The sequence below is a fragment of the Equus przewalskii genome, chromosome 1 (assembly GCF_037783145.1).
Source record: "Equus przewalskii isolate Varuska chromosome 1, EquPr2, whole genome shotgun sequence".
NCBI classification, from domain to species: Eukaryota; Metazoa; Chordata; class Mammalia; order Perissodactyla; family Equidae; genus Equus; species Equus przewalskii.
Window position 1 is genome coordinate 135671468 of NC_091831.1, and position 125320 is coordinate 135796787.

Genomic DNA, 125320 nt, shown 5'->3' on the forward strand with positions numbered 1-125320 from the left:
GGGTCGGAGACCCTCAGCCGGGGCTTGACCCCCAGGTGCATTGTCCGGCAGGACCCGCCCCCTCCCCCCGGGGCCGCAACCGGGCCACCACGGGACCCCTCCCAGCGTCTCCCTCCGCCGGCCGCGCCGACCTCGCGGTCCCCAGACCAGGGGCCAGATGTAGAAAGTAGTCCCCAGCCGGCAGCGGAGGCGCTGTCCACTCCGCCGCCCCCGCCCCCTCCAGCGGCCGCCTCACTCCGCCCCCAGGACTCTCGGGCCCCCGCCTCCTGCGAGCGGGTGTCCGCACACCGGCCTCGCCGCGCCCGCAGAGATCAGCCGCTGGCCGCGCCGCGCCACGCCGGTGCCCAAGCGGGAAGCCCAGGCTGCGCGCGTCCAGCTGCGGCGCGGGGAGCACCCGGGGGCGGGGGCCGGCAGGCGGACAGCGGCTGCGGGGCGGCCGGAGAGCATGCCCGCGCAGCCCCGCTGAATGGCGCCTTCTCTGCGACCCCTCGTCCGTCTGCGGCCGCCAGGGATGCTGCTCCGCGCGCTCCTGCTGCTCCTCTGCTCCGTTCCAGGTGGGCGCGCTTTCCTCTGTGCCTGTGGGGCGGGAGCAGGCGCGAGTGGCTGCGGGAAGGGGAAACCGGGCGTGCGTGTGTGTGTGTTGCGGGCGCGGCGGGGTCTGCGGCGGGGGCGCTGACCACCGCCCCCTGTCCCCTCCCTGCAGCCAGGCGGGAGCCGCTGCCAGGCTCGCGGGCAGGCTGTGGCGCCTCTCCCGGCGCGCGCCCCTTGGCGCTGCGCTCCCCCAGCCGCGGGCTGCGGGGCCGTGGTGCCCGCTGTCCACTCTCACTCCTTTCTCCTCGCGCCATTGTCCGGGCTCCAGCCGCGTCCTCGCCTCCACCGCCAGCTCGGGCTCTGCGCCGCCCGCCCGCCGGGGCCGCCGCGGCCGCACGTGGCTTTATTTATATTGTTTCCTCAGTGGCAGCCTCGCCACGCAGGGGGCGCCGCGGTTCCGCGCGGCTTGCCCTGTTTGCAGTGCGGGTTCCCCCAGGTTTTCGGGCAGGGGGCAGAATGAGTGAGCTCAGCGCCCAGGTCAGCACCCCTAGTGCCCCCACTTTCCCAGATCCGGATCGTGCGAGGAGGAGACGAGAGGGGTGGAAGTTGCGAGACCCATTTGTGCCCGGGAGGGGAGGGAGAAAGATACCCGAAGCTGAGAAGGAAGATCTCTAAATAGGATTATTTCTCGCAGCCAGATATTTGGGGGCAGGTCTGAGGTGTGTACGAATCTGAAGATTCCTCCAAACTCCACGTTAGCCTTGCGCAAACTTAAATGAACTGATTTTTCTCTTTTGCGTCCCTGTTTATCCTCAAAGAAATAAAAAGTGTAAAGTGGATTGGGGGCGGGGGGAGAGGTGTTTAGGAGAATGGGTTGTTTTATTTATTTATAGGTTACAAACCCCGGGCTTTCGTTTTTCTAGAGGAGTTAGTTTTCTGTTAGCATGAGAAAAGGATCAAAGTCAGATGTGACTCGGAAACACAATGGGCGCCTTCCGGAGTGGTCCTCGCAAAGCGAGGCTGTTAGAGTCGCTCGCGTCGCCCTAGGCATACATTAGAAGTCGGCAGCCCGGGCGTGGGAGCTTGACTAGCGTGTGAGGTTTCCTAGAATCTGCCTTGATGAGAAACAGAAATCAATCCCAGGGATTCGTAATCATGGATTCAAAACAATCAGAAGGAAGGTGAAACGTTCCCCCCAAAGCCCTGACACTCTACTCGGCCCCAATCAATACGGAAGACTTTAGCTGGCCTTTGCGCTAAATGCAGGAAGTGACAGGGTATTAGGTGGTCATCGGATGCTTTATCCTGGCGGGGACCCGGGGCGATGTGTATGCTTAGGATAAAGCCTTTCCTCTGCTCTGATAAAAATGTGTATTGGTTGATTAAGCAATCTCCTATCCCTGTTAGACAGTAAGGACCAATTAGTCACGCATTTTTTCCCAACAGTCCCTAAGTTCCAAAAAAATGAAATAAAAGTTTGCTAATCCGATCACCCACTGAGGGCGAGCAGCCAGGGTTACCAACTTTTCAAAATCGGTTGTCTGCCCTTTAAATACTTACTTTACTTTCCAGAACTTAAGTAAATGGGTCTCTTTCAAGAAGAGGAGGTGGAGTCCTTCCTGTAAAAGGGCAGATATAAAAATGTAAACTTGTAATTTGTCACAAAAGATAAACGCATTTCCCAAAGGAGTTGGTGCCAAGGGTTCCAAAAACGCTTCAAGGGACGAGGAAATAAACTTGCTTGTTCACAGAGTTGGAGTTTTGCTAATGATTTCTTGTAAAATTAGACTTTTACGACTTACTCTGTTCAAGATCTTTTTGACAAGCTTGTAAAAGTAGCAAACAGCTTGTGCTCATGAGTTTTCCTGATGATTTTGAAACTCGAGTAAGGAACTTGAGAACAGAATTCTTACAAGGCATAGAAGTTATTGAAATCTTCCCTATGCTTTTAGTGTAGATGTTGGAAAAGGTGGTTTCTCTGATTTGTGGAAAAGGTTTGCTGAAACTTAGTTTGGTTTATCCAGGTGTCTGTAAGTTAACTAACATGGTTTGTTAAACTTTGTCTCATTACACCCTGAATATGTGTTTTAAGAAATGATTTTATACCTGTAATTCTGGATATGCCTCTCCTCCTTCTCCCTTATAGGAGTGTGGTGCTTTAGCGAGCTGTTTTTTATAAGAGAACCACAGGATGTAACTGTCACAAGAAAGGACCCAGTCATTTTAGAGTGCCAAGCTCATGGAGAAGTTCCTATTAAGGTCACATGGTTGAAAAATGGAGCAAAAGTGTCTGAAAATAAACGGATCCAGGTTCTGTCTAACGGCTCTTTATACATCAGTGAGGTGGAAGGCAAGCGAGGAGAGTACGCTGATGAAGGATTTTATCAGTGCTTGGCAATGAACAAATATGGAGCCATCCTTAGTCAAAAAGCTCATCTTACCTTATCAAGTAAGTGTTTAAATTCTTGATTGTTGGCGTTTTCCATTGCTACATTTTGATGAGTTCTTGATTCATTAATATGCTGACCTTAAAAATCACACATTAAGAATTTTCCTGGAGATGATAGTTGATGCTACCTAAGGCATGCAGAGAAATCTGAGAAAAAAAATTTCCAGTAAGTGATTGAGAACAAAAGTCAAATTAGGTTTAGAGCACCAAAACCTGTAGAGGTGGCTTTATATAAATTTAAGTGTTTCACACTTGGAGAAGAGTTGAGTGTAGAAGTTTGGCCAGCACAACAAAAGTTGTTCTAAAATCTCATCTTTTGGAAATTGGTAATTAAATTTTTAAAAATCACAAGCAAATCTTTCTGCTTTGTAGTGGCCCTTGAGTGCTAAATCTTTCTTATAGCCCATCCTTCCGTGTCTCTGACTGCTTTAAGATCACCCATGTTGCTTTTTAATTGTAAGAGAGGGCATTGGTCAGTAACTCTCAAGCCTTTGAAGTATTCCTAGTCCTTTCCTGCTGGGACAGATTAAGGCCATTTCCATATTATACCTAATGGATTTAAACCAGATCTGCCCACTTTTTTCCAGTTGTCATAAAGTTTGTTGTCTAATGGTTTCCTTTGTATTAATAACCCCATCAGATCAATCATTTGTCCAAGTGATCCATTGCTTGGTGGTTGTCCTGATAACTTTTGAGTGTAAAGAGTACCTAGGACAGAGAGGGAACTCCTTGTTGCCACTGAGTCAGTCCACCTCTCCAGGTGGTCAAACACACCGCACTCAAGACTGCAATAGACAATTTAAGTCTTAAAAATCCAACACAACTGTATCTTAAAAATAGTTTTACAGACATCCTAGCTACATGCTTTTGTTTATCCACAAAAGATAGATTTTGCACTGTACCTACAAATTGATCATTTACAGGATGAACAATAGGAAGAGGGAGCTCTTGAGAGAAAGGCATAATCTTTAGGAAATAGTTTCTTTAAGGTTTACACAATTGAAGTTTAGGAAGCTATTGGCAGGAGTTTCTTAGGTGACTTGAACTATTATAACAATCCATGGCCATATCCATGCCTCCCTCATATTAGTAATTTATTTTATTTGTACAGTTATGATTAATTGTAGAAAATGAATTGCTGGCAAAGATATTTTTATGTTGCAATATGTCAGAAAAGTAGAGAAGTTTCCAATTCTAGCCCGCCCCCCCCCCCCCAAGAATAACATAAACTGGAGAGAATTCCTGATAAACATTTTTTTTTGCTGTAATCATTGGCTAATGGTTGTGGGTTTTTTTGTTGTTGAGTAATGATTTTTCTATACAGTGCTATTTTCAAGATACTGTGCTTTTTATGCTTATGTTTTGTTCATTTAACTTTTGTCTAATGTAAAATTGTTCTATAGAGTTGTCATTTTTCCACCTTTTCAGGTTTGTGGAATCTTGTGTGTTTATATCCAGGAACTATAACTTGTATTACTTTGCTGGAGAGGAGAGGGGCGGGCCGGAAAGGGAGTGGATAGGCTTCAAAAAGATGAAGCATTTGTCATGACCACACGTTATTTCCACGACCTCCTGGAAGCCTGACAGAATTCCGGGGGCACCCAGAAATACTTTGAAAACACACAGAGCTTTCAAACTTCATAAATAAATCCTTATTTGTGATGTAATAGATGTTAGTATTGGCTCTTTTAGTAAATTTAGATTTTTTTATCCTTATAAAAATTACTAATAAAAATATTTAGTTAGATGTGAATCATTTTGAAGGCCATTGTGGTAAAGTAGTTTTCATATTATAAATATGAAAAACTTTCCAGTGAAACTATGTAGAACATTGCATTGCTGTTCTCAATGTCAGCTGTAATCAGTTTTCGTATGCACACATGTTAACTCTGAGGAGGTATTTTGCTAGGAAATTGCATTCAGTATTATGGATTTAAAAGGAGAAATAAATAGTGGGTTTAGATTTTCCTTTAGAAATGTGAGCATTCTTAGAGAGTCTGAATTCCCAAAGTTAACCTAAGAAGAAATGTGCAAAGATGTAGTCTCAGATGACTTTATCCTGTGTTCAGGGTAAAGACATTATACATATTAAACAGGAAGAGAATAGGCATTAAGTGGACATTCTGGTTTTTTTTTTTTTCTTTTAAAGCTGATTGTCTCCTGGTTGTTGATAGCAGCAGGGCACAAGTATGTTCTTTTTATTTTCTGGTCAAAGATTTTGTCAGCAAGCATAGCTTTTGCTTCAGAAGTTTTAATAGTACAGCCCCTAGAAATCTAAAACTTGAATCTGTGCAAGTTTTAGATTTTTAACACACAGGCAATCAAGTCTTGGTTTCTAAACTTAGGAACTAGAAGCTGAAAGTTGCACTCTAGGCAAGAATTCCATTATTCATGTGTAAATTAGGAATTCACAGGGTTAAAAGGTTAGAAACTGGCCAGGATGAGGTTTACCCTTGTGATAAAGAGCAGATGACCCTCATTCATTGGCCAAAGCTTTCATGTGGCTCTTCTGCAAAGTTAGTTATTGCCATGAATTGTTCTTGAGGAATGCAGAAATTCAAATGTGAACAGGCCTTTCCTTAAGTGTCACTATGGAGCCTTATCTCCCAAGCACATCAGAGCAGGGCTTGGGGGACAAGGTTCCTCCCCAAAGGCCTGGAGGCTTTGCTTTCCTGTTGTTCATCCAAGCACAAAAGAATTTGTCTAACTTAGTTTTTCTAAGGCATCCCCTTTTTAAAGGAAAGTATAGGGTTAAAGTCATATTTAGTTTTTTAAAAAAGGTAATCCTTTTCATTGATAGGCGTTTTAGCCGTTTTACATTTTCACGTAATTAGAATAGAAAGGGGAGCGAGGGGGGAGGCCCTTTTTCTAGTTGTATACAATGGTAAGAACAGAAGATTAAACTGTTTCCCATGCATTTCAGTCTTTTTAACTTTTGGTAAATTGAATTTTCACTTTCATGGGTGCTAAGTCTTCACTATATAAAGAATTTAATTTAAATATTTTAGGAGTAAGAAATAATCTGTGGACATCTTGACGTTTGTTGCATTCTTAATGTTGAAATAAGTAAGATGAATTTCATAGGAAAGCATTAGTGTGGTAAAACGGTCTCATATTTCAACAAGTTTAAATTAAGATAAGAGACACTGAGAGAAGTAAAGGAAGAGGCGGGTTGGGTTCTGTGATGTGTAAAAGACTGGCTGTAAGCTAGTGATTGAACAGGAAGCTGGTTGTTTATTTCCTTTCCATAAAAGGTGGAAATCGAAGTCTTAGGATCGAGGGAAAGAGGACATAAAGCTGGTTTATATTTCTTAGGTTTTTCAGGAGTGTTCACTTGGGTGAAAAATAATTTTTTACGTGAGCATTTGTAGCTGGAAGACCATACGAACTATTGTAACTTTACGATGGATTTTTTTCTTTTAAAATTTTCAGATTAGTTTTGACATCCATAAAGTTGTTCATGGGGTCCATTTCTATAACTTTATGTGGCAATAGTGGTTTCCTTTAAAAGGATGTAGGTTGTTTTTTCCGTGGATAAAATGTTTATCGCTTTATCACTTTGGTTTAAGTTGAGATGAAACTTGAGGTTTCTTTGTGAGATTAATGAAAAACTGTTCTGTGAGTGTGGTTTCTATCTTAAAGAATAATACATATATTGCAGTTCAAAGTTCATCTTGAAATGTGAAGTTAAAGTATTTTGAAAACGTTTAAAGAGTCATGTTAAAAGAGGGTAGGTGGTATATTGAAAAGAGAAAGATAAGAACTGTGAGACTCTTAGCTTAACATTTTGAATTTTATTAATGATCCTGGACCCAAGATGGGCAAGATTTTGCTACACTGTCACTTTTTATTGAGATTTGTAGATGCTGTAAAGGATGGCGTCTATTATCTGTGTGCATGTTCACTACAGATCAAGCTGTTAAGTTACCTGCCCGAATCCAAGGGTGCTAACTCATGAGTAGAAGTCATTTGATTTTGGAAAAATAAGACAGAACTGAGGTATGTAGAGAGACCAGTCTGCTAACACTGTAGAATAAGGTTCAGGTGATGCTTCCTGGGATCCAAGAAAAGTGATCTTTAAAAAGAGGGGGCATGGTTCAAACACGTTTAACTTAAAAACTGACCATCTTAAAACTGCATGAGTTAAGTCAGAGAAGTAAAAGCACATATAGTTCTACAGGCTTATTTACAATGACGCTTGGTTCTTAAAGTCTGTCCACTTAAAAGGTTTATCAGGTGCCTGATAATCTCTGGGTAATGGAACCAGTTCTTCCCACTTGGCACTTGATAAGTGACGATCATTTCTCATCTCCAGAAACCTGTAACACTGTCTCACTGTTTTTCCGAGTTGTTGGATTTTTCATTTTTTTTAACGAAGCTGGATCCACTGAGAAGAATTATAATTTTCTTTAAGATGGATATAAATGTATTTGTTTATTTTATTTCTGTCCGGCTTCTGAATGGAATTTTCAAAGGGCCTTTGGGTATGGCCCTCTTTTGTCAGCTATCTCCGATGATTCTAAAGAAAGGGCCTCTCTGGGCAGTTGTTTGCCCAAGGATTTGTTGCGATTACTCCTGAATTTACCAGCTGGGCCTATTGATGAAGTCCAGAGCAATTTAAGAAAATAGCAAAAAACAGATCTTTTAAACAGGGTTTTAGGTTGAAGGAGTATTTCAATTAATAAATGAATGCATTTGAAGTTACTGTTTTGAAAACCATAATATTCTTGACTACAGTTTTGGAGATGATTTTTCTCTCTCATAGGTGGTGTCGATAAGTTAGGGTTGATTAGTTTCAGCTGTTAAACTGGCAATTCCTATTTATATGAAAAAATAATAATGTCAACTTAGGCATTTTATTGAGGATCTTACTTGAATTTTAAAAACAGCTCTGATTATTGAGATATTTTAAGACAAATCCTAAAAATTGTACCCCAACTAAGTTTTTATTGTCAGTCAAGACTCTTTTAAGACTTTTGAGAGTTTATAGTGTCCAGTTTCTTTATTAAAGCATTTTTTTAAATTTGTCATTTAAATCTTGGTCAATAAGAGAGAAAGAGGAAGATACAGTTGTTATCATGGAAGCAATATTGGCAGTTGCCCTAACATGGTAATCTACACAGAGCTAACTCACAGTCAACAGTCGACAGTGGTGATGTACAAAAAAGGTAAAAATGTACCAGGTTACTACCTTCAGCGACCGTAATTCTGAAGCCAAGTGAACCGCTGTGGGGGTCTGTATAGCAGAGGATAAAGGCGTCGTCCTCACAAAGATCTCTGACACTAATCTGACAAATACTTTCCTGACTTTTACATTCCTTCGGGTTTTTTCTTCTTTTTTTTTAACCTCTGGTTCTCAGAAACTGCTTTTGATGAGCTTTAAAAGCCAAATTCTTACAGACTGAGCAGAAGGCATGAATTAAAAATGTTTGTTTTTTCAGTTTCTGGAGGGTTTGCCCTTTCCTCGTGTTTATATATATTTTTTATAGCTTTAGCATTTGTAGTGGCTAGATTAATCAAGTGACTGTTGGAGAATGCAGTCATTGTTCAGGGTTCTGGTTTCAAACTTGTATCTGCACTGGGCTTAGTTCTTAGGACTGATGGAAAGGAAATTGTCTTTTTAAAAATTTACTTCATGAAACTATAGTAAATCTATGGTTAGAACAGTGTGACAGTTTTGGTTTTTTTTTAAATGACGCTGCTTTATAAAGGCTGCTTTCTCTAAATAAGTCATATTCTTTTGGAATAATCCTCCAAAGTGGCCTTTTTATTCTTTCATAGTCTTTTTAGTGCTACTCAAAATGTGATTCACTCAGTGATTTATCTTCCACTCCACCAACTTCCCCCCCCCCCCAAAAAAAAAAGGAAAACGAGGATACTTCTAGCTGTGTATTACACTTCTCAGCCTTGGAGCAGTTGACGTTTTGGACTCGATGATTCTTCATTGTGGAGGCTGTCCTGTGCAACGTAGGGTATGTAACATCATCCCTGGCCTCTATGCACCAGGTACCAGGTGCCAATAGCACCCCTTCCCAGTTGTGACAACTGAAAAATGTCTTGAGAGGCACAGTTACCCCTGGATGAGAACCACTGATGTTTCTGAAAGTAGTAGAAAACTTCTTTCCAGGTGGTGCTGGGTCATTTGTTATATAATTATTTCTGTCTTATTCTTGATAGTTTACTGTTTCTGGTCTTAGCAATGCTAAATTTATTGATCAGAGAGCTATTTACTGTTTTTAAGGATTGTGAAGGAAGCTTGATTAAAAAAATATGTCTGGGTCATTGTTTATCTAAGTTGGAGCGGTGTTGCCTCTCCATCCCTTTTTCCACACACCTGGCGCATTGAAAACTGCAATTAAGAGTTCACCCTTCTGTCGGTCCATTCATTTTGATGCCAGTATTTTAGATCTTTTCTTGGGGCTATCTAGTGAGAGAGTAAATGCAAATTTTATTTAACCCTGTTTACTCAGCGCCTTTTGTTTTCTTGATGTGATAGATACCATAGTTGAAACGTTATGAGAAGTCTCCATGTATGGTAAATGTTAAAGAACATCTTTTGTAATGCTCTGCACGGAGAGAAGTAAAACTGTATGAGATTAACAGCCCAGAGAATAACATTTGCTGGGTGGTAGGTGGTTTGTTGGGTGAATGGTTAACAGAAATCTTTTCAGCTAATTCAATGGTACCATAGACTTATTTTGGGCAGAAGCAATTTAACTTCTTGGAGATAATGATATAAAGACGGTAGCATCTTCAGAGGGCATCAAGGGGTGAGTAACAGGGAAAGAATTAGACACTATAGTATGTTAACTAGCACACAGAAAATTCCAGGTAAGTTTTTGAGTGGTTATTATTGAAATAGTTGTTTTAGATTACTTAGTAGTAGTGGGCAGGGATTTCATAGTCTTCATCTTTCCTGAGATGTAAGTTTTTGTGTGCTTCAGTTTCAGTTAGCTATTTATGCTAGTAAAAGTTATGACTGTTGCTACATGTAGTTGGTCACTTCTAGAGGCCAGTAGTCACTGGTGGCCCAAATGGCAAGTTGAGATGGATGAAGTAGGAAGCAGAATCTTTTAATGAATGGCTTTAGTGCTAAGCAAAACTGGCTGAACATTTGACACCATGTATTCTACTCCAAAAAAGTACTCGGAGTAGAACAAATCATCAGTTCAAAATAGAAGAGAAGAATGCACATCTTCCTGTATTTACGGAAAATAGTATTTGTGTCAAAATAGAATTCTAATGTTCTTGAGTTCTTGCTTTCTTGTTGTTGTAGTCATTTCATAAACAAATTATGAAGTTGACAAGTTGCAGTATCTGGTAAACATTCTTAGTGCTGCTGTATTTTTTATTGAGTTGCTGGGAGCTACAGTAGAAAAGTAGAGACAATGACAAAAAGGCAGGAGAGCCAAGCATTAACACCTTCCCTATTACTGTTGACTTACATGACTTTAGACAAATTGCTTAATCATTCTGATCCTTACTTGTCTTATTGTAAAAATGGGGAGCTGGAAAAAAAGGAGAGGAGATGGATGTTGAGCAATATATTGCCCTTATTTTTGTAATTCTAAATAAATGACCAATAAATGATATTTTTTATAAGATTTAGTCCAGTCACATTGCAAGAGAGCCATTTAAGAAAAAAGTAAAATAGCTTGACCATTATTTAACTTACTACTTTTAAGCATTCATACTCTTGCCATGAACTTTAGGGGGATCTGCTTTTACAGAGGGAGAGATCTTAAACCAATACTGATAATTTGAACTAGTACTATTTTTAAGAGTCTAGAAAAATAAGTTACTTTGTCTATGACTGGACAGTTCAGAATAGTGCTCCTGTGAAGGTTGACATAGTGTATGAGAGGTATAGCTTTCCAAATATGTGTCTGGTTCTGCTAATAATGAATAGTGTATTCTGAGGTTTATTGACTCAGTGTTGTAAAAAATATAGTGCTGATTTTAAGAGAGTTTTGCTAATGTATTAGTGTTTTAATAGAAATAAATTGTAGTGTCCCCCTACCAATTCCTATTAAGAATGATAAGGTTTTATTTTCCCCCAGCTTCAAACTGAATTAGCTCGAGTCCCTCTGATTGGATTTAAAGTAACTCCAATTAAAATATTGACCTCAGAGTGGACACATAATAGGAAAAAAATGCTTTGATGTTGGTATTGCCATTTTGGTATTTCTTTTTAAAAGGGAGGTCACAGCTTTTCTTAAGTAATTTTACCAGTTAAATGTGTTAATTGTTTTCTTAATAAAATGAGTTTACTTTTTATATGTACAAGAAGGCCACATTTTCACGCTCTGACTTAGTAGTACTTGTAACATAATTTTAATTGAGGGACCAACTTCAGTGTAAAGCAATAAGATTACCAAAAGGATTATTAAAGTTATCCCAGTGATGGAATATGATTTCTTCAAAGCCTGAAAGTATCTTCACCTGGATGATTTACCACATTTTTAGAAGTCTGTGATAATTAATTAATACATGGAAGAAAGTATACAGATAGAAAGAAGATGGCAGTTAGAAGTTTTGCCCTGTTAAGCATCTTTCAGAAGGGGATGACATTTTAAAAAAATGAAATGAAAGGGAGACAGAGAAAGTACCTTATTATTTTCCACTGTTAAAGACTTGTTAAAATACTAACAATGAGCATTTTGAAGAGAGATTCCCTAAACTTATCCTATAGTTTTTAGAGATTCCTTGCTCCCTAATTTACCCTGCAGTATATCATTCTGCCTTCCTCTATCATGAGTGAAGATCATAACTTGTAGTCTTAGAAATTTCTGTTTTGCAAATAAGCAATATGAAGCTGGAAGGAGATAACGACCTTGCCCAAGGGGACAGCTGCCAAATCTGGGACAAAGCTCAGGTTTGCTGATGCTATTAGGAGTTCGCAATGCTTAAATAAAGATTTTTCTCCTGTGTATTGTGTGAAATGCATCTTTCTTTATGCAAGTATATCTCATCAAATCCGGAATATAGAAAAGAGAATGGTAATGGAACTGACATTGAGATTAAAGATACTTTAATTTCTTAATCTTTATTTTAAAAATGACTTTATTTTATCGTTGGGCAACTCACCCTTCAGTACTGTACTTATATAAGTTTTTTGTTGATGGAGTAAATTGGTGATTTTAAAATAAAATTGCTAATGTATTTCTATTTTTATGTGTCTTGTAACACTTAATGGAATATCTTTTCTTGTGTATTACCTCAATGCAGGGAGATTGAGCTCCAGTCCTTTTAGAGGCTCAGCAATTGTTGATAGAGCTGTCCAAATGGAAGTGTGATTTAAAGCAGTGATTTTTATTGTCTTTGAAGAACCTCCAATGGAATGAGGCTCTTTTGTAATCAGAAGGTAGAGTTTTAAATAAATGGTTGAGTATGTCATTGCTATTATCTCATGGAAAGAGGAGGGTAATGACAGCCTTTGTTTGCATGGAAATTTTTTTTAAATAACAGCTTTAGGGGCCAGCCCAGTGGCACAGTGGTTAAGTGCGCACATTCCGCTTCAGTGGCCCGGGGTTCGCGGGTTCGGGTCCCAGGTGCAGACATGGCACTGCTCAGCAAGCCATGCTGTGGTAGGCGTCCCACATATAAAGTAGAGGAGGGTGGGCATGGATGTTAGCTCAGGGCTGATCTTCCTCAGGGGGAAAAAAAAATAAATAACAGCTTTATTGAGATAGAATTCACATACCACAAATTTCATCCTTTTAAAGTGTAGAATTTATGGGTTTTGTATATCTGTCACCACTCCATCACTCCAAAAAGAAACCCCATACCTCCCAATTCTCCCCTCTCCCATCCTCTGGAACCACTAGTCTAATTTCTGTCTCCCTTGATTTGCTTAATTCTGGACGTTTCATATAAACGAAATCATAGGTTATATGGTCTTTTATAATTGCTTTCTTTCACTTAGCATATTTTCAAGGTTCATCTGTGCTGTAGCATGTACCAGTACTTCGTTCTTTTTTGTAAGCTGAATGAATATTCCATTGTGTGGGTATACCACATTTGTTTATCCATTTATTAAGTACTGGACATTTGGATTGTTTCTACTTTTTGGCTGTTATGAATTAATGCTGCTATTAACATTCATGAGCAAGTTTTTGTATGAATGTATTTTTTCATTTCTCTTGAGTGTTTTCCTTTTTCTTTTTGACTTTTTGAGATAAAATTCACCATTTTAACCATTATGATTTCTAGTATATTCACAAAGTTTTGGAACCATAACCGCTATGTAATTCCAGAATATATCTATCACCCCAAAAAAAGAAGCCCCATAGCTCCCAATTTTCCCCTCCGCCATCTCCTGGAACTACTAATCTAATTTCTGTCTCTATGGATTTGCTTTTCCTGGACATTTCATAAAAGTGGAATTATACAATATGTGGACTTTCATGTCTGGCTTGTTACTTAGCATAGTATCTTTAAGGTTCATGCATGTTGTAGCATGTGTCAGTACTTCATTCTTTTTATGGCTGAATAAGATTCCATTGTGTGATATACTACATATATATCATATGTATACTACTATGTATATGTAACATATACTACTATATTCCGTTTATCTAGTCATCTGTTGATAGACGCTTGAATTCTTTCTGTCTTTTGGTTATCGTGAATAATTCTCCAGTGAACATTGGCATGCAAGTATTTGTTTGAGTCCCTGTTTTCAGTCCTTTTGGGTATATATCTATGAGTGGAATTGCTAGATTGTATGATAATTTTACATTTAGCCTTTTGAGGAGCCACCAAACTGTCTTCCACAGTGGCTGCACCATTTTACATTTCCACCAGCAACGCTTGAGGGGTTCACTTTTTCCACATCCTCACCAACACTTCTTGTCCTTTTTTGAAAAAGAATTATACCAGCCTAGTAGGTGTGAAATGGTATCTCATCGTTGTTTTGATATGCATTTCCCTAATGGCTAATGATTTTCACATCTTTTCATGTGCTTATTGACTGTTTGTATATTTTCTTTGGAGAAATTTTTATTCAGTTCCTTTGCCCCCCCTTTTTTTTCCAAGGAAGTTTAGCCCTGAGCTAACATTGGCCACCAATCCCCCTGTTTTGGCTGAGGAACTTTGGCCTTGAGCTAATGTCTGTGCCCATCTTCCTCCGCTTTATACGTGGGATGCCTGCAACAGCATGGCTTGATAAGTGGTGCATGGGTCTGCACCTGAGATCCAAACTGGCAAATGCTGGGCACGCAAACTTAACCACTGTGCCACCAGGCTGGCCCCCCTTTGCCCATTTTGTAAAAATTGGGTTGTTGATCTTTGTGTTGTTCAGTCATAGGATTTCTTTATATCTTCTGGTTATTAAACCCTTACCAGACAAAAGATTTACAAATATTTTCTCCAATTCTGTATTTTGTCTTTTCGCTTTCTTGGTAATGGCCTTGATGCACAAAAGTTTTTAATTTTGATGAAGTCAAGTTTATTTTTTCTTTTGTTGCTTGTGCTTTTGGTGTCATATCTAAGAATCTGTTACTAAGTCCAGTGTCACAGTTTTGCATGTGGAAATACAGTTGTCCCAGCACCATTTGTTGAAGAGACTATTCTTTCCCTATTAAATGAACTTGGCACCTTTGTTGAGATCAATTGGCTGTAGATATATAGGGTTTATTTCTAGACTTTTGATTCTAGTCCATTGGTCTATATGTCTACCTTTATGCCAGTACCATAGTGTTTTGATAATTATAGCTTTCCAGTAAGTTTTCATTTATTTTTATTTTTTAAATTTTTTTTAATAAAGGTTGGCACCTGAGCTAACATCTGTTGCTGATCTTCTTTTTTTTTGTTCCCTTCTTCTTTTTCTCCCCCAAACTCCCCAGTACATAGTTGTATATTCTATTTGTGAGTGCCTCTGGTTGTGCCATGTGGGACCCTGCCTCAGCATGGCTTGATGAGTGGTGCCTTGTCCATGCCCAGGATCTGAACTGGCGAAACCCTGGGCCGCCAAAGCGGAGTGTGCACACTTAACCGCTGCACCACCAGGCTGGCCCCAAGTGTGTGTATTTTTTAGATGTAGTCTTTGTGGTTATCATAGAGATTACGCTTAACATCCTAAATTAAAACAATCTAGTTTGAATTGATCCCAAGTTTAATAGCATGCAAAATTCTCCTCCTATATGGTTCATTTTCTTCTTTTTGTTATTCTGATATATTACATGTTTATATATTGTGTAGCCAGTAATATAGATTTGTAATCATCTGTGTGCATTTGTCTTTTAAATTATGTAGGAAATAAAAGATGGAGGTACAAATCAAAACATACAATAATACTAGCTTTAATATTTGCCTATTTAGTTACATTTACCAGAGATCTTTGTTTCTTCATATGGCTTTGAGTTACTGTCCATTGTCCTTTCATTTCAATCTGAAGGACTCCTTTTAGCATTTCTTGTAGGACAGGCCTAGTGGTAATGAGCTGCCTTAGCTTTTGTTTGTCTGGAAATGTCTTAATTTCTGCCTCATTTCTCAAGGACAGTTTTGCTGGATATAGAATTCTTGGTTTACAGTTTTTTATATCACTTTGAGTATGTCATCCTTCTGTCTTCTGGTCTCCATGGTCTGATGAGAAATCGGTTGTTAATCTTATTGGGGAATAATGAGTACCTGATGAGTCTCTTCCCTCTGGCTGTTTTCAAGATTCTCTCTTTGCCTATGTTTTTCAACAGTTTGATCATAACTGTATTTATGTATGGATCTCTTTTAATTTGTTTTATTTGGAGTTCACTGAACTTCTTGAGTGTGTATATTCATTTCTTTGATCACATTTGGAGATTTTTCAGCCATTATTTCTTCAGATATTCTTTGTGCCCCATTCTCTCTCTTTACTCCTTCTGGCACTCCTACAATGCACATGTTGATCTGCTCAATGGTTTCCCACATGTACTTTAGGCTCCGTTTACCCATCCTCTTTTTTGTTTTTGTTTTTTTTTTGCAAATCATTGTATTCTTCCCTTATGGCATTTATTTTTGTCTTTTCTTTTGTGTTTTTAAACATTTAAAATCCTTATGTTGCAGTTTCCTTCAACTGTACTATTATCTCAAGTTCTTGAGATGCCAACCTCCTCCTCTCTGTATCTGGTGATTTTTCTCTTATGGCAGATTATTTCCTTATGTGATTTGTAATTTTTTATTATAAACTCATCTTTGGTAAGACTTAATACGTCCTATATTATGGAAGTGTTCGTTTCTGTTTGGTGCCCCAGGATTTCACTGTCCAATGACTAATTTGGGGGTTACATCTTGGCTGCTCTACATTGGTTGTATAAATTTAGAATCTATCCAGTATGTGGTATAGACCAGGGGTTTATGTTTGTTGTGGGAAACATTTCTTCTCATTGAGAATAAAACCTCATGGTTGCTAATCTCAATGGTAGGTGAGTACACTGACTCTTTCTCCATATGCTTCCAGGATCCCAGCTTCAGGTCTCTGTTAACTTCATTGTGATGGAACAAAACCACTTCCTCTTCCTAGAAGCCTCCACTGCCGAGCCGCCTCTGGACCATCATGGCATCAGGCCAAAGTTTACTGCTCTGACCTTGTCCTTAACATTTTGTTAGTGGTGGTGATGCTGTTTTAAATATATTCTGTGCAACATTTCTATGTGCTTTTAGTGGGAAAAAGCATCCACGTTTACTCAGTCTACCATTTTGCAGGAACAAGAATAAGGATGGAGTCTTCAAGAATCTCTTCCTCAGAAACTACATGCCTAATTTTTGAGGACTTAGTTGCTAACTTGACTTCTCTGTATAATCCTGGCCCTCTTCATTTTAGTTTTCAACATCCTCTCAACTCCATTTCTGTCTTTCCTCATTGTCTCAGCCCAGTTGTATGTAATGGGACTTTTCAGTGACCTTGACTGATACTGCCTTCTACAGCCGGAGCACTCAAGAAAATGCTTGGCACATTGTAGACACTAAAATACTTACTGGCTGATTGAGAATTCTGTGTTTAGACTTATTTCTGACTTAGCACTCTTGTTCATTTCTCCAGCAAATGTTTAAGAAAAGCCTACAGTGCTAGGTCCTGAGAATTCCACAATTAATGAAAACCAGTCCCCGATCTCAATGAAAGGTTAGTGGGAGAAAGGAATTCTTAGATAAGTAATTATTAAAACTCTATGGATGTGCAACAGTAGAGTGTACTCCTGATAGAGTTGCATATGTGATGTTATTTTTTCCAACTGAATTTTTTCTTCTTCTTCCCTCCAAAGTTGTATATTCTAGTTGTAGGTCCTTCTGGTTGTGCCATGTGGGACACCACCTCAGCATGGCTTGATGAGTAGTGCCATGTCTGTGCCCAGGATCTGAACCAGGGAAACCCCAGGCTGCCAAAGTAGAGTGAGCTAACTTATCCACTTGGCCATGGGACTGGCCCCTTTTCCAATTTTTCGTATTGAAAATTCTCATATCTACAGAAAAGTGAAAGGATAGTATAATGAACACCTGAATACCTTTTACCCAGTTTCCCAGCTGTTAATTAACATTTTGCCACATTTACTTAATGCTTCTTTCTCTCTCTCTCAAAAAGTAAGTTGCAGGCACCATGACACTTCTCCTCTAAATACTTCCCCATGCATCTCCAATTCTAGGGTGGAGGATTGGGGGGCGGTTAGGGAGAGATTCTTAATGGAAGTGATGCCTAAGCTAAATTTTAAAGGAAAACTAGATTTTAGTTATATGAGAGAGATGGGTAGTCCAGTAAGTTATGGTAGTAAGAAGCAAGATTGTATTTGTGGGATAATAAGCTGTTTGGTGTTGCTAGAGAATAAATTTCAAGGAAATGGTCTCCGGGAATGGAGTTGGAGATATGAGTAGGATCCACTCGAAGACAGACTCATCATATACCATATGCTGTGTTAAGGAACCTGGAATTTGACTGGGGAGTGATGGGGAGCTGCAGGGGGTTGGATTCACCAGTTTGTTTTAGGTTGATCCCACTGGAGTCTGTGAGGAGAACAGAAGTCAGGTGAACAGGTCTGGAGGAAGGGTGGAGGCTGTGACAGCAGCGTGGTGAGAGCTCATGTGGGCCTGGACTGGAGCACTGGTAAGATGATGAAGGGAAGACAGATTGTAAGTTATAATTAGGATTAAAAATTGGCACTACTTGTTAGATGTGGGGAATAAGGAGAGGGAGACGTTCGGGATGATGTTGATTTTTCTAGTTTGGGTGAGTTGGTGAATGGTGATGCCACCAACTGAAATAAAGAACACAGAGGAGCAGCTAATATTGGGAACAAGGTTATGAATTTGACTTGGAAAATGTTCATTTTAATTGCGTGTGAGATGTCTAGGTGGAGCTGTCTGGCAAGTGGCCCAAGAGAGCAGTTGTGAGTCAGGAGAGTCATGGCCTAAGGCTGTTGAGTTGAGCATCACCAGGAATCAGATGGAGTTTAAGTCCTGGGTAAGTTTGAGCAGCATGAGTGTGCAGTACAAAAAGTATGGGCAGGGGCTGGCCCGGTGGTGCAGGGGTTAAGTGCGCACGTTCCACTTTGGTGGCCTGGTGTTCGCCGGTTCGGATCCCGGGTGCAGACATGGCACCACTTAGCAAGCCATGCTGTGGGAGGTGTCCCACATATAAAGTGGAGGAAGATGGGCACGGATGTTAGCTCAGGGCCAGTCTTCCTCAGCAAAAAGAGGTGGTTTGGCAGCAGTTAGCTCAGGGCTAATCTTCCTCAAAAAAAAAAAAAAAAAAAAAAAAGGAATGGGCAACCAGCAGGGACAAAAACAATTGTTAGGAAAGTAGGGGGCAAACCAGGAGAGTACAGAATCACAGAAGCCAGGGAGACGTTTCAAAGAGTTTATGAAACGACATCAGATACAACAGAGTTCAATAAGACAGGACTTGAAAAATACTCTTTGTACCAGACAATTAATAAAGCAGTTTCGGAAGAGTGAAAGCAAACACAGTTTTTAGGCACACTGAATTTTGCCTAAAACTTAGCAGCGGGATACTTTCTCATTGTTTTAATATTGCCCAATATTATTATTTTCAAATTAGAAATATGCTGTTATTCTATGTTCTAGCAAAATAATACCTTTTTTACATTTTCCTGAAACTTCTATCGATGTCATGGTTATTATCGGAAAATTTAGTTATTTAACTAGTGTAAATGGTTAAGTTGCTATTGTATTTTATCGGAAGTAACTGTTACACATAAACAGTTCTGCGTAGGAGAACGTGCTCTTTAAAAATAACAGTCATTAAGTATATGAAATCATTAATAGTCATTCATCATTTGTTCATTGCACTTCTCTGTGCCATCCATTAAATTGATGCCCCCTCAAAATATACACTTCTAAAATTTTAGCCTATCAGTTCTTCAACTTGAGAAGAAAAGCTTAATTTTTTTTAAAAAAACAACTTCCTTGTTCTTTATTTTACCTCTTAATATCAACTTTGCAGATATGTTGATGTGGTATAACAAATACAACCATTTCTCATTAACCTGTAAATATTTGAAGTATTTTAGTAAAGTCATTTATGACAGAACAATCAATTCCCCAACCCTCATTTTTGGTATGATGGCTTTTCTAAGCAATTAGGTTATTCAGTTTTAATAAGCAACCCCACTCAGACAGTGGTTTAAAAGTGTGTATATTTATAAAGCCAGTTATATATGTATGTGTGTGTGAAATTATTAAAAGTAATTTGAGTCTTAAAAAGGCCTATCATTATAGATGTGGTATAACCATAATATTTGAGAAGGTCAAATGAAAATATTGCATTAAAAAGTTGCATGGGGGCCGGCCCGGTGGCGCAGAGGTTAAGTTTGCACGTTCCACTTCGGCGGCCTGGAGTTCACCAGTTCGGATCCCAGGTGTGGACATGGCACTGCTCGGCACGCCATGCTGTGGTAGATGTCCCACACATAAAGTAGAGGAAGATGGGCATGGATGTTAGCTCAGGGCCAGTCTTCCTCAGCAAAAAGAGGAACATTGGTGACAGATATTGGCTCAGGACTAATCTTCCTCAAAAAAAAAAAAAAAGTTGCATGAATTTTTACAAGTTGTTTTAAGAAAAAAAGAGGTTTGTATTAACCTTAAAACGTGGGACACTTTTCATATATGATAGTGAAAATTATGACGATTTTTAAAAATATAAAATGGAAACAAAATCTTCATCTTAATGAAACAGCAACATAGCTGTCATTAATAAGAGGACATTTGGCTCCTCAAACATATTGTGTCCTGCTGCATAATAGTTCACTAGATTAAATGAAATTATTGATTTCTGCTTCATTACTGACATACGTTTATGAGCAGTTTCTTCGGCACCATAGCACAATGTCAAAGGTCATAACTTTCTTTCTTTGGAAGAATAAAAGCTTTCAGATGGTAAATCCCAGGAACCTACATTGTGGCCTTTGGTTTTTTCTCTCTTGCATAGAATTACTGGAGAGGCATGGTTGAAAGAAATGTCTCATAAATCAGCAGGAGAGCCTTTACCCTCTAAGGCTTCTTAACGTTGGTGACTATTAGTGGAATTCCACTATAGGATAATACTGTGCTTTACCAAGATTTGGACAGTTTTCAATAGGAAGTGGTTCGTTGTAACATGCTTGTGTCTACTATTTTATGTGAAATATCATTTATATTTTTAGTTAAAGCATTCTGTTTGAAATAAGTGGTATTTCACCTGTGTTAAATATGTACATTTTCTACTTTGCTGTAAAAGCCAGATATCTATGACATTAGGATGGACCAGTAAAGAGTTAGGGATTCAGATGTTTCCGTCACTTAGTTGTGTCATGTAACTAAAGCCCTTGCATCAATGGCTGGATTTTCTGCTTTTCATCAAGATGTTTTGGTATCATGTAGCTAAAGCCGCAAGCTTTTACCATAGCTGGCACGCCACTCTGCACATGAAGATGTTAGTAGACATGAATCCCATTTGAAAATAAAAAACCTCTTAATTTCATAATGGCAGCTTGAGTTTTAGGGATTATATTTTATATATATCTCTTTTTAAAGTATATGTGTACACACATTGATAATGTATGTTTTTCTTATATGTATTTCTGTAAAATTACTTTTTCTACACTGTGATGAACTCAGCTGTTGTAATCCTAAGAATTCTTCATATCTTTGTATGTTTTGACTAAGTAGATACAAAAAGAAAAAAGAAAAGGCAAAGAAGTGATATTTTTTTTCTCCTAGTGGTCTGGTCATTTAGGAAAAAAACCATAAACTAGATTTTACTGTATTCTTGAAGATTAGATCTTCTCAGCACTTGACTTTACAATAGTATCTATATTATGAAGATGTTGCAGCATCCTATCGAAACCTCTCCAGTGACTCCTTGCGTCCCATGCAACTAAGGGCCAGCTACTAGTTTACTTACATGGACCGAGGATGTAGGGAAGAGTTCTGTGGTTGGCAGAGGGACTGTCATTCTTCAGCCCATAAGTGGTTTATTCTGCATAAAAGCTCTGTCGTGGTTAACAACTGGGATATTGTGATTGATAAAAATTTCATTTGAAGAATCAGCTGGTTGTCAATACAAATTCATTTATAAATTAGTGGCAAATAATTTTTTCTTTTCAAGGAGAGTGCTGTAGTCTGATTGTCTATATGATAGCTTTTGGATGGTATCTGTAAAAATGAGTTAATGTGAACAGGTGATGAGCATTTTAATAGCCTGCACTTATTGAATAATTTACCTGTGCTTTCTTCCCCCTACTTGTGCCAATTCAGAAAGAAATGAATTGTTCATTTAAATGTTTTATCACAAAGTTTCCTTCTTGGGTTTTCTTTCACTTGGAGTTGGTGTTAATTGATAGACCAAGCCAACAGTCGCTAAGTTCCCTTTTGAATTTCTTTCACTGCCTTTTTGGCTTAAAGATTATCCCTTTTGATCTTAAAACCAATATTATTTTCCCCACAGACTTCTAGTTTGGATCCCCAATACTTGGGTTTTTTTGGATGCTGTAATTCCAGAGGACCCTGGATGTTGTTGTGATCCTAAATCAAAGACGTTTATCTCTTCTTTTAAGGAAAAAGGGATTAGGAACTTCCTGCTGCTTTTGCAAACACTAAAAGCATCCTTTAGGGCTTGGAGTTGCCCTGAGGTCACTTTTACAAATGCTTCAAATACTCTCAAGGCCCCAAGGCAGCTCCTGACTCCATGCTCTTGCTTTTAGGGATAAGGACTAGAATTCCTAATAGTCTAATAGCTTTGTGTATAGATTCAATGAATCAATCAGATTAAAAACATAGTTGGGATTATCTAAAGAACATGTTCTTATCCCTGAAGGCAAGTGGAAAATACCTTGATTAGCCTGAAAATTCAGATTTACTTTCTTATGGTTTTGCCAAATGTGAAAGTTTTTGGCGCTGAGGTCTTTGGATGATATTTTGTTTCAGTGTATAGCCTGTCATTGTAGCCTCAATTAATAGTTCCTTTTAAAATAACATGAATATATCAAGACAGTTGATATTTTATTAAATGTTTTTGGTGTTAGTTAATATGAAAAATATTTTACTATTTGAATAAATAAGCAATAAATTATTAGATTAAAAGAAAAATCACAATGATTGCATTCAGTATTATTATTAGAGTAGCTTTCCCGTGTATTATAAAACTCTGCACCTAAGAAGTTAAGGAACTCTCTAAAGGGACTTTCCTGGGAAGTTCCCCTTGTGGGTTGCCATTTGAATTCCATATGCAGAGATTTTTAAGGATTGTTTCCAAATTTTAACTTTAGCAGCTTCAAGATGTTTATATATTTCTTTAAGAAGGCACTGCTCCACTTTGATGCATAAATAGCTATTTTTGGTAGGGAAAAAATTGTGTATCATCTCTTATAGCTATTTTGTGTATGTTTATTTTTTAAGTGTAAGTGGTTAAGGGATTTGATAGTCACAGTCTGGACTAGATCATGACACCTGAAACAATATTTCAAAGCTTATGTGATGCATAAGCAGGGGAAATAGTCTTTATTTAGAAACTTAACCCTTACCCAAGGGTTTTTCTCCATTTAAATAAAATATATGGATGACTTTTCTTATCAAGATGGGACAGTGAGTTCATGCTTTGACATATTCTCTCTGCTCCAAATACATAGCAATGATAGGTAAAAATAGAAGAATAGCAAACTAAAAAGACAAATCCTTGCTCAAAAACAAGAGAAACATCTATGGAGACCAAAACAGAAGAGAAGTGTAAAGGTTTAAGTGGCCTGAAGTTTTAGGCCTGATCTTACTTGTGGATGGAGAAGGATTTTAAAATAATTTACAAAAAGTCTAAACCGTGAAGAACAAAGTTAATAACTTTTATTAATTCTTAATTTAAAACTTCTGAATTTCAGAAAGACAGTATAAGCCAGGACTGAAATAAGCCACCAGCTTATTTAAATGACAAAGGATTAGTAACCAAAATATGTAAAGAACTTCTGCAAATCAATAAAAAAGAGGCAGACATCTTAGTAGAAAAGACTGTGAACAGGAGGCAGTTCATAAAAGGGAAAACCTAATAGCTGATAAACACATGAAACTATGCTTAGCTCACTTATAATCAGGGAAATAAAAACCTTTTTTAAAGGTACTATTTTACATCTACTGGATTGACCTGATATTTCCAAATGATAGGAAAGAGAGCTGATGGTAAACTAATTTGGTAGAGCTATTTTAGAGAGCAATTTGGCAATATCTGGCAAAACTGAAAATGCACATGCCCTTTGACTCACCAATTTCATTTCTAGATGTATGTCATAGAAAAACTCTTGCCCATGTACATGAGAAGACATATACAAGAATACTCCTTCAGTCATCCTTTGTGATAATGGAAAGTTGGAAACAACTTTTATGTCCTTCAATAAGAAAATGGCTGATAAATTGTGGGATACTATATACAGTGAAATAAATTAGTTAAAATGTCTAACTAGAGTTATATATATTAATGTGGATAAATGGCAAAAAAAGTTGAGCATAAAAATAAACTACAGAATAAGTAGAGTATGATGCCTTTGTACATAGATTGAAAGTATGTGGAATAATATGTATTTTTTAATGAATACATAGATATTTAGTAATAGTATAAAATATCCATGAGACTTAATAAACACTAAATTCAGGTTAGTGATTACTTCTGGAGAGGAAGGGAAGATCAGATCAGAGAGAGGTATACAAAGGTCCTTCAGCCAAATCTGTAATGTTTTATATTATTTTTGAAAATTCTGAAAAAATACGGGAAAGTCTTCATATTTGATAAAGCTTGGTGGAATGTACGTAAGTGTTATATTACTCATTCTTCTATATGTTTGAAATAGTTTGAATAAACAATTTTTAGATGACTGGTCTAAAATACGTTTCCTTATTTTGTCAGAGTTAAAATGTCCTATTAGTGGCTTTCTGAAATTAAATTATATTGCTGTAAATGTTTTTTGTTGGCTTGAGTTATTTGACAGCTTATTTTAAATTTTATCTTGTGTCTTTTTTGCTGTTTTTATTACTTCCAAGTTTTGAAAATAACTTGAATTTGCATAAAAGTTTATGATATAAAAGGATACTAATAATCTGAAATAATATCTGCCCTGGTATATGTTGAAAAATTAAAGTCATATCTGTGCTTGGCACCAAATTGTCTTAAGTTGATTCAGCATAGCCTTCAAGTTATCAATCAGATTGCCATATGGTTAATTCGATTTGGGAGGTAGCACAATTATAATAACCAGATCATGCACCATTATTTTGGTTGTCTTAATGATCAAATTGGATGGACAATTAGGGGTTGAATCAGCTGCTTTTCAGTTAGCTATTATAATTCCCAAAGAAGGTAAATCCGCCTGAGATTTGTTGATCTGGTTGAAACACATAGCAAAGCTGCATTCTAGAAAATCTTTGCTGGTACAGAAAACGAGCCTCTCTCTCTGAAGACTGAAGCTATTATTTGAGACAGGGGTCTTTGTCTGTCTTTGACCAGTGGTCAGTGAACTCTGACCAAGCATTTCATTTCACCATCTTAACTATAGTGTGGGTTGCTAGTGATTGATTCATTAACCCTCTAGAGTTCACATTCTTATGTCAAAGACTTATCAGTGTAGAAAAAAAGATTCTACATGAGCTTATTCATTTTATTTAAAAGACTAAGATGCAGTTGTGTTATTGAAGAGGTTTCTTTGAGGCCTGGGAATGCCTTCATTGCTCAGATTTTAATTTGACCCAATTCAAGTCCTATACCTGGAATCGTTTACCCTTTTCTTAACCATTTCATCTTACTGTGATCTCTCCCTTCTCAGAAGCTCCCTCTGCATAACATTCATCTGAGAGTTGTCATCTACTTGTTTAACTTACTTTTTACTTATCACTTACATCTGCATTCATTGAGCAAATGTTTTTTGTGTACACACACATGTATACGTAGATACACAATTACTAAAATTATTTTCATAATATATACACACATGTATATATATGAATGATTACAGGGTGAGAGACAAAACAAGGAGACCAATTATGAGGTCTTTCCAATAACCGGTTCAGAGATGGATGTAGGAGTTGGGGCAATAACCATAAGAAAAGAAAAGAATGTGCATCAGTTAGCTATCACTGCACAAGAAACTACTCCTAAACATGTTGGCTTAAACCTGTAAGTATGTATTATTGTCTCCAAGTCTGTGAATCAGATGGGTGGCACTGCTGACATGAGCCTGGATTGGCTGATCTCATGTGTCTAAATCAGCTGGCAGGTCTGCTAGGAGGAGGGGTGCTGGCTGGTCTAGGAGGATCTCAACCCACATGTCTGTTGGCAGGAGTCATGAAAGAGGTTGGACCACATGTCTTTCATCATCTGGCAGGCTATCCTGAGGTTGTTCACATGTCTGTGGCAAGTTTTAAGAGAGTGAGGGCAATCACACAAGGTTTCTCGAGGCCCTGGCATGGAATTATCATGCTGTTACTTCCATTCCATTCTGCTGGCCAAAGCAAGTCTCACAGGCAGCCCAGATTTGAGAGGTGGGGAGGAGATGCAAAGTAATATTGGAAAGAGCACAGATATGGAAGAGGGAAGAATTTTGGCTCCTTTTGCAATCAGTACACTATAGATGGAAAGAATGTGAGAGACATGTGAGTGATCTCTACCCTTGAAGATAACTTGAAGATTTATGGCTTATGTTTTTGGGTGGCAATATCATTCAGTCAGATTGGAAAGAAAGAGAGGAGTAAGTAGGCAGAAAGACACTGTTGGGGTGTGGGGAGAGGAAGAAATTGGGAAGAATAGAATATGAATGACTGAGAAGGAAAATTAGTTTAGTCCTATCATACCAAGCTTTAGGTGTCTTTGGGACATCTAGGTGGAGACATTTAGCCATATTGTTGGTGGAATTGAAGATTTTCCAAGAGAAAAGTTGAAGTCTAGAAAGATATAGATTTAGCAGTTATTAACATATTGGGTGCCGGAAGTTGATAGGGTTGCTAGAGAAAGAGTATAGTGTACCAAGATAAGAGGGCTTAAGATAGAATCAGTCTTACATTTGAGGAGTGGGTGAAAGAAGAGGAGGGATCATCTCAGTGGGTCGAGGAAGTAATGAAAGAAAATAGTGACGTGGGAGTCAGAAAAGGAGGAAGTCTCAAGGTGAGAGAATTCCACTGTTGTAGATGCTATGGAGTCCAAATCAGCTGAGGATCAAGTAGGAGCCATTTGGTCCATCACTGATGGTCATGATGGGGTTGTGAAGTGAGCAGGAGATGTAGTGATGGAGGAGTGAAGTGGGGAAAAAGGCAGAGTATAGAAACTTGAGGTAGAAGCAAGCTCAAGAGACCATCTGTGTAGGATAGGGAAGACAGCATATTTGTAAACTAATGCACCTAGAGATGAGGTAGAGTTGGAAGACAGGTTATAAATGAATCAAGAGTACAGAAGAATGGGCAGAATTAAATCCTTTATATAGAATATTTCATTTAATCCTCACAACAACTCTATGAAATAAGAAATTTTTCACCCTTTTATAGATTAAGAAACTAAGACGTGGAGACAATAAGTAACTTAAGAAGTCACATTTGGATCGATGGATCCAAATTCATTGTTTCTTTCTGAGTACCCACCATAAATTTTGTTTTTGTTTGTGAGTTTTTTAAAAACATATCTGCTATATAACCTTTTAGAGGGGAAGAGGCAAGTCCTCTGAGGGTAGGTATAAGGTTTCAGTTTTTTCCTTCTATCTTCCACTGTCTTAGATAAAATTTAGGGGTTTAGTATATTTTGATTGATAATTTTGATTAGATAATCTGTGTATTTAAATTGATCAGGAATCAAGTGAATGCTTTGAAAGAGGTGTAACATTTTAGCTTATAGACAGAAAAGACCTTAGGATTTGTTAAAAATAGAAGAGCAGTGGGGTTGGCTTGGTGGCGTAGTGGTTAAGTTTGCACACTCCACTTCGGCAGTCTGGGGTTCGCAGTTTCAGATCCCAGGTGTGGACCTAGCACTGCTTCTCAAGCCACGCTGTGGCGGCATCCCACATAAAGTAGAGGAAGATTGGCACAGATGGTAGCTCAGCGACAATATTCCTCATACAAAAAGGAAGATTGGCAACAAATATCAGCTTAGGGCCAATCTTCCTCACACACACGTGCAAAAATAGAAGAGCGATTTAAGGAAGAATTAAAACTGTTTAAACATACCTGTAGTAAATATTCTAGGCCAAGAAAACGTTAAATTCTAGGATGTTATACTGTAATCACAACCTAAAATTTCAGAAAGTGAGGCTTTTTAAGACAGAACTGCAGGTCTGCATCCTTCGGGTGTGAGTATGAGAGGACACAGACTTGAGGGTGAGTCATTTAGTGGTTTGGAGTTAGAGAACACTTTTCCATGGGGGAAAAAGTGCTACAAATAACAATTAGTTTGCAAATATCATGTAGCAGCTAATAAATTATACATGTATAATGAAAAATATAGAATAACAATGCTATACTCAGTGTAATTAAGTTTAACATTAAAACTAATAAGAAATAGTGTTTAGCAGTTGAGGATGAAGAAACTGGTGGAAATGTTTTGAATAGTGCTTTCTGGACTTAGGCTTTTGAGGATACTGACTGATTTCTATTTTTATGTTTGAAGTTGCAGAAGTACTACATACTTACCGTAGGTATTGACATAATAGAGAAAAAATTAAGTGCTTGCTTGCCCTAGAGGTTGTCATTGTTATTGGTTATGTAGATTCTTCCAGGACTTTTTTCTACGCATTTACAAACGCGTATATGTCCACTCATGCAAGGCTTTTTTTTTCTTTGGTTTTTAAAAGCTTTATTGAAGTATGATTGATACGCAATAAACTGTACATATTTAAAGTACACAATTTGGTGAATTTGACGTATGTATGTGCAGATAAAACCATCACCACAATGAAGATAATAAATATACTCATCACTCCCAAAAGTTTCCTCGTGCTTTTTGTAATCCGTCCCTCCTCGCTGTCTGCAGGCAGCCACTGATCTGCTTTCTGTTACTGTCAATAGTTTGCCTTTTCTGGAATGTTATGTAAATAGAATCATATAATATGTACTCTTTTGTCTGTCTGGATTCTTTCATTCAGCATAAATATTTTGAGATTCATCCATGTTGTGTGTATATCAGTAGTTCATTTTTTTTGCTGTTGAGTAATATTCCATTGTATGGATATACCACTGTTTGTTTTTCCATTTGCTTGTTAATGGACATTTGGGCTGTGTTCCAACACTTTGGGGCTGTTACAAATAAAGCTGCTGTGAACATTCATGTACAAATCTTTGTGTGAACTGTGAGTTCATTTCTCCTGGCTGGATACCTAGGAGTGAAATGGCTGGTTTGTATGGTGGGTATAGGTTTAACTTTTTAAAAAACGGCCAAGCTGTTTTCTAAAGTGGTTGTAATCCCATTAAATGGATTACACTCTATATTGTTCTTTCACTTTTTTTTCACTTAATATACGAAAAATTTCTTTTTATTATTGGTCTCTTTGATACTGTTGAATCATTATAATGTCCTTATATCCATAATTATAACCATAAATAATTAAACTATCTTTAAAGTCTCCCAGAGCTTAAAAAAAGTCTGTAATTCTATTAACTACTCACTTTCCCAGATAACCAAGAATTGTTTAAAAATTTATTTCACAGCCCCAGCAGGGATCGTTTTGAAATAGTCCTGGCTAGGCATATTTACTAGTTAGCTAGTCAGCTCCAGTACTCTGTCACAATTAAAATATGCTAGGAGCTATTGTCATAATTGTTTAGCAGTGATTTGTTCCTTTGTTTTTTTTTTAAGGATTGGCACCTGGGCTAACAACTGTTGCCAATGCTTTTTTTTTTTTCTTTCTGCTTTATCTCCCCAAATCCCCCCTGTACACAGTTGTATATCTTAGTTGCAGGTCCTTCTAACTGTGGGATGTGGGACGCCGCCTCAACATGGCCTGATGAGCGATGCCATGTCCGCGCCCAGGATCCGAACCCGGGCTGCTGCAGCGGAGCGCGCGAACTTAACCACTCGGCCACGGAGCCGGCCCCTGTTCCTTTGTTTTTTAATTGTTTCCCTTTATTTGCACCGTTCATTCCTGATGTGTTCCTTCTCTGGTTTTTACTTGTCTTATTTCTTGTCATGTAATATTTTTCTCCATTATTTTTTCCGTTTTGTTCTCTTTCCCCTCTTTGTTACTAATTCTTTTGCCTCAGTTTTCTTTGCCAGCTAACTCACCTTTCCACGGACATACACACAGACTCTGTCCATCAGCAAATGTGTATTTGTGGGAAATGAGACTTACCAGGCCCCACAGGGGGTGCCCATCAGAGAATAGAAGGAGTTGAAAAACACTGCCTTAGTGGCCTAAGAGCACTGGCGTATTTCCAAAAATCTTTCAAATTACCTGATACCACTGATGATCGTTTCCTTAAAAGAAACTCAGGCTCTCTGTTAAGCCATGTGGAAAATTTGCGTTAGGCTGTGAATAGCACTCTACACAAAGTTGCACAATCTAGCTTTACAGTTGGTTCTAAATGTCGTTTTATTCATATCAAAGTCATAATCCTTTGGTGATATCAATCGGGTTGGTTGGTTGTGAGGAGTGGACACGAGTGGCAGTATCATAATTTCAGGGTCACTATAAAAGATGCATTATATGTTCAAACACATGACTACATTTTCGCTGTTATTATTAAGAAAATTGGTTTTGTTGTCTTTTTCAGCAGAATGGTTTTTTTAAGTGCAAAATCTTTTCTGTGACATTCATTATAAGCCATCAAAGAAGAAGTCAGGCTGCTTGGCTCTCTCCACTGCCAATAACAGGCATTAAAAGCAGATTTTATCAGTTAACTTTCGTTTGCATGAATGAATGTGACACTCGACAGCAGATGAAATATGAGCTGCAAGTTTCCTTTACCCTATTCCTATAAACTATGCATTGTTTTGATTTGGCTTATTGAACACATTATAGGGGATTTCTGTATGGCTATGGTCCAGAATTCTGTTCTTTTATTCTTCTGAGCTTGAGGGTTCCATATAATTTAGCAAAAATTTTTAAAAGAATGTATTCTTTCCTCATTTAAAAAAATGGTTTGTGAGCAGCAAATATAGCCTATATCTCCCCTACCCAAATAATTCCTTCAAATAGGCCTTCAACAGGTGTAGTAAGAGTAACTGTTTATGCAACAATTTTGAGTTCCTGAAACTGTTTAGGGAGCATGATTGCATACATTTTATTTAAATCGCTAATTGGACATGGTTAGACATGCTTTTGTCCTATAGAAGGTGCATTCTTCATGTTTGAGCTAACTTTAAATGTTCCACCTATCATTTGGAATCTCTGTATAGGTAAGGAAGCACTTTTTAAAAATTTCAGCTTTATTGAGGTATACTTGACATATAAAATTGTAAGAAATTTAAAGTGTACATCATGGTGATTTGATATATGTATAATTGTAAAAAGATTTCCCTCATCTAGTTAATTAATACAACCATCACCTCACATATTTATCTTTTTTGTGTGTGTGAGAACATTTAAGTTCCATTCTCTTAGTAAATTTCAGTTAAACAATACAGTGTTATCAACAATAGTCACCATGTTTTATATTAGATCCCCAGACCTTGTTCGTCTTATAGCTGAAAGTGTGTAGCGTTTTACCAACCTGTTCCTGTTTCCTCCAGCCCCCAGCCCCTGGCAACCACAGAAACAGAGTAGAAAAGTGGGAAGCACATTTATGAAACAATCATTCTCAATCAGAAGAGTCCAGTAGCAAGTGAACCATGAAAAAAACACGTTTGCATTTGTACCTATTCATAATTAGTCTTCCAAATTCTTTCACATCTGATCATGTGTCTCTTTTGCTTAAAGTGTTTCAGTGGCTTCTTGTTGCCTTCGGCATGCAACCCAAATACTTAGAACTGTGTTTCTCAAATTTTAAAGTGCATATAAATCACCTGGGCGTCTTTAAAAACTGCTGACTGGGGCCGGCCCCGTGACTGAGTGGTTGAGTTCGCGCGTTCCGCTTCAGCTGCCCAGGGCTTTGCCGATTTGGATCCTGGGCGCACACCTAACACTGCTCATCAAGCCATGCTGAGTCAGCATCCCACATGGCGCAACCAGAGGGACTCACAACTAGGATATACAACTATGTACTGGGGGGCTTTTGGGAGAATAATAATAATAATAATAATAAAGGCTGATTGGCATTTGGTAGGTCTAGAGGGGAGCCTGATATTCTGCATTTCAAACAAGTTCTAAGGCTGGTCCAAAGACCACACTTGAGTAGCAGAGCATTAGAGCATAAATATACAAGGCTCTTCATCTGGTCCCTGCCTGCCCAGTGGCTGCATCCTTTACCACCCTGTCTCTACCTCACCCCTCCCCCTATTCTACACACCCCCAAATTCCCATCGCATGGGATTTCAGTTCTCTGAATGTATTGTGCTCTCATTGCTCTGTGCCATTGCCCATACTCTACCCTCTGCCTGGACCACTCTTGACAGTCCCTTGCTGCTTACTAGGTCTTCAGCCCTCAGCTGCACATGTCACCTCCTCTGCGAAGCCTTCCCTGACTCTCAGTTTTGATTTGATGGCTGGGGCCTGTTGTAGCATGCTGTGGGCTTCACTTTTAGAGGGGGCCTTACCAGTGTGATGTTCTTGGATTCTAAGTGTTTTTTAAAGAATGGCAAGTGGATTTACTTGGGCTAGAGAAGAAAGTCCATATTGGAGAATAATGTAGAAGGTTGGATAAATGATTATACTATTAAATTGATGTTGGTCAAAAATAAGTAGAAAGAGAGAGACTTGTTGACGGAAGATCCTAAAGCCCTCGCTTATGACTTTGGAGGTAATGCGATATTCATTCACGTGGAAGGTTGGGGAAGTATGTGTTTGCTGCTGCTTCTAGGAACGTTTAAAGGAGAGAAAGTTGGAGAAAAGGAGACTACCTGTCGTTTGTGCATGAATGTCTTTTTCCTACTGGGAAAGTAGACTTACAAGGCCAGATTAGCGTTACTGCTGTAATGTTCTCTGGTGGAGGCCTTCCTCTCCGGGGCTGCAGCTTGGGTGTAACTCAAAGCACCATTTTGACTCCTGGCTCCACTGTTTACTAATACTGTGACCCTGAGCAAGTGGCTTAACTTCTCAGAACGTATTTCCCTACCTGTAAGTCTGAAGGTAATATTACTTACCTATTAAGGTTTTCAGGAGTATTAAATGAGTTAATGTATATAAGATAGTAGTAGGTTAATTCTCTCTTCTCCCCTTTAGGACTGTATGGTCAAGCCTAATAAAAAGTGAACTATAATATCATTGAAATACTTCATTATGTTGTGGACAAGTAGCTTAGAACTCAAGGTCCCCTTTATGAATTCACTTTAACAAGGTCATCTGATGTGTGTGTGTGTGTGTGTATTTTTCTGTTGTCAGTTACATAGGCTTGGTCTTTAAGAGATATTGGAAGATGAAAGAGATACCCAGACATTTCATAGTGATTGATTCTCAGTTCATAAATTGAATATCATATGTAGAACATTAATTGATGTAATAAGTTATATAATTTATTATATACATTTATTATATAATAAATGTAGTTATATAATTTATTAGATAATATATTATTATATTTATTATATAATAAATATAATTATATGTAATTATATTTATTATATAATAAATTTAACTATAATACATTTATTATATAATAAATTATATTTATAAACTTTATATATAAACTTCAATGAATTATGTTGCATAACAGGTATTTACTAAATAGCCACTGAGTGTCAGGTCATTATGTGGACGAGAAAGGAAAACCAGGCCTTTTATAAACTGAGAAAGCGATATATAAAACAACAGTGGGGAAGAGTAATATAAAGTTTAGCAGCAAATAATTTAATACACTGCAGCTCTTGAGTTGTTTGAAATGTCCTTGAGATAATCATTTGGAAAAGCAAAGCTAATCCTAGTAGAAATATTCCTGCTGTAGTTTTGATGGAATTTGTATTTTTCTCATTATAAATTTCTACACGGATGAAGTTGCTAAGTGACATGAATTTTGTTACAAAACCTCACTCCCCTTAATGCTTTCTTGATCCTTCTGTTTCTCTGACCGATGCAAAGTGTAAAATTGCATGGAATGTTCTTCCTGCACAGTTGAGCTATTAAGCAGAACTAATTCTTTATGGAATGACAACAAGGCATAAGAAAGGCATCTCTTGGATTAGGCAATATAAGGCAATCACTTGGCAAACGGCTGAAGGGGAAGTGGTCTTGGTAAAGACAAAGCAACGGCGCTTTTTCTCTACCCTTTGGATTCATAGCAGCCACACAAGTTGAGCAGCTTTGAAGCTGGTTAATGTGGCTTACAAGGCATGTTTTTTCTGTACTGTTTCCTGCTTGTTTTTGCCAGCAGAGGGGCCAAGAATAATCACTTGATAAACGCATTAGCATGTCTCCTACACTTCTGTGACCACACACTGTTGCTGGGAAGACAGATAATTTGAGAAAAGGAAAATCCCAGTTGGGGACATCTTTCAAAGTGAGATCAGATTTTACCCTCAACTAACGGGATTCTGTCCAGATTACGAGAGTACCATGTGGAGACTGATTACTTAAAAAAAATTTTTTTAACTCCAGATTAAGTAGCAGCTGGGAAAGATGAAAAGCAAAGTGAATAATGGTTTACTTTCATTATATCAGCTCCAGAAAGGAAGACAAGGAATATTGGTAGTAATTTTACAACCATTTAAAATTATAGAAAATCATTTTTATTTCCTTGGATTTTTCCTATTGACAGCCTGCTCCTGTTTGTTTTGTTTAAGTGTGTGATTTTCCTTGTTCCTAATCTCTTCCTTAAATTTCTTCCAAGACAGATCCTTTTGCCTTTGGCATCACATTTCCATGTCTGCTTCTAGTGTTCTTTATGATCTGGTCCTGAGAAGCCACCCTCGTTGCCTGTCACTCTCTAGTTCCTGCTGGTCTCTTTAGGGTGGACGCCATCAACTCAGCAGAACAGAGGCCATGCTGTAGCTAAAGAGAACTGTACTTCAGCTGCAGATGAGGATGTTAGAAGAAATGGTGGTGACTTCAACATTAATTCAATCTTCCTTCAGTAGAACTCTTTCCACCTCTGCTTTAGGAGAGTGGAACTATGAAGGTGGCACAAATGCATGTGCAAAACAGTGCATCTTTATTTTAGCATTCAGTGATGCAGTTTAATCCCGAAGGAACTCTCAGATGTTCTCAGCAGTCTTGGTCAAACATGAATTCCAAAACCCTGTGGCCACTCTGGAAAATTTGTTTCTCATTTGAAGTTCCTTGGATCAAACCAATTGATTCCAGTGCCAATTCTGAATAATTTCAAGCCTGCTCTGGTGGAATCTGTGTCCAGTTGAATTTTATGAGACTTCCCAAGATGGGCACAGAATGACAGGGGGCCGGGAAACTGCCAGGCATCTGCAGGGTATGACAGATCAGCAGCCTCTAGAAGGTCGATGCAGGAATTGCAATACTGCAGTGTGCTGCTGGCATCAAGAGGCAGAGGGCTAAGCTGGGCTACTCAGGAAGGGCTGGTTTTTCAGGTGTATGTCCTCAGGTGTATGTGTGTGTATATAAGTATATGTATGTTTGTGCATGTATTTGTGTGTTTTCACATATGTGCAGGTAATGCCTTAGTGACACCCCACTCTTCCAGCCTCCCAGCAGAGGTGTGACAGCTTTCCTACCATCTCCATAGGTAGAGGAATAGGGGGGCTCTAGGTTCCTTACTCTTTCTGTTCCTCAGGAACGTAAATCTGTTTCTAGTTATTAGGATAGATATTTTTGTGTACCCTTTTCATGTATAGTATCTAAAGATAATGTGAACCTAGTTTTAGCATCTTATAGTCCTTCAGATGATTATTATGTGTAGATTATACTGTATACTTCCAGATGAAGGAGGCAGTGACTGAGAGGAGTGTACATGTCCCCGAGGGCATGTTTTATTCATGTGTTTGTCAGGTATCTCTTTAGTGCCTTTTGTATTTGTGGTGCTATGCCAGGAATACAAAGATGGAAAGACACAGGCCCGGTCCTGTGGGTAGGAGCACAAAGCAGATCTGACAAAACAGTGAAGCAAATGGGATACTCCAAGATCCTGGGAGCAGGAAAGGACTCTAGAGTTCTACTTGGGAAAATGAGCTGCGACCCCACTGAAGAATTGAAGAGGTCTGCAGGAGTTGGCTTTTGAAATTTATATTTGCTATCATCTTGCTTCATTTATAATTTTTCATTAAGCGTGATTAAAAAATTAAAAGCCTTTGTGTTTTGTAAGGAACATAGCCTTTTTTGAAATTTATTTTTTAATTTACGTACAGTAAAACATACTTTTTTGGGTCCACAGTTCTATGAGCTTTGACCTATGCATAGTCATGTAACCATCACCACAGTCAGGATACAGAACAGTTTCATCACTCCAGAACATTCTCTCATGCTGCCCCGGGTGGTCACACCCTCCCCCTCCCCTCACTCCTCACAGCTGCTATATCTTGCATTTTTCAGAATGTGGTGTAAATGAAATTATACAGTATGTAACCTTTTGGGTCTTGCTTCTTTCACTTAGCATAATGCATTTGAGATTTATCTATGTTGTTGAGTGTATCAGTAGCTTGTTCCTTTTCATTGCTGAGTAGTATTCCATTGTATAGATTTACTGCAGTTTATCCATTCACCAGTTGGAGGACATTTGGGTTGTTTACAGTTTTGGGCTATTATGAATAAAGCTTCTATAAACTTTCTTGTATAGGTTTTTGTGTGAACATAAGTTTTCATTTCTATTGAGTAAATATTTAAAGATGAGAATGCAGTAAGTGTATATGGTAAGTGTGTGTTTAACTTTATAAGAAACTGCCATGTTATATTCCAAAGTGACTGCACCAATTTGCGTTCCCACCACCAATGTATGAGAAGTCCAGGTACTCCACATCCCCACCAGCACTTGGTATTGTCAGTGGCTTTTATTTGAAACATTCTAATAGGTGTGTAGTGGTAGTTCGTTGGGTAGTGTTATCTCATTGTGGTTTTAATTTGCATTTCCCCATGAGTTTGACTAATGAGGTTCATCGTCTTTTCATGTGTTTAGTTGCCATCCATAAAGTATCCAAACTTTTCCCTCTTTTTTAATTGGTTGTTTTCTGATTATTGAACTTTGAGAGTTTTTTATGATTTTTGGATACACGTCCTTTGTCAGATATGTGATTTGCAAATTTTCTCTCCAAGTTTATGGCTTGTCTTTTCATTCTTTTAGCAGTGTTTTTTTCAAGAGCAGGAGGGTTCTTTTTTGTTTAGATGACATCCAGTTTATCAATTCTTTTTCTTTTATGGATTGTGCTTCTGGTGTCATATCTAAGAACTCTTTGCCTAACCCAAGGTCACAAAGAATTTTTTATATTTCCTTCTACAAATTTTATAGTTTTATGTTTCACATTTAGGTCTATGACCCATTTTGAGTTAATTTTTGCATAAGGTGTAAAGTATAGGTCTAGATTAATTTTTTGTTTATGGATGTTCAGCTGTTCCAGCACCATTTGTTAACAAGACCGTGTTTTCTCTGTTGAATTACTTTTGCAACTTTGTAAAAAATCAGTTGCCATATTTGTATTGGTTTATTTCTGTACTTTGTCCTCTGTTCAACTGATCTATATGTCTGTCCTTTTGCCAATACCCTATACTTCCATGTTTACTGTGGCTTTATCATAATTCTTGAAATTATCATATGTCTTTAAATCAAGTAGTGTGAGTCCTCTAATTTTGTTCTTCTTTTGCAAAATCGTTTTGGCTATTCCAGTTCCTTTAGCTTTCCATTAAGATTTTATGATGGGATGTAGTTTTTTTTTTTTTTTTTTTAAGATTAGCCCTGAGCTAACTGCTGCGAATCCTCCTCGTTTTTTTGAGGAAGACTGGCCCTGAGCTAACATCCGTGCCCATCTTCCTCTACTTTATGTGGGACGCCTACCACAGCATGGCTTGCCAAGTGGTGCCATGTCCACACGCAGGATCCAAACTGGTGAACCCCAGGCTGCCAAAGCGGAACGGTGCACTTAACCACTGCGCCACCAGGCCAGCCCCGGGATGTAGTTTTTTTTATTCTATATAGAAGGACAGATTTGGTCTGGACAAAATTGCCTGTCTTTTAGTCTTCTACCACTTCTTTTTTCCATATATTTTGTGCTTGACTTTCTTAACATCTCCTACTTACTATATTCATAGTACTTCCTGGCTTAAGATTTACCTGCTGCAAACTTGTCCACTACCCTGTAGACCAAGGAGAACATAACTGTCCTCATTCTTTTTCACATGCATGGTGTCTTCTGGCTAATCTAGTCTCTAAGTCCCGGCACATTCTTGTGGTTTATGATATATATGTTTATGCACAGATATAAATATGTCATACCCTCCTTGTATACTAGAATGCAAACATAAAAAATAATAATGGTGCTGAAAATGTTTAATATAAGAAAATTTGGACTGATTTTAAGCTATTTATAGTTTGTTTCTAAGTCTTCTAGTTTTGCATTGAGTACATTTCCATCATAACTAATTGTGAGTTAATTTCATTTCTCACAACATTTATTGATGGGCAGTTACGTATAAAGCACTGTGACTTTGAGGGCCATTGAAATCATTGCTAATTCCTGGCTCTTGAGCTCCTTGCATATTTTAGGAGACAGATGCCAAATTAATGACACTTGTTCTTTTGTTGAATATATGAGTTGGAAGGAGTGCCAGAAGGTGGAGAAGGAGGGGAAACCTACCAAAAAGAGCCCTCTGTTTAAGTTAAACCTCAGCTGTAGTAAGTTTGCCATTGAAAATTGGGTATCCTTTGGAACATATCATTGAGGAATACGATCATCCATGTTGGGTCATTTTTTTATGGCTGTTGTTAGACCAGTAGTCTATTACTCCAGAAGTCCTGTGATATCAAGTTAGAAGATGAGTCAGGGCACACTGCACTGTGATTCTGGGAAGGTTCTTTAGGACTGGAAGGAATGGCAGTGATTGCTGAGAAGATCACTACTGTTTTGTGGATGAGGACACTGAGAGCCAGAGAGCGCTTACTTTTGACAGGTCCTACAGCTCATTTATGACAGAGCTTGGAAAGAATACAGGTCTCTGACCTCAGTCCAGTCCTCTTTCCCAATTTGCTCTACTTCCTGCACCATAGCTAAGGTCCATTTGTGCCCCAGCTCAGGAGCCCTGGTGTCGGGCTTACAAAACACTCACCTCTCTAATCTTATTCCCTCCTCAAAAGAACTTGTGAAGTGGATGGCACTACCGCAAGGGAGATTATGACCTATCCAACATTACATTTAGAGGCAATGAATGAGTGCGCCAAGACCAGAACTAGACTTCCTGACTCCGGATCTCTCTCTGTTCTACAGCTGCCTCTGTGTCAGTGATGTAGCTACCAAGAACACAACATACGCTGCTGAAATAATAGTATCATGGAAGGGGCCTTTGAGACCATGAACGTCATTCAACCTTCCGCCTAATTTTGAAATCTTTTACCATATTCTTTCAGGTGGACAACAAGCAGCAGTTTTTACATTTATTTTTATTACTAACAAATGCTTATTATACATTTATGATAGCGACCTACTTGTTCATTTATTTTTTCACTCAACCAACAAAGAAAATTCCCTGCCTCAGTCTTGCTTCTCTTCTAAAGCAGTTATCCTTTTCTGTAACTGAAAGCTTTTTTTGAATTCTTTATTTTTTTGAATTCCTACCATTTTTAGGTGGTAAGGAAGAAAATTTGTGTCCAATAAAGCTAAAATCATTCAGTGCTTTTAATGTTATAGGCATTATGTTAAGTGCTGTTCTTGTATTACCTTGTAATCCATAAAAACCCTTTTAAGGACCCTGTTTTATATAAAATATGTTTAGGAAAAGTAAGTAATTTGCTTAGCGTTACATAGTAGGAAGTAATACAGCTAAAATTATGTTAATCTTCTCAGGGAGATAAGAGGCAGAGTTTTCTGTTGTGAATAGGAGGGAAGTGGCGATGTGGTTCATTGAGTTCACTCAAGAAACCTTTATTGAGTGCCTGTTGTATGCAGGGCACTGTTCTGGCCCCTAGTAACACACAGACAAGTAAGACATGTTCTCTAAACTCAAGGAATTTATAGCCTAGGGTAAAAGTGGTTGGGGACCTGAATAAATTGGGAAGTTAGAGAATTCCTGAAACTAGTTATTAATAAGAGATTAATAAGAGAATGTTGAATAGCACTGAGTGGCCCAGCTGACAGGAGGGGACTTGATGAGCTTTGTGTCACTCTTTCCAGTCAAAGAAATTGAGCTTGGGGAGTGCCAAGTCTGGCATTGCACAACAGGGTTGATAAAATATCAAAGCAGCAAAGAATTCTCAGGGTGTTATTAAATGTCTTTTAATATGGGTACAGTAGGAACATACTGGAAAATAACCTAGTCTGTGGAAACTTTGCATGTAGGATCTGTTTCTGTTTCTCTGGTTCCCAACTTTGTTACAAAGTTTCTATCCTTCGTTGTTTTTTTTTAAATTTATTTATTTGGACACATGTTTTGATCTAAACATTTCCTTTGAAAAGCAAATGTATAACCTCTTAGCACCTGGTTATCAGAATTGTTACAGATTCAAGCAGGATAGTAAATTCACTAGAAGTCAGGTAATAAACCACTTATAGATAGCTATTGTATAGTCAGTACAGCCAAAAACTAAAGAGGTTGACACCCAAGACATAGTGATCGCATCTGTCTTATGGTAAATTATTTTATTAAACAGATGAATTTTTTTTCTGTAAAATAATTTTCAAAAAAGTACAAGTAGCTTCTTGTCTAGCCTTCACAATATAATAAGTTTTCAACTCCTGTTTGAAACTTGTACCTTGGTTGGTGTTTACCTCAGTAGGTAAAGCGTCAGGTACCCTGATGCTTTGGTTAAATGATGGATCGGGTCTATCAGTTTACTTCTTGCTCAGTTGCTGGTCACTCTTCAAGTTTGAAGGCTCCAAAGTGAATTGGAACTGATGATGTAAGAAGTTACAACCATGGTTTCATTAGTAAAGCCTGGAGTAGACAAATGTGTGGTTTGAAAGAGCAGTGTCATAGAATAAACTTTAAGCTAATACATACACATATATAATATATGTATACTCCATGATGGACTCTGAAATTGTGGACGTTCGAGAGTCTGAGATAGAAATCTCCCTGTTTTCTTGATGAGCTACTTATAGATTTCTCCAGGGCTACAGATTGGTGACTTAGAGCCATGGAAACAGCACAGAGGCGCTGGAACGTGACTACTGGCCATGTTCCCTTACCATTTAGGACTCCCCAAGGAGGGGGTGTGGCAGTAGCAACTGGTGCAGCCCTTGACCAGCTCAGGCATCCAGAACCCCTGGCTGATCCACAGCATTAGAACACTGATGTAACCTTGCATCAAGATTCTGACTGGCTGAAGTATTTTTTGTTTAGTGAAAGAATATTTTAAATGCAGTTTACAAAAGAAAGTGATGTTTTCTGTAGGTTAGGGAATAGCCTGTGAACTTATTTGAAATTATTGATGGCTTGTCATTTCGGACTGTGTATCCATCATTTTTAGTTGGTTTTAAAATCAGCCTTAAATATTTTATTCATTGCAACCTTTTAGGAGCATGAATGGCACGTTAGCTTATACTGCAGTCATACATTTCCAATGTAGAAACATATCTGCTGCTTTGATCCAATAAAACTTTGGAGAACATTTTCCTCTTAGCATCTTTGATCCATTTTTGGATTTTTTTCTGACTATAAATCATAGAAGCAAATTATTAAGTAGACAGGTGAAGAGGAGGAAGTTGCAAATAAAATAGGCACTTACGTTTATTGTGTTTGCAAGGTTGTTTTTGAGGATGGCCCGTGTTTCTTGAGACCTTATTTCTTGCCTATTTTATAGAGCTCTGGCCTCTTAACAGCACTGCTTTAATGGCTTCTTGTGGGGCTCTTGGTTTATGTTAGCACTGCCTGTGGAGGGAAGAAAGAGGTCAGGTTTCACAAGGAGGCTGTCGACTTGTAAAATCGTACCTAACTGGCAGAAACAAAGTCCGCGTCAAGGAGAAAGCTGAGATTTGTGTAAGGACATCAGATGGTTTGCCATTTAAATAAGTGCAAAATATTTCTATAATGCTGAAAATAGTTTGTGAACTAAAGTTTTAGGGAGATCTAACATTCGTTGTAAAGGGCGTATTCATTTACACGGCTTAATGCCCCACTGAAAAAAAATCAAAATAGGAAAACAAATACTTGCTGAGAAGCAAAGCTTAAGACTGTCATGATACAGATATTCATATTTGCATGCTTTTCTAAAGTTTCTAAGTTTTGATATAAAATTATATATAATTTTTTAATTGAAAGTGGTTTTTATTCAGACATTCCTTTTCATGTAATTTTCAGGTTGAGGGCACTAGTTGGGGAGAGAATCAAACATCCATAGATCGTAGGTGATGTCTATCTAAAGAATGAGAAGTTCAAAGTACTAACAAGGAGGTAGACAAAAATTAAGGAGGAGGGATTTTTATTAGGTAGTGAAGCAACAGTAGAAAATTTATGCAGATAAACTCTTGAATCTATGTCCCATATAGGCATATAAAATTTATTTTAAAATATCAGTACTTTTCCTTAATATGTGTATTATAGAAAAATATATAAACACACAAAAAAACCCACCAAACATAATCTTATCACTAGAGATCTGAACTTAATTACCTGTCTTCTTGTAATCTGTCCCACATTATTTCATATTGAAGTAGGGGATTTTATTGTCTTCAAATAATTTATTGGTACACATTAAAAATGGGAAAATTATTTCTGTTTCTCTGCATTTTATGTACCTTTATGTAAAAGCTACATAATCTGGCTTAGTAGGAGAGAAGAGAAAAATTTTAAATCTTAGGACACCTTTGCCTTTTATTAGGGCTTTACAATTTATTTTTATTTCGTAATGGTCACTGACATCCTTTATTTACCTTTCTTTCAGTCATCATTCTGAAAGTAAAGGCAATGTATTCATGACAAGACATGCTATTACCATTACCACCTCCAGCACCACTACTTAGAGCTTGCTGGGTGCCAGGCAGGGCCTGAGTGATGCTCATATTATTGTTCTGTGTGTGTGCACGTATGGCTATGTATATGTAATTTAAGGTTATTTTTACACCATCCTTCTAAAATAGTAATATCTCCATTTTACTGAGGGATACTGAGGCTTGACGTTAGTAACTTCTCAAGGGCACACAGCTCGAGAATGCAAAGCTGTGATTCTAACCCAGATCTACAGTTTTGTGTGTGTGTGTGTGAGGAAGATTGGCGTTGAACTAACATCTGTTGCCAGTCTCCCTCTTTTTGCTTGAGAAAGATTGTCACTGAGCTAATGTCTGTGCCAATCTCCCTCTATTTTATGTGGGATGCCACCACAGCATGGCTTGATGAGTAGTGCTAGGTCTGCGCCCAGGATCTGCACCTGCAAACCCCGGGCCGCCAAAATGGAGCACACAAACTCAACCACTACGCCACCAGGCTGGTCCCTCGATATGCAGATTTTAATATCTTCACTCTTAACCTCAAGGCTATCCTTCTTTACCGCTTCCCGGTAGCCACCTAAATTGTGCCCTCTATTGTACTAGATTTTATTCCTGATTCTCTTTAAACCAACTAAAGATAAGAATTTGCCTTAGTCTTGATATCCTTTACCTCAGTTTTCTAATGCCTTAACTTCTATCATCAAGAAATGAGAATAAATTGAAATTGGAAAAACAGTACACGATTCCTCCTAAGCTTATTCTGACAGAGCCTCAAAGGTAAGAAATTCTTTTCTCTGTTAATTTTACATATTATACATTGCTATTTTTATAGGCTGCTATTATAAAAACTCAAGGATATCTTTCTTTAAATCTTAATGACAGTCCAACATCTGACCCATTAGTTTAAAAAATCAGGATGATAGATATTTGAAAGTGTTTATGTGATCAATCCCTGGACTAATTTTATAGTTTCCCAGTCTTCCTTAACGTGTCCAGTTTCTTCTTATTCTGATGAAGTAAGAGTCTGTAATGGTGTCAGCAGTCTATCTGATCTCTTCTCCTCTGTTCTCCATTCAGGAACCATACTATCCTCCAACCTTTCAGGTATATGGGCCAGAAACTTTAGAACCATTTGAGTCCTTCCTTCTTTTTCCCTTGAACACCTAATGGCCAAATCATGTTCTGTGTGCAGTCTCTCTTAGACGTGCCCTCCATTCCATTCCTGTAATCTCTTCCCATCATTCAAACCCACAGCCAGTCTCTCATCTACTGTTCTAGTAGCCTCTTAAACAGTCTTCCTACCTCTAAGCTCTCCCTAGGTATTTGGCTTTTTTGGGGGCTGGTGGGGGGAGATTAGCCCTGAGCTAACACCTGCCACCAATCCTCCTCTTTTTGCTGAGGAAGACTGACCCTGAGCTAAAATCCGTGCCCATCTTCCTCTGTTTTATGTGGGATGCCTGCCACAGCATGGCTTGACAAGTGGTGCATAGGTCTGCACCCAGGATCCAAACCGGTGAACCCTGGGCTGCCAAAGTGGAACGTGCGCACTTAACCGCTGCGCCGTTGGGCTGGCCCCTAGGTATTTGGCTTTTTGATGATCAAATGTATATGAGCTTAGAACTAGGATAGTAATAATAAAGGAATAGCTAATATTCCCATTAGGGAAACTTTTTTAAAAAAATTGATGTTTATTAAAAAAAATATTTGATTCTTAAATAAACTTTAGACTGAGGTCGTATGATCCAGTGTACGGGCATTCCTATCTTTCCTAACAGGTTCCTGGAAATAGAGATACTCTTGCTTGGGATGAGAGCCATAGCTTCAAAATCCTAGTATGCAAGAGTTTAAAGGTGTTATTCTGTTTTGGAAATTTAGGTATTTAACACATATTCTTACCCCGCCAGAAAACCAATGCATATTAACTTATACCTGAGCCATAGAATTGCTTGGAAGTAGAACCAGTAATTTTTATCTTCCACACAAAGTTGTGGGGATCTCAAACTTTTCCTCATGAGAGAATTCACATAGGGTCTCTGGAGATTGCCTGGGTTCAGATGCCAGCCTCGTGCCTTACTAGCTGTGGAACCTTGAGAAAGTTGCTTAATCTCGCTGTGCCTCAGTTTCCTCAACTGAAACTTGGGGTAATAATAGTTGTGAGGATTAAATAAAACTAGAATATGTAATTCATTTAAAGTGCTACCTGGCAATAAAATATATGTTAAGTTACTGTTATTTTTGTCATTATTATAACTTCTGTTTTCTGCTCTCATAATTCTCAGTACATTTCCTTCATAGCATTTGTCACAATGTGAAGTTATATACGTGCATAGTAATTTAGTGAAATGTCTTTCTCCATCGCTAGACAGAGATCCCTGAGGGTGGCACCTCCGCTAGCTTTTGTTCATCATTGGAATTAGATCCTTGGCACCTAGCACTGGATAAATATTTCTTGAATGAATGAATTTAGAAGAGATTCCTTTAGTCTAAAATTTTTCTAAAATAAGTGTGATTAAAATCCTTCCCTAGATTGGGGAGATAGTTAAGCTGGCCCATTATTTTATGAATAATCGCATGATTCAAAACCTGCCAGCGTGGGTTGACTACAAACTAAATGAATGTTGTGATTATACAGATCATGGGATTGATATTGATGTGTGACTCATGGAAATTAACTCCTTTGTGTCGTAATTATAATGCATATCTTTAACAGCAGAAGTATTCACTGTTTTCTTAATATAAATACTTAAGATTGACTATTTAAGTACTGTTCCATGCTTACTAAACAGTTTGGTTTTGGAGTAATTGATGCCAAACTACTTTTTTTTTTTGCAAAAACTAACCAACAATCTGTTTATTGAGAATGTACCAGCCAAAAAAAGGTTACAGATGTATAGTTGTCGTAAAGAAAGATATGTTTTCCTTTTGAAATAGCAAGGATATATACATTCAATTTTTCTAATAATTAAGCTAAGCATTTGAAAGATTTAGAAGCAAGGGTTGCTAAGGCACAGTGGTTTTTGACAGCATTTAAAATTGGAATCACATTTTTTATGAAATTATTCCTTTTTTGGTTTTAGCTATAGAAGCCTTTGAATTAGTAGGTCGAAGCTCCTTGTGAGTCACATGCAGCCATATCAAACAGTGGTGTATGTCTGGAGGATGTTTCTGAAGGGCAGAAGAGGGCAAATGAGAGCAAGGAGATCAATCAGATAAGAGACTTGCACAGTGGTTCCAGTGAGAGATTTGGGACAGGGACACAGGAATGGACTCAACACATGTTCAGCAGTTCAAATCAGTGGGAGCAGATGATTGGACGAAGGGAGAGCAGAAGGAGGAGTCAGTAGTGTCTGGCTCAGGTGAGTAGCTGCACAGTGGTGTAACAAACTGAGGTAGAGATGTAGGCTTGGAGGAAAGAAGATGATTTCATTTTGGACAGAATGAGTTAGAAGTGCCTTTTATAATTTCCGGGTGAAGATGTCCAGTAGGCACTTGGAACCATGAGTATGAAGCTCTGGAGATGATGATCTAAGCTGGAGGTGTGTTTTGGAGACTCAGCAGCAAGAGGTGGGTGTACATGAAAACTGAAAGTGGATGAGCACCCAAGGAGAATGTGGAGAGTGAAAAGAACAAAGAATCTCTGGAAGGAAGGGCAGAGGAGGGAGAGCCCCTGAAAAGGGAGACAGGGAAGAGGAGTCAGAGAAATAAGAGAATGAGGAGTGCATGGTGTCATAGACACTGTTTCAATAAAATAATAGAGGGAGAAGGCAGACTAGATATTTGAGGCATAAAGTCAGAGAAGAAGAAGAGGAAGCAACCAGGGTAATCTACTCTTTAGAAACATTTTGATGCCATGGGGAAGAGAGAGTGGATAGCTGCTAGAGGGATACAAGCCATAAAGAGACATCTGGAATTTTGTTCTTTTTGTGTTTTGAGTTTGGGAGAGACTTAACCACTTTTATAGGCTGAGAAAAGGACCCAGGAGAAGAGTGTGAATATACAGAAGAGAGAGAGAAAAGGCAGATATATCGGATTCCCAGAGGTGAGGGAAGAGGATGGGATTGGTGCTCAGATGGAGGAGTTAGAAACAAAAAGATAGCAACTTCTTTTCATTGTTGAATCATGAATGCCTCATTTTCTTCTGTCTCAGAGGTGATGGTGAGAGTCCCAAGGATTATCTGGCCTAGTCTTCTTTGGGAAAGATCATTTTGCCAACAGATTGAATTTTCAAAAGGAACCAAAAAGTTAGACATGTTAAGTATAAAGGTGTTTTGGGGGATTAAAAAAAATTCTTTTATACCTCTGTAGACCTTGCTGAAAACCAGAGTGAGATCAAGAAGTACCCTTACTTGAAGGATGTGTTAACTAGCCTTCTTGTGGCAATCATTTCCCAATATATATGTATATCAAATCATCAGGTGTGTGCAATGTTATATGTCAGTCATATCTCAATAGAGCTGGAGGGAGGAAAGGAACTAGGTTAGTGATTGCCTGGGGCTGGGGTCGGGGAAGGGTGGGAAGATTAGAGAGTGGTAACTAAAGGATAGGGGATTTCTTTTTGGAGTGATGAAAATATTCTAAAATAGATTATGGGGATGGTTGAAAACTCTGAATATACTAAAAGCCATTGAATTGTACACTTTAAATGAGTGAATTGTATGGTGCGTAAATTACATGCTGTGTGATTTATATCTCCATAAAGAGATATAACTATCTCAATTAATCCCTCCCCAACAGAAATACCCTTATTGAGTTAGAGGATGCATCCATTTAGCTTTTAGTTCTCAGAATTTTGTACTCCGAAGTTCTAGTGCATTTGACCTAAAGTGCAGTTAGTTCAATGTTTATAATAAAAAAATCTTAGGGGTTTCATAGACTTATGCATCTAGGGAAAAAAAAGAGGGAGCTGCTTAAAGAAAAGGTTCAGAGGGATTATATTGTTTGGTTAGATGAGATTCAGAGTAAAATAACACTGAAGTGCCTTAGTGATAGGAGGGAAATTACTCAAGGCAACAGAATGATTATTTTTATTCTCAGTATCATATTTATAAAAAATCTTACATAAAGAGCCCTCACTATATTGGCTTATGTAATCTTTATAAAAATTCTTTGGTAGAGGAGGGACAGATTTTTGTCTCTAGATAAGATCACTAAGATTTTGGATATCATTTGGAATTACAGCAAACAAAAAAATAATAAAAAGCATTATTTTCTTTTCATCTCAAGCCTTGGTATTTGTACCTGGGAAACTCCCTACATTTCTGGTTGCTGTGTTTAAAGACTAATAGAATTGGAGAAAATCCAAAAAATTTCAGTTCAATTCAACAAGTATTGTTTTAATGCCACTGTGCCATTCACTATCTTAAGAGATCCTGCAAAGAATGTGACCCACTGCTGGCCCTCAAGGAGCTCATGGTGTAGAAGGGGAGAAAAACTGTGAATAAGTGATTATAAGACTGTGGGATAAAAGTAACAGTAAAGACCTGGAATGTACAGAAATGGCAGAGAAAAGGGTCAGGAAAAACTTCCCAAAGGATAGGACAAGAGAACTAAGCTCTAAACTAGGACAGGATGTCATCAGGTGGCCAAAGGGACCTAGGATGTTTGAGAGAGAAGGAAATGCTCATATAATGCTCAGAAGTATGAAATATCATGGTGTATTCATGATAATATGTACTATTTAATAATAATATATTACTTATAATTCACTGAATTATTAATAGTTCAGTGTTCACGGAACATCATTGTAAGTGGTTGGAAATGAGCTGATAGTGTTTTGCAGGGATTAGTTAATTCATCAGCAACACAAAGCAAATTGGTATTTTTTGACTGTCACTGTGGAGGGAACTCTGCCGGCAGGAGAGAGATCACCTAAGAGGTTCCTGAATCAAAGAGAGGACTATTAGAGATGGAGAGAAGTCAGGTATGAGAGAGCTACATGAGATAAAACATACTGAATGGGGTGCTTGATTCATTGTGGGATAATGGAAGAAGAAATTGTTCAAATAGGTGGGGCTGGAGGAACTACTGCTTTAAGGAGAAGTTAAACTATATTAGATATTTCAGTCTATAGAGAAGTAAAGGCTGGGGAAGAATAAGGTAAAATTCCCACTTTGAAGTCTGTAAATTGAATAGAAACTGGATTATCAATGACAGCCAGAACTCAGAGTCACCCCCTCACACACGGAGAAGGTAAATATGGGATCAGTAAAAGAAATCAGTACTTCATAAAGCAGACATTAGGCTTATGGAAACTTAGGTCCTAATCCTCCCCAAATATGAATGTATTTGACATAATTTTAGTTAATTATAGAAAGATAGACTTACCTTGTTATTGAGAAATCAGGCTTTTCTGAATGTGAATCTGATATTTTGAAGGTGAATATAACCATCTATTTCCTGATTCTAGTAGTTGGGTCATAGATTTGACCCAGAATGAAAATGTTTATAAATAGATTAACATCCCAGAAAGTGGTTACGGAAGTGACTAAAAAGAAAAACTGTATTGATTTTTAGCGTTTTTCTTGAATAGTGGTTCTCAAACATTTTAGTCTCACTCTTTATACCCTCTTATTATTAGAAAGTAAAACTGAGACATTTAAAAAATATTGATTAACTAATTTTAAAATGAAAATGATCCATTACATATTACAATAGCACATTTAATGAAACATAACCAATTTTCAAAGCAAAAAGATTTTATTGAGAGGGGTGGCATTGTTTTACATTTGTACAAATGTCTTTAACTTCATAGAAGAAGACAGCTGAGTGCCCACGCACGTCTGCGTCTGCACCGCGTCTGTTGCAGTATCGCCCTTCATGTAGCTACGGAAACCACTGTGCGCTCAAGAGAAATGAGAGTGAGAAGGGCAAATGATGATGATTATGAAAATGGTTTCACCTTGTGGATCCACTGATAAAAGCAGTTTGAGAGCCACTTTTCTTGAGGAAGTAGAAATTTTTTGTTACATACATGTATAAAGTTGTGCTTTACCCCCACTTCACCCTTTTTGGAAGTAGATGATCCTAAGAATATTTTCACCGTTATTCACTGGCTTTGTCCTGTACCTCTAAAGGCCTGTGACCCATTTACGGATTAGTGAAGCCAATTCCAAGGCAAAATTTGTTCCTCTGTGGCCTATTACCCTTTCCACTCTAATGAATCATAAGTCTTCTAGTCCTTATTCCCTCCAGTTTTTCCATAACTTCTCACTTTATTGATAAACTGTAAAGGCATATATATATATTTTTTTTTTTTTTTTTGAACTGGAGTCTGAGGAAGGGGAGTAAGACCATCATTGGGGCCCTTTCTTTATATCCTGAAAGACTTAGCAGAGGGAAGGAAAACCACACTATAACTTGGAGTCTGGACTCCATCAAAAAGTAAAACCGTGGACACTGACGACCAGTTCCTGGAGGCATGCCTAGAATGGCAAAGAAATATTATCTCTAGAAAATATCAACACTTCACGATTTATCTATCTCCACTTTGGAAATACACGAGTCTAAAAATAGTCTCTTGAGTCTCTCTACCTTGTATTCGTCAGACACACCATTTGTCTTCTCTCTCTCCTTTCTCATTCTGCTCCATCATTACCACCTTCATTAGATTCCAAACACAGAGTGACATATCTGTGTCCAGTAAGCACCAAGTCTTCTGTTTTCGTTAATATGTCTGTAGAATCTGACCATTCTCACTGCCACCACCCAGGTCCATCATTCCTATTTAAACAATCTGTGGGTCTTTAGACTTGAGGCTCTTCTTTTTTCAATCCATCCTGTGTAACAGTGCCTGATTAATTTTTCCCAGATATGACTATTATCCTGACACTCTTTTGCTCAAAAATTTTCAGTGATGTCTTAATTTGTACCATGGTATTAATCTGCTTTATCTCTGCTCTCATTCCACTCTTCCATGAACCCTTAATCTGAAATAGTCTACAGTAGTTAGTCCTGGTTGTTTCCTTACAGTCCTGTGAACACATCTCTCTCTTCTGTGCTTGCCTTCGTGTTATTCACTTGGGAATGTCTTGTTTTTTCCCCTTCCACCTAACCCAATGGATTCTTCAAAACTCAATTCAAAACAATCCCTGTAAATGGTTCTTATCTGTCTAATCTGTCTTTACCGATTTCCCTCTCCTCTGAAATACAGTAGTATTTGAAGCTTGTACTACGTAATTTGGTATGTAATTACATACCATCATTGTTTATTTGTTTCAGTTATGTTAATTTTTCTTCTCCAAGTAGGTCATAAGTTTCTTGAGAACTCATTTAGAATTTCATCCTGGGAAAGACTAGACTCCTTGAGCTGGGCAACTGTCTGGTGGTTTTTCCAAAATTATTCCCTAAATTATCTTTGTGTTGCCTGAGTTGGTCTTACCTCTGGGCAGGAGTTCAAGTCTGATAAATAATATCTAGCATAATGTTATTTCCAAGTATAGTGCAATATAATAGTACACGTGCTTATTCTGAATTTGTCAAACTTTTATCTTATAGCTATTTCTGCATTTGAAGTTCAACCAGTTTCTACTGAGGTCCAAGAAGGTGGAGTTGCTAGATTTGCATGCAAGATTTCATCAAACCCTCCTGCAGTCATAACATGGGAATTAAACCGGACAACCCTACCTGTAACTACGGACAGGTAAATGCAGCTTTTGTCTTTGGAGATGATGCAGGAGTAATGAAGACTTCCTCATGAGACTATACAGGGGGAAAGACCATTATGGAGCTCATTTTCATTTATGGTAGCAATAATCAACTTCTTGAAGACTTTACAAACTTAGGCAAAGATCATCAGTCTCTGGCACATGGGGCATAATTCCTGGCTTTTGGGTTCAGATCAGAATTCAGATAGCCTATCTTACTGCTTTGTTCTTTTCCTCAAACGTCTTTTCCAACCATGGGGCCACCTGAGTACCTGGATTGCAGCCCAAGGATTTAGGAAACCAAATTACATTTTCACTGCTGGCAATAGCAGTACTGGTGTGAGGGTATCCAATGTACACCCGGGTAGCTGCCCACTTCTTTCTCTACCTTCCATTTCCTAATCTCCTCTCGACTATATACGCACACTTGCACACATCCCTAGTGCTCTGAAGGTGTTGAGGTTTAAGGATCAAGAACTTGATAGCAACTTCAAAAAGTTTGATTCCTGTCCTCATGAGTAGCAAAAATCATTTGCTAAAATGGTAGGGCACTGAGATGGAAGAATTTATTCAAGGAAGTGCTTTTTAAAAAAAACTTATGTTCAGATGTGTCTTGGAGAATACATCAATATTAATAGGTGAGAAATCAGGAATTTGAAAAAATTATACTAAGGTCGAGACCACCAGTTAGCTAAATCTAAGGTATTACGTCAAATGAGACTCTGTAAAATTAGACTGATAGATTTTACAAACCACGTACTGCCTGATTATTTATGTGCTAGAGAGCTGTATTGACTCAAATGGGAACAGCTGAATCAAGCTAGTGTTTTAAAAGGTCTTTAAAGTATTGCATCTGGCACTTTAAAAAGGTTGAGTATATTAAATCTTACAGAATGTATGTTAAAATAAAATATAAAGGCTACTACAAAGAGTTTAATCATCTTTCTTCTCGTAACAGGATAACTACCCTGCCAACAGGAGTATTGCAGATCTATGACGTTGGCCACGGGGATGCTGGAAATTACCGTTGTGTTGCTGCTACTGTAGCCCACAGGCGTAAGAGTGTGGAGGCCTCTCTAACAGTGATTCCAGGTACCACACAGAAGTTGTTTTTTCAGTTTTTATTGGCCCAGCTATTAACTGTTCTCCTCTGTCTATAGCAGTATGCCATAAAGTAGTCCTTTATTTTCATTTAAATTAGTGTGCTCTATTTGGAAAATGGTCATTTTTTAATCTATTAACTCTTCTTTTATGGGCTAACTTGTTTTATGTTATATCAGTGTCTTTAAGAAAGATGGAATATTTGTTCTGTAAATATTTCACTTTTGTTTTTAAAATATAAAGTATAAAAAAGAGAATAATAATCATCCATTTCCACCAGAATTGTCCCTTGTCAGTAAAGATATATTTGTTTCCAGTTTGGTGTCTTTTTGTTTGTTGTTTTAAAAAAAATCATAATTTGCATTTTTTAAAATGATGCATGCTTATTATAAAGAATAATGTGTGTAAAAGTGAAAAATAGAAAATTTTTTGCATTAAACAATGTAAAAAAGTACAAAGATATAGGAGTGTCCCCAATTCCGGTATCCAGAAATTATCATTGTTAACAGTAAGTGAACATAACTTTATGTATTTTGCCATGCCATACATGAGTATAGTTAGAAGGGAAACAAACTAGAGAGATGAACATGAAGAAAGAAATACATACTTTATTAAGATAGAATTAGACATAGATGCTAGGTTTTATTTTTAACTAATTAATTTAAATTTACTTGAATATAGTGGAGGAAAACCTGGAGTAAAGACATTGTTGAACTTCACGTGTTTACTCTTCACAGGAGATATTACTTGCTAAATGATCCTTTAAGGTTAAAAAAAATCTTGAAAAACATTGAGACCGAAATTACGTTTTCAATGCTGTGTTTTAATTTCAGATAGTATCTGTTAGCTTCCTGGTAAGCAGATAAAGACAAAAGCACTGTCACACTCCTTCCCTTCTCCCCACTGTAACATAAATTCCTAACAAGATTACTGAAATTATTAAACTAATGTTTGAATCCCAATTAAAAGTGAATGAGGGGCCGGCCCGGTGGCGCAGTGGTTAAGTGCACACATTCCACTTTGGCGGCCCGGGGTTTTACATGGCACCGCGTGGCACGCCGTGCTGTGGTAGACGTCCCACATAAAAAGTAGAGGAAGATGGGCACGGATGTTAGCTCAGGGCCAGTCTTCCTCAGTAAAAAGAGGAAGATTGGCAGATGTTAGCTCAGGGCTAATCTTCCTCAAAGAAAAAGGTCAATGATATGGAAACAACCTAAATGTCCATCAACTAAGTGAATAAATAAAATGTATTCTGTCCATATAATTAAATATTATTCTGTTATGCTGAGTGGAAAGAAACTGGTCACAAAAAGCTGTAAAAATGTATGCTTCCTTTTTTATGAAATACCTAGAATAGGCAAATCCAGAGAGACAGGAAGTAGTTTAGTGGTTGCCGGGCTATGGGGAGAGGAGACTGGGGAGTCTAATGGTTATAGAGTTTCTTTTTGGGATGATGAAAATGTTCTTAAATGATTGTGGGAATAGTTGCACAACTCTGAAAATACTAAAAATCCTTGAATTATACACTTAAAATGGGTGAGTTGTTTATTATGTGAGTTATATCTCAATAAGGTTGTTTTTTAAAAAAGTGAATAACTTAAGAATATTTTAGCTCATTTTACTTATCTTATTTTTAATTTATTTTTATATTCTGCCTTTTCCTCCCCAAAGCTAAGGAGTCTAAATCCTTTCACACACCAACCATTATAGCAGGTCCACAGAATATAACGACATCTCTTCATCAGACTGTTGTTTTGGAATGTGTGGCCATTGGAAATCCCAAACCAATCATTTCTTGGAGCCGTCTTGGTAAGTCTTCTCAGGAAAAAAAAGTCTTCTTTAAACTTTGTTCCTTCAAATGAAACTCATAAAATGTTTATTTTATATACAAAACACATGTTTGGCATTTAAGTGGCCTTTCTTTTAACTTTTTGACATTTCAGTGTGTAGAGAAAAAGTTCTGGTATAGAGAACTTTATGCTTTTATGATATAATTGGATAGAAAATTTTTGACATAATTTTAGATCATATGTTACATTGACAACTGAAGTATCTCTTTGAAATAGATCACAAGTCCATTGATGTCTTTAATACTCGGGTACTTGGAAATGGTAATCTCATGATATCTGATGTCAAGCTGCAACATGCTGGAGTATATGTTTGTCGGGCCACTACCCCAGGCACACGAAACTTTACTGTTGCCATGGCAACGTTAACTGTATTAGGTATGTTTTCTTGCATTCTTACTTTTTAACCTTTGCTGTTTTATTTCATTCATAGCTTACCTCCACCTTTCTTGAATTTTGTAGCATTGATAGGAAGCATCGTAACCCAAGGATGAATTTTAGGAGAAAATTAAAGCCCTATGTTAAAATATAACTGTCATTCTGAAGTTATCATCCTGCTTGCCTGCATATCATTATGTTCCTTTATTTAAGCTTCCCTTTTGTCTCCTTCTCACCCGCCCACAAATCCATATACCCATTCACCAATCTAAAAATCTAATCTGTTGATTGTCTATATGCATTCGTAAGTGGCTCTGTATTGGGCTTAGTTAAGTAGGATTATGGTACACATATTTATAGTGTGTTTATATAGGTGGTCTCTGTAGGGAAAGTCTGGAGGAAGTAGGCATCTAACTGAACCAGGCAGGGAGAAGGCATCTGGATAGATATATGTAGAGTGTAGACAGGAGGCTCGGAATGTCAGATATTTTCAAGGATGGGACTTGTGTCATTTGCTGTACTCTTCCTTGACTCTTTGTATCATTCCTATTGGGACTATAGAAATACTTTTTTCTTTTTTCTTTAAAAATAGCTCCTCCTTCATTTGTCGAATGGCCAGAAAGTTTAACGAGGCCTCGAGCTGGCACTGCTCGATTTGTATGTCAGGCAGAAGGAATCCCCTCACCCAAAATGTCATGGTTGAAAAACGGAAGGAAGATACATTCAAATGGTAGAATTAAAATGTACAACAGGTAGGCTATGTTACTTTGCTGCTATTTTAGATAAGATATAATGGCTTTAGTAATGTGTACATGAAATGTTTATAATTGCAACATCAGATACCTAAATTATCTTGGTGTTTTAAACTAAAATAAGAAATTAAAATTATATCCTTAGCACACCTTAGATCTTTTGTATTTTATATGTGGGTTGTGAAAGTGGTAGATTTTAATGAAATGAATGATAGTTCCCCAGACCTGGGTTCTAGAGCTCGTAAGCCACTAGCTAAGTTATTAGCAAGCATATTAACCTGTTGGGGTCTCAGTTTCTTCTTCCATAAAATGAAGAAATTAGAAGGAAGTAATTGAAACTCTAAGAATTCCTCCACAATTCAAACTTAATGATTTTAAGAACTCATTTTTATGAATCTTCTTGTAACATTCTCATATATTGAGCAAAACTTTAAAAATTTTTGTTGACCTGAATTTTATGTAACCTTACAATATTATATAAATTAGATGCTATTACAGAGTAGTATACTTTCTCAAGAAAAACCAAATTTTTAGTAAAGATTAAGCTGTCACCTAAAGCAAACAGGATTTGGATATCACAAGTACTCACTTATGTAGACTCAGAAAATGAGTAATTTTAAGCAAGTCATATAGATTTTTCAGTAAGGCTGATTACACGGTTTTTGTTCTTAGTAACTTTTGTCATTTAAAATGAGAGTGCACTTAGCAATAGTTTATTTTACATCATTCTTAGAATTTTTCACAGAAATAATTTTTTTCTTTCCTCAGTAAATTGGTAATTAACCAGATTATTCCTGAAGATGATGCTATTTATCAGTGCATGGCTGAGAACAGTCAAGGATCTATTTTATCTAGAGCCAGACTGACTGTAGTAATGTCAGAAGACAGACCCAGTGCTCCCTATAATGTGCATGCTGAAACCATGTCAAGTTCAGCCATCCTTTTAGCTTGGGAGAGGCCACTTTATAATTCAGACAAAGTCATCGCTTATTCTGTGCACTACATGAAAGCAGAAGGTAAGCAGTTTGAGGAGTGTTTTTATTTTTTTATTATTTTTATTTTTTCTTCTTCTCCTCCCTACAGCCCCCCAGTATGTAGTTGTATCTTGTAGTTATGGTCCTTCTGGTTGTGCTGTGTGGGACACCTCCTCAGCATGGCCTGGTGAGCGGTGCCAGGTCCGCGCCCAGGATGCGAACTGGTGAAACCTGGACCACTAAAGCGGAGCGCACGAACTTAATCACTTGGCCACGGGGCTGGCCCTGAGGAGTGTTTATTTTTAAGTACTACTTGCTATCAAGGATTTGTTTTCAGTGTGAATGATGTCTCACATAATCCACAAAATGTTTTTGAAGTTCTATGGCATTTATGTCTCTTAATAAAATAATCTATCACCTGTCTATCAATTTTTGCTAAATTTTTCTTGTACATGTTGTGTGTATAAGTATACTTTAAGATTTTTCTGTCTAGACTTATCACCTGTGCCTGCTAAAAATTACAAGAGTGGTATACTTAGGAATTTTATTCTGGCCAAGATATAAATTCCTTAACTAAGACTTAATATACCAACTTAAGCATGCAGTTAGATAGCAGCAATGGTGTAATTGCTTAATAAAATAGTATGGTGAACTCTAGTCACTATAGCCTGTTATTTTTAAGAGGGAAAGTAAACATTATCAAATTCCCCAGAATTTGATTTTATATATTTTGAATGTTTTCTGAAATCGTATAGAACTCTCTGAAAATTGAACAGGACACTACTCTTTATTGCTATCTCATTTATTATATAAAAGTAGAAATCAAATCTATCTTAAAATTTTTATTCAGAACTCTTAGTTCCATTTCTGGAATCTATTTTATCCTCCTATTTTCTTTTGGCAAAAAAAAAAAAAAAATAGAGGAAAAGGAAAAAATACTTATAAATCCTAGAGATTTCTGTATTGGTTTCTCATAGAAACCACAGTGGAGGTTTAGTTGTATACACAGACAGCCTAGCTTTTTTGCAGTAGATGTTAAAAAACATTCAAACCCCTAAAGAATGGTGATAGAATAAAATTGTGTGTAGAAACAGGTGGTTTGTTGTTGTTTGTTTTTTGTACTTTGAAGTAGTATTTTGAAAAGGAATATTTTGAATTTAAATCAGGGTTCATGGTAGCAAGAAGAATGAAAGTCTGCTAACTGAGCATGTTGGAGTATGTTAATTCCCTTTTTAGAGATTTAGGAAGGTAAAAGGAATGCTGGTTTTGGTGGAGACCGCTCTCGTTTGCTATTATGGTTGTTTCATTAGAGCCTCCCCATGCGGCTCAGTGGTCTATTCAGGGACCGAACAAGGCTTTTTAATTCGAACTCAAGGACCTTGTTTGGTAGGTCAGAAATCGCACCATGCAGTTCCTAATTAACGAGCCATTAGCCAGTCTGTTGTGAAATGCCTGTAATCTTGTCTAATTAAAATGCTATCAAGTTAATTCAGAAATGTGGGAAAACTTAATAGTGGAATTTGCCTTCTGTTTTGTTTATAAATCCAGTGTGGGGAGAAGGGGCTCCGTCCTTAGAGAGTTTTGATTAAGTTGACATGCATTTGCTGTGAATTGTTCGCAAAGCACAGTAGCTGCCTGTGCTCTTGTTCCGCTTTACAGGTTTGCTCTGTAGGAATTAAATGCCACAAAGACAAATCCTCTTCTATACCTTGCCATGCATATTTTATTAAGATTTTATGGCTGAGAGTTTTTTCCTCTTTGGGGGAAAAAAAAAAGAAAACTCATTGTGGAACAAAGGGTTTCGAAGCACGTTCTGTGCCTCCCAGTTCTTTTGCTTTCAGTATAAATAAAAGAACAACTTGTGTCAGTCAAATTTAATAGAATCTCTAGGGGCAAAATGAGATCTTTTGCAGGACAACTTTTGGTATGGTTTGTTTTTATAAAGAGTAAAGCCATTACATTCCCTACTGTCTCTCCATTTATATTTAAAAGAAAAAAGCAGCCATGAGTTTAAGTAAAATTTACCCTGGCATGAGCTACAGTATTCTGTAGTGTTAAGCTCTGTTGTGTTACTGTTTTATATCGTCTCTGCTGTGGGTTTGACTAGATGTTAAATGAAATTTAGAGAAGATTAATTATTTTCAGTTTGATTTATTCGAGAAAAATGCAAACTAGTGGCTTGTAGCAAGACATGGTTACTTTTAGAAAATAAAGACCTTCTTATTCACCTTTTTTAAATGATCACCAAAGAATAACAGACATTAGACCCAAGGAGCAGTGTTTCACAGTGAAGGAAAATGGTCTTGTTAATTTTATTTTGAATATTCATAATTTTTAAACACTGATTCTTTAATGTAGGTTTAAATAATGAAGAGTATCAAGTAGTCATCGGAAATGACACAACTCATTATATTATCGATGACTTAGAACCTGCCAGCAATTATACTTTCTACATTGTGGCATATATGCCAATGGGAGCCAGCCAGATGTCCGACCATGTGACACAGAATACTTTAGAGGATGGTAAGGAAACATGATTCTAGGTCATTTAAATATGAACATTCATATGTTTAATCCATTTCAGTGAATAGATGTGTTTTAAATTAGAGAAAATATCCCCTTTTTGGTTATAAAAGCACGTGTGTTAAACAGGCTAACCTACCATTTTAAATATAACTCGCTTTTTGACAGTAACAAGATAAGGATAAACACTTGTTTATGATCTGTGATATAAATCTTAATAATAAAATTCTTGTATTATCATTATTTTTTATTCAAGTTTCCTTGTTTAAATTGTAAATACATTGCAATTTTTTTTTACTGAATAGAAGAAAGTGTGAGAGTCTCTAGGCGTGAATAAATATGACAGTTACATATGGAGTGTGTGTAATGACTGCACGTCAGAAATATTGGACTTCTGAAACTGAGAGTTTATGAAATTTAGTACTTGTCAGTTAAAAAAAATTCTTAGGTAATCAGATAGCAGTTGGTTTATTTTTAGATACAATATGCTTATTCTACTTAAAGAAGAAAGTATTACTCATTCAGTTTGTTACCTGGTGGTGGGTTAGAAATTGAGTTGCAGTCCATTTGAGGGCAAGCCTCCATATACTCCTATGATGGTGGGAAATTCCATCCACTAAGATAGTCCTGGAGAGCTGATCTCCTCCTCTGACTTTTCATCTCTCTCTCTCTCTCCAGGGCTCTGGAAGGCCTGTTTTTCACCCTGCAGAGTGAAAAGGGAATTATTAAACATATACTTAATTATACTATTCTACCTTTACAAATGTTTTCTTATCCTCAAGAAATAGTCCACCCTTAGTTTTCAAACATTTTTATATTAACGATTCCCAAATCTTTTTATTTGTTCATTTGGTCCTAGATCTCATACTTAGATCTCTATAATGCCACTTATTTAGATGTTTATAAGTTCAGAGTTTGATTAAATGAAAAAATTATCACTTATCTGGATGCTGAATTCCATATTTCAGTTTTCATTTAAGAGTCTGTTCCATTTTAGAATGAGCCATAATACACATGACCTCTCTAGTTATCTCATTACATTTGACAACCTCTGACATGTCTGTCTAAGTTGAAACAGGCTAGTGTTTTGTTTTGGGTATTTTTGCTGTATAAGGAGTATTCCCCCTATATCCTTGAGGAAAATAAATCTAAGCATAGCAAGCTACTTGTTAAAGCTTGCGAATTCCAGTTAAGTTAGGATCTCAAAAGTTTTTCTCCTTTAAACCTTTCCTTACTCTGCAACTTTTTTATTTAATGAAGTTTCATATAGCTTTCTGGATAATATACAGACCTTTTGACAATGCTTTTCAAATTTCTTCACTGATGTCTTCCCATTGCCTAAGCCCATATTTCTCAAACTGAGATGTGTGGGTCTCCGAGGTGCACAGCAGTGCACAGCAGATACAATGAACACTTGTGGAGCTCTTAGCCCTGACTGTTCTAAAAACCTTCCCTACATTATCTCATTTAATCCCTACATAACCCCGCAATAGGGGAACTATAGTTATAGAAGAGATTGGGGATAAGAATGTGGGCTCGGGGCTGGCCCGGAGGCGCAGCGGTTAAGTTCGCGCATTCTGTCTCTCATCGGCCCGGGGTTCACCGGTTCCAATCCCAGGTGCGGGTATGGCACCGCTTGGCACACCATGCTGTGGTAGGCGTCCCGCTTATAAAGTAGAGGAAGATGGGCACGGATGTCAGCTCAGGGCCAGGCTTCCTCAGCAAAAAGAGGAGGATTGGCAGTAGTTAGCTCAGGGCTAATCTTCCTCAAAAAAAAAAAAAGAATGTGGGCTCTGTATGGTCTGCCCAGATCTGCTCCTTCACTTAGAAGCTGTGTGACTTTGGGCAAGTGATTTGACCTCTTTGTACCCCAGTTTCCTCAGATATAGCAATGATAATGCCACTTCCTTCATCGAGTTTTTGTGAGAATTAATGAATTCATACACATAAAGGACTCAGAAGTGCTTCATAAATTGATTGTCCCTTTTCCATCTATTGTTTAATTCATTCAACAGATATTTAATGAGTACCTGCTATGTGCTATTCAGTATTTAGTTGTGAACAAAAGAGAGAAAAATTGTCTCTGACTTTGTAGAGCTTTCTTTCTAGTGGGAGAGGGGCAGAAGAACAAGGCAAACAGTCAGTTATATACTGTGTTAGATAGTGGTAAGTGTTGAGGAGAAGGGGAAAAAGCAGAGAAGGGAGTATGAAACATTGGGATGGTTTGAAACTTTAGACAGAGTCACCAAAGTGGGGCTCCCTGAGTAGGTGACATCTGAGTGAAGGCCTGAAGTAATTGAAAGTGAGGGAGCTGGCCAGGCGGATGACTGGGGGAAGCACATTCTAGGCAGAGGAAGTGGAGTTTGCTAAGGGCCTGAAGCACAAGCATGGCTGGAGTGGAGGGGGCGAGTGGAAAGCAGTCGGAGATGAGGCAGAGAATTAATGAGGAGCCGGCCATGTAAGGATAGGGGTTTGTGTGAAGCCACAGTGAAGACTGGCTTTTACTTTGAGTGAAATGGGAGCTGTTTTGAGCAGAAGAGTGACAAGATCTGACTTGCATTTTAACAGCTAATGTGCTGAGAATAGATGCTAGGGACAGGGGCAGAAGCAGGGAGATCTGGTAGGAGGCTGTCACAATGATAAAGGTTAAAGAGGATGGTGGCAGGGACCAACAGGGTGGCAGTGGAAGTGGTGGAGCCTCAGGGTTGAATGTGGAGTCGGTGGAGGAGTCAAGGATGACACCAAGTCAAGGATGACACTTGATCAGCTGGACATGTAATTGCCATTAACTGAGATGGGAAGGACTGTAGAGGGAGCTATTATTATTATCCTCATTTTATATCCGAAGGAGTTCATTTGGCCAAGATCACACAGTGGACTAGGTGGTAGAACAAGGATGGAAGCACACAGAGGCTAACTCTAGAACCCGTCCTAACTCCTAATCCTAGTCTGCCTTCCAGGGTACTTGCCTCGTTTTCCTGGAGTACAGGTTGTATTCAAATTATTTAGAGGAAAAACGTTTTTTCATATTAAATGCCATATATCATAAGTAGGAAGACAAAATTCACACTAATTTTTAAGATGCAACTCTTACACTGTCAAATATTGTTTGCCAGGTTAGAACCCTCGTGTCCTGAGCTTCCTCACTCTTGCATAATTCTCTCTTCCTTATTCCTAAGTCATTTTGGTGGGATTATTTGAGAAGTATTCTCATATTTGTATGAGTATTAAGTCATCTCATATTCATCCCCAAAACCAATAAAACAATCACAACAATAATGGTGAAAACCTTGTTTTCTTTGGTTTTCTATACTTGGTCCTTCTTTATTATTTTTCCTTCTTTTTTCTGGTTTGTAGTCTGACAGAAAACCTCTGCTAGGGCTGAAAGTATCTATTTTGTCTGATGTTACGTGTTGCTATTAAGAGAATTCAATAAATACTGGTGTGCTGATTGACAATTTTGATTGTAAATATTTATAAGCAAGCTGTTTTCTCGTATGAGCAGTTCCCCTGAGACCTCCTGAAATTAGCTTGACAAGTCGAAGTCCCACCGATATTCTCATCTCCTGGCTGCCAATCCCAGCCAAATACCGGCGGGGCCAAGTGGTGCTGTATCGCCTGTCCTTCCGCCTCAGCACTGAGAATTCCATCCAAGTTCTGGAGCTCCCGGGGACCATGCATGAGTACCTTCTGGAGGGCCTGAAACCTGATAGTGTCTACCTGGTGCGGATTACTGCTGCCACCAGAGTGGGGCTGGGAGAGTCGTCAGTGTGGACTTCACACAGGACACCCAAAGCTACAAGTGTGAAAGGTAAATTTCTAAAGACTATTGAGGAAGAATACGAGTCCCTTTTTGCATAGGACTTGTTGTATAAAACTTTTGGTTACACTATTAGTTTGCTTAATAAATCCTTCAGAGACAGATTGGTCCAAATCAAACTGAATTGCCAGAAGTTACATATTAATAGAGACCTAATTTATATTTTGCCATATTTTTTGTTTGTTTTTGGTGAGGAAGCTTGGCCCTGAGCTTACATCTGTGCCAATCTTCCTCTTTTTTTTTTTTTTTTGCTTGAGGAAGATTGTCCCTGAGCTAACATCTATGCCAACCTTCCTCTACTTTGTATGTCGGATGCTGCCACGGCATGGCCTGAGTGTTGTGCAGGTTTGCACCCGGGATGCAAACCCGCACACCCCAGGCCGCAGAAGTGAAGCATGCAAACTTAACCACTGCACCACTGGGCTGGCCCCTCCATATGTTTTTTAAATCATCAGTTTAATAGTAAGACCATAAGACTAGGGAGTTCTATGCTCTCCTATTTTACTAATGTGGAATTTAACATGACTGGTTATATTGTTGTTGTTAATTGATTAATAATACTTGTTCATCTATCACAGAAGAATATTGGATGTTCAAAATTAGTACTTAACTGCCTCTTTGAAAAAAATTAAAATATACAAATATAGATATTTTGTTCTTATTTTCACATAAGGTCTATGTAGTCTTTTTTTATATAGTATTTGATGTTTTCAATTCTGTGTCAAAGTTTAATACCATTGTGAAATTTTGAGAGGTAGGTTAAGGTATAATAGTTGGAATTGAACTTTTTTGAAGCTGTTGGCTTAAGACCGAGATCTGCCTATCCTGTGTTTTCATGTGAATTATAGATTTTTTTATACTTACATTTCTGGTGGATTTTTCTAGCCCCTAAATCCCCAGAGTTACATCTGGAGCCTCTGAACTGTACCACCATTTCTGTGAAGTGGCAGCAAGATGCTGAGGACACAGCAACCATTCAGGGCTACAAGCTGTACTACAAGGAAGAAGGGCAGCAGGAGAACGGACCCATTTTCTTGGGTACCAGTGACCTTGTCTACACTCTCAGTGGTTTAGGTGAGTGAGCCCGTGCTGCGCTTTTCCTTTTTCCCTTCCTCTCAGACCAATTTGGGGAAAGTGGTTGGATGTATGGCGCAAAAACTGACTTAGTGGCAAAAGGAAAATAATTGCCTTTACTATAGCACTGTGTATATCCTATTGCTTAAGTCAGCGACTGGTCTTTGACTCACTGTTGTGAGTAAACTGGCAAAATGTCACATAACTATGTTATCTTTCTTTCTTTCCCCCACTGCTGGGCATCTGCGTTTCTTTCTAAAGTTTACTTCTGGTGGAGTGAGATCCTGATCAATTATTGTGGGGGTGTGGTGGATGTAGAATAGGAATGTAAAATAAGAATATCACCAAATGATCAGACAAGACACAATAATTAAGGTTTAGGTTAGAAATTGCCTGAGAGTGCTATGTAGGTGCATTATTTTACGTGTGTAAAATATATGTAAATTATGCACCAAATAATGCTCTTACATATGACCCATGTAAGTGTAAATATTTATGTAGCTCTAATGCAGAAACACTAGAGGAAAATGCACTTAACTTTGTGTTTGGGTTCATCAGAGTTCTGAAAGACTTTTTATTCCCTGTTCGTGCTATCTTTGCAGAGTGAAAGAATTTCATGATGTAAGCGTGTTTAAAAGGAAGTAAAGAAATCTATATCTGCAATAAACACATACAAACAGATATATACTCAAGGTGTAAAATGCGTACCTAGCCAGTTGTGGCTTGTGAGTAGATTTTCACCCTTAAGTACAAAGCAGAAACTTTAATTATGATTACCAAACAAATTCCTACTGAATTATTACTGCACCTTCCGCACATATTGGACTTTTACAAAAACACCCTGGCCTTCCCTGTCACAGACTGCCCTTTGCAATACGGGAAGGGAAGGGGCACAGTGGTCCCGCCATGGGCTTCTCCATTTACTTTCTTGACCTCACGGCAGCACAAGCTGTGAGAGCAGCATTTGACTTTAGTCCCTGTGCAGTGAGAAGCAGTGGTGGGAATCCATTTTTCAGGCACAGGGACACACAACCCCATCCTCTGGTTCTTTGCCATAGTTCTCCAGATGACATTTTGCATATAATCTTGTTTTGTTGGATTTTAATTTAATCTGCATTTGGTTAAATAAGTTTCACTATTGATCTCTGTCACACAGCTTTATAAACGACGAGAAGTTACATATGTTTCAGGGTGACCTTCCTTAAACCATTGATACTGAGATGGTGTTAGCCCAGCCCACTACCACCCAAGTCAGCAACATTTATTTCTAGCCATGGCTTCTCAGTGTGCTCTCCTTTTTCATATGCATATAATTTATTCAAGCAAATTTTACTTAGTATCGAGTAAGAAACAGCATTTTGGACAATTGTTGATGAAAAAAACCACACATCAAACTCAATGCTTCCAATAAATAGGTTGAAGATACAAAAAAAAATAGCTTCATAGAACACTCTTCCTAAACATATAGGTAGCTTATTCTAAGTAGATGAATAATTTATTAGAAAAAAAAATAATGCTCTGCTTGTGAAAAGATTAAAAAAGCATTTAATTAAAAGTTTGTCAATTAAAAACAATTCTTTAAAATTTAAAAATTTTCTACAGGTGCATGTATATATAAAGAACACGACCCACTGATCTTTGTTGGAATTTTTTGTCATCTCTCAATAGTAGTTTTCAATACTATAAACCTTTATTTCCGCCTTTGTTTTAAAAATAAATTGTCTGTGTTTTTATGTTGTAAAATCCTTTGTGTATGCTATTTGGGGTAATTCAGCTTAAAATCACTTTATAATGCATAAACAAGGCAATAATTTTGTTATAGTCAGCATACTTGTCTATTAAAGTAGCTGCATGTTTCCTGCCTGTGGCATTAGACTGAGTGGTTGGACTAATGGCAGTGCAGGGTAACAGGGAACTCTGTCCCAGCTGTAGGGCTTGCTTGTTAGACAGCAGGTTGTGCACCCCTGCAGTTGCCGAGTCATGGCTGGACCGGCTGACTAGCGGGGATGCAGTTGTGTGGATTCAGGCATTGTACAGCTGCTGACTAGATCACCTGTTAGATGCCTTTTAATCCTGAGAGCCCTAGAATCTAGTCTTCCTTTTCTAGAACATCACTGTTGGGGCCTAGCCAAGCTTATAGCAAGCGAATGGGTTTAACTCACTAAGCAAGTGTTAACAGCTCGCACTCCTTTCCTTCTTATTTTTGGCTATTGAGAGGGCAGTATCTTCTGTTAACTGGAGAACTGACCATCTGTGACCATTTTTAGCGAGAGCATCTGGCGGTAGCTGCCTGTTTAACAGAGAGTGATGTGTCTAGAGGGCAGTAGGTTAAGGGAACCCTATCTGTGTCCTGCATGGTGAATACTTGCTTTCACTGAGCTTTTGCACATTAAAGGCATTCTAACTGGGACTAGATTTATTAAATGGGCTCAGAAATGAAATTTAAATGCTTCTGTTTGCTGATTCAATGTCAATTTGAGCAAACTGATGTCTCAAAATTTTATTTTCATACTAATGCCCATTCTGTTGCCCTAATACACATCCTTTTGTTTCCACTTCTGGTAATTAAATTTTCAATTAAAAAGTATGTTATTGGAACACGTTCTCCTTAGTAACACATACAGTCCTTTGTTTCTAAGAGAAATAAATAAACGAATGAATTTATATCTTTCAGTTCGTTTAACAAGCATTTTTATTTTTCTCGGTAAGACATTGTACCACTAGATAAAATGTTGTAACACTGTAACCTCTGCTTAAAACAAGAAGGACTAAACCCAAAGATTTCAAATTGAGTGCCTTGTCCAGTTTTCTCCCAAATTTCTGTTTAAATTTAATTGTTCTTAGTAATGAAAGTTATTTTAGAAAATTTTACTCTAAACTCTCAAAGCTCGCTCAGTTCCTGTGTAGAGCATTTTGTTTTTTAAAGTGGCTAAAAAGATTCTCTTGTCTTTATTAGTACAATATAAATACTAGCAGAGCAGGGGGAGTATTTTGCTGTTGCTGGTTCTAGTTTAATAATTTTAAATACACAGTTTGATTTTAATTAGAAGTGGTTTACTCTTGGGGAGCTGGGAAAAAAGCGTTAGGATTGTGATTGAATGTTCATGTGATTTGTTCTCAGTTGTGTTTTGAGGTTTTCTTCAAGATTTTATTTGCCTCTTGGTAGTGATTATTTTCATTTAGATTTTTTTTCTTGGCACTTCCAATGTTTAGCTTAATTTTAAGTAGAATTTTAAAACATTTGTTACGTTTATCACACAAAAACCTGAAGCAAAACTAACAGCACACTTGTATTCCCTGATAATAGACTAATTGAAATAACTTGTTCTTTTTTGTCTGTTTATTTCAGAGATTGGCTTCAAATTCTGAAGTTAGGATTTCTCATTGCAAAAGAACTATTTTCACATGCTGTCAGAAACTGTTCTTAATTGTTCTGTCTTTACATAATAGAGTGAAAATGGGGATTATTTAGATGGTGCTATTGTTAGTTTAGCATTTAGGATGCTGATAGTAGATAATCTTTAGCTTCTGTTTTGCCAAAGGGCTTGTGCTATTAAATTTCACAGCAATCATGATTAGTGAGCATGAGATTTAGCACCAATTATAAAGATCCAAAATATTTCAAATCATTAGTAATGTTTGTGGATCACTTGCACACCTTCAAAACTCACACATCTTTTTTTGAGAAATCCAAACTTGGAACTCCCAGTTACTGCTAGGGAGTAGGAGGGGAAAGAAACAGTCCCTGGTTAATAATGTAATTTTGGAGTCCCTTAGCCAGTTTGTATGGAGACATGGTAGAATTAAGTCAGATTTCTGGGTGTTATCTTTTACCATACTAGAATAGGATTTGGTGGTGTGGTTACGTATCCCAAGAAAGAAAATCAAAAACTACCACTGGTGGAGCCAAATTGATACAACTGGAGGGAGTTATAATCTTTCCCTTAGTCAAGGCAGGACAAGATTTTGTGGTATCAAAGAGACTTATTTTGTCAGAGGAGGTTCACTGTGCAACTTACTATAATAGTGATTTTGTTTCGAAGAGAATTAGAATCACTCAATTTAGGAAATATGAAAGTCACATTTTGAGGCAAGCCAAAATCTTTTCAGAGACTGTGTTCCCTCATTCCTCTCACACAAGGAAGCCTTAGATAACACTCAGAAAATCTTTGAAAACATCCTACAGGTGAAAATCCTTATATTGTGGTTGTTTTGCAGTATCCCGGCTGCACCTTTAAAACAGAGTCAAAAATAACTATATTATAACAAAATCTTACTAATCATGAATAGTTTCAGGTATATCTTTTCATACTGACTTTTAGCCTATAAATTCATTTGAGATAATCTGATGCCTTGGTATCAACTGCCAGCCCAAATATCGTTATAGATGCCAGGATTCTTCTGTTCTAAAGTAACATGTGATCAACGACACGTGTCATTAAGCATTCTTTCTAGATTAGGTTTGACTTTACAAAGCAGCACTGGTTTCTGTGAGGTCACTTTGCATTTATTTATTAACAGACCATTTTTAGGATTGGTGTAAATATTCCATTAACACTATTGCTGTCACTTACCACAAGCAAGATCTTTGGGGACATACCTCACATTTTTTTTTTTTTGCCTGTCTTCAGTTCTTCCTATGCTTTACCACAGTTTATTTCTACTTTCAGTGGAAGTAGTTCCTTTGAACAGTATCTGATTGCACTGTTTCATTCTTTCCTCTCAAAGAATTACAAATAAATTTACTTAGCTGAAGTCAGTGGACTTTTTCAAGGAATGATTTTGGAAACCACGTACTATGTAGGCCATAAAACTGATAAAGTGTGAGTACAAGTTAAAACTAAGGGAACATTTGATGAGCATTGTATTGCCCTTCACTATGAAATATCTTTTAAGTTACCTTCTGTTACTTTGTTTTTAGTCTATTATCAAGCTAAAGCATGTTGCAACTTCAACACAGGCTTTAGCAAGTACTCAACTATTTTTTCTTAATGTATCAAGAGAACAAAAATTTTTGAACAATTAATTCTCTGCAGAGTCTGAAAATGCCAAATATGATTGATATTCAACTCAAATTTAGAACCTTAATACTTGAAAAATTTAAAAACCAATACTCAAAAGAAATGGAGCGTCCGCTTCTAAAATAATTCTGTTACTAAAGAAATACTGTTACATTAAGATAATAAAAAAGAAAAGATTTTCATTTCTAATTTTCAACTACCTCTGTTTAAAGACAAAATGTTTGCAGATGGATGGAACTGTAAGAACTATGCAGAGTTACAGTACATCATCTGGTTATCTTTCCTTAAATTCTTTTTCTTGAATGAAAGCTTATTTGTCACTCTAAAATATTTTTGGTATTCTCCGGATGAAATTATAGATATCTCTCTTCTTTCCATTTAGAGAAATCTTGCCTAACTGTGTCTCAACTCTTCTGGGAGTCCTCTTGCGACCCCAAATGGTGTCAGTCATTCCCATGGTACATTTACAATGCTCTATTATAGGAGGCACGTGGCTCTGACAGTTAAAAGAGAAATATCAGTTAATAAGTTTTATGTCTGCTGCCTAGGTTTAACTTGAAGCTGAACAACTTATTAACAAATTAAATCCTGATTATTTGCCTCATCTTTTAGATAGGGATAATAATAATAATAGCCATTTTAGAATGTTAACAGGATTAAATGAAATAGTGTATGTAAAGTTTAGCACAGTGCCTGGAAAATTGCATTTTAAGTTCTCAGCAAAGGTTAACTGTTGTAGCTGTTTTTAAAATTCCTCTCCTCCCGGGGTGGATCCTGGAAATCTGTGTTTTAAAAAATCTTTTTCATGTGGTTTACCATGATTGTTAGATTTGGAAACCCGTCCTTCTTGAGCTTTAATATATGTATGAATTACCCCAGGGATCTTGTTAAAATGCAGATTTTAATTCAGTAGGTCAGGGTAGGGCCTGAAACTTTTGCATTTCTGCCCACTTTGAGAAGCAAAGATCTAGAGCAAGGAAGCATAGGCAAACTTTCTATAGTGGGCCAGATAGTAAATATTTTAGGCTTTGTGGGTGTTCTGGACTGAATGTGTATACCCTCACTAAATTTTGTGTTGAAGCTATAACCCCTAATGAGACCATATTTGGTGATGGGGACTTTGAGGAGGTGATAAATGGTAAATGAGGTCATAAGGGTGGGGCCCTGAGCTGATTGGGCTAGTGCCCTTATAAGAAGGGGAAGAGACACCAGAGCTTGCTCTCCAGCATGTGGGGACACAGCAAGATGGCAGCTGTCTGTAAGACAGGAAGAGAGCCCTCACCAGAAACTGAGCACTGTCAGACCTTGATCTTGGACTTCCCAGTCTCCAGAACTGTGAGTAGTTTATTTCTGTTTTTTAAGCCATCCAGGCTATGATGTTTTGTTATGGCAGCCCGAGCAGACTGATACAGTGGGCCATTTGTTCTCTGCCACTGTGGCACAAAAGCAGCCATAGAAAATCTATAAATTCATGGGTGTTGGGTGTGTTCCAATAAAACTTTATTTATGGACACTGAAATTTGAGTTTCATATAGTTTTGATGTGTCACAAAATACTCTTATTTAAAAATTTTATTTTCCCTAAATAGCCAATGTTTCTCTTTGTAAATTAATAACTTCTAGCTTTAGTTGGTTATTCTTTTCTGAAATCTGTCAGAAATTTGTTTTTGTGCCGTCTAGGTTCCTGTGTTGCTGAATCTCTTGTCAGGCCAATTTGAGTTTTAAGTATTGTTACCACTAAGCCCCTCCTTAGTCCACTTCTATTGCACTTTTTATTGCTTGTTTCTAGTCATATTTCCCATGTTTCTCAGTGTTCACATGGGGGAAAAAATGGCCCTTCCTGGCTGTCATCCTTCAGTCAGTGTATTTCTTCCCAAACATCCCGGGCATGGGAGAATCACAGGCTCTCAGGTATAATCTTCCAGTTTGGGCCCTTCGTTCCCTGTGTTTTGTTTGCCACTGAGTGCTCATCCACAAATTCATCCTTTCATTCTCAGATATCTACCAAGCTTACCGTGTGGTCGTCCCTGTGTTAAGATGCACCCATATTCAATGTAAACATGGTCATAGCCTTTGGGGAACGTAGAGTCTAGGAGGAAGACTGATAATTAAATAGACAATTAAAAGAAAGTGTGATGAACTGTTTGATAGTGGACGTCAGATTCTGTTATAGCACTTGCAGGAGCTTCTGACCTGTTTCAGGGCTGCAGTGCGGATGGCTTCCAGGAAGAGGTAACATTTTTGTTGAGATCCAAAGGGAGAGTAGGATTAGCCAGGCAAAGTGGCAGGGGTGGATACAGGTTATTTGGGGCCTGGAAAAAGAAAAAATATATAGTAAAATAAACAAAATAATAGAATAAAAATAACATACAAACGTACTGTAGGCACAGGGCATTGAGTAGACCCGATGCAAGTAAAGGGCTCTGAAACTTAAGCTTCACAGCTAAATTTACTTCTTCAAAGAGGGAATGGTGGAATGCAGGAAATACTGAGGGAATGGGGAAACTCATGTGAGATGACCAGGAGATGAGGGATGACCGTGTTCTGGAGCAACTGAAGTGTTTCTGTGACCACAGAGTGAAGCCAGAGAGGCTTACAAGAAGCTAGGTCTTCAGCACATGGTGAGCCACGTGAGGGAATGTGGGCTTTATCCTGAGGGCAGTATGAAGCCATTAAATGGTTTTAAGCAAGGAGTGACCTGATTAGATTCATATTTAGAAATATCTTTCTGTTGCAAGCCTAATTACTCTTGATTTGGTACATCTCATTTTAGGCAACTGTGGTACTGCCAAATTACTTAAATTCTGTTTCTAGATGAACAAGGAAATAAAGGAGACATAGCCGTGGATGCTAGAAACCCATAAACGTCAACTGTTCTTTCAACCCACAGTGCGAAGCCAGGAGCATTTAGCAGTCACTCAAAAGGAGAGTATTTCTGAGCCCTCTCAGCTGCCATCACTGAGCTTTATGGTGGGCTCTTGGAGCTGCAACACTGTTTACAAAGCCCCTGTAGCACTGTGTGAATACAGTGAGTGCAGTGTTTTATGGAACTCAGTAGATTTCAGATAAAGAGGATTCTTTGCTTTCTTGGTTGTTCTCTTGGGCCTCTACTTATGACACAGACGCTCTTTGGCCTCGCGAGTAAGAGAATGAACTCCATTTAGGAATTACTGATAATGGGCTGCAGCTACCATTAAATTAATGTAAATTAATTACCAGTAAATTAATCGCAAAATTGAAACCATTCCCACAGCATGCATTTTGACTTCTGTGATTTCTTCTCCTAACTCTTTGTGAAGACATTGCCTAGAAGATAGCGCCAATTAGAAATGCAAAATTTCTAATTTTAGGGTTGATACAATATATATTTTTCTCAGAATTTTTTATATATATATATATATGTATATATATATAAAGCTATATATATATATGTATATATATATAAAGCTACTTGGTTTAATAACGTAAGATTGCTATCTACACCAATTTAATTGTCATATCAAACAATTTCATAAAATTTTCAAATTAAAGTTTACCCCCACCCTAATTATCTATTTTAACTTATTTTGCATTATTTTTAAAATTTAAGAATTAGCGTTTATTGATTGAATGCACATGCTCTGTACCAGGCCCTGTATTGGGCACCAGGAATATCAACATAAGATGGCATACCTTCCTCCAAAATATTTAACCTCAGCGTGCAGGATCTATCAGCATTCGTAGGAAAATGTGCTGATAGACGAAATTAAGATATAATCAGAATATTCTGGAAGCATAGAGGATAAATGACTGATTTTTGCTGCATAATGAAGAATAGTTTGCCTGTTAGAGAAATGGACAAAAATCCTTCACTCATAGAAGCTTAAAATGTATAAAAGCAAAAAGATTGAAGAGGTAGCCTCATTGGTTTGCTATGGCTAAAACATGAGTCGCATGGGTAGGAGTTGTAGAGACTAAAAGCATAGAGTTATATAGGGCGCATGTTTTAAGGGGCCTGTGTACCCTGGTAAATGGTTTGGTCTTTGTCCTATAATATAAGCAATGCAGAGCCATCAAAAGTTTTCAGGTGAGAAAGTGACATGGCTTGTTTTAGAAAGGTAACTGTTAATGATATATCGTAGAGGATAGGTTTAGAGAATGCAGTGAGTATGGGCCAAGGAGGGGGCTACTGAAGACAGGAAAACAGTAAGATGGTTGTTGAAATATCTAAGATGCTGAGAGGGTAAGCTAAGACAGTAGTTCATTGGAGAGAAGGCAGATATGAAGTTGTTTTGGGCTTAGAATATGTAGGACTTGACTGATGACATGTGGGCCTGACTGAGGCCTTCAGATATGGGGATTACGCCTGAGCAGTCTATGAAAAGATGCTCAACGTCATTAGGGAGATGCAAGTTTAAAAATTTAAACTACAGTAAGATACCACTACATACCTATTAGAATGAGTAAAAATTTTTAAAATGTCAAAACTGCCAATCACAAGTCCTGTCATAAATGCAGAACCCCTGGAATTCTTATGTATTACTGTAGGAATTCAAAATGGTACAGCCACTTCTGGAAGACAGTTTAGTGCTTTCTCATAAAATTCAACATGCCTGCCTGTATGACCCAGCAGTCCCATCCTAGGTGTTTACCCTGGAAAAATGAAAACTTATGTTCACATAAAAACCTATACACAAATGAATAGCTCTATTCACAGTCCCCCAAAATTGGAAACAACAAAATCCTTGAATGGGTGAATGGATCAACAAACTGTGATATAGCCATACAATTGGTGTGATGGAATTGTTCTGCATCCTGATTATGGTGGTGGTTACACAGTCTGCATGTGTTAAATAGAACTGTACACCACGAGAGGTCAATTTTAGTGTATATAAATTTAAAAATTAAAATAGAAGACTGAGGGTTTTGACATCCTAGGTGGTCAGAGTTTAAATCCTTGTTCTCCACCCCCTAGGAGTGTGCTTTTGGTCAAATTACTTCATCTCCATGAACCTCAGTTTGCTGTAAATGTCTAGGATATTGAGGATTAAATGTGCTAGTGCGTGTGGAACCCTCAGCACAGTGCATTGTACGTAGTAAGTGCTTGATAACTATTAGCTGTTCATTTCTTTTATCAGTTTCTTTTACTTGCCACAAAAGATAGAGGAATTTTAAATAAGCAAGAAGCAAAGGGGATCAGAAAAATCATTGCTGCTATATTATAGGAGAAATCTACTTGGCAAATTCCAAACTGAATCTTGTAGCAAATCACAGAAGATATTTTGCACTTTTCAATATTTAAAAGCCTTTTTGTAATTTTTTTGTTCCAGTCAAATGCAACAGCAGTACTATCGTAATTTGCATTTCTGCCTCTTAAATTCAGAGGATTGCAAAAAGGACTAGAATGACATTGCCCCTTAAAAAAATAAATGCCTTATGCTCTTTTGCTGTATATTGTACTGTATCAGAATTGTATTAATGGTATCCTATAGGGTGTTATACCTAACAATTTTATTTTCCACTTTAAAAAGATCATTTTGTAGTGAGAGAAGGAAGGAGCGATAAATGCCTATATTTTCTTAAAAATTTTTTCGCCATCTTTAAAAAAAATAATAAGGTTCAACTTTCCGTGTCAAACCCCAAAAAAATAATTGGGAAAAGAATTTTGATGGTTTTTCCTGGACTTTTATATTCTTAGTCTTGAATAGTCGTCACCTTTTGAAATGCTCTAAAACATGGAAAGCTCTGTGAAAAACATCTGTCTTGTTATTAAATGAGGAGTAATTTGTGAACAAAAATGATACACAGCTATTTTTTTTTTTTTTTAGATAAACCGAAGTGGTTTTTTTCCCCAAGAACAAAATTGATGCGTTTGCCTAAATGGTCATCACTTTCGTAGGTTTGAAGTTGTTTTACTGCTTTAGCAGCTGTGTGGCCAGTTTTCCAGCAGACAGTGGTGGTGGGGAGGGGGCTCGGTTGCATCTGGTTCTCTTTGTAAAATGCCTGAAAAGTTGATATTTGGTGGTTTCTTGAGAAAGCAGTTCATCTGTAGAAGAGGAGCTTTTTAGTTCCTAAATTAGCTTGCTGTGACTCATACGCATACGTTTTGTTTTCTTGCTTAAAAAAAAAAAGAAGAAAAAAGAAAGAAAAGAGTAAAGAAAATCGTCTGCCCTAAAACTGCATAGCACAGATAACCCTTTGACCTTTGGTGCTGGGTAAAGATTTACAGTACTCGTGGAGCCTCACTTCACATGCCTGACTGAAAAGAACCCTAAATAAAGTAAGGCCCCCGTGGAGACGGAGAAAATAAGCAGGATAAGGAAGTTCCATTATTTCAAGCGGCTGTGTTTTTTTTTCCAGTCTGTAAAGTGAAATACCGATTGTGATGTGTTTCCAGTTTGGAGTCTGATGTCACCTAAGTTTGGGGTCTGATGGTAGGGTGGTTAGAAGAAGGGGTGCCTTGGGCAAAGTGTCCTTCTCCGCCTCCTTCCTCTCAGCATTTATCCCTCTCTCAAATTAAATCTCCATTTGAAATATCTTTTCTTTAGGGAAAGCAAAACAACAGAAAACTTAAAAAGAAAAAACCCAGACACTATTGAAATATGGGTGAGAATGGGAATCACCAATTGTTTATCTCTTTATATGTTAAGAAGTCAAGTTTTTCTTCAGATATAAAGTATAAAAAGTGCATGAGAACAAAATGAGTCCCACTATTTGTCTCCAGAAAAAGAATTTCTAACTTGGTTCCAAATGACGCTTCAAGTTAAGGTATTCGAAGAAACTTTAATAATTTACTATCTAATGATGTTCACGTCTATTTAATAATTATTTAACTCATAGCTTTACACTGAATCTTTAGCTGTATGTATCTCTCTCCTAAGAAAGCCTGGTCTTCTCTACAGCACTCTGGATTTATATTTTGAAGTTTATTAAATTGATTTTACTGTTTTATTTTCTGCTTCCTTTCTACATGTGCTAGTAAAACCTCAATAAAATGGTAACAAAAGTAATGTTTCCTTGGTATTAGGAAGATGCTCATAGTTATTGATCAGCTCTTGGTTATTTTATAGGTCAGAACTTGCAAATGGTATTTATGTGAACGAAGGAAAAACTTCAGTAAGCTTTTCATTTTCCTATTTGAAAGAATCTGTAAGCATGGTGAAATACTTGACATGACTTGGGAACAACAATTTTCCTTACAGAAAGGAACACACTTGTTGTAGGAAATTAAATCAATACTGTCCATTAATCATACTGCATGTCAACTCTCAGATCACTCTGGAGATTTCTGGTGAATGTAAAGAATCTTTAGATGTGTGAGGTCCTTAAAGATCTAAGTAAGTTAAAGGAGAGGAGGTTTTTTAGATGCCACATTAGCACATGAAAGACACTTCAAGGTGGATAGAAAAGAAACATTTGCTGTAGAGCAGTAATTATAGTTGCAAGTTTTGTTTTGTTTTTGCTTTAAGCTTGTTCTTAAAAAAAAACCTAATGCAAATGAAATTTTAAACTTTGTACTAATTACGCACTCCATGGGGTGGAGGGGAGCTGCAAGACAGGCTGTTATTGGAGGAAAACATTTGTTGTCTTAGTCTTTAAAAATATTTTTGGGGGCTGGCCCCGTGGCCGAGTGTTTAAGTTCGTGCGCTCCGCTGCAGGCGGCCCAGTGTTTCCGTTGCTTCGAATCCTGGGCGCAGACATGGCACTGCTCATCAAACCACGCTGAGGCAGCATCCCACATGCCACAAAACTAGACGGACCCACAACGAAGAATATACAACTATGTACTGGGGGACTTTGGGGAGAAAAAGGAAAAAAATAAAGAAAATCTTTAAAAAAAAAATCTTTGTATTTTGGCTTCATAAGGTACGTAAGAGGACTGTCACACATGTATATGTTATAAATAAATAAAGGTATATGTGTTGTAAGTATGCATGCTAGAAAAAGAATTTATTAATGGAAGGTGAAATAAAAACATTTCAAGATCACTCATCTAAAAGAGAGAATCAGGTATTTCTAAGTAGTTATCCCAGGTAGGAAGCTTTACAGTCTAGAAGAGGAATTAGATATTTAATCGAATCATCACATAAGTTATAATTACAAACTTTAGTAAGTGCTGTGATGGAGAAGCCTAGGAAATTATAAGGCCATGTTATAGGGGACACTGTATAGTTTGAGGGTGGGGGTCAGGGTGGGTTTCCCTGAGAAACTGATACTGAGTTGAGATCTGAAAGATAATAGAAGTTAAGCAGGTGAAGGACCCTGGTGGGATAATGAAAGAGTTAAAGAAGGCATAGCATAAACTAGAGTCATCAGAACAGGCTAAATACTGGTATGCCTTCCTATCTAAACAACCTGATTTATCGGTTGATTTGGGTAAATTAGTGTGATAACATAATCCTGACAGAGTTTATTGAAATTGTACATATTTTTCTATTCCATTTCCAGATGTTTGAAATCTTGAAAGACTTTGCCTAACATCCCAGAAAATGTAGCCTGCCCTGTGTAAGGGGAGGCCTCTTGAATTAGCAAGGATGGCTGGCTTCATTGACACTACCTTGGTTTATCATAGAAGCTAGAGCAGTTGCTTCAGCTGAAGGTGAAAGTGGCATCAGCTTTCTCAGCACGCCAGGAGGTTAAGAGTAACTTATGAAACCTGTGCAGACAGTAGCCAGCACATTTTGCCTGATTATCACAATTCATACATCTTCGCTGGTAGATTGTATAAATATAGCTAACTAGAGTCATTATTTCAAATTCATGTATCTCCTGCTTCCTTCCAAGAAAGGGTTGGAATGACTCAATACAGAAACACAAAACTCAACAAAGTACGAAACAAATAGGTGATTTAAGGCCCAGTGTTCATAAGGGTTTGGGATTAAAGAACATTTATACTAGTAGCGGGAGTATAAATTGATACAAAACTTTCCTAGGGATAATTGGGAAACACCAAAAAAGGTGAGGTGGGGGAGTTGTAATATGCATACTCTTTTACCCAGCAATTCCCGTAATAGACGTTTATCATAAGAAAATAATAATGAACATGCAAAAGCTTTTAACCACGAGGATCTTCACTGTAGTGTCCAGGGTCATATATAATTGTGAAAAACTGAAGAAAACCTAAATATTCAGCTACAGAGGTTTAATAAAATTAACTGTGGTACATCCGTACAATTTGAACAAATGTGGACATTCAAAGGAATGTTTTAGAAGAAGACTTAATAACATGAATCGTTGTTTCCAGTATATTAAGTGAAAAAAGCAGGTTATAAAACACAGAAAATATTGAGTACATGTGCATATGGATAAGAAAGGGAGTGAAAAACATACAACCTAATGTTCACAGTGCTTTTCTCCAGGGGCTGGTATTAAGGATATTTTATTTTTATTTCTTCTTTTTACTTGTCTGAGCTTTATAAATTTTCTATAACATATATTCGGTCATAATGAGAAAAAAAAAACAGTGAAGTTTTTAAAATTGAGTATGCCTAAATGAAGAAATTGGAACAAAGATGATAAAGGTTGGATGAAACCAGGATTATGGCTTCTCTATTGCGTGCCGTAAGATCTGGTGTGATTGCTGGAAATGCCTGTAAATTTAGGTATGAGCTTCCTTGTAGCCAAAGCAAACGGCAAACGCTGTTAGCTATGGAGCACAGGATATTTTCATTATTAGAGGAAGATTGTACTATACTAGTTAAATTCCTGAAATACACTACCTCCAGAAAAACTCTATATGCTCAAATAGTTGGAGATTCTCTACAAATCTGTGTATTGAAAACTATATTAACTTATGCTTGAAAATGACTTAAGATAATAAGGAAAGAAAATTCCTATGGTTTCTAGAATCGTTTTATAGGATTTGGGATGACCTAGAGATATTATTGGAGGAAACAATTAAAGTAATTTTTTTGAACTTTCACCTTTCTCTGTCTGGATGGCCAAATATGATGATCTTTAGTATGTTTCCCTTTCTTGAATAGGCTCCTACTCTTTTGTAAAATTACCTTTTGTCTCAGAAGAAAAGTCATGGCAGATGGGCCTTAATTCTCACCCTACAAAACTATAGAAACTACATTTAAAACCTCTGAAAACTTCAAGAAGTAATGAGACACTCTTTTTGTGTGTGTGTGTGAGGAAGATTTGCCCTGAGCTAACATCCATTGCCAACCCTCCTTTTTTTTTGCTTGAGGAAGATTAGGCCTGAGCTAACACCTGTGCCAGTCTTCCTCTACTTTGTATGTGGGATGTCTCCACAGCATGGCTGATGAGTGGAGTATGTCTGCACCTGGGATCCAACCCAGCAAACCCCAGGCCACTGAAGCAGAGTTCGCAGAACTTTAACCACTCAGGCCGGCCCCTGAGACAGTCTTTTGAAAGGCCCATTTTTCTATGCATATTTCCCTTCTGAGAAATTACAGCTATTGTTTTAATCATATTCTCTGTCCCGTGTTGACTCAATTGCATACTTCATGGCTGTGATTCTTGGTATACTCTATTCCCATGCTGTGTACATATTACAGATTGGCATTCCACTGTGACTCATTGAGAATTAAAAAAAAAATGAAAAGAAATTTGTATTTGCATTGTTTATATAAAGTCCCAGATATTTCTAGAAATCTTACAAGAAGCCTAAAAACATCAGTGCTTTTCTTTTGTTTTTATTGTCCTCAGTGTCAGACAAGAGTTCAATACAAACATTCATATGGAAAAATATAAATAAAGATAAAATTGGCCATTAAGAAAATTAGGCTATTCTGGGGTTAGAAAAGCTTTTGAAACCATAATATTCCTTTTCAACAAGCAATCTAACAAATTCGCACTTACAAAAAACATGGATTTTAAGTTTTATTTCCCTTAATAAATCCTAAAGTCATAATCTAACCCATGTAGTATTCTTGCCAAAACTGTTTTGTCTGAGTCTAATAATGAGGAAACAATCAGATATATCCAGATTGTGAAACATCTGGAATGGATTCTTCAAAGATGTCATTGCTATGGAAGATAGGAAAAGGACAGAGAACTCTTCTAGATGTGATGTGCAGTGTGTGACCCTCAGTTGGATTCCGGGGTGGTGTTATGGCAACAGCTATAAAGGACATTATTGAGACAATTTTGGAAATTTAAAAATGGACTATAAGATAAAATTGCATCATTGTCAAATTTATTGGCTGATGTAATAATGGTCTCGTGGTTATGTAGGAGAGAACATTCTTGTTCTTGGGGGAAACATGTCCAAGTATTTAGGTGTGAAGTGTTGTGATGATTCAACCAAAGAAAAAGTGTATGTATGGGCACTTGCACACACACATATAAATAACGATAAATAAATATATCAAAATGTTTAAAAAACAATCCTGAAAGTTTAAAATGCCCTGTACTGTGTTTTTTTTATCATTAATCAATACCTCCTAATTAAGAATGGTTTTACAGAATGATTATGCACTTGCTTAAAACAACAGCACTTCCAAAATAACAGATATTGAATGTAAGAAGCCTTTGATCTTCTGTTGAATATTTTATCTGAAAACCTTTTTGGTTTAACTTTGTGTGCTCAAATTGTTTGAGATTCTCTATCATGTGTATTGAAAACCATTTTAAGATATATTGAGTACTTTCCAGTACCCCAAAGATCTTCAGTGTCTTTCAATACCTGAAAGATTTAAGGGTTATATGGAATTTGAGTAGACTGTTTATAGCCAATTAACACGGTAATCACTTGCACCTGCTTGTATCAAAGAACTCCCAGAATTCTCTTATCTGCTAACATTAAAATCGACGTCAGAGTGATACATTCAGCAAAGTTTAAATAAATTGTTGTAACATAGTGCTTCTTGTCAGTTCTCAAGGAGGCATAAATAAATAACACAATCCTGTTTTATCCCTGTGATTGATGGAGCTGATATTTCGCCAGCTTGCATTTCCCACTTGAGAAGAAATTTAAGGTTGATTTCAAGCTGTCTACCTGCGTCTTTCCCATCTTGTAAGCATGCTTTTAACTGCTGAGGGCTGAGATTTGGAGGAATGGTTATCAAACCACAGATGTTTTTGCAATGAAACTGTGCACCTCCGACCAAGTCGCTGTGGTTCAGGAGATGATAGATGGTATTTTCATGTTGCCTCACAAAAGGGTCAAAATGGCATGGCGAGCCCATGACAGTGAAACGGAGAAATGTTAGTCCTGGAAGGAAATTTATTTCATGGCTTCAGGGGAAGTTTGGTTGTCATGAATAGGCTCTCTCTGTCAGTCTATAAAAATATTGTTTGTAAGGCAATGATGTATGTCAGACAGTGTATGTGTGTTGGCAGACAGGGCAGCTACTTAAACAAATGTTAAGCCAAGTACAGTAGCAGAAGTCAAGTACTTTGGATGCTTTTAGGGAAAAGATTGCTCTTGATAGAAATATCAACATAATCAAAGGAATTTATTTCATTTTCTTAAGTAAACTTCATTTGTACATTCTATAGTCTCTTAATTGTTCTAGGAGACTGCACCTCCCCCCCATTCTAACACCCTTTTTTGTCTTACAATTATAAATTCTTATGATCAGCAATTGCTCTATTTTATTCACTTTTAAATTATTCAGGAACATATATGTGGACCAACCTTATTAGTACTGTTCACATAAAGCCATCATAAATTTTGGGACAGTTAAGCTGCTGCTTTTTTGGAGTCTGTGTTTTTTTTCCCTCCTCCCCACCCCAAAGGAAGTATTAACTCTTGGCGTAATTCCATTAAATGATGGTGTGGGACGACTCAGGGTCAGCGCTCGCTCATCTTACAAAATTGGACCTTTGAGGTGCATTTCTTCCACAGAGATTTACAAAGGGAAAGGAGTGCCATAAGAAAGGAACATAGAAGATCAAAAACTGTGTTTATGAGAGCCTCCAATATCACCTTCAGATTCGTTTTTCAGTGTTTGGATGTGAAACACTTTCATTCATGGCAGTGTTCAAGTAGAAATCTTCGACCCCAAATATTTCTTATCCAGATAGCCCCAAGTAATGCATTTGTCAAAAACGAAAAATAATTTTTAAAAAAAGTCTTGAAAACCTGATAGATGTATAAAAATTAAATCACATCATCAAAAAAGAAGTCATTGGGGGATGTTAAATAGAGATTATCAATAGGATATACTTATTTTGGGAGGAAGCTGATTCTCAAATGTCACATACAAAGAACTTTCTTCTAAATTATCCTAAGCTCAGTGGGAGAGGGGATGTTTTTACTGGGAGTGAGAGGTGTTATTTGTCTTAAGGCCCTTCAGGGGGGCAGAACAAAAGGGACTGAGTCATTTCAGGTTTAGACAAATATTCTACCATCAGCTTCCACAGAGAGCTGTTCTACAGAAGACACAGGGAAAGTTGGGAGAGTGGGGGATTGCCCCTCCAGCTGCCATTCTATTTTACATTCAAATATTCTATGTTACCACGAAACAGATTTATAACATTTTGGCATAGTGATCATTTAAAAAAACCCATTTCTGGGGCTGGCCCCGTGGCCTAGTGGTTAAGTTCACGCGCTCTGCTGCAGGCGGCCCAGTGTTTTGTTTCGAATCCTGGGCGTGGACATGGCACTGCTCATCAAACCATGCTGAGGCAGCGTCCCACATGCCACAACTAGAAGGACCCACATACCGGGGGGCTCTGGGGAGAAAAAGGAAAAAAAAAAAAAGCCATTTCCTTTAAATTTATAATGCAAATGGAGTGAAAAATGTTTATGATTAATAATCTGTTACAGAAATTCAGTTTATAAGCAAAAGGAGAATGAATTTTTAACCGAAGCTTAAAGTAAAATTTACATTCTTTTAGCTAAAAGCCTCTGTCTTTAAGTCAGCATACTAGCACATTCATGTAAGCCATTTTAACCATCATGGATTAACTTTTTTCGTTCTAACATAAGTCTGATGATACAAGACTAAGAATTCCCTCTCAGAAGCAATCTGCTCCCCTATGGCAGTATGGTTTAGAGGGGCGAGACACCACAGTTCTCACAACGTTTGGATGACTTGAAGGCGAACCACATTGTTTAAATGTGATTTGTGTTTTTGTTACTGTGCTTAAACATAGCATTTTAAAGCAGAGTATTTCACTCTGCTTTCCTTTCCCACCCATCCCCCTTAGCATTTTTCCTGCTCCTCTTCTGCTGGACCAGACTTGGGCTGGCCCCAGATTCCCTGTCAGAGGCCATGACCCAGGTGTCACAGCGGTCCTACTGCTGGCCTCTTCTCTGAATAATTATATGGGGGGTATTGTGTTGGAGGGACAGGCTTGGGGGCAGTGTAGTCACCCTGGCTGGCCAGACCAAGGAGCTCTCCAGTCGGACTGCAGGGGAACAATGGGCCTGAAAAGGCTCACACAAAACCTTGTAGCACAAAAGATTAAATTAAAAACGGACATTTAGCCAGACACGAGGTTTCATCCTTCAGAATTTCACCTTTCTCAGTTATTCTGAGCATTTCCTACCTAGTAGTTTCAGACTTCACATATGCTGACCTTATTTCAGCAAATTTTCAGATTGCTACTTACCTTCGCATATATAGTCTAATATATTTGACTATTTTTAATGCTTTGGAAACTATCTTAATTGTGACACTTTGTTGCTGACAGAGGCAAAACTTTTCTATAGCAGTATTTTAAGTAAACAATTCAAAGTAGTGCATAGTGATTTTCGAAGTAATGCTTTGTAGTTTCTTAAGACATTTTATTCAGCCACTCTAGCATGTTCCGTGTCTGTAAATTGAACAAGTGGCAGGGGATTGTCCTAAAGTAGATGTGATTGCTTCATTTTCCTTTGGTCCTAGGAGGACTACTTTTCCCACCACATGCGAAGTTTCTCTAGAAGGATTGGGAATAAAACTCATCAAGTCTTTACCAGATTTGAATTTTAGAAATGATGTCAGAGGTGGACTCACTCCTGTGGAGTCAGAGTTTTCTCATGGTCCTGACCTCCGGTTTTCTCTTAATTTTATCTACCCCTGACCTGCGCACTCTGGCCTGGCTCTTTTCAAGGCTTCTGGAGCCTCACCAACAAGCAGCAGCTGAAATAAACAGGCCTGGTTTTCATGACCCCAGTGTTGTCTTTTAATGTTGGTCCACAGCTAAACACTTTGTAAATAATTGTTTTCTATTATGCATTTTCCAGGAAACTAAACTTCTGGATATGTTAGTATTACAACAAAGAATTCATAAAGTTTGAATGGATGTCCATCAGTTTTATTGTCCAAGTTCCTCTCTAATCAGAGAATACTTGGTCTTTGTAGTTTTTGGAGGGAGGTATGGTGTGGAAACTTCCTATTAAGTGCGCCTATTAGTTTTTAACTTTTATGTCTTAAAGAAGTGTAGGGACAGAACAAGGATCAAAATTTGAAAGGATTGGAATTCTTAAATGTTTTCTCCTTAAAGTAAAATTAACTTAGTCCTTAATGTTTACAGCTTTGATTTTTCTGCTTTTGTTCTCTTGTGTATTGATTACTTTGAATGTACTTAATATCACCTGTTTATTCAGGGCCTACAAACTGGCCTCTTTCAGAGAAAGCCTAAAACCCAGAAGTGGGCAAAAAAGGGATTTAAGTCACAAAGCCACTCAGTAGGAGAGGATGCCGTTCTTTAGGATGTATTCTCTTAATTTATACATGTTCTCATGTGTTTTACTATCTGGCTTCTCAAACATTAGTGATTATAGGGTCCCTCGCTTTATAAAACAGGCCCAGAAGCACTGATTTGCAGCTGAAAGACAAGAAAAATAACTTAAAAAACAGCTACTCTTTGTTGTAGAAGATACTATAATTGATGCTCATAAGGATGGTTTTGAGGCATCAAAAAAAGTTTCAGTTAGGGGGCCGGCCCCGTGGCCGAGTGGTTGAGTTCGCACACACTGCTTTGGCAGCTCAGGCTTTCGCTGGTTCTGATCCTGGGCGTGGATGTGGCACCACTCATCAAGCCATGCTGAGGCAGCATCCCACATGCCACAACTAGAGTGACCTACAACTAAAATATACAACTATGTACTGGGGGGCTTTAGGGAGCAGAAGGAAAAATGAAAAAAAAATCTTTTAAAAAGTTTCAATTATTCCTAGCATACTAAAGAATCAGGGAAGTCTGAAATATATTTTTGGATATTTTATATAGAAAAATAGGTAATTCTTAAAGGAAAACTGGTTTACTTATGTAGAAGTGTCCTTATCTATAAAACAAGAATAATAATTCTTATTTTATAGGGTTGTATGGATTATTTAAGATAATGCATATAGAAGTACATAGTAGCTTGTTGGCATATAAAAGATAATACATTTTCCCCAATTACTTTATTACCAAAGCAATCCATATATATTGTAGAACATGTAGAAATACAGGAAGCAGAGTAACTAAAAATTCTACCACATAGACATAGATACCACTGTTAGCATTTTGGTACACAGCAGAAGATACTGCATTTTCAATGCCCTTTAGAGCTCTGCCTCCAACGTCCTACCACTTCCTTGCTACTTAGCTCCGTGTTTTCTGCTACCCCCAGCCCCAACCCCTTCCTGATGAGTTTACTCTGTTGAAAGACCTATATACCAGATGTCATTCTTACCCTTGGTGACTTCTCTGCAGTATTGGACATTGTCAACCTCTCTTCTCTTGACATCTGTGACATTTTACCTTCCTGATTCTCCTCACTTCCCTTTTCACCCCCAGATTTCTAATTCCTGCTGTTTTTCCTCTCCCTTGGCACCCGGTCCTCTGTGTAGATGACTGCTGAATGTGCTTCTCCATCCTAACTGCTGGCTCCAGCCCACACTGTGAGTCACCCACTGGTCAGCTCCACTTGAATGTTCCTCTGGCATCTCTGATTCAGCATGTCCTTGGCTCTGCCAAGCATATCCTCTTCCATTTCTTTTGGTCGACCCAGACTGGAAAACCTTAGGAGCTTTCTTACTTCTTGTTCTCATTCGTCCCGTCCCTCAACAATTCCGTTTAGTCAGCTGTCTTCCGTGTCTATGTAATAAAATCCTCAATGCCTAGCCTGGCTCTCAAAGCTCCCCAAAATCTGCCCCCAGCCTGACTTTTCTCTGTGACCTCTTTTCTGCACCCTTTACTGAGCTCTCTTCCCTGTTACTCACCCCCCATACATGGGTCCTATCCCTGAGCCTTTGCTTATACTCTGCCCTTGGTCTCTTCTTCCCTATGCTTCCTATAAGGTCAAATTCTGCTCAAATGCACTTCTATGAAGCCCTCCCCACCCCCTAAACTAGTAGTAACCATTCCTTCTTTTGGATTCCCTTAGAGTTTTAACAAATCCCTTTGCAGCAGTTATTCCTGTCTTGTAGGTACTTAATTGTACCTTTGTCTTAGCCCCCCTAATGCACTGTTGCCTAAATAAGTTTGAGAACAACTGATATATTTCAACTTCCTAATCTTAAAGGTGGTAAAACTGACATCCAGGAAACTGCCTTTGCAGCCATACAGCTACTAAATCCAAGATTAAAATCCCCTAATTCTCAAACCACTCTCTCCTCTACATTTGTTTATTTAGCACTAAAGAGCACTTCCTAAGTGCCAGACGTTTTCCTAAGCATTTTACAAATATGTACCCATTCTCTACATTAGGAAACTCAATCCAAACCCAAGAATCACTACACCAGATTTCTTGGTGTAGTGATTACACCAGCCTGCCTTTCTCCAGGAGAGGGAGCAAGGATGAGGAGTTATGGGATGGTAATAGTAATTATTTAAATTATTACTGTTGATATTTTTATCAGTATGTTATTATAATTGTTATTACATAGGCACTCTTTTAGACACTTTATGTGAATGAAGTTATTTCCTCCTCCCAACAGCCTCAAGAGGTAGATGCTATTATCATCATCATATTCATTTTCTGGATGATTTTAACCAGGGTACAGAGAGAGAAGAAAACTTCCCCAAGTTACACAGTAATGACCAAGCTAGAATTAGCATCCAGGCAGTCTGGGTCTGACATCTCAGCCTTTAACCACTGTGCTAGACTGTCTCTTAGTAGCACTGATTCATTAGGAAAGTTGTCTTATTTCTGTTTGTCTCAGCATCCTCCTCTGTAGAGGACAGGTGACAAAAACAATACGTAGCTCACAGGGTTTTTAGAAGTTCCTTTGTAATATTTACATGTATGACAAACAGTAATCCATGGCAGCCCTTCTCCCTTCTTACTGCTTTGCATTTCATTTGGTGAAACTTAAGCAACAGCTCTCGTTCATGCATACCTGTTGTGAATTGCTCATTCCTCAGTTTCAGCTGATGTCTGCACAGCTCTCATCTTTTTAGCTAGAGGAGTGGGGTCATCACTGTTCTTACAGACACACAAATGCCATCTAGTGATGGAGAAGAGAAGCACAAGTTAATCAAGTAAAACTGCAAGGAGGCATGGGTTTTCTGTTGTTTTATGGTCTTTAGGAACTCTATTATGCCGAAGTTTTTAATAGGTTACTTAAGATATTACATAAAGATACAGTTAATGTACTATTGTTGTTAAATCATATACTTTTAGAGTGGAATTAAACAGGTTCTTGATCAGAGCATTGTTAAAAGATTTTGGCATTACAGAGAATCTCATTTTATTAATCTTCCTTTTTCTTGTTCTGAGTTGTAGTCACTGAGGGTAATAAACACCTAATTGTTAAAAATGGATATGATTAACAGGATGAATTAATTTGTTATTTCCATCTGCTTGCTGTTTCTAATGCTAGTCCTCAAACTCTTCCATATTTCCCTTTCATGAAACAATCTACTCTTCTTCCATTAGGGAAGAAGTCTATTAAGTTGTTTTCCAAAGCATTTATAATCATCAGGTTGTTTCTTTGTTAGCAGATGAAAGATTATTAGATTAAAGTGGAAGACGTGGGTGAAGGTGGATTTGACACTGAGAGGATTATAAACCATGTGACGTGGTTGCCAAAACAGAAGCGTTCTTAGTGGTCATAAACACAAAACACAGCTCCTTCAATCATACATACAAGTCAGACACACACTTGAGAGGCTTTGCCTGCTCTATGCACCAGGGAATGTTAATGAGGACAGAGAGGATTTGCTAATTGCTAATTTACTGAGGTTCTGGATTCTAGACCTTGCTTGATATTCAACCATCTTTGATATTCATTTAACTTCACAAAGATGATTTCTAAATTTAAGTTCACTATATTTTTGGTAGTACTTTTTCTGTTCTCCCAGGCAACTTTATTCACATAATAACAACAACAATTAGTTTATGTTTTTACTAATTATAGGAACTGTGCAAAGTCCTTAGTAGGCATGATTTCATCTAATACTCTTAAAATCCCTATAAGAGCTTATATCTCTATTTTTCAAATGAAAGTAAATGAGGCTTAGAAAGCTAAGAAACTTGCTCGAGACTATACAATTAGTGAATAATATATACAGACTACTGATTTACCAGTCTATCTCCTTTGATAGATTGAAATGAAAAGTAAGAGTTATATCTTTCTAATCCTTGAGTCTTTCATACGGTGTCTTTTAGTAGGCACTCGATAAAAGTTTGTTTGATACCTATGAACTCCTCCTTGGCCAACCAGACTCTGGTTCTAACTCCTCCTTGTGTAAAACAAACTCAAGTAGAAGAGTTGGTGGTAAGAATGAATCAGAAAGGAAAGAAGGTGAGGCAAGTCCCAGAGCAGGTGGAGAAGATAAAAAGTGTGTAGCCATAGCAATGTTTCAGGAAGGAGATCTGCATTTTTTGGCCAAAGGTTGACTCCCTAATAAAGGAAAGAGAAGCTCATTTTGCTGGGACCACAATCACTTTATGTTAAGCTGACACTCCAGAGCTGAACTGTGTTAAGTCAAAACTTTTAGGGTCAGATAAGTGTTAAATTAACTTGAGCTTTCTTTCCTGACCCATCATCTTTATATATTGCTATATCTTTAAGCAAGTTTAACGCTTAATACAAATACTACCAAGCTGAGCCATCACCCCTGGGACCATTAAGAATTAGTCCTGTGAGGAGTAATTTTTATTCCTCTCGTGTTGAATTTTGAAGGGACTGGAACCAACCCTCTCCCCTCTCTCCCTTTCTTCTCCTTCCCTCATTGGGTTTTGAGGAGGCCTACACTGCTTTCTGTGGCTGCTCTTCCTGACTTTGCTGTTTTCCCCCTAAACCACATAGTCTAAGTCTGCTGTCTCGTGTAACCAAGCACCGCATATGTGGCAATGCTTGACTCAAGAAAGGCGGTGACAGGCCTTGGGAACAGGGTGGCATTTCACAGTGTTGATCTTGGGTCTCTCCTTTGTCCTTTATGTATCAGAGGATCTTTGCAGAATTGTGCAGTTTTAGGGCTTGTGCTGCTTAATGCTGAAGTGCATTCTTTGTGCATTGACCTGTGTTTATTATATTTGTCCTAAACTCAATTTTTTTACCCTTTATCTTTAATTCTGTTAATTATGTAGCTGTTCTCTGTTTTCTTTCTTAGCTGATGACTCTCATTGCCTGATAATGCTCATCTTAACATTATTTGAGGGCTCTGGTCCCTGGGTCCCTCTGAAATTTACAAACAGAACATGAAATCGGATTTCGAACAAATTGACGAACAAGAATGAGCCGGGTTGTTCCAGGGTCTCTGGATCCTAACAAACCAAAATAATGTAGTGACTAGATTTTGAGATTGGAGTCATAGTTTTTAAAGCCAAAGAGGAGCACATGGCAAATCCACATGGCCCACTGCTCAGCTTGGCCCCAACCTGGCACTATTAATTTTTTTAAATGAGATTCTTTGTAAAGGGTAAATCACATGAAAACAAATGTGAATGGGATTTCCCTCTCCTTTAAATTATTTTTTCTATGTAATATGTCCTATAAATTTATTTTTTCTACTAAAATAATTTCCAAAATGACCCTGGTTCTTGTTTTATCTTTTGTGTGTGGGTAGAAGGGAATCTCATGCACCCAGTGTACTCGTTTTGCCCACTCGATGGTTTCCCTTTTCCTGACCTCAGGTGAACTAGCAGAAGAAGGAGCCTGGCCCTGGGGGAGGATGCTCTGGCTGCTTGAATGATGTCCAGCTGGGCATCGGGGGAGCTGCAGGTCCTCGTGTTGGGCTTGTTGGAGTCTGTGCTGGGTGCGGCTGAGCTGGGTGCTGGCCAGGGGCTGGGTGTGTTAAAGGAAGCAATTCTGTTTTCTCGTCTTCTCGGGACACATAAGCTGCTTCTGTCTGATCCACCAAAAAAAAAGGTTTGTTTCTGGGTTTAAAATTTAGAGTAAGCAGTTCGTTTTTTAAAGAGGAAGAAGGGAAAACTTAAAGAATCAATTTTAGGACTGAAAAAAAATAACCATTCCAGAGAAATATTCATGAAGCGTAGATGGATTGTTTTGCACAGTAGAAAAAAGATTAATCTCTCCACCTGTACTCGTAACGCTCATTGAAATCAGCTTTCTATGAGAGAGAGCTGTATCCGTGTCTGGCTTCTTGAGAACATGAGCTACTTGAGGCAAATTCTGTCTTATCCTTCTTTTTCTGTATCTGCTACATTCCTGACATAATACCTCACACTCTGGAGGTTTTCCTGAAGATGCTCTTCTGGGTAGAGACAGAACAAAGAAATATTTTTGAAGCTTGCACTATGAATTTATAAAGAACTAGGCTACAGAGAGCCAATTGAATTCCATTTGTACCCATTCAGAGGGAGTATTTGTAATATTGAATTCAAGTTGCAGTTAACTAATGAGTTCAGCAATATGTTAGGAGAAAAGAAAGAAGAAAACAGATTCAAATGAAGTAGCCATTAATCTGAACCGAACCTTTGAATCCCAGAATTTCAGTGCTGAATGTTGGAAATCATGAGTGATAAAATCCAAATGTGTTTCTCTGTTTTCTGGTAGTTATTTTATAAAATGTTTGAAAATATTTCTATTTTAAAATTCATTATAAGAAGACAGGGGCTGGCCCTGTGACCGAGTGGTTAAGTTCGCAGGCTCCGCTACCGGCGACCCAGTGTTTCATCGGTTCGAATCCTGGGCACAGACATGGCACCGCTCATCGAGCCACGCTGAGGCGGCATCCCACATGCCACAACTGGAAGGACCCACAACTAAGAATATACAACTACGCACCCAGGGGCTTTGGGGAGAAAAAGGAAAAAAAGATTTTTTTAAATCTACCAAAAAAAAAAAAGAAGACGGGCTGGCCCCGTGGCTGAGTGGTTAAGTTTGCGCGCTCCACAGCAGGTGGCCCAGTGTTTCGTTGGTTCGAATCCTGGGCGCGGACATGGCACTGCTCATCAAACCACGCTGAGGCAGCGTCCCACATGCCACAACTACAAGGACCCACAACGAAGAATATACAACTGTGTACCGGGGGGATTTGGGGAAAAAAAGGAAAAAATAAAATCTTTAAAAAAAAAACCAAACAAACAAACAAAAAGAAGACAAACTTGCTTGCTATGACAAAGACACATGTATTTATGTAAATTTAAAGGCCCTGTACTTTCCCATAGAAAACTCCACAGCTTCTTGTTTCAGCTTTGTGTGACATTGGACATTGTGTGACACTGGACATGCTACTTAACACCTTTGTACCACAGTTTATACAATGGGAATAACATAGATCTTATAGAGTTTTGTGACACTCGAAATAACATACCTGAAAAACATTTTCCATAGAATAATCAAATGTTGTTAGTTTTCCTACCTTTCTATCTAGAAAGTACAGAAATTTTCTGAGTTGTATAAATTTTTCTTCTTGTGTTTTTAATTTTGTCCAAACAAATAGAAATAAAACTTTTATATTTTAGGACAACCTTTTGATGTGCTTTAATATTTGATGTTAGAATATATTTATCAGAGCCAGCCCTGATGGCCTAGTGGTTAAAAGTTTGCACACTCCACTTTGGTGGCCCGGGTTTGGTTCCCTGGTGTGGAATCACACCACTCGTCTGTCAGTAGCCATACTGGAGCGGGGGCTCACAAGGAAGAACTGGGATTTACAACTAGAATATACAGCTGTGTACTGGGGCTTTGGGGAGGAAAAAAAAGAGGTAGGGAGTTTTTTTTTAAAGATTGGCACCTGAGCTAACAACTGTTGCCAATCTTCTTTTTTTTTTTTTAATTGCTTTTTCTCCCCAAATCCCCCCCAATACGTAGTTGTATATTTTAGTTGTGGGTCCTTCTGGTTGTGGCATGTGGGATGCTGCCTCAGCATGGCTTGATGAGTGGTGCCATGTCCACGCCCAGGATCCAAACCGGCAAAACCCTGGGCCACTGAAGCGGAGCGTGCAAACTTAACCACTCGGCCACGGGGCTGGCCCAAATATATACAACTTTTATTTGTCAACTGTACCTCAGTAAAGCTGGGGGAAAAATGAAATGCATTATTTCTGAATAGTATTTATTTTTACCCTAAGTACTCTAGTTAAATGTTATCACAAACAGTTACATTTAAATGTATTTATATCATTAAACTATTGAATATCTTATAAAGTATATCATTTAAACTTTATAATCATTTATTTCCTCAAAGGCTTGAAAAAAATTTTTGTTTTAATATGCATGAGACAGACTTTAGTTTTTGTATTGTGATGGTTAATGAGCACCCAGTAGAGGGAGCTCCAACCCATCGTTCTTGGTGAGTTTAGCTTTCAACTTGATAACCCAGGTTTGCGGAAAGGGCACACTTAGAAATAAACTTAAATAACACATGGTTATAAAAACTTTCAAAACTACTAAAAGATGATCATTGTAATTCTTCTTAACTTTGAGGAGGAAACAATGTCGCTTTGATTTCCATGCTTTTAAGTAATCTCCCATGAAATAACTAAACAAAAACTTCTACATATGTAACCTCTTATAAGTGATCCATCGCACAACCCAAGGCTTTTAAAATCAAAAATCTGTCTCTGGTCAGTAGAGGAGGAGGAGGAAGAGTGGTGGTGATAATGTTATTGTTTGAAGGGAAGGTAAGTAAAGTAAAATTTTAAATAATTGGTAGATAGTCACAATGACAATGTTATACATTCTCCGGTGAATTGCTGAGTCATTGTGTAGGAGAGGGAGAGAATGAAAATTTCATTTTACTTGGAATTGTTATGCACTGAGAAGGTTTTTAAACCAAAATCTAGAAAGGCTCTAGCACCCTTGCTCATATCTAGAGTGCTGGACCTAATTATTACCTGTTGGTTTCTTTATAGACCCCAGAAGAAAATATCATGTGAGGCTGCTGGCTTACAGCAACATAGAGGATGGCTACCAGGCAGACCAGACAGCCAGCACTCCAGGATGCGTGTGTAAGGAGCTCATTTCACTATGGCTCACACTCCTTTTTCTCCTCCTCCTCCTTTAAATTTAAGTCTCATTACTACTTGGAGACTTGGTGGTTTTATTGCCCTATATCCTCCATGGTGCCTAACATAGTGTCTTAAACAAGCATGTGCTCAGTAAATATTTAAGTGAGATATATTTAATTATAAGAATCTGTTTTAGTTTTGCATGCAAAAGACCATTAGAAATTTGACCGGGTAAAATAGCCATTGAATACTTGCATACTGAGTTTTCTTTTATCTGCTTTAACCTTGAAGCTAATTATTTCCTTCCAGTTGCTGTTCAGTTTTATTGCTTCTAAGAGCTGTTTGGTTTTATTGCTACTGAAGAGGATTTCTGGATATTTTTGGCTGCTAGCCTGACTTCTCTCTGCTTCTGTTTTCCGCTTTAAGTATTGATAATGTTTGATTCCTTATCTAACTCATGGAAGAGTTGCTCAGATTGGAATGACGTATCTCTAGACCACTATAAATCTCTGGTGGAAGAAAGACCTGGTCAACTTAGGGTGGGGTATTATGATTTTACCATTTTACCACTTTCTACATTAAATGTTATGCTGTGTGGTAAATTGGCATTGTCTTTTTCAATAGCTGTTCGAGATCGGATGGTTCCTCCTCCACCACCACCCCACCACCTCTATGCAAAGGCCAACACTTCGTCTTCCATCTTCCTGCACTGGAGGAGGCCTGCGTTCACCACTGCCCAAGTAATTAACTACACCATCCGCTGTAACCCTGTCGGCCTGCAGAATGCTTCTTTGGTTCTGTACCTTCAAACGTATGTAGCTTCTATTAATAGTTGTTTTCTTTGCTTTCCTCCCCACTCACACTTCTTACCATATTGGGCCAGCTTGAGCTTCAGCTGTAAGCATTTGTCTCAGAACTTATCCTACTTATAAAATGGCTGGAGATTTTGCATCTTTAACATATTTAGTTCTGAAAACTGCATTTTTTGACATTTAATTTTCATAAATGATTTTTTTATTTCCCCAGCCTCATGCAACAAGATTAGGCAGGAAGCTATTATTACTTTCAAGTGGCCAAACTCAGCATGTTTAAAGAAAGAAACAAAAGACCATTTTCATGTTGGCATCAAAAAATAAAGCTAGTTATTCTGTTTTCTAGGTAATAGAAAGATGCCTACCACTATGCTTTAAAAGACTGGTTTGACTTCCAGTATTTCAGAGGAAATCCCTCTGTATTGGGACATTTCTATACTGTTAATTTCCTAGTTTCCTCTCAGAGAGGCAATGTGTAAGCTTATGTCTATACCAAATGTATGTTAATAGTCAAATTAGATTGCTACTGTTTTAGTCTAAAAAAAATTTTTTCCTTTTTTTATTGCAGTAATATTGGTTTATAACATATAAATTTCAGGTGTACACCATTTTATTTCTATTTCTGTGTAGACAAAATCGTGTTCACCACCCAAAGACTAATTACCATTCATCACCGTACACATGTGCTCTATTACTCCTTTCACCCTCCTCCTAAAAAAGTTTTTAAAGAAAATGAGAAGTTAATGAATAATAGTAATAATAATGGTCGATACCTGTATTGAGTGGAAGTACTAACAATGTGCTATCAGCATTAACAACTTCGTCACTCATTGTTATAGATCAGAAACTCACATGTTGGTTCAAGGTCTGGAACCAAACACCAAATATGAATTTGCTGTTCGATTACATGTGGATCAGCTTTCCAGTCCCTGGAGCCCCGTTGTCTACCAGGCTACTCTTCCAGAAGGTAAAGAAAGCACCTCCCCTATGGACTTTATCTAAATGTTTAAAAAATATGTATGTAGTTTTAAAGAGAATACTGCCATGGTTGCTACCCACCAGTTGATGTGTATATATTTGTTTTGTTTCTTAACTTTTGAAATTTCTTTTCCTTTATTATATTTAAAATTTCTTTCCTCTCAGTGTTTGTATTGCACAAACAAGGGGGCTTAAATTTAAGTGTCTTTTTAGGGGAAACTAAATTTTTTTAATCAAGTGTGCTTTTCAAGGCTGCTCCCAAATTATTTAAAAGGAAAGTAAGTGAATGGTGTATTTAATGTTAGGAGCCCACAGTAGAACCTATTTCTGTTTGACTGGTGGCTTGATGCTGTGCGTAGTGCAGTGGATATGATGCCTGATAGGGCACCAGTTCTGAAGCTTACCTATGGCTCTCGCCAAGATACTTTGCGTCTCTAGACCTGCATTTCCTCTTCTCTAGAGTGAGGGTGGAGGACTGGATGATCTCTAAGGACCATCGCAGCTCTGTATAATCATGCTGAGAGAAAGCAAAAGACATTTACTTCAGCGGGCATAGGGCTTCCTTGCGGTGGTATTGGCGATATTCCAAATGTGATGCCAAAAAGCAGCTCTTCAGCCTTTTAGCTCATATTAAACCTGGGGTCAACTAAAATCCCAAGACTTCACCACTTTTCATGGCTATAAATTATTATTCTAAAGTCTGCCCTATAAACTCACTGATTGACAGTTTTTTGGGCAATGACTAAATGTTTTGGTCTCAGAAGTGCTTTCTTCAGTGGCTTCCTGGATCAGGTTAAATATATGTTCTATACATTTTAGTAAGAAGTGTAACTTAGATTCAGTATCTAGTGGAGTGATACTCACTGTCTAATGGGCAGATGCTACTGGTGGAACTGCAAACCTTTCTATTTATCTATTTGGCAAAACAATATCAAGAGCCCTAAAAATGCTTACAACCTTGACTTAGTAATTCCCCATCTAGGAATTTACCATCTCCTTTATATTTTTTTTTTTAACATTTTGAACATTATATAAATGAAATAAACTTTCAGGAAAAGAATAAAAAATACTATTTTACTATCATCATTAATGATCTGTAAAAGCTGTGATTTTTAGATGTTTTTATAGTGGTTTCTAGTTTTCAAACTCTTTTCTATGCCTATCAGTCTATTAGCCAGATATTTGAGTGTTTATGGCCATTTTATCCTAGTGATGCCATATTTTCTACATGTGTGCACAGCACCAGCAGGCCCACCAGTTGGAGTAAAGGTGACGTTGATAGAAGATGACACTGCTCTGGTTTCTTGGAAACCCCCTGATGGCCCAGAGACAGTTGTGACGCGCTATACTATCTTATATGCGTCCAGGAAGGCCTGGATTGCAGGAGAGTGGCAGGTCCTACACCGAGAAGGTAAATACAATCATAAATTACCAAACAGGATAAAAAGTAAGATTATCAATGATATAAGGAAACAAAGGGAAAGAGGGATCTAGAGTTTGTTTTGAATTTTTATTTATGAAGTAGCAAATTGTGAAGCATTTTGATTTTATTCTGGGAGCATTGGAAGCCATCGACGTGTTTTAAGCATGAGCATATGATTCACGTTTCAGAGAGATCACACTGACCATTGTGAATAGAAGAGGTTTGGTTGAGGAGTAGGGGAGGAGTAGCACAGACAGACTAGTTAGTAATGGTAGTGGTCCAGGAAAGAGATGGTAAAGGATTGAGGTGGAAAGGAGAGGATGGCTCAAAGATATTAAGGAGGTAAAATCAACAGGGCTTGCTAGCTTAAGGAGAGAGAGAGGCGGGTAAGGGAGGGAGAATTTGTTATAGATAATTGCTAGATTTCCAGTGGGGATGTGTCTTGCCCTGGAGCAGCAAACACTGAAAGAAGATCTGGTTTAAGAGAGAAGACCTTTGTACAGCTACTGAAATGGTCTATGTGCAAATACATTGACCCATATGACACTAGGGTCCACTTAAGTACAGAGAAAAGCTGGGTAGGTCTTAAGAACACTGAATTTAACTTTTTAACACCAATTTTTTTTTTAGCTGAGAAAAACTGAATTCTAAAACTCAGTGCTCTTACTGCATGCTTTTATCATTATATCCTCTTTAAAGTTTTTGGATCTTTCATTTGGACAAGTCTCATATGCCACTTTTTAATTAGGCCCTCACATAAATAGTCAAACTTCATTATTTTGGCACTTTCTTAATTCAGACATGCATGCTGGGAAAGGAACTGTTTGTCAAGCAATGAAAACTTAAGAATTTCAAGAAGGAAATTTGTTGGCCATCTACATATTCTAAACACTTTACAGTACTAGGCACTTCTATATACATTTTACCTTTTAGGGGAATAGCTACCCAATTAAGAGAATATACTTTAAAGACATTTATGTGGGGGCCAGCCCGGTGGTTGAGTGGTTAAGTTCTCCTGCTCTGCTCCAGCGGCCTAGGGTTTTGCCAGTTTGGATCCTGGACCGGACATGGCACCGCCCATCAGGCCATGCTGAGGTGGCGTCCCACATGCCACAACTAGAAGGACCCACAACTAGAATATACAGCTACATACTGGAGCACTTTGGGGAGAAGAAGAAGAAAAAAAGAAGATTGGCAACAGATGTTAGCTCAGGTGCCAATCTTTAAAAAGAAAAAACAGACTTTTACATTGATGTAATATAAATGCAGTTGTAAAATAAACAAATGGCAATTTTAGCTAGAATTTTGATAATTGTATATTCATATGTTTCCTAAAACAGAAGCCCCACTAAATAATGATTTCCTAGCCACTGAAGAGACTTGAAATTACTAAGTACTTGCCATCAATACAGTTTTATATTTGTATCAATTATCTGTTGCTAGCTAGCAAACCACTCTAAACCTTAACCATTTTATTTTCTCACAATTCTGTGAGTCAGCAATTTGGTCTGGGATCAGCTGGCTAGTTCTTCTCTTGGTCTCTCCTGAGGTCACTTATGTGGCTGTAATCATCTTACAGTTTCAACAGAATGTGGGTAGCTTAAAAACAGCAAGGGAGAGTTCCAACATCAGAAGAGAGGAAGGAAGCCCCATGTACAAAGCTTTTGCAAGCCTCTGCTTGCATCACGTTTGCTAATATCTCACTGGGCAAAGCAAATCACGTAGGCAAGCCCAGAGTTAGTGTAGGAAGGACTGCCCACAAGTGTAGCTAGATGGAGGCATAATTTATTTGGGGCTATTAGTCTTAAAATATACCACAATATTCTTTTTTTTTTAATTGAGGTAAAATTAATTTATAAAATATACATTTCAGGTGTACATCATTATATTTGGACTTCTGTATAGACTACATCATGTTCACCACCAAAATGTACCATACAAATGTACCACAATATTCTTAAAATGTATAATTCGGTTTAACTCCAAAATGATTTATTGGCACAACATTTGATCAAAGGACTAACATGATTTCATGAGATGTTGTCTATAACTATTAATAAAGGATTTTGATCACATGAGCACATACCTCATTTAGCTCTTCATTGTGTACCTGCCTAAAACTAAACAGTATTTTGTTTTGGTTCCTTTCAATGCATTAATTTGTCAGTTTCAGACAAGGCTCAGAAAACAACATTTTGCCTCACTGATGGCCCATGAGTGAAGTGAATTGTAATTGCAGGTTTTTATATTTATACAAGCCTTTGTAACTATATAATCATGCATAGAGAAACAGTAGTTTTCCTAGTATCCTGCTTTTGTGATTTTAAGAAACATTCTCGGTGTAAAGCTTTGTCTTTTGTTAAATGTAGAGAACCTTTTTCATAGCTAATGCTAGTAATTCTTAGAGAACAAAATAAACAATTATGAGTAAAAAGCAATTTAGTTTACTTTTTTGAGAGAGAAAAATATAAAGGGTTTGAGTCACCCACCTTGAAACAAATGCAAAGAATACAACATGGGATTTAAAGAAAAAATAAAATGTAAAATAGTCTTTAGTATCTAATTATGGCAACTTTGGGAAAGGTAAAAGATACAGAAAAAGATGGGGTAAAAAAGAAGAGGGAGAGTATCAATCTCTCTTTCCTGTATGTCTGTTAATCTTCTTCTACACATATTATGTTTATACATATTTACATGTTTAGTTAATTCACATATTTATTGCCAAGTGGAATAAGATTTTTTTTCTTAGTCAAAACATTAAAAAAATGTTCCTGGTGACCATATGATATTTGCGGCTAAAATTGTACATGGTGAAAATGGTTGGAGCAGAAATGTGATATGAAATTATGCTTGTGTGTAATATAAAGTGGATCAGAAATTATAGCCCTTACCTTCCTCATATGCAGTAAATCAGCACAAACTACTCAATTATTTTAAAATCTGAAAGGCACTGTGGGAAATCATGCTCCACCACAGTAGTTCCTGAACTCTGTTGCTCAAAGTATGAGTTTCCCAAAATTGTAAAGATGCCCTTCTTTGAAACAAAACGTTCCTTAACTAAATACATTTGAGAAACATCATATATTATTTCCTCCTATTAGAGATTCACATTGGAAATTAAAGTCGTTCAATAAAGGAATCCATTTAACTCAACGTTTGCCAAATAAATTGGACTGCTAATAGTCGAACATAGTGATCTAGTAAATGAATTCTTATTGAGTGATTACTGTGTGACTGGCTCTTCTCTAGGCATTGGCAACAAAACAATGTCCCTTCCCCATTGGAGCTTACATCTCAGGCAATACACAAACAAACATATAAATATTCAGGTAGTGTCATAAGTGCTATAAAGAGAGCTACGATATGGGGAAGAGACAAAGTGACAGAGGTAGTAAGGTAAGTTCTTTTGGAAGAAATGACATCTGAGCAGAGCCATGTGGATATCTGAGGAAATTGTACAGGCCTTGAGACAGAAGTGTGCTTGGCATGTTAGAGAAACAAGAAGAAGGCCAGGGAGGCTAGAGTGAGGGGAAGAGCAGGTAGTGGGAAATGAGGGGTTGGGGGTGGGGGGTAACCAAGAGTAGATCTTATAGGACAGACTTTGTGGACCACAGATTTTATTCTAAGAGAGGTGGAAGACATTGGAGGCTTTTGATCAGATTTACATTTTAAAGGGATTACTCTGGCGGCCACCTGAAACAGCCACCTGAAAAATTGATTCTAAGGAGGTAAGAGTAGAAGTTGGGAGATCATTAATACACAGGTGTCCACGTGAGAGTTGGTGGGCGTTTGGACAGGAGTGATAACGGGGAAAGTAATAAGAAGCTATTAGAATATAATTTGAAATAACAGCCCGCTAGATTTGCCACAGATTGATGTGGAATGTAAGAAAAAAAGAGAAGGAGAATTGGTGGGGGAAGTCAAAGGTTTGGTTTGAACATGTTAAAATTCGAGATGTCTCTTAGATGTCCAAGTAGAGAGGTTGAGTAAGCAGCGGGGGGTTAAGTTCATGGGAGAGGTGTGGTCTAGTGGTATAACTTAGAAGTCAGCAGTGTGTAGATGATATTTAAAACTGTGGAACTGGAGAAAAATCACTTAGAGAGTGTGGACAGAAGCGAGGTCTGACTGCATTCTGCAGCACTTCTCCCACCTCGAAATCTTACCATTTGCTTTTATATTTTCAAGGAACACTCCTTTGGTGACAAATAGCTCATATTTTAATGTAAGTTTAATCAGCATTTACTGAGAATTGTCTTGTACAAAGCATTATGCTAGCCACTATAAGCTGTTCAAATATGAAAAAAATTTCTGTTCTCCAGAAAGGGCAGATGGCGAGGTCAGAGATGAGGAAGACAACTTAACTTGCGTTGGGTATATACTCTTGTGTCAGACACCTGCCGGTTTATTTAATCCTTATAATAATTTTATGAGGTGGGAATTATTGCCCCCAGGAGGAAAGTAAAGTACAGTAACGTGCCCCAAGTCACAAGTTACTTGGTGGGTAGCATACCAGCATTTGATCAATATTGCTCCAAGACTGAGCCTGTCACACTGTCGGGTATCGGGTATGTGAAACTCCTAGTCTAGCTAAAGATTCAGACACATATAAAAAGCAGTAGACTGAAATAATCGCACTCACTGAGATTGAGACAGTCTGCTGAGAAAATACAGACAGTCAGATCACTTTACTCTTTGAGAACTGCTTTGACTGTGCTCACAGGGAAACCAGAATGTTAGTTTCCCTTTTTGGTCTGAAGGAAGACTCTGGAAGGAAGGGGAGTGCACATACACACACTGCCCAGCTCGTCCGCTTATAAATTTAATTAAATGAAGAGACTTTTAATTTCTGGTAGTGATTGGTTTTTGCCAAGCACTTTTTAAAATTAAATGTAAAGTATTCTATGATCAACAGAAACTCTATTGATTTATATGTCTATTTGTGAAGAAATTGAAATGCTCTTCCTTGTAGCTAATTGTGACATGTCACAATACTTCTTTGTTTTTTAATTCACCTGCCTGAGAACATGGTAACAGTGGAAAGAGTCTTCCCGATTCTGAATAAGGGTCGGTTTGTTTATTTAACAGTTGTGTACTCAGGTTGCTCACACTCCCTCCAGGCCAAGTTGAAACCAAAGAACATGAAAACAAGCCGTGTTTGGCTCCTCACATAGCCATTGGGTTCGGCTGCCTCACGCCATGTGACCTGCAGAGGTGGCCTCTGAATCATGACCTTAGCTCTAAGATCACCCCACATTTCACTTGCATTATGAAATATACTCTAGCAAGTTCACTAGAGTAGCCAGCTCTGGCCTGGAGGTATCTGCCACAAGCTATTGTAAGCTCTTTGAAGCTTTGTAAAGATGCCCTGAGTCAGGAAAAAATGAGATGAAATCACTGGAGGAAAGCTAGTTTCCCCTGTGAATAGCCACCCACAGATGCTGTACTGGAACAACTTTCTGGTTGAATTTCTATTACACCTCCTTTCTTAACGTTAGGATTAATTCCTAGGGTGGGAGTCTCTTTTGTAAGAAAAATACTTCAGTGCAGTGGCAGAACGAGAGCAGACAGACCCCTCAAGAAATAGCAGTACCCAAATAGGGATCCTTAGCAGTCATGACAACAGAGAAAATACCTTTCAGTCCCAAATATCGTACATAAATTCAAATGATGATTACTTTTGGAGAGAAGTAGATGCTAGGCAGATTGCTGGTGATGATTTTGGTAGTTAATCTGAGGTCTAGGTCTTCAACACTCTGAGGTTCCTACATGACTTTGACATTTTATTTCCTGTTTATATTTAAGAAATCTTAGGATAATGATTAGGAGGGTGAAAAATATGTTCATACTTTCAAAAATAATTGTGTTATTATTTCTAATTTAAGAAGTAAGAACAAGATCATCTGTCACAGTGATTACCACGAGTGGTTTAAACATTTCTAAAAGAAAAAACAGACTCTCACTTTGGATTTTAAAAATCTAATTATAATTGTTAGATCTGAGTTCGTTATACCGTTCTCTCTTTACCTGTGTTTGAAATATTCCATAATAAAGTATTTTTAGTGCTCTTTGTATCCATATCTATATAAAGAGTAAAACATTATACATACGTTTTAAAAATAAAGGACCACGGTGCCAGCCCAGTGGCATAGCGGTTAAGGTCATGTGCTCCACTTCAGCGGCCCAGGGTTCACTGGTTCAGATCCTGGGCATGGACTAGCACTGCTTATCAAACCATGCTGTGGCAGGCGTCCCACATATAAAGTAGAGGAAGATGGGCGTCGATGTTAGCTCAGGGCCAATCTTCCTCAGCAAAAAGAGGACGATTGACAGCGGATGTTAGCTCAGGGCTAATCTTCCTCAAAAAAAAAAAATAATAAAATGAAAATATAAAAAAATAAAGGACCATAATTGTGTGATTGAAAAAAATGAATAAAAGGTAAAGTTTTCTTAATTTGTAATTGATATAGGGGCAATGACCATGGCCTTGCTAGAAAACCTGGTGGCAGGAAATGTGTACATCGTCAAGATATCTGCCTCTAATGAGGTGGGAGAAGGACCCTTTTCAAATTCTGTAGAGCTGGCAGTACTTCCAAAGGAAACTTCTGAGTCAAATCAGAGGCCCAAGCGTCTAGATTCTGCTGATGCCAAAGGTCTGTATGCTGCCCTAGTCCCTGATTTTTCTTAAGAAAATAGAATACATATGTGTTCTTCGACTCCTCAGCACTTTATTTCTGCCCCTACCGTGGCCGTATGCCGAAACCTGCTCCTGGAGTTGTTGCTGGTGAGGTCCTGATGCTGTGGAGTCTCGGAGCTCTTCTCTGCGCTCCCAGAAGGAGACAAACCTACCTCAGAAGTAACTGCATTTTTCAGACCACTGTGTCCCAGTTACTTCTCTTCCCAGCTGTGCAGCCACCAACACAGACGAGCCACACCCACATGAACTGGTGGGAGTAGGCTTCCTGGGAGGTTTCATGGGAATAAACAGCAGTGGTGGTTGTGGTGTTCAAGCTAAGAAGAGCATGGTTTTCATTAAGAGTTTTTACCACAAAAAAAAAAAAAAACCAGCCTTTCCAGAGAGAAAGTTGTTTCTCTCCAGAAAGCATTTGGAAATAATATCTTCAAAGAGCCACTCTCACTCCACTCAGGGCAACTTCCTTCTGTTCTGAAGGAAGCGGGGGACTCCTGTGGTACAGAGTCGACTAGGCACCTCCTTTTCCTCCTCTCTGGGGGAGTGGGCCTGGTGTGTCTGCACTGGGGGCAAGGAACAGCTTTAAACGGAGGAAAAGCAAGCTGAACTCAGGACAGCATTAAGGATTCCTCGTTCCTTCGAGGGTAGTCATTCAGTGCTGCGTGTGCGTGTGTATGTGAGTGTGTCTGTGTGTTTTTGTGTGTGTGAAAGAGAGAGACAGACTGGGAAGGAGAGGAGAAAAAAAGAGAAGGGCAGGGCAGTCAGATTTCAGCACAGGAAGGAGGTGGCCACGGTAGCTACCATCTCATCAGGGGAAGTGGAGAGCAGGGCTCACATTCCCTTCCCAAATACCTTGCTACTCAAAGTGTCTGAGGACCAGCAGCATGAGAATCACCTGAGAGCTTCCTGGACATGCCGAATCACAGGCCCCACCCCCGACCTGGTGAATCACAATGTGCATTTTAACATATCCCCTGGTGACTCATATGCACATTAAAATTTAAGAAGCAGTGCTATGGAAATGCAAATACGTACATGGAAAACTAATCTTCTATATACATACACATCTGCTTTTAAGGTAACATGACATGAAAGCTATCCCTTGGTTCCTCAAGGAACATCTCTGCCTTGTGCCTTTTAGCATTATAAATTATTAACTGATGTTCATGTTTGATATAATAATTTATTATCTAGAACTCATATTTAAAATCTTCAGTATTGGAAGATAAACCCATCTTTGAGAGAACTTATGAAAGACCCATCTTTGAGAGAACTTATGAAAGAGTAATGTATGTCTTTTCTGCTTAGACACAGAGGCCAAGAGTTTTCCAATGAGATAAAAGAAAACTATAGAAAAGCAAATATCTGAGAATTAGGATAAATAGAATCATTTATTTTTCTGATTGATTCTGAGTGAATGTGTTTCCCCTTCTAGTTTATTCAGGCTATTACCATCTGGACCAAAAATCAATGACTGGCATTGCCGTAGGCGTTGGCATCGCCTTGACCTGCATCCTCATCTGTGTTCTCATCTTGATATACCGAAGTAAAGCCAGGTGTGTTTCCATTGCTAGCGATGTGGAGGTGGTTAAAAAACATTTAAATTGCAGTAACCACGAGAAGCAAATTGAAATCAAGTGCCTTTTAGAGTAACTGGGATTTCCCACTTTAAAATTATTGTTACTTGAGTTCTTACAGCTATAGAGGTGTGCTCACTTTGGAAGGCTATTATTTTCTTGCCATTTGAAAAATTACTCTGCCAATAAAATATTCTTAAATGAGGTCGTAGTTGCCTCATTTCCTTAGTATTTTGAGAAAAACAAAGGATGTCCTTGGGGTTTGTTTTTTTTTTTTTTTTTAATGACACTATCTGATGTATCTTCTGCTTGAGAAGATTTTTTTACTGTCTGGAATAGTTTCATATTTAAGTAGCCTGGAATGCCTGGAGCTCCACTCTCACCACCACAAGGCATACATTTCGGATTCTCCAGATATGGATTAAAACGTGTAATAACTGGAGATTGGTTCTCTATAAACTCTGTCAAAAAATCTGATCTATAGTTGGACTTCAGCTAAACTCTCAGCATTCGGTGAACTTGTCTCTTTCTAACCTTTATATTTTGGCTTTTGCTTTTATTTATTTTCTTAAGGTCTTTTTTCAATTAAAAAAATCAAAGTCAGGGGCTGGCCCCGTGGCCGAGTGGTTAAGTTCGCGCGCTCCACTGCAGGTGGCCCAGTGTTTCGTTGGTTCGAATCCTGGGCGCAGACATAGCACTGCTCATCAGACCACGCTGAGGCAGCGTCCCACATGCCACAACTAGAAGGACCCACAACGAAATATACAACTATGTACCGGGGGGCTTTGGGGAGAAAAAGGAGAAAAATAAAATTTAAAAAAAAAAAAAAAAATCAAAGTCAAATACATATCACTTTTAGGTAATTCCAGTTACTAGACTCCTTCCATTAGCATAGGTTATTCAGAGTTTACTCTCTTTGCTTTTGGTACTTAGGCACAGAAACATACTCAGAAAATCTTTTGTATTAATGAAAGAGTTAGTGCTAACATCTTTTTGTATATTGAACTGGCTTAGTTTTACCGTCCAAGTTTCTCACTTTCAGAATTTTTAATAAACTCTTTATGCACACAGTTTTAGTGATGCCTAAATCTTGCAGAAGTTCTGCTGTCAATTTGCCATCATTAATCAGCAAGTGAATTGTTATGTTAGTGTGACACACGGCAGACCTGAAGGAGAATGTTTAAATTAAAAATTATAATTTCTGCACAAATTGTAAATAATCAATAATACTAAATAATAGCACTTGGGGAATATTAAGTTTTTTATTAAGTGTTTGTAAAAAGCAATTTTATATAAGCAGATATTGGGGCAAAAAGAAAGAAAAAAGCTTCCTCAAGTCACAAAAGTTTGCAACAATGCGTTGGAGTTAAAATCTGATTACTTAGTTTCTAAAGATATTTGAGAAATAGCATTAAACAATTCCATTGTTTTCAAAGTTGTGATTATAGGCCAAATCTGGTACATTTGCCTATATCTTCTGTGAAGTTAGAAGTTTCTTCTTCTTGCAATATCTTAGAAAATCATCAGCTTCCAAGATGGTACAGAATGGCACTCAACATTTATCTCGGACCAGTGCCTCCCTAGCTATTGGGAATGAAGTAGGAAAGAACCTGGAAGGAGCTGTAGAAAATGAAGAATCCTTAATGCCGATGATAATGCCAAACAACTTCATTGATGCAAAGGTACTCCCAGCTGAGAGACTGACTTGCTGTGTAATCCTTTCCTCCATTCATCTTCTCTTTATGTGTAAAATTTACTTACTAAAAAATTATATATTGAATGTATTTTATCTGTACTCCACTTAAGGAAATGTAGAAGAGTTTCACCCAGATCATTCCTTATGTAAAATATTTGAGGAGAAGAAGATAGGGTTAGATAAAGGATAAAAGAATAAAGAATGAAAGAGAGAGAGAAAAAATGAGAAGTTAGTGTAAATTCAACTAGATGGGATTATATGGAGCTAAGATGTCTTAAATAAGGACACCAGGATCATTCATCTATATATACTATAATTTAAACTTCCTTGTATTTTCCGGGTGGACAATTTTTTATTAATCCATTTTAGACTTAGTTTGATTGATTTTTGAACAGAATTGAGCATCAGAACATTCTGGGTAAGAATAACATTTTAAAAATATGGAACATCTCAATAGATGTCTCAAGATCCTTCCCTTTGTGGCCTGAGGAAGTTGGAGATAGTAATGTCATTAGAGGATGTTACTTCATGTCCTTTCCACTATGTGTAATAATAGTACAGTGATAAGCATTACGAGCACCAACTAAAAATTATTTTTAGTCACCCTGCAACATTAGATAGTGTGCATTATTGTAATAGCTCTCTTAACCAATGTGCTATAAATTCAGGCGTCAGTAAACTACAGCCCAGCCCAGCCCATGGCCTGTTTTTGTATGGTCACCCCTTGAGCTAAGAATTTTACATTTTTAAAGGTAGTTTGGATAAAGAAAAAAAGAAAAGAAGAAGGAGAAAACATGATAGGGGTTATATGTGGTCTACAAAGCCTAAAATCTTTATTCTCTGGCCCTTTAGAGAACAAGTTGGCCAAATCCTGCTATAAATTATTTTTCCCCAACACTTCCCTAAAATTTAGAATAACAAAAATGTAACAAAATTTCAGACAATTTTTCTATTAAATTTTATACAATTGTATTTAACAGATGCAATCTACTTGTATCCAGCATAGTGCTATGGGCTATAAATATTATGGGTAAATAAGAATGAACTGATTTTTGCTACTCCCCTTGTCTTTTTTGTTTGCAATTTAATTTAGCTTTTATTTTCTAATAGAAATGTAAGCCATTCAATTTATTTCAAATTAATCTAAAACATTAGAAACTAAAACTTTTAAATTAAGCATAAGAAGTACTAAAATACACTGTGGTTCTGTTACTACTTACTTGGAACTAGACATGAGAAAGGATTGAGGAGAAGCAGAGTGGGAGGAAGATGTGGAAAAATAGAGGGAGAATCTAAAGTGAAAGGAGGCAGTGCAGAGTGGAGGCCTGAGTGAAGGAGAGAAGCCAGTTTAGAGGACAGATCTTTTGGGTTACCCTAAGGCTTGATCCCCCATCTGTTGCCATTTTGTTGAATGTATGTGGGCCCATTTTTTTTCCTCCCCAAATGCTTTTAAAATTTTTCAAACATCTGGAAAGGTTGAAAGAATAATATGAGGAATGCACAAATAATTGTCAATATCTTATCATTTTTCTCTCTCTCTCTCTTTTTGTTTGCTGTCCCATTTGAAAAGAAGTTTTGGAATCATTATGCTTCACCCCAAATACTTCAGCATATTTATCTCTCTTAAGAATAAACCTATTGAGGCCAGCCCCGTGGCACAGTGGTTAAGTTCGCATGTTCTGCTTCAGCAGCCCAAGGTTCGCTGGTTCGGTTATTGGGTGCAGACCTACGCACCGCTTGGCAAGTCATGCTGTGGCAGGCGTCCCACATAGAAAGTAGAGGAAGATGGGCACAGATGTTAGCTCAGGGCCAGTCTTCCTCAGCAAAAAGAGGAGGATTGGCAGCAGATGTCAGTTCAAGGCTAATCTTCCTCAAAAAAAAGAGAAGAAACCTATTATATCTTTCTGATCGCTCACAAATACCCTGAATTTGTTGTGTGCTGCTTGTGTAAAAGAAGAAATAGTGATTTCTTTTAAGAAGAAATAGTGATTTCTTTTAACAGTTAAATATTTTGTGTACTACTTGTGATAAACTGAAATCTATAATACCAAGATATTTACATTTTCCCCTTTTATTTCTCTAGGGAGGAACGGACCTGATAATTAATAGCTATGGTCCTATAATTAAAAACAACTCTAAGAAAAAATGGCTTTTTTTCCAAGATTCTAAGAAGACGAAAGTTGAGCAGGTAACCCACCTAAATGAGAAAAGTCTCTGACAACCTGTGGTATATGAAATGATAATTTCAAAGAGAGGAAAACATAAATGAATGCTCTAATTTCTGTGTTTTCTGTCTGGATGGGATTTTATTAATTTTGGGCATGACTCTATGGAAAGTCATGGTGGGTGATTACTGAAATGACAATTGGAACAGTGATCAGAGCTGTAGTTTTCAGTGGGGAGTAGGGGCAATGGAGAAAGGGATGGGGTAGGAGCGTGCATCAGAATCCCTGAAGAAGCATGTTGACACTTCACTTGACCCAGTAATTCTGATGTGCTCCTACTCCTTGGTGGGGAACCCTGACCTAGACAAACCCTTCATGATGATGACTTTTCACCCATGTACTTGAACAGTTTGCTATCTCAGAATATATAGAACGTGTAAAACCAGATTTATTATTTTTCAGAGCCCTCTATTGTCACTGATGGTGTTTTATGTATTTTTGCCCAGCCTCAAAGAAGATTTACTCAAGCAGTCTGCTTTTACCAGCCAGGCACTACTGTATTAATCAGTGATGAAGACTCCCCCAGCTCCCCAGGTCAAACAACCAGCTTCCCAAGACCCTTTGGTGTTACAGCTGATACTGAGCATTCAGCGAATAGTGAAGGCAGCCATGAGACTGGGGATTCTGGAAGGTTCTCCCACGAGTCCAATGATGAGATACACCTGTCTTCAGTTATAAGTACCACCCCCCTGACCTCCAGTTCCTTCACTGGCAGTGATTCTGGTGGGGATCCCTCACTGAGGAGATGTGACGACCCTGCAGTGCCATTGGATGCTGAGCAAACTTCCTCTTCCGTTCTGCAGCCCCCATCTGCCATGATGTGCTTTGATAAAAATGATTTTCCAATCTAGACGGCCATGTTCAGGTATTCTCACCTTTGAGCCTGTTCGAAGGACAATGAACAGGGAGCCAAAGCCTTTTGTGAAAATCTTGATGTCTTATTGGGTATTTCAGCTTTTTTTGAATGTGTTTTGTTTTTTATTTTTAAACTCACGTATTTTGAATGTTTCGTTGTCAGCAATGTGAAAAGACAGTCAAGATATTTGACTGGATTATAAAATATATCACTGGAGCGAAGGGAAGACTTTCGAAAGCCCCTTTGCTGACTATCTACCTCAGTTTGCCAGGTGGTAAACTCAGAAGACAACTTTGTTACCTCGTTTGTTGTGATAGTTTATCTCAGCTGCATAACCAATGATACTTCCTAGTAGCATTTTGTTTTCATTGCTGTATGTGTATGTGTGTGATCAAAGGAGTCATATAGGTAGATGAGTAAGAATGTTTATCTGAAGCTCTGATTTTTTAAAAAACTATGACATCTGCATGGTTTGGATAATTTAACACCTCTGGTTGTGAGGACGTCAAACCACTGAGAAGAGAAAAAGTGGGACTGTTTATTTTAATGAATAACCAAAACAAAAAAGTGTATCTCTTTTGAGAACAGAACTACTCAGTAGCATAGAGGGAATACTGTTGCTTCAACGGCCTTTGTGTTGTGGGCGTTGGGTCTGAGCGCTTGATCTGCTGTATCCCAAACCTCAGCCTGCCCAGAGCCGGGCCTTTTCTGCTTCCCCTTTGCCTGACACGGCCAAAGGCTGCACTGTCTAGATTGCAAAGCATCTTCAACATTTCCAGTATCAGCTGCAAAACCATGCAGAAAGCAGATAAAGAATGGGTTATAGTATTTGGTTTCTTTTTTTTTTTTTTGGAATCCCAGCTTGGCTTAAAGTGGTGAAGAAATTTCATGAAATAGTAAGAATGAAGATAAATGCAACAGTAGGCAGTAAAATGAACTTGAGTTATCATAGTAACAGTGCCTTCCATTATATATTATGAAATTCCTTGCCTTATATCTTTTTAATATTCATGAAGTTGTTCAGGACAGGAGTAGAAAGAGTTGCCTTAAGAGTTTCTTGGATTATATCAATGACTATTTTGATGTACAGTATCTTATCAAAGCGTTTGGTTTGTTTTCATGCAGGTTTTGTTTAGGGCTAAGTATTCAGAGCTCTACAACCCTACTTGTATTTTCTTGAATTCGTAAGAGAGTTTGGTACTCTATTCTTCCTTCAGTGTCAATGCTGTGAACGAGAAGTTCTAACTTCAGGAGTGAGTTAATCCTCTTCCTGGTTTGAAATCAGCAAACTATTTCCTTAGCCACATAGACTAGTCTTCCTCTCAATCACGAGACACTTACCTACCAGGTGACCAGCGGTGGGAGAGGATAAAGATTTAAACACATGGTGTAGAGAGGGGGCCCCATATCTTTTTTAAAGCATTTTTTCAAATTATCTGGAAATGACTTTTGTGCCTCGTTTTAAAAGGAATCTTAATGGGTTTCCCCTTGAAACCTTTGGTTTAGAAAGGGGGGCTCATGGTAAAGGGTGTTCTAAAATCAAATATTAGTCCCCCCTCTATCATCTCCTATCCTAACATCTGATGATACAACATTTTTTTTTTTACTGTTTTTTAATCTGTAGTTTTGTGCCAAACTGGATGTGTTCAGAAGCATACCAACATTAAGTGCCAGCAACCACTTCTGAACTAAATTCAAAGTCCCCCATTTAGCTATCTGAGTATGGGCTTCCTGGCAAAACAAAAGAAGCAGAGCTTTAGGTGAACAATCTGAGGCAAGGAAAAATGCCTCTCCTGCCTTTATAGCTCCTGTTTTATACTACCTCCTTTTAAAGTTATTCTAGTATTATTTTTTTTTCCTGTACTCAGGGAACATTTTGTTACTTTTGAGCTGCCTCATGGAAGCATGGGCAAATTGACAGGGTATGGCGTTTTTGGGTTTGTAAGTAGAAGTATGTGGGGCCAACTTTTATCAGTATCAGAAATTAAGGAGTTCAATGAGTTCATTTTATTTTTTAAACTTTCCTTAAAAAGCAAACAAAATCTAAAGCGAACACATCATCCATCATGATTATGGAAGATGTGTCTAGGATTGTATGGATTTGAATTGTTTCAAAAGCCTAAAAAGATGATCTGAAGTCCTTGAGGGGAAAGTATTTTGTTTGTTTGGTTTTTGATGAATAGGCCCATAGTTATTATAGATCTTTAGGCTATAACTATTTGCTAATTATTTACCAGTACATTGTTTTACTTTTTCACCTTTCATCTTGTTCTTATACAGGTTTTTTCATAATAATCTGTTACCAAAGAATTTTCAGTAGAAAGTGAAAATTTGACTATAATTCCCCCCACACACAAATTGAATTAACTAGAAACATCTATAGGTATGAAGTTTATACGAGTAGTTACTAACCCAAAGTAATAGGGTTTATATTGATTGTTATAGTTAAATAGACTAGTAATTTTAACTACCTTATTGTTACCAGAGCATTTAAAATACGTTCTTTACCAGCAAATAGTTCCAAAGAATTTCAAGTGTAATTTTTTTTCTTTAGCAAGTAAATCTTCAACTCCACAGTATTAGAGTCAAGTATTTTAAATTGTTGAAACTACTTGTTGGAGAGAAAAAAAAAATCTTTTCACCAAAGATAAATATTTTGATCTCACTGAGTAAGATATTTAGTGTACAGCAAAGACTTCTTTTTTACTTGGCCAAAGCAAGCTTCTTTGAAGTCTTGAGTATGAAATTGTAACTAAAATGTGAAGGTTCTGACTTATATCCCATAGTGGTCTTACTTCACGGTATTTCACTCCAAAAGGGCTAATATGCAAATGGTAACTATTTTCTTTTCCAAAGACTTATTTGCTGTAAGTACTGATATGTGCATGTCATTTTTATGCCAAATATTACAAGATCAGTATTTTCATACCAAAGACCATTAAAATATATAGATTAGCCTGTAAGTAAGTAAAGATGAGCAGATTTGAAATAAATTTATTTAGAGGCTGATAGGGAATCTAGGTTTAGTAGCAAAGATATCAAAGGGCTAAGTTTACATAATTAAAAGCAATACAATTATATTGGTATTTATCAGTGTTTTTATTCAAGTACTTTTTATCAGCAAATTAAAAAAAAATACCAAAGATATTTAAGGTTACCTCCGCATATAGGCAAATTTAGTTGTACATTAAACTGTTGTTTCTTGTTTTTATGTCAACCAAACATGTCTCTCCAGAACCTCGTATGCATACAAATGGCATACATAGGGACTTTCCCTTAAATCTGCTGATTCAGCCACAGGATGTTTTTGCCAAATAATGTGATACTTTCCTAAGCACCTTGAGCATGAGATGTCAACAGAAATATCAGCAGGCTTTTCCATCGCAGAGCATTATGGCAGCCCCTGACTTAGCCTGCTCAGTCTTCCTCCTGTTTGCAGCCTTACCTGGTTAACTCAGAAGGCTTGGGGCAGTCCCTTAATAACAGAGATGTTCTCATCTCTGGGGAGCAATGGGATTTAACAGGCAGACAAATCCTATCGCTATTTAAGTGGCCTATACTTTGATAGATGTGCTCTTTAAAGTTGTCCATAAATTGAAATATTTTAATTGCATCGAGGGAGACTGGTGTTTCAAACTTTCGTGGAAACTTGGGTGAAAACAAAATCTTTATGAAGTCTGGAGTTTTATATTTTTATTAGCCTAAAAGTAAGGACACAGCTTTATCCACTAAGTGGCTTTAAAAAATCAGCTTTGGCACACCAGGGAAATTAGATCCTCAGTGAAATGCCTTTTATTTGCCTTTCCTTCAAGCAGGAAGAGTGCCAACACCGGGAACAATGACAGTGATTTGCATTAGTTTGTCTTTGCATTAGTTTGCCTTTGTTAAGGACTCCTGCCAGAAACTTGCTCATGTTGACAACTCAGGGGTCCAGAGGAAGACACCTTTGGAAACAATTCAGAATGTCACAAAAAGTATCTCTTTTTGGTGCAAAAATATCCAGATGTTCCGATTCAGCAGTGATTCACGTGTTTATATTTCTCTGAATGTAAATTTTGGATATTGAATGTTAAAAAAAGAGTTCCAACTGTACTGCGAGAGTTATGATCTTTCTAAGACTAAACATGTATTTTGCAGACTTTGTTCCTGACAGTTTGCCACATGGGTCTCTGGTAAAATTGCTTTGGTTTAATAGTCAAAATAATTTTTGTGGGCTGTGAGCACAGAGTAGAGGGTTCTGGAGATCAGCATACACAACCAGTTGTCTAATTGTGAGTTTAATTGCTGTTTAGAAGAACATATACATAGATTTCTGTGTTAAGTTGCTTTATGCTCAGGACATAAGATCCCAGGCTAATGCAATGTGTGTGTTAGCAGGCTTTAATCTTCTCAGGCAGTTTCCCTTTTTAAAGCCTTTGAAAGTGGTTTAAGATTAACATGACGGTCTTGTATTTTTACCAGACAGATGCTATATTATTATTGCTGCTGTAACAAATTACCACAAACTTAGTGGCCTTAAAACAACATACATTTATTGTCTGCCAGTTCTGTAGGTCAGAAGTCCCACACGGGTCTCACTGGGATAAAATCAAGGTTCGTTTCCTTGTCTTTTCTGGCTTTTAGAGGCTGTGGTCCCCTCGCTCCATCTTCAAAGCCAGCAACATAGCATCTCTCTGACCCTGCTTCCATTACCATATCTTTTCTTCTGACTGCAGCCGGGAAGGTTCTCCAATTGTAAGGACTCATGAGATTAGATTGAGCCTACCTGGATAATTCAGGGTCATCTCCCCATCTCAAAATTCTTAATTTAATCACATCTGTAAAGTCCCTTTTGCCACATATGGTAACATATTCAGAGTCCAGGGATATGAGCACGGACTTCTTTAGGTGACCATTATTTTGTCTACTACAGATACATTATTTCTATAGAATGCTGATTCCCATAAATGTTTATAGCATTACAGAGATTGGAAGTCCAAAGGCATGTGCCCCCGGGGATCTTTAAAATTTCAAAGCTACAAAAACCTTGGCTTGTAGCCTATTATATGTGTCCATTAAACTTTCTAAGTCACTTGTAAACACGATTCAGCTTTAAGCTTTTTGAATATGTACGTAAATAAATAAAGTAACCTCTCAGTTCTATATGTTTAACAGAAAGTTTCCTAAATATTTGGCCCTAAACTTTATGGAATTTCATCAGAAATTTTTTTTTTAAAGATTTTATTTTTCCTTTTTCTCCCCAGAGTCCCCCGGTGCATAGTTGTGTATTTTTAGTTGTGGGTCCTTCTAGTTGTAGTATGTGGGATGCTGCCTCAGCATGGCTTGATGAGCGGTGCCACATCCACGCCCAAGATTTGAACCAGCGAAACCCTGGGCCACTGAAGCAGAGTGCGCGAACTTAACCACTCGGCCACGGGGCTGGCCCCTCATCAGAAATTTTTGAAAACTGTTCTCAGTATGGTTGAACTCTCTCCTATTCTCTTAAGTGATTATGTTGTTGAAAGGAAGACCTCAAAACATAGAGACTCAGATTTGATGAACAGAACCTTGCTCAAGTTCATTCTTCATGTTTTTTGTTAAAGTGTATTTGCAACATGTAACCTTTCTGCGTTTTAAATCGTGTTTATTTCTTCAGCTTCACCAGCTATTGACTGGTTTTAGGTTTGGTAACCCCTCGATTTTCCATCAATCTCAGCAAGAGCCTCCACTTACCTTATCAGCATGTACAACTCCTCAGAAATAGTATCTTTCTTGTCCTTCTTCTTTGATTTCAATTGTCCCTTTTCCTGGAAAGCTTTAGATTCCACAGCTCTAGTTTATTCTAATTCCTGGGTCATTTCAAGTCAAGCTTTCTTTCAGTTTTGAAGGATAATTTCTGATTCTACCCTAATTTTCAGCATCTCTTCAAGTAAAGAGATAAAGCTATCTTCAGAGACCATGATGATTTTCTGAGTAAGGGTAAGCATGCTGGCTTGTTTTCAGCTACTTCTGACTCTAGTCTTTTGGAAGGGATAATCCCATTTCCCGAGCATATTCACATGCCAAGTACGTGCTTCATCCATGCAGACTGTTACATTCTACAAAGCAAGCATTATCCCCATTTTAGAGATCAGAAACCTGAGGTTTAAAATGTCTAACTTGCCAAAGAGTTCAGCTAGTAAGTGGCTCAGCCAAGAAACGAACCCAAATTGGTCTAACTCTGAAGTTTACAGAATTTCTACTATGATACATCTTCTCAGCTAAATGGTAGTTAATTACCCAGGCTCATAGTGCCTTCCACTGTGTCAACATAACCTGTCCACATAGTAATAGGCAACCAACAGAGAGAAGTCTGTCTTAGTTGCGTCCATTTATTCACAGGAGGCATTTAGGAGGCTGAGTCGTAACTCACCCTTGTCATCTCCTATTCTCCCTCTTTCCTCCTTTAAAACTTTCCATTTCTCTTCACCAAAATTATTTCTGAAAACTGGTGCTTGTGCTAAAACTGATGCCTTAGAAATAAGGTAGGCATGGTTTCTGGAGTCCTCACCTATTCAAGCACTTCCTTACTAGACTAGGTGTTTAGAATTGGATTTTTAGGAGCCAGCCTGGTGATGCAGTGATTAAGTTTGCGTGCTCTGTTTCAGCGGCCCAGGGCTCGCCAGTTCAGATCCTGGCTGCGGACCTACACACCATTTATCAAGCCATGCTGTGGCAGGCGTCCCACATATGAAATAGAGGAGGATGGGCACAGACGTTAGCTCAGGGCCAGTCTTCCTGAGCAAAAAAGAGGAGAATTGGCAGCAGATGTTAGCTCAGGGCTAATCTTCCTCAAATAAATAATAAAAAAATGGAATTGGATTTTATCTTTTATAATTTTTCTGTAGTCCTCGTATCCAAATAGGAATTTGTTAACTGGAAAAAGCCAGGTGTGTAACCAGTCATCCTTGCTAGATCTGAAGAGTCAAAAGTTTTTATGGGAGTACAACCTAATTAATTATTCACCCTAATCTGGGAGGGAGTAAAGTCTGAGGGAGAGTCATTTAGTAGAACAAATATATAAGAGGTTAGTCATCGGAGCACCTAAATTCTAGTCCTTGACCATTTGGAGAATTGTTTGGTAAGAAAGTTCTTAACCTACTTCTGTTCCTTCTCTATCTATGAAATGAGGATAATTTGTTATGTAGAATGAAGCAGTAGTACTTTGAAAACTTAAAAGAAAATTCAAGTATAAATAATTATGATCTGAAAGTCATTTCTATGAGGCTGAGGCATATCTTAACAAACTTGGTTTCTTTACAGATCAGCCTTTCCGATTACATTTTGCCTGTGCTAAAATGAAAAATGTTTGCATTTCTTGTATATGCACCAGAAAACTAACAGAAGAAAGTGGTTGGTAAAAAGATAGACTGGTATTTAAACCCTCATCTGTAACGTAGGTAAATCTATAAGAGGACACGGAGAAATTTACAGTACTGTTGAGAATATTAAACATGAAATCACCTTACCCTGATTTAAATCTTTCATTTCTTGATATCTTGGCTTTTCAAGATTTAAGGAGAGCGTCAAATATCCCCAGAGGGGTAGATGGGTGAGGAGAAAAGTGCATTTTTACGATTCTTCTCTAACAGATCTACTTTTTCAAGATTACGGAACATTTTAACATTTCTTTAAACTCTTTGGAATGAATTTTAAATAGGACCACACCTTAATGGCCTCTAATTTACTCGTCTACCTTTAAGGCTTCTTGGAAAGAATTATGTGATTATCATCTGTTTTTAGAGAAAAAAATTATTTTCCCTAACTTTTTCTCAGACCGTCCAATATCACTCTTAGTATAAATCCATGCGATTCTGAACACCTCTGCAGATTTGCTCAGGTTTACATCGTGTACGTAGTTCAAGGGATAGACACACAGTCCTCACTTATAAACTATTTTTAAAAATGCATGTTACAGAAGTTTATTTTTCTATGCAACTGGCTTTAAAAACAACAACAAAAATATTTAAGGTTTTTACCTAAAACATTCTTCTTTCTGTTACCACATTCTATAGATCTATTTTGTTTGCAAATGAAAATGATTGCTGATAATTAGCTGCTTGAGCCTCTTATAGGAATTTGCAAAGCCTGCACACACACACATTGCCTTAGCCTATCAGTAGGGTAGACGACGTCTACCAAGTAAGTTTGTCTGTTTGTTGCTGTTGTTGGACAAAATATTATGTCTGCGTATGTACGATTTTTTTTTCTATTTTCTTCAAAGATGTGAATTAAATGAAAGTGTGGGAGCCAGTTATATTATTTCCTATTATGGGTGCTCTGGATCCTTTCACTCTGTATACCATTTTCTTGTAAAGGCAGCATTTGCAGACTTGCTAATGGACTCGAGAGCTGAGCTATTTTAATTTTGTACTTGACTCAGGGGATCAGCTCTGTGAACTTCATTGCATGAAGAAAGCAAATGTTGGCCTTGATTTTGAATGTACCTTTTTAATGTCTTCTTGAAACGTATTTTGCTTAATAATATGGGTTTGTTTTCTTTTTCTAGCATCATAGTAAATATTGCCTAGTATCTTCCCCCTCCCCAGGGTAGTTTATATACTATCCTACAGGTCATGCCAAAAATGAATAAAAGTTTAAATGCCAAAATGTTTATGAAACTGCTGTCTAAATACTGATTGATTGCACAGTTTAAATAAAAGTTTTCCTTAGTTAAAAAAGAAAAAAAAGCCATATTTTCTTTTACTCTTCGGTTTTCTTTTGGGAAATGGAGAATGAAAACTTTATAGAACGACGGTCATCATGTCCTGGGATGAGATGATTATAGAGTCCACTCCAAGCATTAGGAATCGAGCCTATTTAGGGTATCTAAGAATTGTTTTCATCTGGCATTTACTGAATAGCACCAAGAAAATCACAGTTTTCCATTCCAGTAGATGTTTGCTCATCTAATGAAATAAATACTACGTAACCTAAAAGGTACTAGATGGGCTCATCCAGATAGAGACAGTTCTAGTTCAGGTTAAAATGTTAGGTTTTTAATATTATAAAAAAACGGTTAGGAGGATGTTGAAAACCCTCCTACTGAAAAAATCTATAAATAACAGATAAAATATGACCCAAACAAGCTTTTTAAGATAACTGAATTCTTATTTAAAAAAAAAAAAAAAACTCCCAATTTTGGGAATGAAAGGGGAACTGAAAAATAGAATAATTTCTTTTTTTTTTTTTTTTTTTTTGAGGAAGATTAGCCCTGAGCTAACATCTGCTGGCGGTCCTCTTTTTGCTGAGGAAAACTGGCCCTGAGCTAACATCTGTGCCCATCTTCCTCTACTTTATATGTGGGATGCCTACCACAGCATGGCTTGCCAAGCAGTGCCATGTCTGCATCTGAGATCCGAACCGGCAAACCAAGGGCCTCTGAAGTGGAACGTGCACCACTGCGCCACCAGGCCAGCCCCAGAACAGTAACTTCTTGAAATGACGTAGTGCTGACTGTGGAGAATATAAAAGAAAGAATGGAAACATAAGAGAATAAGAAACTATTAAAACAAAGTATATTAGAAAAAGAAATTAATAGAATTTCCAGAAATTAAAAAATATAGTCATTGAGTTTTGGAAAATCTGTTAAATAGCATATCAAATACACTGAAAGAATGTTCTAAAATTGTAAGATAGGTGTAAGGAAATTATCCAGGATGCAGTACAGAGAGAGAAAGATAGAAAATATAAAACAAATGTAAACAGTGAAGATTCAACATACATCTGACAACCATTCTAAATTGAAAGACTAAAGAGAGTGAAGGATAAGCAATATTCAAAGAGAAAATGACTAATTTATGAAATCCTCAGATTCAGGAAGCGCAAGCCTCAATCTAAAAATATAAAGATAAATCCACACAAAGACTTTTTAGTGAAACTGCAGAACATCAAAGATAAAGAGAAGAACTCAAAGGTAGGTTGAGGAAAAAAAGAAGATTATATAGATTGCACTAAGATTTCTCAGTGACAATGAAAGTAGCAAGAACATGGTAGGATGATATCTTCAAAACATCACAAAGGAAAGTAACTGCAATATGGAGTTCTATACCCAGATAAACTATCATTTAAATGTTAAGGTTAAATAATTGTAATTCTCGATAAAGATTAAGAGAATTCATCCTCATACATTCTCGCTAAATGAACAATAAAGAATATGCTTTAGGAAGAAGGAAATACAATCCACAAGAAAGATATGAGAAGCAAGAAGCAATGATGAGCAGGAAATACAAATAAAAAAGACAATGAGATACCACTCCGTATCCACTAGGATGGCTGTAATCAAAAAGATAATAGCAAGTGTGGGAAAGGATGTGGAGAATTAGAACGTTGCTGGTGGGAACTTTCCACAGTCACTGTGGAAAATAGGTTAGCAGCTCCCCAAGAAGTTAAACCTAGAGTTACCGTTTGACCCATAAATCTCATTCCTAGGTGTATACACAAGAGAAATGAAAACGTGTTCACACAAAAACTTTATAGACATAATCATAGCAGCATTATTCATAACAGCCCCAAAGTGGAAATAACCCAAATGTCCACCAACTGATGAATGGATAAATGAAAGGTGGTGTATAAATTCAATGGAACATTATTCCGCAATAAAAAGGAATGAAGTAATGATATATGTATGCTACAACAAGGATGAATTTTGAAAACATGCTAACTGAAAGAAGCCAGTCAAAAAAACCCCACATATTGTATGATTTCATTTATATATAATACTCAGAATAGGCAAATTTAGAGACAGAAAGTGGATTAGTGATTGCATAGGACTAGAAGGTTGAAGGGAATGAGAAATGACCATTAGTGGGTATGGTGGGGTTTCTTTCTGGGGTGATGAAATGTTCTAAAATTGATTGTGATAATGGTCACACAACTCTGTGAATATACTAAAACCCACTGAATTGTACACTTTAAATGAGTATACTGTATGGTATATGAATTATATCACAATAAAACTATTTTTTTAGAAAGCCATGATGAGCGAGGACATAGAGAAATATGGGTAAATCTAAATCAGCATTGACTGTTTAAAACAAAAATGCTACTAATTTTATATAAAAACAAGGTAGAAGAAAAATATTAGGTAACAATGAGCCATAAGACTGGAAGAAAAATGAGCAAAGTATTCTACCATTCTTCTATCAAATAACTTTATTTTAAAAATTAAAGAGTGAATGTTAAAATAATAGAAACAATGTATAATTTCTATATCTCCTAATTTAGGTGGAAAAGGAAATGAAGAACACGTGATCAATTTAATAGAAGGCAGGGAAGGAGACAGAAAAAAATAAAAATAATCCTGAAGAAAAGAACAAAGTAATGTGGTAGGAAAACTACAATTATATTTGTAGTTAAAAAAAAAAAAGGAACTGCCACCTTAAAGTCTGGATAAAGAAGAAAATCTTGCTATACATTGTTGATGCTTAAACATAATGACCCTAAAATTCAGCAAAGTTGTGGGGTACAAAATCAATCCACAAAACTCAGTTGCATTTCTATACACTTGCAACAAACAATGTGAAGAGGAAATTAAGAAAGCAATCTCATTTACAATAGCATCTAAAATAAAATACATAAGCATAAATTTAACCAAGGAGGTAAAAGGTTTGTACACTGAAGACTATAAAACATTGCTGAAAGAAATTAAACACCTAAATAAATTGAAACATATCCCATGTTATAGTATGTTAATAGTAGAGCTGTCAATACTACCCAAAATGATCTGCAAATTGAATGCAATCCCTATCAAAATTCCAACAGCCTTTTTTAAAGAAATGGAAAAGCCAATCCTCAATTCATGTGGAATTTCAAGGGGCCCCAAATGGCCAAAACAATCTGGAAAGTCAGAGGATTCACAATTCCTAATTTCAAAACTCACTGCAAAGCTACAGTAATCAAAACAGTGTGGTAGTGGCATAAGGATATACATATAGACCAATGGAATAGAATTGAGAGTCCAGAAACAAACCCATATTATGCATGGCCAGTTGATTTTTTGACAAAGGTATAAAGTCCATTCCATGGGGAAAGAATAGTCTCTTCAATAAACAATGCTGAGGTGACTGGATTTCCACATGCAAAAGAAGGAAGTAAGGCCCCTATCTCACACCATATACAAAATTAACTCAAATTGGATCAATCCTAAATATAAAAGTTAAAACCATAATTCTTAGAAGAAAACAAGTGTAAATCTTCATGACCTTAGATGTAGCAATGGATTTTTAAATATTACACCAAAAGCACAAGCAGCAAAAGAGAAAAAACATAAATTTGACTTCAACAAAATTAAAAACTTACATGCAACAAAGGACATTATTAAGAAATTAAGAAGACAACCTATAGAATGGGAAAAAATATTTGCAAATCATATATCTGATAATGGTTTAATATCCAGAACATATAAAGAACTTCTAAAACTCAACAAAGAGACCAACAATCCAATTTAAAGGTGAGCAAAGGAGTTGAATTGACATTTCTCCAAAGAAGTTTACAAATGGCCAAGAAGTACATGAAAAGATGCTCAACATCCTTAGTCATTGGGGAAATGCAAATCAAAACCACAATGAGATACCACTTCACACCTACTAGGATGGCTATAATAAAAATAAATTTCTTAAAGGAAAATAAATATTGGCAAGGATGTGAAGAATTAGAAACCCTCATATATTGCTAGTGGAACTTAAAATGGTGGAGCCACTGTGGAAAATAGTTTGGGTTCCTCAAAAAGCTAAATAGAGAATTACCAAATGAGCCAACAATTCCACTGCTTAGTATATACCCAAAAGAATGAAAACAAGGACTGAAACAGATATTTATATACGAGTGCTCATTTGCAGCATTATTCACAATAACCAAAGATTGGAAACAACCCAAGTATCCATCAGCAGATGAATGGATAAACAAAATATGGTATACCTATACAATGGAATGTTCTTCAGCCATTAAAAAAGGAATGAAGTTCTGACACATGCTACAGCATTGATGAACCTTGAAAATGTTACCACTCCTATTCAACAATGTACTAGATGAGCTAGACAGCATCATATACGTTGGTAGATACTGTTGCAAGGGAAGAAACAAAACTGTCATTACATGCATATGATGTGATTGTCTACATAGGAAGTCCAAGAAAAATCTATAGACAGTCTAAATAGAAGAGTTAAGCAAGATTACTGGGTAAAAGATCAAAATACAAAGTACGAGTTCCTATATATCAGCAACAAACTCCTAGAACATGTAATTTTAAAGAAAAGTATAACAACCATATCAACAACAATTAAGGATTAAGAACATATCATACCAAACGTATAAGACTTATAGGGAAAAAATTATAAAACTCCATCGAAGGACATCTTTGGAGAACTATTTAAAGAAGGAGATAACCCATGTTAATGGATAGGAGCATTCACTATCTTAAAAATGTCAACTACCGTCAAATAAATCTATATATTTAAAGCAATTCAGATGAAAGTCCTAATATGATTTCTCACAGAAATTTTCATATGAAAAAGATAATATTAGATGACTACTTCATGCCATAAATAAATGAACAAAACATTAAAGACCTGATTGTGAAAAGCACAGCAGAATTGCTAAACTGTAGAAGGTGAACTTTTACGATATCACCATAAGCAAAGATTTCTCAAAGCACACATAATTAAAAGCAAAAGCTGCAACTGAAAGATGGACAATTCAACTACATTAAAATTTATAGCCTCTCTATGACTAAAGATAACCTAAACAAAATTAAAAGCAAACCACGTACTGGAAAAAGCTGTGTGCAAAAATAAACCTCAAAGGATTGGTATCTAGAGATTATAAAGAATTCCAGAGACTCAGTAAGAAAAATTGAAGGCATGCAACAGAAAAATGGGCATGGATATAAACAGGCAACTCACAGAAAAGATAATCAGAGAACTGCATCTGAAACAATGAGATAATAGTTCATACCTGTGATATCGACACACACACACAAAAAGTCTGAAAATAACAACTATTGGCAAAGACGGGAAGCTCTAAGAACCTCACACATTTCTAATAAGGATATAAACGGATGCAATTACTTTGAAAAGCAATTTGGCCACCTCCAGCAATTGTACTTCTAGGTACCTATTATAGAAAAAAAACTTTTGCACATGTGCACAAGGAAAGACAAAGTTGTCCATGGCAGAACTATTTATAATGGTGACAGTGCAGAAATAACCTTTCTCTCAGAAGAACAAGTTAAATAAACAACTATTTAGTTAAACACTGAAGTATTAAACAGCAGGTAAAAAACTACTTATACTACCACATACCAAAATTTACCATACAACTACAATCAAGACAGTATGTTATTGGTGCAAGGACAGAACAAAACAGAGTACAGAAACAGACTCATATATACATAGACATCCAATTTATGCCGCAAGTGCCGAGCAAATTCAACAAAATTTAAAATTTGAGAATATTAATTTAGTAGCTTTCTTTTTTATTCATTAGAAATTATTGATTGATCAAGGCAACAATTAGTTTAAATATACTTTTTTTAATGTTCTGGTTCACAGGAGCAGCAAACAAATATTAAAAACAGAACAAGAAAAAAGAAATATGCAAAAAAAAAAAAAAAAACAAAAAAACCCAAGACCTGTATCAGTGATTTTTATCTAAGAGGCTTTTTTCTTTTTTTTCTTTTTTTTTTAAAGATTTTATTTTATTTATTTATTTTTTTCCTTTTTCTCCCCAAAGACCCCCCGGTACACAGTTGTATATTCTTCGTTGTGGGTCCTTGTAGTTGCGGCATGTGGGACGCTGCCTCAGCGTGATTTGATGAGCAGTGCCATGTCCGCACCCACTGGGCCACCTGCAGCGGAGTGCGTGAACTTAACCACTCGGCCACAGGGCCAGCCCCGAGAGGCTTTTTTCAAACTATGAACTACACACAACCCTCACAACCCTCAAACTGGAAATTCTCATATAACTCTTTATTAGGATTCAGTTTCACTACAAGAAACCGAAAATAGCACTGATATGAACAAAATAGAAGTTTATTTCCCTCTTGTCAAGAAGCCTGGAGGTGGTCAGGGCAAGGCTGGTCAGTGTTAGCGTTGCAGGCTGTCTTTATCTTTTCGCTCCATCCATGCATGGATCCCATCGGAAGTTCACTTATGGTCAAAAATGGCTGCTGGAGCACCATTATTATGTTCACATTCTGTTCCAGTCAATATAAAGGAAAGAAGGAAATGGCTCCTACTTTTAAGGACACTAACATCCCATCGTGCAGAACTTAGTCACCCATTATGCCTTTCTGCAGGAAAGCCTGGAAAATATAGTCTTCATTTTGGACAGCCATTTCCCAGCTAAACACTGAGTGTTCTGTTACTGAGGACGGAAGGAAGGGCGGGCGGGAATGACGCAGCAAGGGAGGCTTTTGAGAGACAACTTGCAGTCTCTGCTATGCCGTTGCACCACTACAAATCATTTCATGAGAGAGACTGTTGATGATAGTGCATATACTTTGTGGATGCCGATGGGGTTGAGGCAGAAAAAATGGTTGAGAACCGCTGACCTATAGGAAGAAGAAAATTAGAACAACTTACTGAAGGATGTATAAATTAATTCAACTTTTTATAGGGCAATTTGGCAAGAAAATAAAATAAGTGCAAAAATAAGATTTATGTATGAGGATGTTTAGCACTGTTTGTAATATGAAAAATGGAAACATCCTAAATGTCCCATCAATAGAGATTGAAAAATTAAATTAGAGTACATCCATATAATGGAATGTTATAGTGCCATGAAAAAGAATAAGACAGATCCTTATTCACTGCTGGGGAAATACATCTATGGAATATAATCAAGTTTGCATAACAGGCATATAGATTTTGATTCTATTTTTGTAAGAAAATAGAGACTAAATATAATAATAGCAAGCATCTATATAACACTATATATTAGGCAGTATTCTAAGCACTTTATGTCCATTAACTCATTTAATCCTCACAACAACCTTATGAAGTAGGTACTATTATTGTCCCTATTTTGCAGATGAGGACGTTCAGGCACAGGGAAGTCAAGTAACTTTCCCAGGATGACACAGCTCATAAATGTTGAAGCAGGATTTGAAGTTGGGCAGCCTGGATCCAGGAGTCTGAGTGCTTAACCACTATACATACTGAGTCTCTTCTACACAC

The 125320-nt window shown here is 37.6% G+C and overlaps 1 protein-coding gene across 1 annotated transcript; it reads left to right on the forward strand.

Annotated features, from left to right (window-relative positions):
* Window positions 1-253: 253 nt before the first annotated feature.
* On the forward strand, window positions 254-117835 carry PRTG (protogenin). Its single transcript, XM_070623849.1, has 20 exons — window positions 254-554; window positions 2678-2980; window positions 51006-51150; window positions 52113-52246; window positions 53927-54064; window positions 54322-54480; window positions 55073-55232; window positions 56001-56248; window positions 58565-58729; window positions 62235-62540; window positions 63435-63623; window positions 92777-92872; window positions 93497-93683; window positions 94524-94651; window positions 95903-96073; window positions 102553-102735; window positions 104209-104329; window positions 105867-106032; window positions 108130-108234; window positions 108718-117835. Exons 1-20 carry the CDS (start codon window positions 467-469, stop codon window positions 109120-109122), a joined length of 3597 nt encoding a protein of 1198 aa, XP_070479950.1. The 5' UTR covers window positions 254-466; the 3' UTR covers window positions 109123-117835.
* The last annotated feature ends 7485 nt before the right edge of the window (window positions 117836-125320 follow it).

Coding starts and splice junctions, on each gene's coding strand:
- PRTG (XM_070623849.1), top strand. CDS start 467: ATGGCGCCTTCTCTGCGACCCCTCGTCCGTCTGCGGCCGCCAGGGATG. Junction 52,247..53,926: donor CTCTCTAACAGTGATTCCAG/GTACCACACAGA, acceptor TCCTCCCCAAAG/CTAAGGAGTCTAAATCCTTT. Junction 94,652..95,902: donor CCAGGCTACTCTTCCAGAAG/GTAAAGAAAGCA, acceptor ATGTGTGCACAG/CACCAGCAGGCCCACCAGTT.